The sequence below is a fragment of the Colius striatus genome, chromosome 2 (assembly GCF_028858725.1).
Source record: "Colius striatus isolate bColStr4 chromosome 2, bColStr4.1.hap1, whole genome shotgun sequence".
NCBI classification, from domain to species: Eukaryota; Metazoa; Chordata; class Aves; order Coliiformes; family Coliidae; genus Colius; species Colius striatus.
Genome location: NC_084760.1, coordinates 44,307,371 through 44,449,082, shown reverse-complemented (window position 1 = coordinate 44,449,082; position 141,712 = coordinate 44,307,371). Strand labels below are relative to the sequence as shown.

At 46.3% G+C, this 141,712-nt stretch overlaps 5 protein-coding genes and 1 long non-coding RNA gene across 6 annotated transcripts; 3 read left to right on the top strand and 3 right to left on the bottom strand.

Moving 5' to 3' along the window:
• Positions 1-825: 825 nt before the first annotated feature.
• Positions 826-2,382, bottom strand: LOC133624981 (cygnin-like). The gene is made up of 2 exons (XM_061990958.1): positions 2,325-2,382; positions 826-959 (listed from the first exon to the last, which is right to left on the bottom strand). The coding sequence occupies exons 1-2, from the start codon at positions 2,380-2,382 to the stop codon at positions 826-828; spliced, it is 192 nt and encodes a 63-aa protein (XP_061846942.1).
• Positions 2,383-6,355: 3,973 nt separating this feature from the next.
• On the top strand, positions 6,356-7,136 carry LOC133624830 (small basic protein 1-like). The gene is made up of 2 exons (XM_061989442.1): positions 6,356-6,413; positions 7,006-7,136. The coding sequence occupies exons 1-2, from the start codon at positions 6,356-6,358 to the stop codon at positions 7,134-7,136; spliced, it is 189 nt and encodes a 62-aa protein (XP_061845426.1).
• Positions 7,137-17,460: 10,324 nt separating this feature from the next.
• LOC133624984 (cygnin-like) lies at positions 17,461-18,931 on the bottom strand. Its single transcript, XM_061991037.1, has 2 exons — positions 18,874-18,931; positions 17,461-17,594 (listed from the first exon to the last, which is right to left on the bottom strand). Exons 1-2 carry the CDS (start codon positions 18,929-18,931, stop codon positions 17,461-17,463), a joined length of 192 nt encoding a protein of 63 aa, XP_061847021.1.
• Positions 18,932-36,616: 17,685 nt separating this feature from the next.
• Positions 36,617-37,479, bottom strand: LOC133625015 (uncharacterized). The gene is made up of 2 exons (XR_009818309.1): positions 37,063-37,479; positions 36,617-36,872 (listed from the first exon to the last, which is right to left on the bottom strand). It is a non-coding gene; the product is annotated as an uncharacterized LOC133625015 (long non-coding RNA).
• Positions 37,480-38,504: 1,025 nt separating this feature from the next.
• MTMR9 (myotubularin related protein 9) lies at positions 38,505-70,433 on the top strand. Its single transcript, XM_010201393.2, has 10 exons — positions 38,505-39,315; positions 44,612-44,720; positions 45,908-46,033; positions 54,651-54,824; positions 56,875-57,092; positions 59,511-59,672; positions 62,027-62,168; positions 63,506-63,726; positions 65,704-65,855; positions 66,561-70,433. Exons 1-10 carry the CDS (start codon positions 39,131-39,133, stop codon positions 66,722-66,724), a joined length of 1,653 nt encoding a protein of 550 aa, XP_010199695.1. The 5' UTR covers positions 38,505-39,130; the 3' UTR covers positions 66,725-70,433.
• Positions 70,434-92,451: 22,018 nt separating this feature from the next.
• Positions 92,452-104,628, top strand: LOC104553541 (L-threonine 3-dehydrogenase, mitochondrial). The gene is made up of 9 exons (XM_061989809.1): positions 92,452-92,543; positions 96,116-96,317; positions 96,923-96,965; positions 98,304-98,374; positions 99,472-99,621; positions 99,711-99,883; positions 100,713-100,803; positions 101,172-101,441; positions 101,687-104,628. Exons 2-9 carry the CDS (start codon positions 96,134-96,136, stop codon positions 101,824-101,826), a joined length of 1,122 nt encoding a protein of 373 aa, XP_061845793.1. The 5' UTR covers positions 92,452-92,543; positions 96,116-96,133; the 3' UTR covers positions 101,827-104,628.
• The last annotated feature ends 37,084 nt before the right edge of the window (positions 104,629-141,712 follow it).

Genomic DNA, 141,712 nt, shown 5'->3' with positions numbered 1-141,712 from the left:
AGAAAAAAATGATTTCTAGCTGAGAAGCCTAAAAAATGTGTTGTCTCTCCTAGACCAGTGTAAAAGGAGTCTGCCAGTCCAGTGCTGAGAGTCTCTAACAGTTTGTCTGTGCAGGGGTGCATGACTGCTTCTGCTCCAGAGGTTTCAAACAGCTTTGATCAGCTTCTTGGCTCTTATCCACAGCTTTCTCTGCTCCAGTTCACCCAGTTCAAGCTAGGGAGAGCTGAAACCAAATCCTAAGTATGGTATTGATTTGCAAATAAAGGAGAAGCACTGACTGAGCAGTAAGAGGACTTTGCAACAAGGAGGATATAAAATCCATTTCATGAGGTCTTTGAGGGCTTATTTGCTTCTCTGTTGCCCACCTCTGTGGATTTGCTGAAATTTTCATGGAGAAAGACCCATCCTATGCTTAGAAGAGACATTGCTGAACTACCCACAGTGTTGAAGACATCTGAAGATAACCTGTAGCCTGAAAAATCAGTAAGGAATTGAAAGATTCGCTCTTGTCTCCAGAGAGTTGTGTTCAGGGCCATAGAGAAGAGGGAAATTATACCCTTTCTTCCCAAATCCCTACCCCATAAGACCATTGGCACCACAGCAGCTTGTCACTGTAAGTTCAGGCTTTTTTGGTGCTGACAATCTGTTTTAATGTGGGAAGATGGGGGCTCAAGTAACCACACTGCACACACCAGAGTTACATCTCCCGTTTTTTCTCTTTTTAATTATTGAGAGGAGGGGATGACAGTTGGGTCAGACAGTTGAGAAGCTGCTCCCAAAGCCACCACGGTGCCTTCTCTTCCCAGAGGGCTTCCTCTTGGGCTCCTATTTCCCCTTCCAGATGGGTGGGATGCAGCAGAACTTCTTGCAGTTGTAGGAGTGGGCCCACACGTCCACCTTGGTACACTTGCTGGCGCAGTACCCCACGTCAGGGCAGTGCTTCATTATCTGCCCATAGCCTGCGAGGGGGAAACAGACGGAGAGTGGTTGGGTGAGGATAAGTGCCTCTGTGTCCCACTGTTGTGCCCTCCCACCACCTCCAGTGGCCAGAAGCATGAGACTCTGCTTCTTGGGAGGTCTTGCTTCACCCCTCACTGACCAGCACTCCTGTTCAAGCCCATCCCCAAAGCAAGAAGGGACCTTGAAGAGTTTGAGAACTCCCTCTCCCCCTAGCTTATGACTAAAAGTCCAGTTCACAGAATCACAGAATCATTACAGTAGTTGTAGAGAGTGATCATATCCTCTTCTCTTCTCTTCTCTTCTCTTCTCTTCTCTTCTCTTCTCTTCTCTTCTCTTCTCTTCTCTTCTCTTCTCTTCTCTTCTCTTCTCTTGGCTGAATATCCCCAGCTCCCTCATCCTCTCCTCATAAGACTTGTTCTCCAGACCCTTCACCAGCTTCATTGACCATCTTTGTTGATGCCATAGGTACAGTTTCCAAAGAGATTCTCCCAAGAAGAGCACGTTCATTTCCCTCATGAGACACAGTTCAAAAGCAAAGTTCATAAAGATGCTCATCTATGTGTTTCCTTATCTTGTAACTTTCTTTAAGGGATGGGATCAGTGTCCTCAGAGCAAAACAGCAAAAGCCACAAGAAGCTCAATTTAAAACTTAGCTGTAGCTATATCAGGCTTTTCTCACTCTGTACTTATATCATGCTTTTAAGAATTGTCTTCTTACTTGGAAAAGGCTGAAAGCATGCTGCAAATGTCTTGACACTGGCCCCACAACAGCCCTGCATCAAATATTCACCATGGTGGTTAAATGTGGCACAAATGAAAGACTTGGCCCAGGTGGCTGAAAATTGATATCTGAAAGAAGTTTCTAATGCCTATCTGGGAACTCTCAGCCCAGAACCTCCTTCCAGCTCTTATAAAGGGATCAGAAAGCCTTACAACCTTAGAATAGGCATTAGCAGCAATAACTATCATAACAGTAAATCAAACATGCCCAGTACTGTGCCTCGACACAGAAACCAAGTTGCACAGAAGAGTCCCCTCTGAAGTGACCACATCCAGACTCTTATTTTGCAATTATTTGGCCTGGGCTCACTCCCAAGCTGGATACTGAATTTTTAGCCTCAGTTATTCCTACACAAATCTGTCTGAGGTAGTCCTCATTTCACTGTCTCTTGAAAGAAGTCATTAAAGTGCCTGGCCAGGCTTTAGCAGTCACCTCAGATGGTAATAACTATATTTTAAAGAGATAAAATTGTAAAAGTTAAAAGTTAAAGAAAAAAAAAGTTAAAAGTTAAAGAGATAAAGTTATATAAAGTTAAAAGAATGCCAGGTAGTATCAGCTTATCTCACCCTATTTGCCATCTTACCTGGAGTGGCCAGGGAGACCAGCAGGACAACAGCAAAGACCAGGTAGAGGATCCTCATGGCTGGAGTTGAGCTGGGATCTCAGCAAAGGTGGAGAGAGCAGTCTCGGAGAGCTCAAAGGGACGAGATGGTGTACATGGAAGCTGCAGGTGGCAGTTTTTATAGAGCTTCTCCCCGCAGAGGATGCTGGGGAAACCATCCAAGGTGTGCTGCTTGTGTCTGGATGTGCAGTTGTGGCATGAACACCAGAATTTCCCACGTGCACTCAAGTGTGCTGGCAGCCACCTCCTGTCCCCGTATCTGGTTGCCTAACATCAGGCACGATTTCAACACAGTGGCTTTGATGAGAGCACAAATGAATAGGGGCTGTCAATAGAAGAGTTGTTACAACTGGGCTGATGGGTCAGAGGGACCCAATGGAGATCTGAAGGTATAATGATGAGGAGAGAATAAGATCAGTATCACAAGGTTTCTGGTCTTTCCCAATCTCTGGCAGAGCAATAGGGCTGAGTTGTAGCCACAATGCGCTGATAACTCTCCCTCCATTGTCCAGTCTGGTCACCAAGTGGGGCTGCTGGCTTGGAAACGACCCATGTTCCCATCTGAACTTGTGGAGGGAGTCATGTCTGCAAAATCTCTCTGATAAATTTAGCAAATATAGTGTTCAATGTAATCTCTTTTGTTGTCCCCTCTCATCGCTCTAATGGATGTCCAGGAGCACTGGGGCTGAGAGCTCCTAGGATCTGACCACTTGCAGACATTTTGATTGTTGCTTCTTCCTCACAAATCCTCCAGACAGACCTGGGGTTTCAAAACAAGCAGAGCTTTTCCAACCCCAGTTCACTGGGCTGTTTAATAGCTTTATAAACAGCCAGGAAAAAAAAAGAAAAGGTGACTCGTAAGGGGACAGAAGCTGATGATGATGAAAAATGACTGAATGCCACCAAACTTAAATCTGCAAAGGGCAGCAGATGGATCTTACAACAATGACTAACAGGGCAGCAAAATGTCAAGTGCTGAATTAGTGACAGTTTGAGCTTGTGAAGTCAGAAAAATATATAATCTCTAAACAAATGATGGGTTTAAATTATCTAAAGCCAGCTAAGAAGGAGGTTGAGGGGTCCTCGAACAGAGTGCTTTGAAAACAGCAGGTAAGAAGGAAAAAAATGTACATTAAGAATTTTACAGAAAGTTATTAAGACAAACGGCAACATTGCCTCACTGTATCTGTCTGTGGGGTGTCCCATTGTAGTGTGTGCTCTCATCTCTACATATCTGAAGGCCTACAGCTGGGCAAGAAGAGGATAAAGAGAGGTGGCAGAGCTGGGGACTCATTTTCATGACATTAAGTACATTGGGACTCATCAGCTCAGAGGAGGAAAGTTAATTGGAAGTGTATCACAAAGCTGCATAAATTCTGGAGGCCTAAGGAAGACCAGATTATGGTCCTTCTGGTTTTATAGCCCGAGAAACAGGTGGTACTGGTAAGAAACAGATAAACTAAACATGAGCAGCAATGTGCCCTCATGGTCAAGAAGACCAATGGCATACTGAGATGCATGAAGAGAGTGTGGGCAGCAGGTGGACAGAGGTTCTTCTCCCCCTCTACTCTGCCCTGGTGAGGCCTCATCTGGAGTCCTATGTCCAGTTCTGGGCTCCTCAGCTCAAGAGAGACAGGGAACTTCTGGAGAGAGTCCAACACAGGGACACCAAGATGCTGAGGGAACATCTCTGTGAGGAGGAAAGACTGTGAGACCTGTGGCTGTTCAGCCTGGAGAAGAGGAGACTGCAGGAGAATCTCATTAATATTTACAAATATCTAATTGGTGGATGTCAGGAGGTCGGGGCATCCCTTTTTTCTGTTGTCTCCAGTGATAGGACAAGGAGTAATGGGACAAAAGCTGGAACACAAGAAGGCCCATTTAAACATAAGAAAAAACTATTTCACTGTTCAGGTGAGGGAGCCCTGGCACAGGCTGCCCAGGGAGGTTGTGGAGTCTCCTTCCTTGGAGGTCTTCAAGACCTGCCTGGACATGTTCCTGTGTGACCTGATCTATGTTGATCTGCTTCAGCAGGGGGTTGGACTAGATGATCTCTAAAGGTCCCTTACAACCCCTACCATTCTATGATTCTGTGAAATTATGCATGTGTCAAAAAAGTAACCAAACACGTCCTCTTTCACACTGATCATAGATGAAATGGGGAACTTGTTCAAGAAAAGCAAGTGCTGAAACGACAAATGTATCGAAAAAACATTTTATTCAATGAAGCAGATACAGTTTTTTAAAAAATTTTTTAAATTTTTTCCAGCTTTTCTCCATTACCCTTTGTCCTGTCACTGGATAAAACAGAAAAAAGAGATGTCCTAACCTCCTGACACCCACCATTTAGATATTTGTAAATATTAATGAGATCCCCCCTTAGTCTCCTCTTCTCCAGACTAAACAGCCCCAGGTCCCACAGTCTTTCCTCATAAGGCAGATGTTCCAATCCCCTGATCCATCTTGGTAGCCCTGTGCTGGACTTTCTCCACAGTTCTCTGTCTCTCTTGAGCTGGGGAGTCCAGAACTTGTCTCCTCTTTCCTGATCATCATTATTCCACTTGTTTCAGTCTTTTCTTGCAGGTCACATCTTCTTGACATTCTGCAACTTCCTGAGCTCACTTCAGCCCTTTCCCTGCTTTCCTGCAGCCCTGTGTACAAAACTGGCTGGAGTCCTTTTCCAAAGGGTGTGCAGTGCAGTGGGGACGTCCTGTGTTTTACAAACTGACCTTTTGTTTATCCTTGTAGAACAATTGGTGCTGGTTTCCTAACACCGTGACATTGTTCATTCGTGCCTACCTGTGATCTACTGCAACCCAAAGTTTCCCTGCAGAACTGCTATACAGTCAGAAACTCCTTGTTCTGTATTCTTCAGCTAATTACCCTTGTCTATATAGACAAGGTAGCTTTCACTATTACTTAATTATATTTCTTTTCATTATCTCTTTAGTGTGAGAAGATCCACTGGAATGCTAATCCTGTCCTCTCATGCTTTGCATTCCCTTTAAACTTCTTATTTTTTAACTTAGTAAGCACACCTTCTAGACAACCATGACAATTATTAGGCAGGATTGCACTGGACTCACAACAGATTTCTGATCAAATGTGGTGTGACAATTCACTGCCTTAGTAGTGAATGTACGTATTTGCCTACATTCCTCTTAATCAGCATCATAGTCCCTTTTGAAAGGTTTAAGGCAAAATACCTGAATAGGTCTTGGGCCAAATGAATGTGATGAAAATCAGGCCAAGTGCAAGGTCCTGCTCAGGGGTCAGGGAAACCTCTGATACCAAGAAAGGCTGAAGGGTGAAAGGCTAGAGAGAAGCCCTGACCTGAAAGACTTGGGCGTACAAGTGAGTGAAAAGCTTGATGTGACCCAGCAATATGCACTTGACTAGATGAAGTTTAGAGGACTTTTCCAACTCAAAATATTCCATGATTCTGTGAAAACGTTGTAGAGCACCCTGTTTGGGGGAGACCCTGGAGGAACTTCACTGTTGGGGATGGATGTGCCCTGAAACAACTCCTCATGATGGACCTGGTGCTCTGGTATTGTCTATTGTGTCTGTGCCCTGCAGACAGTGTCCAGAGCTTATCAGAAAGGTGCCCAGAGTGAATTCCCACCCCTCTGGGGAGCAACTCTGCTGTGGGCAGCCCCAGCTGGCACTGGCTCAAGCAGAGCTGTGTCCCATCAGCTGGGTCTGGAGGAGGGGAAATTGCCCCTGTGTGTCTGGGCGAGTGAAGCCCACTGGAGCATGGACCTGGCTGCCAGGGGCCTTTGTGAGTGGGACCAGCAGGTCGGAGTGACACTGCTCACACTGGCAAGTAAATAACACCTCTTTGGAAAGGGCTTTGCTTCAGTTCCTCCTCCCGCCACGCAGCTCGTGGCAGGAATCCCTCTATAAAACCCAGGGCCCCTGAGGTCCTCCACTGTGGCAGTCTGAGACCCACTTTGCTCCCAGCTTGCTGAGATCTCTGCTGGCCTCCAGGCATGAAGGTGTTCTACACAGTCCTTGCTGTGCTCTTGCTTTTCTCCTTGGTCACCCCAGGTAAGACGGCATTGCAGGGGGATGGAGAAAGTGGGGCTGACCCCTGAGGCTGGGGGTAGGGCTGCCTGTCCTCTCTCCAGTCTTTGTGCCTTGGAGCAGAGGAAGGTGGTTCATCCCATCCAGCTTTGGCTGTGGAGATTGTGCTGTCTGCAGCTGGTTCTAGTTGATTATATAGAATCTTAGAATCATTGAATCATTGCAGCTGGAAAAGACCTCTAAGATCCTCGAGTCCAACTCCTCCCCTCATACTGCCAAGCCCACCACTAACCCATGTCCCTCAGCACCTCCCAGTCCAGCTAGTACAACAGATTTGGGATGATATGAATGCCCCAAGGCCTGTCTCATGCTCAGGCAAGGGGATCTTGCTATTAAGTTGCAGTACTGGCATGGGAGAGGGAGGACTTTTAAGAGTGCAGTGATCCCCCAGCCCAATGGAGACAGAAAGCATGGGTCCTATCCCGTGTGGTCTAAATCTAAAGGTTCCCTGTGCATCAGTACCACTCCAGAGCCAGCAAGATAACTTTGGGGACTGCTTTCCTATAGTGCCTGACATTTGCTCCTATAACACAACTCTCTCTCCCTCCCATTGCAGGGTACGGGCAGTTCAAGGGTGCTTGTGGCGGATACTGTTCCCGTCTGTGTGGCAAAAGGGACGAGTGGACTTTCCGCCAGGCCTGCGGGAAGATGTACTGCTGCATCCCCCCACCCAAGAAGGGAAAATGATTGTGAAAGAGTCCAGCCATGGGGGAAGAGCAGCACTCATGGTGGGGCTCCCAGAGCTGAATTCGTGGTGTAACCGAGATGGAGTTCACTGCTTTGAAGTAAAGATGGGCAGATATGATTTCTGTGTGCCGTGTGGTTCATTCACCTCATTCCTGGGAGGGCAGTACTGGAAGAGGTTTTTCAGCCAGGCTTCCCTGGACCGTGGTCACAACACACCTTTGACAATCTCAGACATTTCTGACAGACACAGACTTTTCTGACCTGTCACACCAAAATGAAACACTAGAAAAGAAAAGGCTTTGAGACTTTCCCGTTGCTTCAAAGCAGGGTGGTGGCAAAGGCTGGGAAGACTGATTGCCTAATATTGTGTCTCCTTCTTCTACAAGTTGAATCCCAGGTTTTTAGAAGACACAACAGCCCCCAATGCCCCATTAGTCCCATCCGGCCTCTGCACTGGGGACCTCAGTCCCATCATAGGAATACAGACTGTGGGCAAACAGCCACCATCTCTATCCTGTTGCACCTTCACAATCCCCAGGGTACCTATAGAGCATCCTCATCTCAGTGCAGTCACACAGGTCTCATGGTCCCATGGCTGTCCTGGACATTCTTGCACAAAGCAAGTGACTTGTCAACATAGCCTGTGACCAGATTATTCCTTTGAGGGTCACCAATAACAGAAGAAGAGACAAGGTATCTGTCAGTGTCACCTTCCTTACCTGCTCCACTGTGTGGTAAACCATTCACTCCAGGCTTTCTGCAGGGGGCTATGGAGCAGTCTGGTGTTGGGTGACTCAGAGCATCCTGGCAAAGGTCAGCCAGACAAACCTCAGGGGCCATACTGGAGGGTGATATGTTTGTGTCAAAAAGGATCAGCTCCCTGACTGGCTCATGGGACAGAAAACAGCCCTGTTTCTCTGAAACCCTGCAGGAAATATAATGTCTCCAGCCATGGGACCTTTCAAACCGAGAAAAAGGCTACTGCACTGGGATTCATCAGACTGAAGGATGCTGCAAGAGCAGAGAGGAGATCCAGGGCTCTCCCTCTCTTCTAGAAAGATTGCATTGTTTCCGCAAGGGGAAGCTCTCTGTTTCCTCTCTTCTGCAGCATTCTTTGTGGTGAGCAGAGATCTTGGCACTACAGACAGTAAACGTAGTTGAGGGAAAAAACCCAGTTTCTTCCTAAAGTTAATTTCTGTATTTGTTCAAAAGTCTTCTGATTGCTGTGTGTATGTTGCCAGCTGGGAAGAGGAATCCACCCTTTGTGTCTTGTGGTGGTTTAGCTAGATGTCCACCAAGTCGTAATTTCACTCCCTCTCCTTCTCTGGCCAGGAGAGAGAGAGAAATATAACGAGTGGTTTGTGAGTTGAGATAAGGACAGAGAGATCACTCAGAAGTTAGTGTCACAGGCAAAACAGACTCAACTTAGGGAGAAAAAGGTCTGATTTATTAAAGAAATAATAAGAACAGGGAGATGAGAAATAAAACTGAATCTTAAAACACCTCCCCCCACTTCTCCCTCTTCTCAGGACTCCCCTTCCTTCCCCACAAGCAGCTCAGGGAGGGGCTTCCCACGGAGTCACAGCCTCCGTCAGGCATCCACCCACTCCAACATGGGGTCCTCCATGGGCTGTGAGTGGGTCTCTGCTTCTCACTGGCCTCCATGGACTGCAGGGGCACAGCTGCCTCACCATGGTCCTCACCACAGGACAGAGGGGAGTCTTTTTTTCAGGGCCTAAGTACCCTCCTCCCCCTTCTTCTCCACTGACCTTGGTATTGCGGAGATGTTTGCACATTCTCACTCCCTGTTGCTGCTGCAGTTTTGCAACTGTGCAACGACTTCTTCTCCTTCTCAAATATGTTAATCACAGAGGTGTTACCTCAGTCACTAATTGTCCAGGCCTGGGCCATGTGCAGGGTCCAGCTTAGAACTGACTGGCCCTAACCCTGTCAGCTACAGGGGAAGCTTCTGGCAGATCTTTGTTTGAAGAAGCCACCCCTGTAGCTCCCGCACTACCAAAAACCTGGCCCGGGTAAAACCACTGTACAGTCTGTACGTGCAACATAAGGCACTCCAAAGGACTCAGTGCCAACAACCATGATCCAAGTGCTTGTGTCCCAAGCAAACAGAAATCACCTAGCCAGCAGTCTCATGTTCCTTTGTTTTATCCTTAAGGCACAGGATAGATGTGAAATCTGATAGCTTTAAAAACTTTATGAGTTCAAAGACTAACCAAGAGTACAGGAATCCTGATAAAGCTGTAGCAACACCGGGATCTTTTGTGATATTTTTTTGTGATCAGAAGAGTAAGTCTGTTTCCAAACTATGTGCATACTGTAAGATACTGAGATTAACGTCTAGTCCATGAGGGCTGAGATCAAGCAGAGATAGACAGCAGGTAAACCTCACGTTTAATGCAGAATGGCCTATTAAAAGCCACAGACTGTCTTTAAAGCAGTAATTTGTCAAGCTTTACCAGACTCCAGAAAACAGGGTATGAAAGGAGGACAATTCACCTAAAACAACACTGTGTTGTGGGTGAAAAGACTTCACAAACACACAAGGTTGAAAGTTTGAAAAAATAACAAAAATTGCAAAAGGAAACACCAACCAAAAAAAAACCCTCCAAAAACATTCCTTGCTGGGTTTTTTTCTAATTTTTCACAAAAAAAAAAAAACAACCCAAAACTGTGTGAGGAAATTGAAAAGAAAAGACACATGAAAGTGAACAAACTGCAAAATGGGGTTTTGAAGCGGTGCCTCTTGCTCTTCTACATCTCATGCCTTCAAAATGTTTCTACAGCTGAAGAAACTTTTCCAACACCAGTAGTTTATTTCTAATTTCTGTTGTTAGGACTATGACTGTTCCCCCCTTTCACCGTCTTTGTCATCTGCAGCTATATAACATGGAGCACCTCGTTGCAGCCTCTTGAGGGCCAAAGGGACATTCCAACTGCACTAAACAAGAGGAGGGGAGGATTGGATCCTGTTTTAGGGCGGTTCAGCCTGGAATTTGACATCGGTGTAATCAGGGAGAGAGACAGACTTCCTTCACCTTCAGATCCCACATTTTCTATTGGCAGAAGGTAGAATCTGGGATCCCTCAGAGGAGCCCAGTGCATTCAAAGACATGGCATAAAGAGAGGGAATCTTATCAACACTTATAAATCCCTAAAGGACAGATGTGGAGAGAATGGGGCCGGTCTTTTTTCTGTAGTGGCCAGTCCCTGGACAAGGGGTAACAGGCACATGCTGGAACCCAGCAAGTGCCACTAGCACAGGAGGAGAAACTTGTTTGGTGTTGAGGTGAGGGAGCCCTGGCCCAGGCTGCCCAGGGAGGGTGTGGAGGCTCCTTCTCAGGAGGTTTCCGAACACACTTGCACAGGTTCCTGTGCCCCCTGATGGAGGGGAACCTGCTTGAGCAGGGGCTTGGGCTGGATGAACTCTGCAAGGCCCTGCCAACCCACAGCATCCTGGGATTCTGTGATTCTGGAATATGGGTTTTCTCCTAAGAAAAAAAAGGTAGAGGGAAATTGCCTATCTTCTTCTGCTCAGGCACCTTGTATTTGATCCCTACATTTCCCAACCATGGGAGTTACATGTGTTGCAATTTTGGGGATCATCCACTGCAACTGGCTCTTACCTCCACTGCCCACAGAAGCAGGGATGGCAGGCTGCTTGCTTTTTGCATGTCTTTAAGAACCATGGTGCAGCCACCTAACATTTCCACAGTGAAAGGCACTTGAAGGGAAAAGAAACTGTGTTTGTCCTGTCTTGACAGCCAGAAAATGTATGTCCAAAACCTCGCTGAGCCATGTATTTCTTTTTTTCAGTGGTAGAGCATCGTGGAGATGCTATGCATTCGTCTTCAGAAAAAGCAAGTTAGGAGCAAGGAGTCAGGAACACCAGTTCCTTACAGCAAATGTTTTGACTGCAAAAGCATTCTGCCTGTTGTGCAGATGTGCTGTTTGTCAAAAATGTCTCCACAAAAAGAAAGCAAAAGGCCTCCTTGAGAATGGCATCCAAGGGGTTTTCAACGGTGCCTTTGGAGGCAAGACAGGAGCTAATTTGAACAGGAATTGAACAAAAATTGTATTGGTCTATTGTAAAGATAATCATAGAATCATTTCATTTGGGAAAGATCTTTAAGATTCTTGAGTCTACCCATTCCTCTCACCCTGCCAAGCCCACCACTAACCCATGTCCCTCAGCACCTCAGCCACACGGCTCTGCAATAGCTCCAGGGATGGGAACTCCACCACCTTCCTGGGCAGCCTGGGACAGGGGCTGACAACCCTCTCAGGGAAAAAGTTCTTCCTCAGCTTAAATGTAAACCTCCCCTGGGGCAACTTGAGGGCATTTCCTCTTGTCCTGTCACTCATCTGTGAGACCAACCTCCACCTCACTACAACCTCCTATCAGGGAGCTGTAGAGAATGATTACATGTCCCGTCAAGCTGCTCTTGTCCAGGCTGAACACCGCCAGGGCCCTCAGCCCCTCCCCAGCACACTTGTGCTCCAGCCCCTTCCCCAGCTCCGCTGCCCGGCTCTGGACACGCTGCGGCCCCTCAGTGTCCCTCTGGCAGTGAGGGGCCCAACACTGAACACAGCACTCGAGCTGCGGCCTCACCAGGGCCCAGCACAGGGGACGGCCACTGCCCTGGGCCTGCTGCCACACCACTGCTGATACAAGCCAGGGTGCCACTGGCCTTCTTGCCCACCTGGGCACGCTGCTGCCTCATCTTCAGCCACTGGCACCAATCCCTCAGTCCCTTTCCCTCTGGGCAACTTTCCAGCCCCTCTCTTCCAACATGAGGGATATGGCAGGAGTCTTTTTGATCACAAAGGCTGCTATTCCAGGATGACATAGGAATCATAAGCTTGCAGAGAGTGCTTCAACCTGTCATATTTACACACACTGAAAGCAGGGAGATGTACTGGTGATGACATGTATGAAAGAAAAAAAGTAAAAATGGCAGAGATTGTGCTCTGGTGTCTCAGAAATCAATGGTAACAGATTGGCATTACAAGAGAAAAATATTCAGCTATTACACCAATAACAAGCATCTTCCAGGACTAAACCTTCCTCTTGGCATTACAAAGCTGAACATCCCAAAAAAGACATGCAATCCGATGATGTGGCCTATATGGAAGGTGCTTTTGACAGTTTTAGGCTTTCAGAAGAAGGTTGAGCTCCAGAACAGTAGCTGATAGGATGTTACTTGTTGCACATTGGATGGTCATTTGAGTGTGATGGTGAAAGACAGGGTTGGAAAACACAGCCCTGTCTTTCTAGAATAGAGAATCTCTGAAACTGTGCCCAGACCTTGTCTTGAAGGGGATTGAGTGTGAACAGATGCTCAAGAAAAAAAGAAAACATTTCTTCCTTAGCATGGTCAGCCATAATTACTGCTAAAATTATGGTCTCTAGTTTCAGTCCATTAGTAATAGAAGTTCTGACTATGCCAAGAAGCAGATTTGTGTTGTGGAAAGCACTTTTACAGGAGAAATAGTTCAATATTTGTACCTGGCCAAGCCAGTACTCATAAATTATTGGATCACAGTATTTTCATATGTTTACAGGGAGAAAACACCAGCTCCAGACTCACTGACCTAGCAGTAGGAGACAAAGACATAGAAGTGATTTCTCAGCATTACCTTTTTTTATGCTAAATAACAGAAACAGCACTGGGTTCTAACTAACATACTGAGCTCAGTCCAAAATTTTACCCTATGAGAGCTACTCTTTAGCACAGATCATAAGGTACTTACACTCCACATCTTTGCAGGGGCAACAAGGGATGAAAAGGCCTCTACTTTTGTGCTTAATTTCAAAAAGAGAGCTACATAAAAATGGGGAAATTGTTAAAAAGAAGACAAAAGGGACAAGTAAAAGAGTTAAAGCCTAGCAAATAGATTCTTTGCAAGCACCACGGGAGCTATTTAAGGCCACTATATTGGAGACTCAGAGAAAATGTATGATACCTATTAAAAAAAGCCCCGAGAAAGAGCAAAAGGAAAAGGTCATAGCAAAACAGTGGGATGAAGGAGGTTTTTTAGAAAGAAGCAGTTGAAATCATATCCAAACATGGAAAATAGAAAAGATAATAAACTGTACCTGACAGAGTGTAGAACACAATAAGGCAACTCACCAGAGAACTGCAGGAAGAACTTGCAAAAGGCAAAGAAACCTCTTAAAAATCAGTCTTTTTTTTTTTTTTACTCTTCCTCAAACACATCTGGAACAGGAAACCTAATACAAGTTTGTAGGGCAGGAGATTGCCAGAGCAGTAAAGCTTATGCCACTCGATGGAAGCTAAATGAAATATCTGCAGCTGCATTCACCTTGCAAGAAGGAAGGGAGGTCTTCATACTGAACTCTCCTTTGTGGGGACTCATCCAAAGACTTATCTTAAATGTAAAGGAGGTGTAAGTGAGGAAATAAGCACCAATAAATCACCACCACCCAGATCTTATTCCCCCTCAAAAATCTCTTAAGGGAATTCAAGGATGAAAGAGCTGCCCTCTTGACTGCAGCATGGGGTCTGTTGCTTAACAACAGTTCACTATGCCAAGATAGCGAGATGAGAATGTTATAAAAACAAGAAGCCAACCAATTTAAAAGATTCTACAGGACTGCAAGCCAGGATTGTACCAGTTATATAGGGAAAAACAATAAGAGGGAAAATTCTGTCCTAAAACCCTGCTAGAGCTCTCTGAAGGAGGTAGTGGATTTGGGGACTAGAGAGATCACAGTGCAGGAGGAAGAAAGCAACACTATGGGCCTGAGTTGCTGGAGAGTGAGGTCATGGGCAGCACTGGAAGGGAGGTGGTCACTGTTGGGGCTACAGTGGTCAATTTGATCATAAAAGATCTAGAAAAGCAGTTGAATGGAAATGCAGCCAAAATTGGTGCTGCACTGTTGAGGGTAATGAAGGTGACGGCATCGGAAGGGTCTCATTTTGACTGTCTGCCTTGTAAACTGGCTGATGAAATTCAGTGCAGAGTGATGTAGAGTGATGCACATAGGAAAAATCAAACTAATTTTATGCCGAATGAACGTCTCTGTGTTGGTTATTTTATTTCCCAGTAGAGAGTGGGAAAGCAGATAATTAGCAGAGGAAGAGAGAACAGGGATCAGCATCATTACACTGTATTGCTTGATATGAGCCAGGAATTTTGTGACCCTTTATTTGCTCTTTCTTGATTTTCCTGTTTGAGAGAGAAAGCGTTTACTTTTTTTTAATGACAGCTAATATCCCCACGCAAGAAGAGGAAAGAGATAGAGGCACCAAGACCCATTTGGAGAGTGAAATCTGAGGTCTGGTGAGCCTTCAACCTCCCTCTTATCAGGGAAGCATCAATTAGAAAAAGCTCTGACAGGTAATTTCTCTGCTATTTATACAGACTGCACTCATCCAGAAAGGTCCATGTTCCCATGCAAAAAAAAGCCAGTGCATTGTATGTAGGCAAGAGTGACAGAGCAGCAGATGGGCATAATAACAGGACTCATTGGGCCAGACGTCTTCATTCTGCCTGCCATTTCTTTTCCTTGCAGGGCATATGTACTGACTGTCACCACAAGAAAAGAACAGATCTTTAAAATGTGCAGCACCAGACAATATGGTAGCTCCAGATTTGTGTGGGGAGTGGGATTTCGCTGCTCTGTGCAGATTGTTTCCTTTAAAATGTTTTTGCAAAAGTCGTTATATTTCACTGAAAATAAGATATAGAGGAAAACATTGGGAAAAACAAAATAACTTACAACCAGGATCCAATCCCATCCAGGCTCAGAAAAACACCCTGTCTTTTGGAGCTGCAATTTTCAGTGCTGTTTTAATTGGGATTTGATCATAGAACATAGATCATAGAATGGTAGGGGTTGGAAGGGACCTTTAGAGATCATCTAGTCCAACCCCCCTGCAGAAGCAGGTTTACCTAGATCAGGTCGCATAGGAATGAATCCAGGCGGGTCTTGAAGACCTCCAAGGAAGGAGACTCCACAACCCCTCTGGGCAGCCTGTGCCAGGGCTCCCTCACCTGAACAGTGAAATAGTTTTTTCTTATATTTAAGTGGAACTTTTTGTGTTCCAGCTTCATCCCATTACCCCTTGTCCTGTTGCTAACTACAATAGAAAAAAAGTGATGCCCCAACCTCCTGACACCCACTCTTTAGATATTTGTAAATATTAATAAGATCTCCCCTCAGTCTCTTCTTCTCCAGACTAAACAGCCCCAGTTCCCTCAGCCTTTCCTCATAAGGAATATGTTCCATTCCCCCGATCATCTTGGTGGCCCTGCACTGGACTCTCTCCAGAAGCTCTCTATCCCTCTAGAGCTGGGGAGCCCAGAAGTAGACACAGGACTCCAGATGAGGCCTCACCAGGGCAGAGTAGAGGGGGAGAAGAACCTCCCTCGACCTGCTGGCCACACTCTTCTTGATGCATCCCATGATGCCATTGGCCTCCTTGGCCATGAGGGCACATTGCTGGCTTGTGGTTAGTTTATTATCAACAAGCACTCCCAGGTCTGGTTTTCGTGAGTTTGTTACCCAAAATACCTGTACTTTCAAGATGTGGAGTGCCATGAAAGCTTCTCAAGAGAGGGATGAATAGATGACTGCATTAAAGCAACGTGGTTATAGATGAAAACCGACAGCCACGCAGGATCACTTCATTATTCCCCTCCTGCACATGCTCTGTTGTAGTCTATGAAAGTATCTCTGCTTTCTTACTGAAAAATATGTTTTGTTCTTCAGTCTTAAGGACTCCCACTTTTTTTGCTTTTCTCACTAAATTCACTGGTCAGAGAAAACGCATTAGTAGAGAAAAACAGATGATGACTGAAGAAAGATCTGCTGAAATACTGAGAATTTCCACAGTGACTTCAGAGTACCAAGTCACGTGGGTTGTTCAAGTCTGGGACTCACACACACTAAATCAAAACCTGGATCAGTCGCATCAAAAACAAAAGAGCTTATTAACAGTGGCCTAACTTTACAACATAGAGAACTACAGTTTCTCCAGAGCTGCTGAGAAGGTATTTTAACAACCCAAAGTTCATTGGGAGGCTAGAGTAGATGCTGTAGGGGATATGTAAAGTTCCCTAAAATATTCCTCTCCTAGGAACAACTGAGGGGGGAAAGTGGGAAAACAAAACAAGCAGTTTGCAGCTCCTCTTCCAGACTGAAATCTCAGCAGAGACTTTGATGATGTCTTTCTCCTCACCTTTCCATTTATTAATTCCTCATCCAAGGTTCACAGAGGCCATGGGAAATAGTGTTGGCTTTATCCAAGCTGGCTGTGTGTAGTGCAAGAAGACGAGGTCTCTCATTGCTCTCTTTTAGGTCTCTCTACCTACATTTTTCACTTCTACCAATCCCTGTTTTGTTTCATTGTGTTCCCTTACACTTCTTGGGTTTCCCCAATCCTGTGGCTCTTTCCCCTCCCCCAGTCCAAGGATGCCTTCAGACATGACAAGATTTCGGTAGACCTTGTCATTACCAGTACTCACAAAAACAGGGAAGACACGGGAACATGATACATGACATCATTTAAAAGACAATGGGCCAATTGTCTACATGAAAGGTACCTATGGTGACTGCACATGACAGGACAGATGAGAGTGGACATAATCATCATAGCAGAAAAGACTGCTGCAAATAGCCGCTTTACAGCCCCACAACAGGTGCTTGTGAATGACTCCAATAGATGCCTTTCTAGGTGGTCTCAGCAGAGAAGCCTTTGGGAATTAGGGGACAAGAACGATGCTCTCCAATAGATCCTTCTAGAAAAGGTCTCTGAGAGATGCTGAAGGGGTGACAGTGGAATACAGCAATCCATCCATTTCTGCTTATTAGCCAGTCGTGGTAATAACAGTTTTACCAGGATCCCAGATAAAAATTTGATCCCCAGAACTTAATCAGGCTCCCTCATGGGTCTTGCTATGAGAATCAGTGAGGAAAAGGACACCCAAGAGGATGTTATTCCAACCAGACCTTTTTCACTCACCATTGACTGAATTTCACTGTGGGAAACGGAGGAAAGCTCCATGTGTTTAGCACTTCTGACATTAATTTTGTGCAAAAACAACGAGATGTGCTGATAATGGTCCTTTGGGGCTAGGCTTGAAGAATCTGTCCTAATGGTTAAGGTAAGATCATGGGGGCTCAAGTAACCACACTGCACACACCAGAGTTACATCTCCCGTTTTTTCTCTTTTTAATTATTGAGAGGAGGGGATGACAGTTGGGTCAGACAGTTGAGAAGCTGCTCCCAAAGCCACCACGGTGCCTTCTCTTCCCAGAGGGCTTCCTCTTGGGTTCCTATTTCCCCTTCCAGATGGGTGGGATGCAGCAGAACTTCTTGCAGTTGTAGGAGTGGGCCCACACGTCCACCTTGGTACACTTGCTGGCGCAGTACCCCACGTCAGGGCAGTGCTTCATTATCTGCCCGTAGCCTGCGAGGGGGAAACAGACGGAGAGTGGTTGTGTGAGGATAAGTGCCTCTGTGTCCCACTGTCGTGCCCTCCCACCACCTCCAGTGGCCAGAAGCACGAGACTCTGCTTCTTGGGAGGTCTTGCTTCACCCCTCACTGACCAGCACTCCTGTTCAAGCCCATCCCCAAAGCAAGAAGGGACCTTGAAGTGTTTGAGTTTGAGAACTCCCTCTCCCCCTAACTGGTGACTAAAAGGCCAGTTGATGTCACAGGAGCAGTTTGGCAAAGAGGTGCTTCCAAGGAAAGCACATTCATTCCCCTCATGAGACGTAGCCCAAAAGAAAAGTTCTTAAAGTTGGTTATCTGGCCAGTTTTGCACTTCTCTTTAAGAGACAGGGTCAGAGCAAAACAGTAAACGCAACAAAAAAGTTGTTCCCAAAAAAATCTAACTGCTGTGTTTCACAGGAGTCAGCCCCTGTGGGAAGCAGAAGACCTGCATGTGTTAAAAAATATTCAAGTTCCAAACACAAGGTACCAGGGTGGAAGATTGGTGGCCTAAAGTAGCTGGGAAAGGATGTCCAGAGTGAATGGATGTTGGATGGGGAACCCTTTTAGGCCCAGAATATTCCTTTTATTCATTGGAGAGGGTCGAATCAGAACCAAAGAAGTTCCATATGTATCTGTATGTATCAGCACTACATGTTCAAAATGCAAAGGAACTGCACCCTGAAGAGATATACTCAGAGCTGGTTTGGCACAAAAGGTAGCATAATCTGAGCAGGAAACACCAAGGAGGTTGGTGTCTCTGAGAAAGACATCCAGCACTCAGTACTCCATGGCTAAAATACACCAGGGCCCAGCTCACCTTGACCTAGAGAGTGACAAAAATGTCTAAAACATCCTAAATGTGCATCTTGCAGTATTTTAAGATGAGCTTTACTTTAAAGACTTATTTGTCTGCACATGAACATGGAGCCCTATTTAAGGCAACTTGAGGTAACTGAGTCATCTGCACATTTCACAGAATCACAGATTGGTATGGTTTGGAAGGGACCTCTAGAGCTCATCCAACCCAACCCCTTGCTAAAGCAGGTTCCTCTCCATCAGGTAGGAACACAGCACTCATCTCCATAACCAAAGGACAAGGAACATTAGTGTGAGCAACAAAATCCCACCCTTTAAAGCCAATAGAGACCACTGTTGTTCAAACTCCCTGTCAAGCAAGGCCCACTCTGATCCTCATCACTCTGGTTCCCACACCATTGTCCAGCCTACTTTTCAATGCAAATCACCCTCCTACCTGGGACAGTCAGGGAGACCAGCAGGACAACAGCAAAGATCAGGTACAGGAACCTCATGGTTGGAGTTCAGCTGTGATCTCAGTGAGGCTGGAGAGAGGAGAGTTGGAGAGAGAGAGCACGAGCTGGATATTGCTGAGTGGCAAGGCTGGGGATCCTCATATTTATAGTGCATATCTGAGCAGAGAGGAGGGATCTGGAGGAGGTCCTGTTGCTCACAGTTCACTGCACAGAGCAACTGCTGGCCCTTCCACTCTGCACCTGGGCAACTTGGCAAAATCCTGCTCTCCCCAGATCTGGTATCAATACCCAATTCAAATGAAAACCATTGAGTGTGACAGGAGCGAATAGTGAGCAGATAGAAGAGATCTGCTGGGGCAGAGAGATCCAAGTGGAGACAAGATCAATATCAAAGGGCTTCAGCACTTTCTCAGCCTTTGGCAGGGATGAAATTGCATGCAATAAGACTGAGCTATGGCTATGATGCACCAGTAACTTTCTTTCAATTGTCTAGACCCGTTCCTGTGTGTGGCTGGCCATGATGAGAGGGGTCTTGGTGTGACCAGCCTTGGCTTGGGAAAGATTCAATGTCCACCTACTACTTTGGGAACCCTGTTCACAAAATCCCTCTGACAAATTTACCCAATATCATGTAACCTGTTGGGTATGTAACCTGTTTTGTGACCACCTCTGACACCACCAATGGGCAGGAGCACTGGGGCTGAGAACCTTTTCCCAGGAGCCTGGATCACAGAATCATTTAATTTGGAAAAGATCTTTAAGATCATCAGGTGCAACCCCTCCCCTCACAGTGCCAAGCCCACCGCTAACCCACGTCCCTCAGCACCTCAGCTACACGGCTTTGCAATAGCTCCAGGGATGGGGACTCCACCAGCTCCCTGGGCAGCCTGGGACAGGGGCTGACAACCCTCTCAGGGAAAAAGTTCTTCCTCAGCTCCAATCTAAACCTCCCCTGGGACAACTTGAGGCCATTTCCTCTTGTCCTATCATTCATTACTTGGGAGAAGAGACTGAACTCCACCTCACTGCAACCTCCTGTCAGGGAGTTGCCAAGAGTGATGATGTCTCCCCTCAGGCTCCTCTTCTCCAGGCCCTTTCCCTCTGGGCAACTTTCTCGCCCCTCTGCCCCAAGCTTGTACTATTGCATAGATGAGCTGACCACTTGGAGGCACCCCAATCATCACCTCTTCCTCACAAAACCTCCAGACAGCTCTGAGGTCTCAAGCGTGCTTTATTTCTGGTATGGAGACAGACTGATTCCTTCTTCTGGAGGAGCTCTGATGATGGCAGGTTATTCAGTGAAAGGAAAGCTGACTGCAAGGAGTCTGCAAGGCAGAAGGATCTCAGCACTGAATGGCATCACAAGCAGATGGCAAATGAGAGTATGTGATGGCAAACTTGCTTTCACCTTCCAACAAAGAATTGTCCCCAAAGAGCAACCCAAAATGCCACCTCAGTGTCCAGAGAGAGTCAGAGAAGAAAAGCGAGTACTAGGATTTACTGAAATGGGTACTGACAGAAATCAGTGTGTCCCTTTTACAGTTTCAAGGTTAATTCATGCTGTATACTATGAATGCTGCTGGTGTCTCTGTCTCTTCAAATGTAGAGCAGAACAAGAAGAAGCACAAAGGATAGTGGAAAGGATGGTGAAAACTGAGGACTCATTTTGAGACAGTGAAATAGTAATTATAGTGGAGCAATTCCACTCCAGCAGTGTAAAAACTGTGTCGGTAAAAGCAGTGTCCTAACAAAAAGAGAACTGTAATTTTCTACTGCTTATAACCACAGAACTAGGAGATGACATATAAAAGTATGATGAACAAAGACATTCCTCTTTTACTCTGCACACAACGAGATGGTGCAACTCACTGCCATGAGTATTGTGGAGGAAAAGTCCTGTAAATGTGTTCAGAAAGTAATAGGGCAGTCAGTGTGTCTGGGAAGTTTGCTCTGCTCTGAGCAGTTGGCTGGACCAGATGACCTTCAGAGCTCCCTTACACCTTGTATTATTCTATTCGGCCATGAAATCTGTAAAATCAATTTAGGGGCATTCAGCACAATGATATGGATGCATACCCAACTCAACAACCTCCAAATCTCAGGCTGCTGGAATTGGATGGGTTTCCCAACATACTGTTGCTGTATGTTTGCTATGTTCTTCCACTCTTATAAGCATCAACTATTCACCACTGTCAGACTGAAGACACTTGGCCAGACTGATCCCTGCTACACAAGGAGCAACCAAGCTGAGGAAGGGGCTGGAGCACAAGTCTGCTGGGGAGGGCTGAGGGCCCTGGAGGTGTTCAGCTTAGAGAAGAGGAGCCTGAGGGGAGACGTGATCACTCTCTACAAGTACCTGACAGGAGGTTATGGCTGGGGATGGGAGTGGTCAATCTCTGTTCCTAATTGACAGGACAAGAAGAAACAACCTCAAACTGAGCCAGGAAGGTTTAGATTGGAGATGAGACACAATTTCTTCATTCAAAGTGCTGTCCAGTCCTGGTATAGGCAGCCTGGGGAAGTGGTGGAGTACCCATCCCTGGAGGTAGCCTGAAGCCATATAGCTGTGAGGCTGAGGGACATGGGTTAGTGGTGTTTGTGGCAGTGCTGGGGGAATGGTTGGACTCAATCTTTTCCAACATCAACAATTCTATGACTCTTTAATTCTATGAAAGCATCCAAAACACATTTGAATTATTTAATTAATACATTTAATTAATAATAATTTTAAATTAATTAAAATTAAGTAAACTTTCCCATGTTAATGACAAATCTCAAAGAACACCAGAATAGTGGGGGTTGGAAGGAAGGACCCCTAGATCTCATCCAGCCCAATCTCCTGCTAAAGCAGGTTCCACTCAACCAGGGGGCACAGGAATGTATCCAAGTGGGTTTGGAGACCTCCCAAGAAGGAGACTCAACACCCTGCCTGGGCAGCCTGGGCCAGAGCTCCCTCACCTCCTTATGACTCCATCTGCAAAGCCAAGCCCCTTGCTGGGACTGAGTATCTGAACAGGAGAGGTAATGCACAGGAGAGCAAGGCCATGAGAGGTGACTACTGGATTGGCTGGTGCAGGAGCCCATCTACAGCCATTTGACAATAGTGTGAGGTCAAATTCCTCTGGCAGCAGCTTTTTCTTTGTACTTTCTCTGTATTGACCTCTGACTCTGAGGTCAGTTATGAGACCATGTCATTCTGAAGCCTTACACAGCAAGGTGGCTGTCCTCATTGGTAAATTGTTATCATGGTCTTGGTCATGCTTTTTTCCCAAGGCCACTTGCAAATGCATTTCCCACTGCACTTCATGTGTCTCCTGGGACAGGTATGATTTCCAACATGACTGGGACATGGTCATCCTGCTTTGAGTGGGAGAGAGTTTAATACTATGGATGTTGCCAGGGTATGCCCACTAGCCTCAGAACCATAGAGTGGGCCCTGGTACCATTCACTTTACCACAAAAGAAGCAACCATGATGTTACTGGGTGTTGTCACCAAAAATGCATTAAACTGTAGATGTCCTCAGAGTCACTCCTCCATTTGCCCCAGGCAGAGCTCCTGACAACCCTAAATCATTCCTCTCAAAAAGATGTCAAGCCTCTTTGAGAATACCAACAATAACTTGCCTTCCCTACCTAATTTCCCATACTTCAGACACCATTCTCCTTCCCACCAGAAATCCTGTCCTACATACAACACTTAACTGCAGTTTCAACAGCTTACTGTTTCTCATCTTCATCATGGGGAACATATATTCCCTTCCTATGCACTCTTTAGTCAACATTTGTGGGGCATTGTGGCTCCAACTTTTTGGGGTTTTTGTCCTATCATCATGATCTTAGTTCTTCCAGATTCTGATTATAGATTGACATTTTCTTGGTCCCTTAATCATCAAGGCTCTCTCCAATCACTTCACCTCATCTTTGAATATGGTGCCCTAAGCAGTAACCAGCACTTCACCTGAAAGTCTACCAGTCTGGATTAATAAATTGATTCATTTAAGTACCTGACAAGTGATAAGACTGTTGGTTGAAGCTTTTTTTACAAAGAATGATCTCTGCCTTTTCTATAAGAGGATGATGTTGTACCATTATGTGCACCTTGTTGCCCACCACAGCCTCACACTTCTCCTGCAGAATCACTGCATTGCCAGAAGTGGTCCTATCTTCTCCAACAATTGTTCCCATCTTTTGCAAAAGAAGAAAAAAGCAACCTCCAGTGTCCTCCAAAATGCTGTAGTTCCCTTTGAGCCTGTTATTGCAAATTCAGTAAGTACAATCTTTATTTCATTACGCAATTTGTTAATGAAGACTCTGGATAGCTCAAAACTCAGAACAGCCTTATGAGACATCCTTCTACCGTCACCATGGTAACTGGAAAATTATCAAGTGCTATTCATAAACAATTTTTTCTTCATTTCCTTTAGGCCGTGATCAATAACTAGGAAAAAAAAAACCAAACTGAGACAAAATACTCAAATTAACGTGATGAAAATGTTGTAGAGTACCATGGTTGGGGGACACCCTGGAGGAACTTCACTGTCAGGGATGGATGTGCCTTGAAAACAATTTCCCATGATGGACCTAGTGCTCTGGTATTGTCTATTGTGTCTGTGCCCCGCAGACAGTGTCCAGAGCTTATCAGAAAGGTGCCCAAAGTGAATTCCTGCCCCTCTGGGGAGCAGCTCTGCTGTGGGCAGCCCCAACTGGCACTGGCTCAAGCAGAGCTGTGTCCCACCAGCTGGGTCTGGAGAAGGGGGAATTGCCCTTGTGTGTCTGGGCGAGTGAAGCCCACTGGAGCATGGACCTGGCTGCCAGGGGCCTTTGTGAGTGGGACCAGCAGGTCGGAGTGACATTGCACATGCCGGCAAGCAAACAACACCTCTTTGGAAAGGGCTTTGCTTCAGTTCCTCCTCCCGCCACGCAGCTCGTGGCAGGAATCCATCTCTGAGCAGCAATGCCTCTTGGCTTTGATGAGTATTGTTCTCTGCTGCCTGCACACCAAGATCTCTCCTGGCCTCAAGGCACAAGCATTTTCTACACTGTTTTGTTTTTCTCATATTTTTCTCCATGCCCACCCAAGTAACACAACAGCCAGGAAGCCAGAGAGGACAGAGAGAGATGGAAGGTCAAAATTAGGAATTGCCACCTTCAAAGTCTTGTCTGAGCACCCTTTTCAATGTAGTCTGCAATGGCCATGAATTTGGTATGCTCAGGTTGCTGAAGAGCAAACTAGAGAAAGACTCTTCCCAGTCTCTCATCTTCCATTTACTCCCTTTCCAGATTTCTCCATTCCTTCTCTCTTTTTTTGCCTTCCCCCAACTATTTGCCATGACACGTCTACACCCTCCTAGCTTTTTCCTTCATTCTTTGCTTTTCCCCTTGCTCTCTGCCCTATATTTTTCTTGCTCCCTATGACCACTACAGGGAAACAACTCTGCTCGTTTCCACACTTGACCATTCATAACCTTTCAAAACGAATAATTTCGAAGGAAAAAAAAAGTCACTACTCTTATATAAAGCATCTCCTTTTTGCTTGACAAACAACTGAGTTTTGGGTTGGTTTATTTTTTCAGATACAGAGTATATTTTATTGATATTAAATGTGCATGTTCCTATAAATGTTCATCAGGGAATCCCTCATTCAAGCTATTCATGTTTGAATTTAAACTAACACCACTCATTGCTAACGCTGACCCAGAGCACAGAGCTGCGGCGTTTGCATGGATTTCCCTTCTCTGGATGCAAAACCAATAGCTATGAGTTCCTCCTTTCAGCTATGGCACAAGGACCAGAAAGGGTGAGTCTGGATGGGTCTATAGATACACAAAAGAAACCACTTCTGAGAGATGCTGAAGCACTCTGCACCACGGGAGAAACAGCAATGCTGGAGAAAGTCACCAGAGGAGGGATCTTTTATGTTTCTTCACGAAGTGTATTTTTAACTCTATTTTTTGATTGCATATAACTTAGCCTTGATGTAACTAATTTTTTCCCCAGAAATTTTAGAAACATTTGTCATCAGGCAGATCTGTCACCTTGCACAGATGTTTGCATTTCTTTCCAGCTTTTCCCTGGTAAATATAATGACTTCTGTGAGGATGCCTCTGCACTAGTAAATTAAATACTTTTAAGAGTGGTGATAGGAAGCATATAACTCATCATCGTGATGTAAATCTGAGCTCATTTTACCTTGTTCATTACCTTACAATTACCAGTTTTTGCAAGTCTTTCTCAAAATGCTTAGCAGTGAACATAGACTTGGTCTATGTTCAGCCTACTTCAGAGTATTAGGCATAGAGGATTTCTACTGTGCAGCAATGGCCACATTCATTACTCATATGATACTGTTAATGAGGTGCTCCAGGAAAGGCAGATGCAATGGATGCAGCTGTAGGAAGTGGACACTTTAACAACTAGAGATAAACTAGAGATAGATTATCCAGCAAACTAAATAATGATGGTCATTGCTAGTTTTAAGGTAGACCCCTTGTTTTTCACATGTATTAAATTATGCCAGACACATTGTCAATGGGAAAAGAGAGCAGTGAGAAAATTATCCTGTCCCATCCCATAAAAAACCATGGCCTTTCAAGGGTATCAGATACCTACAAGCTATCTGTGAAACCTTTCCTTTGTATATTTTCATATGAGCAGATAAAAGTCCTCAGCTAGCTCTTCCAACAAGATGTGACTTGTTTTTGTTGACAGTGGTGCACAGAGGACCTCCCTTTTCCTCTCCTCTTGGTTTACTTCACCCACAAAAGGGAAAGATGAAGGGGTGAATGGCTCAGTTAGTGAGACAGCAAAGGAAACTGGGATCTCCTGACTCCTCTCTTCTGGCTCTTTGCTGTTGGAAATTTGAAGCTGAGTCCTTGGCACATCTAAGTCAATGGAATGTTATGCTGCACAGCAAGGAGATGTCAAAAGGGTAGCTTAGCTCAGCTGTGGAGGCAAAGTTGTTTGCAGCTTTGGTATATCTTGCCATCTGCTTTTCTGCTGAGCTGCTCAAACATTTTCATTTGTTATGAATTAAACAGCATCAGGGCCCCTCTCCTGGTCCATAGACCAGCTGGCCTGATTTGGCCATCACCATGATATTCAGATTAAACTCTGTATGTACTAAACTCTATCAGCTTCCAAAAGTGTGGTTCTATCCAAAATGTCTCTTGGGCATGGTCCTTGGTCCATGGTAACTCCTGAACTTGCACTTGGGATTTGATGAAAGTGGAGCTGGTTGTCCTGGGACTCATCAATTCCTGTGACTGTGCCAACCATTTAGCACTGTTTAAATTAGGGGATGTGTGTACTGTAGGGTAGCTCAATATCTCCAGATTCTAAGGAAGATGGAGGAGTAAATATCATCAGATCTATACAAGCCATGGAGTTGCATTCTTGGTGAAAATTTTCACTGGTGAAGAGTATCCAGTCATGAGTTGAAGATCTCCAGGAAACAAAGACAGTCTTTAAGGTCCCTTCCAAACCAAACCATTCTATGATTCTATTACTTATGACTCTCACTCATAAGAAATAAGCTTTCTTTCTAAATTTAGTCTGTTTAAACAAGAAGCTTCAGGAGGTACTGCCTTCCTCCAATCAGTTGCACAGCTGTATTTATTTTTTGGTACATTCTCCTTGTGAAGATACTTGTACTCACTCCCCAGAGCAAAGCTTTGATAAGCCACACTGTTTCAGCTCCTTATCTTTCCTCACGGTGACATTTCCTCCATTTCACTATGCAAATACACATCCTTTTCCCAAAACATGTTCTTCACAGTAGTGTCACTGACCGCAAACATTCAGTTCAATGTGGGTCAGCAAGCATTGTTGCAGCAGTGAAGACCAACAGTGTACTTATTGGACTGTAGCGGCAGAAACATGGACAGCAGGTCAAGAAAAGTAATTATTTCTCCCTTCTTAGCACTTATGAGACGGTATCTGGAATCCTGTGTCCAGTTTTGGGTTTCTCAGTACAGGAAAGAAATCAGTAAAGGCATCAGTTCTGCCCTGATTTTATCCAGAGTTTGATGCCTCTGTTGCATTTGCCTTCTCCACAGCTACATCAAATTATTGTCTCAGAAGTCTGCTGTGGTCAGATTGACATAGCTCCTCTTTTTACCTGTGATAAGGTATTTGCAAGAACAGAGTCTTGGTTTTAGTCTCCTGGCACATGAGCAACAATTTCACACTGTGGACAATTTTACACTATGTATTTCACAATTGTTCACATGAGGAGTCTCATTTCTATCACTCCAGTCCTTACGACAGCCCAGTTATTTCTGTGTTATCTCAACTTTTTTCTGTAGGAACAACCCATCCCAGCTTTGGGCCCAGCATGTTCCTTTTCACACTTGAATTTCTGTTCTAAGAATGACCCTTGAGAAGATTCCTCAGTAACCTTCCCCCTCTGCCTGACACTTTCAAAGTCATACTTCAACCAATGTACAGTGCCCTTATTAACGCCCTCCCCTTCATCTAAAGGACTTTTTCATGACCATTGTACTACTGCTCTTCACTAATGCGCATTTGATGAGATCTGATGCTCCCTCTTTACTAAGGCAACCTCTTTCCTCGGGTCAGTCTGTTGAAATCTATTCAGTAGAGAACTCACGATGCATTTTCCTTTGTATTCTTGCTGTCCTGTTTGTTCCCAAAGCCTTGCACAATACTGGGATCGGATCATATCTGGATTATTTACTTTTTTTGTCTCCTCACTCTGAACTCTAATACTCTGTTTGCCGTTCTCAAATCTTACAGTGGAGTCATGGACTGAAAAGTCTCCTGAGAAGTGCTTGTTATTTCACCCTGGGTTTACATGCCACTTTTCTGAATTTGGGAAAGGACACTGTAGAATAAGGCTCTCCCCTTCATTTAGGACGGGCTCCCACTGAGGTCATTCACAGTTACTTCTCATTTTCTCACCCTGCTTCTTCCCAATCACCACAGCAAAACATTCACCTGTTGGCTGTGTCAATGCTCTCCACAAAGCCATAGTACTACAGCCACAGCTCTGTTTTTCTCTAATCTCACAGCTGAAGGGACTTTTACTCTGCTTCAGCACCGTTGGCAAGTTACAGCACAGCTTGACTTTTTTTCTAGTGCTCGCTTTCTCTGTGTCCTTTTTGATTTCCAAAACGACAAGTCAGTGCTCTAAATTTGTCCCAATCCCTGCAACAGGAAGTGGAACAAAAGGCATTTCAGCTTGCAGGAGTGTGTCTGGTCATAGTGGGTTACCCTGTCTCTAATCTCTTTGTCAGATATAAGCACAGGTACTCTGGCCATTTGTTCTTTATTAACTGGAACCATTAATTGGATTCTGACGGAAAAGATTTTCACTTCTGAACATCCAACAGAGAGAACATTTACTCCCACACTGAGCTGTCTTTTTTTCCTGACAAGCAATGCTTCAGACATAGCCTCCAGCTACTCTAGAAACTCCGCCTAGCAAACCCGAATTCAGCCTATTCATATTTGATCTTGAATACTTCAGTACCACCTAAGCAGTCACTGCTGAACTGACACCACCAGTGTGTGGTTCCAGATCCTGACAATTAAAACTGTTTTCCCTGGTTGTGATGTCTGTGGGAGCTGTAGACACACAGTGAAATGTGTGGAGGTGCTTACTGCAACCCAGGGTGCACCAACCTGCCCATATTTGTAGGAAAATGTAGCTGGAGGAAGTATGGCTGATGCACTGAGGTATTGCCTCAGGCTGACTTGGTGGCCAAGGAAGGTCCACGGAGAATGAAGGTGGTCATCTGTTGCTGCTGATCCTCTCCTGTTTTCCAAAAGAGGTTGTTCACTGTTCTTTCTGAATTAGACATGAGTTGGCTTTGCTGCCTCTGTCCCCTCTTTAGGAAGTCCCATACTGAGTATGAAACCTGTAGCTCTTCATGGCTCCCTGCCTACTCAAGCAAAACTTTCTTCGAATCAGGCTTCCATGCTGGTTTAAGCATCAAAAAGCCACCCTGGAGCTGATTAAATCATTCCTCGAGTCCTATTGGTGTTGACTGTTTCACCCACTGAGAAATGTGGTCTTCAGAAAGTACTTCAGCTGGAGACTCTCCTTCCTGTCCATCAGAGTTGTGATGAAGTACCACAGCTACAGCAGATGCATTTGTGATATCACCACAGCATTTGGACACACAGAAAATATAAAGGGGGAAGTAATAAATTCTTAAGTTCCTCCCTGTTCAGTTGGTAGGGATGAAGTAATAGTTGAACAGGCTGCAATTTCTTATGGGGCAACTTGCCAGGTTTCACCAGTTCTGGTCTTCCTGCATAAAATCCTGGGTTTGGGTTGTTTGGTTTTTTAAGAAGGCTTCATCAAGTCTCCATCCACTCCAGGAGGGTTTGGGTTTGAAGACATATTATTTTTTACTCTTCAAGAGGCAATTCATAATGTGGCTTTCTCAGGAATAATCTGATAATTTCCCAAATTAAGTGAGATCCCAAGAACCCAGCTTTGAGGTCATGAAGAATTACCCCAGTGTACGCACCTCCTAGTACACAGAGAACCTGACATATATCCTGTGGAAAAGCACCCAGAACTATGTTTTCAAAGCACCACAGCTTTTAAAGAGTAATAAGAACAAATTGGTTTGTGAACAATTTATCCCCTCACCTTATCCTCATTTACCTTTTCAGAAACAGGTGGAATAAGAGCCCTATTCACTTGAATGGCATAACACTTTCTTGTGGGCTTCAGAGAAACTACAGTTGTCTCTATTGCAAACTGTAGTCACTGTATAAATTTCTGGTTAATTATCTTTCCACTTAAAATAATGTGCAGGTCAAGATCATTTCACTTATGCTCCCCTTTTCATGCTTCTGTCTAATGCAAAACCTTTATAATCAAAGGGGTTTCTCTCATCTGCCACCAAATTCTCTTCCTTACTATGTTTTTTCCCTCCACCCTGAGATATCTCAGGATCCCTCAAATGTTAAATCACGTCCAAAGCTAAACTCTCAAAAATCATTCCTTTACTCCTAATAAATCATGTCATGGCACACCAACACCTGAAATATATATCAGACCCCTCTGCAGTGGCCAAAAGTGTTTTCTTCAGAATTCAGTACTTTTTAGTCTATGAAGAAGTTTGGGGTTTTTTACCCCTAGCAATAACTAAAAAAAGCCAAATGCAGATGATATCAGCTATCCTACCCTTCCCAAACATGTAGCAATGAGTCCCAGGGAGAGTTTTGGAGACAATTTGTACCTGAGCAATTGTTCTCACTCACACAGGATAATTACCCCCAACTTTGGCATCAGGCTGTCTGTGCATGTCGGATGGCCAGCCCTAAAGGTACTCCGAGAGCACAGAGACCTGTGCATCTGTCCTTGCTGAGTGCTTGGGTAATTCCATGACAAGAAAGGGTTTTTGCCAAAGTGAGGAGAAAACAAACCCAGTACTGTCTTTTCATTGCCTAGATATTTCCTAGGTTGCCAAAAGATAAGTAAAAAAACCACCTTGAGATGGAGAAGAGAAAAAGATTTGCAAAAAAATCATAGAATCACAAAATCATTTCAGTTGGAAAAGACCTTTAAGAGCATCAAGTCCAACCCCTCCCCTCACAGTGCCAAGCCCACCACTAACCCATGTCCCTCAGCACCTCAGTTACACGGCTTTGCAATAGCTCCAGGGATGGGGACTCCACCAGCCCCCTGGGCAGCCTGGGACAGGGGCTGACAGCCCTCTCAGGAAAAAAGCTCTTCCTCAGCTCCAATCTAAATCTCCCCTGGGGCAACTTGATCCCATTTCCTCTTGCCCTGTCATTCATCATTTGAGAGAAGTGACCCCCACCTCACTACAGTCTCCTTTATGTTACATGTCTGGACATTATACAGCATCACATGATTCTTTTTGCTGACAAAATGGAAAAGTTTCACCAGAAACTAGCTATTCCCTAAAAAATACATACATACATATATATATATATCTCTAAAAATAACTTATTATGGAAACTTAGACCCTAAGAACACTTGTATCTGTGGTGTCGCGTACATATTTCTGCTCTATCACATCCTTCCAGCCTCCTTCTTCCTGTGGTCTGACTTCAGACTTGCCCACTCACTCTCAAGTTGCCAAGTTTCCAGTTTGACATTGCTGTGGTTTTGGGAGAGCTGACTGGGAAGCTCTCCCACACCTGCAGGCTCCCTCCTCCCAGCTGTCAAGAGGATGAACTTGGTTTGTGCGAATCAATCAGTTTTAGGGAAGAAGTGTGGATGGCAGCTCTTAGGAAGCTCTGTGTGCTCAGACATAGGGATGGATGTTAAGTGGAAAACAACATAGAAATCAGCTTCAGACAGCTCTCTATCTATTGTAGCAAATGTTATGCAAATAGAGTAATTTACCTGCTTCTTTACGGGAGGCTTTTGCTCTCTAGCTCTTTCTTTTCCAGGCCCCTTGGCTGCATCCACATCGGTAAACGAAGCAGTGCCAAGACTGGGCTAAGACATTAAATTTAGCACAGCCCCTGGCACACTTTCAGTCCGGGCAAACTGGCTTCTAGGCCAGAGTTAGCACAGGGACTAACACCCCACAAGCTGCCCACTGAGTATCACTTTCTGGTAAGCCAGGAGACCTTAATATCCTGCTTATGGCTCAGCTGTGCCAACTAGCCTCACAGCTGCCTTGGATTTGCCACTACAGGTGCAGTTACTGTGATCACAGATGATTTTCAGCCACAAGCATCCTGTACTTTGCACTTCCTGCTCTCTCACTGCCCTTCCCAGGAAAATATCAAAGGGTGAAGTGGCTGGGTGTTTGAGTAATAGGACCATAATCTATTTCAGGAATGAAAACAAGCAAATAAAGAGCCTCCAAAAAGGCTAGTGCTCATCCAAGAGGCAAATGGTCGTGGGACTGCAGCATATGGAGGGCAATTCTCTGCTATCCGGTAGCCAATTACTTTTTGGATTTCACAGGCAAAACCTGCTGGTGCAAATGCACAAAGTGGAGCAGAGCTTGCTCGCTGAAAAAGCCTAACATCGTGACAATTCAGATTTGGGAGATGTGGTCTCACCAGTGAATCCAGACCAAGTAAGTGAGAGCAGGGAGTGGAAGCTCTGCTCCCCAGGTCTGACCCATTGCTTTGGATCCTTTGGGGAGATGAGGAAAGAGCAGATAGATTCATGGATGGTTCCTGATCCTGCTCTCCAGACAGGAAAGGAAGAATTGGGAAGAGCCCCTTCTCCTGCTGGGGCCAGAAAAGCCTCTTGGCAAAGCTGTTCAGGACACATTATGGGGCAGAGGGAAGCAGATGGCCAGGCATTTAGGGGTCTGGCAGGAGGAATCTCTGAGCATTTGGCAAAGAGTCCTGATCTAGCTGCATTTCCTTCAGCTTGGACACTTTCTAGATATGCATGCTTCTCCTGCTTGATAGGGATGCTGTTTCTTAGGAGACTTGGTCAGAGGAAGAGCTCATGGTTCACAGCAGCTGGTGAGCCCTGATTAACCAATTATCTGTTATTATGAACCAAATACATCCTCATAAACACCTGTACAACTCTCTCCCACATGCAGAGAAGCCTGTACCTCATTTGCCATCGGGTTACAATAAAAATGTTGGTGTGCACAGCCCAGCCTGTGGGTTGAGTTCTTTTTGCCTGAGTGGGGAGCAGCAGCTGTGGGTTTGGAAACTCAGGACAGGATAATTTGTGCAGAACAAACAGAAAAAGTTGTCAGGCTGGTGGGGTTTTATTGCACAAGAAAAATGTTGTACTCTTTGTGATGTCCTGTACATTTTCCATTCTTTAGAAGATGTTAGTAATGCTCACTGATGGATATCAGGGCTGTATTACACAAGGCAGTGTTGAAATACAGGAAGGGAAAGAGTCTGTTCTAAATGTTACTAAACAGTTTCCCTCCTTTACAAGAGGGAAAGTGATTCCAAAAAGGCAAGATGACTCTCCCGGCAGTACTCAGAGGTTCTTCTGGAACAGAGGAGATTCAAGACAAAGTTTTTAGAGTACAAATCTTTTGGCTTTGCCACACAGAAGTTCACTTAAATCACATGGCAAAAAGGAAGAGGCGGGAAGTGAAACCCATCTAACTGCCTGTCACTTCTCTTCTAAAGCACCTTACTCCTTTTTCTGATATGCCCTCAATTTAAGGAGTAGATCTAATGGGTTTTTTTCCCCTCTCTCTCTCTGAGCTGCTCCACTTCCACACATCACCTGGGAACTGCAGTTGTCAGGAGTAACATGAGGGCATTGCTGCATTTATTATTAGTCCCAGAGCACACAGCCACAGCCCATTTTTTTCCTTTTCCCTCTTCAAAGAAGCAACAATGCTGTTTACCCAGTTCCCATGGGGCTGAAGATTTTGCTTTCCTTTCACAGAATCATAGAATGGTAGGGGTTGGAAGGGACCTTTAGAGATGATCTAGTCCACCCCCCTGCAGAAGCAGGGTCACCTAGGATCAGGTCACATAGGAACATGTCCAGGCGGGTCTTGAAGACCTCCAAGGAAGGAGACTCCACACCCTCCCTGGGCAGCCTGTGCCAGGGCTCCCTCACCTGAACAGTGAAACAGCTTTTTCTTATATTTAAGTGGAACTTTTTGTGTTCCAGCTTCATCCCATTACCCCTTGTCCTGTTACTAGCTACAATAGAAAAAAAGTGATGCCCCAACCTCCTGACACCCACCATTTAGATATTGGTAAATGTTAATAAGATCTCCCCTCAATCTCCTCTTCTCCAGACTAAACAGCCCCAGTTCCTGCAGCCTTTCCTCATATGAAAGATGTTCCAGTCCCTGATCATCATGGTGGCCCTGTGCTGGACTCTCTCCAGCAGTTCGCTGTCCCTCTTGAGCTGAGGAGCCCAGAACTGGACACAGGACTCCAGATGAGGCCTCACCAGGGCAGAGTAGAGGGGGAGAAGAACCTCCTTTGACCTGCTGGCCACATTCTTCTTGATGCTTCCCAGAATGCCATTGGCCTTCTTGGCCATGAGGGCACATTGCTGGCTCATGTTGAGCTTATCATCAATCAGGACTCCCAGGTCTGTCTCTGCAGAGCTGCTCTTCAGTAGGTTGACCCCCAGCCTCATTCTGGGCCTTGGGGATTCTGTGTGAGGATGAGGGCTGTAGGGTTCAGGGAGATGGACAGGGTGAACATGTGACAGCCCAAGCAGTATCTCCTAGGAGGTCCAGGATGGCTAATACCGTAAGTTGATTGCAAGGGAGTTATATGGAGATCCCAGCCTCCTCTCCTGAAGCTGAGGATACTCCCAAAGCACCAGCCCTCCGTATGGAATTGCAGAGGGATCTCCAGCACCACTGTCCATGGTGAGGGACAGTGAAGAAACTTTTCCTCTTCAGCCAGGAAAAATTGCACAAGTGAACAGCATTTTACCAGTCTGGCTCATGCCCCACAAGTGGGAGTTTGTGTTTAGCTCTGGATTTGCATGAAAGGCTTCCCAGTCCATACACCAAAATTCAAAGAGGATTAGACACTGAAAGCTGCAGTGTAGACATGTTTTTTATTTTAAGCTACACTTGGGACTCCCATACTCTAGTAGCTCCAGACCTAGGAGAGACCCCTCTTCTCTTTTGGATGGGTTGATGATGTGGATCAGTGCAAATCCCTGTAAAGGGAGAATTATTTTTTTCTTATTATGAACCTCTGCATATTATTTATGAGAAGTACATGTCATTAATTAGACTTTCAAATCATCCTCAGATATTGGAATCACCTAAAGTGACAGCATTAGTAAGACATTCAAGTAACCACCTTGTCAAATTCAGAATGAACTCACTACCAGAGGCGAGTGTAAAAATTCAGGTCACCGTATCTGATCACCTATGCAATCCCTCTCGTGTGCAATTGCCTAGAACAGGCTGTCATCAAAAGCTGTCTGTCTGCATCTGCAGAGATAGTTCCAGGCTGTTTCCATCATGAAGGGACTGAACAACCTTGGACTTGCACCACCAAAGTAATTGTGGGCAGGATGGTACAAAACAGCTAATTCATCTCCTCTAAAGAGAGCCCTAGGAATGCCTGATGACCTGATTTCCATGCTTTGTTCCTTTTCAGATATAAAACAGATGGAGGCTAGGGAACTGGAGTTTCTCCAGGTGAGTGAGACCTATGGTTCTGCATCAGAGCCCTCATCCACCCACCCCATCCACTGTCCCTTTTTGGGGAGAGGCTGTGGCAGAGCTCCTCTTCAGGAGATGGCTGGTATTTGCTGTCAGCATGAAGAGTCCTTCATCTTCTTACCCCTGCTTAGACATTCACTTTTGCTCGGAAGCACGGCGGTTTGCAGACAGCCTCACAAATACCCTCAGGGTAGATACTGGTTCTCAGCATCACCAACATTGAATTTCATTTTTAATTTTGCTAACTCACTGGTTTTCGTGGAACCTGCTAGTGAACTCCCCCCATGGCAGGCTCTGTCCTCTCAACCTCAGGTTTAGTCTGGCCACATCAGTGTTGAGACTTTCTTGGCCTACAAAAGGAAGTGGTAATATTCCAGGTTTGCTCGAGCCCTGGGCTACTCCCTGGGTCCGTGATGGCTGCTACAGACCACAGCCCTGCCCACACCTCTGCCAACAAATTCAGTGCAGACATTTGAGTTTCATCTGTGCCAAAGTTCTCTGTTCATCCTAACACAGATGTACTTTACGGTGATAACCCAGGGAGCACTTGAGCTTGTGCCTGCTTGACTCTCTGCATCCTCACCTCCAGCTGTAGGATACTGGCAGCATCATGGGACGTGCCAATCTACAAAAGAGCAGCTACAGTCCACAGCCATCCCCTTTGACAAGGGAAACGTTTTGGGATGATGCACAGGGTGGTATAACTGAGGGGTCTGCCCTGTCCAAAGAATGTAGGCATAAGGACATGACCGAGCAATGTGCACTCACAGCCCAGAAAGCCAACCCTGCCCTGAGCTGCATCCCATCCCTGTGGGCAGCAGGGCGAGGAAGAGGATTCTGCCCCTCTGCTCCACTCTGGGGAAACTCCCCTTGCAGTGCTGCCTCCAGCTCTGGGCACCAACAACACAAGGACACAGAGCTGCTGGAGTGAGTTCAGAGGAGGCCACGGAGATTATGTGAGCTGGAGCCCCTCTGCTGTGGAGACAGACTGAGAGAGTTGGGGGTGTTCAGCCTGGAGATGGGAAGGCTTTGGGGAGACCTTCCAGCAGCCTCGAACTACTTAAAGAGGGCTTATTAGAAAGTTGTGGATATACTTTCTAGTAGGGCCTGTAGTGATAGGACAGGGGATAGTGGTTTCATAGAATCATTTCAGTTGGAAAACACTTTTAAGATCAGTATCAAGTCCAACCCCTCCCCTCACAGTGCCAAGCCCACCACTAACCCATGTCCCTCAGCACCTCAGCTACACGGCTTTGCAATAGCTCCAGGGATGGGGACTCCACCACCTCCCTGGGCAGCCTGGGACAGGGGCTGACAACCCTCTCAGGGAAAAAGTTCTTCATCTCTAATCTAAACCTCACCTGAGGCAACTTGAGGCCTTTTCCTCTTGTTTTATCACTCATTACTGAAGAAACCTGACCCCCACCCCTCTACAACTTCTTGTCTCCTCTCAGCCTTCTTTTCTCCAGGTCTTCAGCCCTTCCCCAGCTCCGCTGCCCGGCTCTGGACAAGCTCCGGCCCCTCAGTGTCCCTCTGGCAGTGAGGGGCCCAACACTGAACACAGCACTCAAGCTGTGACCTCACCTTTTAAACTGAAAGAGAGGAGATTCAGACAAGATATAAGGAAGATTCTTTTTATGATGAGAGTGGTGAGGTACTGGATTAGGTTGCCCAGAGGGGTGGTAGAGGCCCCATCTATGGAAACATTCAAGGTCAGGCTGGATGGGGCTCCGAGTAGACAGATCTAGCTGAAGCTGTCCCTGTCCATGGGAGAGGGTTGGATTAGATGACCTTTAAAGGTCTCTTCCAACCCAAACCATTGTATGACTGTGATTCTAAGGAAAGCTTCATTTGCAGCACAGGTTGGGTCTCACGGCTGGAAGAAAAAAAACAAATGTATAACTCAAAACAGGGTGTTGTATCAGTGTGTTTGCTTCTGCCCTGTCCTCTGTGCAGGCAGCAGAGATGGAAATGAGTCCTAATTATCATAGCAGTGCAGCCAAAGCACTGGGGAACCTGAGAACAGGAATAATAAAGCAGCAGACGAAAAACAATGAGTCACCTACGTGGGGGCTGTTGAAGGGCTGGAGGCGGCTGTGAAAGCTCCTTCCCAATCTGGGTAACAGGGATGCACAGGCTTGGAACTGTCCATATACTCGGTGTATAATGTGACTGACCATCAGTGATGCTAGAGATGGGGATTTGAGCACGTGGGGAGAAGGGGCTGAAGTGTTTCTGAGAGGTGTGTGGGGCAGATGCTGACTTGAATCCTGCACCTTGTGTACAGGGAGCTGCTCCAGTGGAGAGAAAGGCCTGGTGGTACCGGTGCTGTTACAGAAGAGCCGCATGAGCATCTCAGGGGATTTCAGGACACACCAGTGTCGGGCGGTGGGATGGAATTTCTGGTCTCGGCAAGAGCGGAGCGGAGCTGTGCTGACGCCCGTGGGACCCTCAGCGAAATCGGCCCTTTGTGCCCCGAATCGCGGCTACTGACGGCCTTCGTGGGCGGTGACTGCTCCCACAGAGCTTCAGTAGGGTGACAACCCTCAGTGCTGCCCGCTCCCGCCCAGAGCCCCTCAGCACTGCCCCACCGCCCGCCCCGCCCCAATCCCCTCAGCACTGCCCCGCTGCCGGCCCCAGATCCCCTCAGGGCTGCCCGCCCCGAACCCCTCAGCGCTGCTTGCTCCCGCCCCAATCCCCTCAGCACTGCCCCGCTGCCGGCCCCAGATCCCCTCAGGGCTGCCCGCCCCGAACCCCTCAGGGTTGCCCCACTGGCCGCCCCGAACTCCTCCGCCCTGCTCTGCTGCTTGCTCCCGCCCCAAAACTCCTCAAGCACTGCCCGCCCCGAACCTCTCAGCATCGCCCCGCTACCCGTCCCGAACCCCTCAGGGTTGGCCCCCTGTCCGCCCCGCCCCGCCCCAATCCCCTCAGCACTGCCCCGCTGCCGGCCCCAGATCCCCTCAAGGCTGCTCGCCCCGAACCCCTCAGCGCTGCTTGCTCCCGCCCCAAACTCCTCAGCGTTGCCCTGAACCCCTCAGCACTGCCGCTGCTTGCTGCCGCTGCTTGCTCCCGCCCCGAACTCCTCAGCGTTGCCCTGAACCCTTCAGCACTGCCGCTGCTTGCTCCCGCCCCAAATTCCTCAGCGTTGCCCTGAACCCCTCAGCACTGCCGCTGCTTGCTCCCGCCCCGAACTCCTCAGCCGTGCCCCGCTGCTTGCTCCCGCGCCGTACCCTCGGCGCCGCCGGCGCCGCCCGCTCCCTCCGCCGCAGCCCCCGCAGCGCCCCCCGCGCGCCGCCTGCCCGGGTTCCCCCCTGTGGCCCCGCCCCTTGACCAAGCCCCGGCCCCGCGCGTTCCGTGACGAGGCCCCGCCCCTTCTCACACGACCCCGCCCGCCGCCATTAAAGGCCGCGGAACGCCGGCGCTGCCTCCCTGGGTGCTGCACGGGCCTGTCGCGACAGCACCACTTCCCGTAAGGGCGGGCGCGGGTGGGGATTGGCGGCCTGGCCGGTCACGCGAGCGGCCCCACATCCGGGAGCGGGGCCCGGGAGCTTCCGGTTGGTGCCGTTCCGCCGGGCGGCTCTCGGCAGCGGCGGGGCCTGGCGGTCCCGAGGCCGTTGCCCCCTCGCCCCTCCTTCCCCGCCCCGGGGCTGCCCCCCTTCCCCCCCCGGCTCAACCAGTGCTCACCTGCCCATCTCCGCCAGCCCCCCACGCTACCTTGCACATCCTTTTGTCAAGCACCGAGCGTCTCCCCTGGCCGCCCGCCGGGACCCCCTCGGTTGGGCACCGAGGGTCCCCCTGGGAACGAGGGTCCCGCGAGGGCATCGGCCCGCTCTGAGCGGGGTTTGCGGGTTTATCTCGTGCTCCTCACTTCTCCCCGCATCCTCCTTCCACCTCCCCCCCTCCCAGCCTCACTCAGGATCGACTAGTTTTCTCCAGCGGGCCAGGAGTGGGGCTCGCCCCGTGGGTTGCGCATCCTGCGGTGCTTCCACCGCTGGTAGGCCGGCCGCCAGTTCTCCATCCCGCCCCGACCGGTGCTGCTGAAGTTCCCCGTGTTTCCCCAGCAAGTTGTTGTAGCAAAGGCCCCCTACAACCCCACCCCTTCCCGCCCCGCGCCCTTTCACTTGGCCAGCGAGCATGGAGTTTGCCGAGCTGATCAAGACCCCTCGAGCAGACAACGTCGTCCTGCACCGCCCTTTCTACCTGCCTGTGGAGGGAACTCTGTGTTTGACTGGCCACCATCTCATTTTTTCTTCACGGCGTCAAGATAACGCTGAGGAGCTGTGGCTGCTGCACTCCAACATCGATTCTATTGAAAAGAGGTATGCCTCCTAGTTTCTCTCCTTCCCTAGACCTAATTCGTTGTGTCTCATGAGTTGAAAAGTGGTTGTCAAGGCTGGCTGGCACTGCAGCTGTCTCAAATCCAGGTCTGGAGAGTAGAAGGGACAGTCTATTATCATGGGCAGGTTGATTCTCATTCTGTTTGGGTATCAGTATTTGTTACATTTTAAGAGCTGGGGTTTTTTGGTCGTGTATAGAGTATTTTTACATTTAAATGCCTTTATCAGCCATACAGGGTTAAATGTTCATTGGATTTCATCACTACCTCTTGAAATATTTCACAAAGGATGTGACTTTACCACCATCCAACAGAGATGGAAGCTGAGGTACTAGTGATTTGCCTTGAGTCACCCAGCGAAACTGGTGTCAGAAGTGGGCTCTGGACTTTCTCAGCCCCAGATCAGTCTCCTGCTGCTCAACAGCATCATCCCCTTACTTCTCCAACTGCTTACAGAAATCAGTAACACTTTAACAGAATACTCCTTGTGGGAATGACAGGCTAAAACTCAATTGTTGCTGCAGCACTACCATTTTTTTTCTCTTGCCCGTCCCCTTTTGTTACAGTGACTTCAGATATTAGTCTTCTTACTGTAATGTCTGTCTGCTTTATGTGTACTGTTTTCCCATTTTTGGCAGTAAGTGGTAGTCCCAGGTCATTGTCCTCTGTTTCCTCACCTTGGTCCTTTCTTTAGTTTCCTCACTTTAGTTTTTAGATAATTGCAAAGTCAATCTCCTCTTTTCCTTGTGTTTTAAGGAAATTCTGGAATAAGATATTTCCTTTCTGCTGGCAAGACTACAAAAAATAACACCAGAAGCAATTAAAAATACCAGGCTGCCTCAGAATCTGAGAAAGGGTCATGTATTAAATTTGTTCCCGTGTTCCTGATTTCTCTCAGTGTTTCTGAGAAATGCTTCATCTTGGCCTGAGGGTGGAGAGGAGCAGAGTGATGGAAACCTCTAGTACTGCTCAGTCATCTGGTTGATTTGGCCTCATCCTCCTTGTACTAAATCAGGCATAGCTCTGTTTTGGAAGTGATTATGGACAAACTTTTTCTTCGCTGGCTTTTTTTTTTTATGAGTTCAGTTGCAGTTACAGTGTAAGTCGATACCAAATAAGCCAGGAAGGTTTTAAGTTATGGTGAGGGAGCATTGCATGCTAGCTCAGTACTTGATTTATAGCAGAGTTGGCTACATCTGCAGCTACCTACAGCCCTTACTGCCAGTCCTAGGTTCTGAAAGGTCTCCAGCATAGACATCTCCCTGCCTGACAGTAGCTTTACATGAATGTAATTGCAATCAAACTCTGCCATGTATAAAGATGAGAGTATATTCTTCTCAGGCCTGGAGAGAATGGAATAACAAGGCTCTTAATCCAATTGAGATTATGGAAAGGTCAGGTTTGGCACTACTTTGGGTTATTAGTGCTCAACTGTGCCAGGCTCATAAAAGTCTCTCTTCTTGCTTTCATGTGAGTGCTTTTTGGACAAAAGAGCATTTTCCTTAATTATCAAGTGGTCATCAATCTGCTTCTTACATTTCTGTAGCTTTTTGAGGAACTTCAGTATAACCTGTAAGGTTTGTTGAGAAGTGAGAAAGTGGTTTTGCTCAACAAGGCCGTCATGATGTGTTGTACCTGCACTGTTGTCCTGGGTTTGGTTAGGACAGAGTTAATTTTCTCCCTAGGAGCTGGTACTGTGCTGTGTGTTGGATTTAGGGTGAGAATAATGTTGATAACACACTGATGATTCAGTTGTTGCTCAGCAGTGCTCATCCTAAATCAAGGATTTTTCAATTTCCCATGCTGTGCCATTGAGGAGATGCTCAAGGAGCTAGGAGCGAGCATGGCCAGGAGAGCTGACCTGAAGAGCTATTTCATACCATAAGCTGTCATGCCTAGTGCAGAAACTGGGGGGAGCCGGTGGGGAGAGGAAATCACTGGTCAGCAGGGGATGAGCAATTGCGTTGGGCATCAATTGAGTTTGGGATCTTTTACTTCCTCTCCTCCCTCTTTTTTGTTACATTCATTTTCATCATTATTATTATGTATTTTTATTAGTTTTATTATTCTGTTTAGATACTAAACTGTTCTTATGCCAACCTAGGAGTTTTCCTAATTTTTTCCCCCTATTCTTAGGGGAAATTTCCCCCTACTTTACTATTCTTTTTCCACTGGGAGGGGGAGGACTGAGCAAGCAGCTATATGTTGCCTAGCTTCTGGCTGAGGTTAAACCATGACAACTGTTTTATTGCCTTGGAGATCTGTGAAATAACAAGGCAACAGGGACAGAAGATGCACAGACGGATTCTACTGGAGCTGCAGAACTCTCCCGCCAAAATACTTTTGGGTCTTCATTCAGCACTACCCAAATTCTAATTGGTTCTGCCTGTTAACCATTATCTGCACAGAAGAAATAAATAATGACCCTTCAGCTGTAATAATGATTCTAAAATAAATGACAGACACCTTTCGTAGTGCAGATGAAGCAACCCAAAACTTAGCAACAAGTCTCCTGGGGCGTGTACAACTCTGCCCTTATGCCTGTGTGGTGTAACTGAGGGTTAAGCAGTGAGGAGCTGAAACTTGCAGAAGGCTGCTGCAAGTGCTGCTGTAGTGTAGGAGAAGGCTCAGCTGCTTTCCCTTAGTTTATTACTTTGTGAAGTAACATCTACATTTTTCCTGTGAACAGCAGTGGGTAGTTAATATAGAGAAAACACTCGATTTCTTCTTAGGTATCATCCCTCTTTCAGGTTCACAAGGAGAACTGGAGAGGGCAGCTCTGAGCTGTGCCCATTCTGTAATGTAAAGGTGTTTCTGGGCTGACTCGCATATAACCAGTGGTGATGGAACCTTAACTTCTCAGAACTCTACAGTGCAAATAGCTCTGTGCTATGTCAGAAAGCAAACTTTCTTGTTGGAGACAAGGAAGTGTAGAGTCTTGCATCTGGGAAAGAAGAACCCCATGTTCCAATACAGAGTGGGGAATGAACTGTTAGAGAGTAGTGTAGGGGAAAGGAACCTGAGGGTCTTGGTGGGCAGCAGGATGAGCATGATCCAGCAATGTGCCCTCTTGGCCCAGAAGGCCAATGGCATCCTGGGGTGTATTAGGAGGAGTATGAGCAGTAGGTGGAGAGAGGTTCTCCTCTCCCTCTATTCTGCCCTTGTGAGACCATGTCTGGAATATTGTGTCCAGTTCCAGGCCCCTCAGTTCAAGAAGGACAGGGAGATGATGGAGAGAGTTCAGCACAGGGGCCACCAAGATGATGGAGTGGAGCATCTCCCCTATGATGAAAGGCTGAGGGAGCTGAGGCTGTTTAGCTTGGAGAAGACGAGACTGAGGGGTGACCTCATTAATGTTTACAAATACATAAAGGGTGGGAATCAGGAGGATGGAGTCAGGCTCTTCTCAATGGTGGCCAATGACAGGATAACAGGCAATGGGTACGAGCTGGAACATAAGAGGTTCCAAAGACATACAAGGAAGAATTTCTTCAATGTGAGGGTGACGGAGCACTGGAACAGGCTGCCCGGATGGGTTGTGGAGTCTCCTTCTCTGGAGACATTCAAAACCCACGTGGATGAGTTCCTGTGTGACCTACTCTAGGTGGTGCTGCTCTGGCAGGGAGGTTGGACTAAATGATCTCTCAAGGTCCCTTCCAACCCTTAAGATTCTGTGAGTCTGAGTGTAATGTAGCCAGACTGAAATATTGTTTTAAAACTTAAATGTTTTTATATTTCAATGCATTACTTCAGTAAAGTGGGAAACTTCCAGCACTATCAGAACATACCCAAAGATGCCTTTTTTTTTTTTTTTTTTTTGAGAAAAAGCTGAGAAGAGAACCTTCTCTTCATCTGTGGTGGCTTAGCCCAGTGTCCACCAAGTCATATAATCACTCCCACTCCCAAGCCGGACAGGAGAGAGAGAGAGAGTAATATAACGAGTGGTCTGTGAGCTAAGATAAGGACAGAGAGACCACTTGGCAATTAGCATCACAGGCAAAACAGACTTAACTTAGGGAGAAAAAGGTTTGATTTATCAAAGAAACAGTAAGAGCAGGGAGATGAGAAATAAAGCTGTCTTGAAAACACCTCCTCCCACCCCGCCCCTCCCTCTTCCCAGGACTCCCCTTCCTTCCCCTCAGTAGCGCAGGGGATGGGGGTTATGGTCCATTCATTACAGATGGACTTTTCTGCTGCTTCTTCTCAGGGGAAGGCCTCATCACACTTAGCACTGCTACAGTGTGGGGTCCCTCCCATGGGAGACAGTCCCTCACAAACTTCTCTGGTGTGGGTCCTTCCCACAGGCTGCAGCTCCTCACGATCTGCTCCGGCACGGGGCCTCCCACAGGGGCAGCTTCTCACACCCTGCTCCAGTGTGAGTCATCCACCAGGAGAACAGATTGCTCCAGCCTGGGTCCCTCACGGGATCACAAGTCCTGACAGCAAACCTGTTCTGGTGTGGGCTTCTCTCTCCTCATGGACTCCCAGGTCCTGCCAGGAACTTGCTCCAGGATGAACTTTTTTACAGAGTCACAGCCTCCTTCAGGCATCCACTCGCTGTGGCAGGGGGTCCTACACGGACTGTGAGCGGGTCTCTGCTTCCTGGTGGTCCTCCATGGACTGCAGGAGGACAACCTGCTTTGCCATGATCCTCTCCACATATCAGAGGGGAGCCTTTTCATTGCCTAAGCACCCTCCTGCCCCTCCTTCTCCACTGGCCTTGGTGTCTGCAGAGATGTTTTCACATTCTCGCTCCCTGTTGCTGCTGCAGTTTTGCAACTGTGCAACAACTTCTTCTCAAATATGTTATTCACAGAGGCATTACCTCCATCACTAATTGGCCAGGCCTGACTCAGGTGCAGGGTCCAGCTTAGAACTGACTGGCCCTAACCCTGTGAGCTACAGGGGAAGCTTCTGGCAGATCTTTGTTTGAGCAAGCCACCCCTGTAGTCCCCCTGCTAACAAAAACCTGGCCCAGGCAAAACCACTACATCATCTCATAATACTTGTGATCCACTCACTGCCATATCAGGGATGGAGTGCAAAAAAAACCCAAAACCAAACCACCAGAAAAAACAGACCAAAAAAGCAGACCACAACTTGCAAATACCAAATAAAGAGATAGTTTTGATTGTTTATTTTTTGAAAGATGATAGTGCAGGCAGATTACTTCTCAGGGAATTTTGCCTTGTAGGCACATGTTGTGGGAAGAGCTCTAATACTTCATCATGCCATAGAAGATTCTGTTCTTCAAAGACTTTCTTCCTGTCTTACTGCAGGTTTGTGGGCTCGTTGGGTACCATCGTTATCAAATGCAAAGACCTGCGCATTATTCAGCTGGATATACCTGGAATGGAGGAGTGTTTGAACATTGCTAGCTCTATTGAGGTAAGAGTTCATAATGAGAAATAACACGTTCTGAGATCTTCACCAGACCTCAACCTTAACAGCTTTTTTCCAGTTAGGAAGGTTTTCACTGATGTTCTGGAAAGTAGATGAGAATATTGAGGATGTTTCCTTTAAATTGTTTGTTGCTTGTATGTCTTAGGGTGGTTTTTGTTAAAAAAAACCCAAACCCTGCTTGTCTTGATCAAATATCTTGCCAAAATATTTGGAAAAATGATTTTTTGCTGGAACGTGGGGAAGGAAAACCAAATCTGACTGAGTTTCACCGATATCAAACAACTTGAAGTGACTTCTTGACTTTAAGCTCTGTTGTTAGTAATCAGGTAAATGCTGTGCAGGATGTGTCCCCTTTGTTATGCCTGTTCAGTGTGCATCTCTCTTGTCTCTTACATAGTGTAGCCTGCAGAACTTATACTTTACAGACTCCCAATTGCAGTTAGATTGTTATAACGTGCTTTTCTTTGGGCTGCTGTTTTTTTCTGAGTATTAAACTACCTTACAGGTCACTTAATAGTTCAAGCTTAATGACTGTACTGGAGGTTCTCCTTCCTGTGTCCTCTGTCCTAGAGAGGTCTCATCTGGAGTCCTGTGTCCAGTTCTGGGCTCCCCAGTTCAAGAGAGACAGGGAGAGAGGCCAGCACAGAGCTAGCAAGGTGCTGAGGGGACTGGAACATCTCCGAGGAGGAAAGACTGCAGGGACCTGGGGCTGTTCAGCCTGGAGAAGGCAGGATCTCATCAACACTTATAAATACTTAAAGGACAGGCATGGAGAGGATGGGGCCAGTCTTTGTAGTGTCGTGGCCAGTGCCAGGACAAGGGATAATGGGCACAAACTGGAGCTTGGGCAGTGCCAGTGGCACAGGAGGAGAAACTTGTTTGGTGTTGAGGTGAGGGAATCCCAGCCCAGGCTGCCCAGGGAGGGTGTGGAGGCTCCTTGTCGAGAGGTTTACTGTGCCCCCTGATGGAGGGGAACCTGCTTGAGCACGGACTTGGGCTGGATGAGCTCTGCAGGGCCCTGCCAACCCCCACTATTATATGATTCTGTGTATGCTTTTATGTGGCTGAACTATGCATCCTCAATATTAGAGGAAAACACTAGTTACTGTATTTTAGAATCAAATAAGAGTCTGAATGAATTAAGTAGCTGTTTCTTTCTCTGACTCACACAGGCACTTTCCACACTGGACTCTGTCACACTCATGTATCCCTTCTTCTACCGACCCATGTTTGAGATTATTGAGGATGGCTGGCGCTCTTTTCTGCCCGACCAAGAATTTGAGCTCCTCAGTTCAGTGGTAAGTTGGATCCGAAGACATTGCACAGGCACTTGGATATACTGTGTGAGTAGTTTGTGAGGTATTTCCCCCAATAGTGTCTGGACTGGAAAGCCTGGGTGGGAAAAACAGCTGCTTGGTGCCTGTACGAACAGTGAGTATTGTTCAAATACTTGTTTCGTAAACATCAAGCATTTCAATTTGTGCTAAACAGTTTCAGTTGTTTCACCTTTTACACATGGATTTTTGAGGCCTATTTAAAAGTTGCTGGGGAGGATGTAAAGATAAGAAATGTTTCTCTCCTTCTGGAATGGCCCTCCTTATTGTAAGAACAAATTTAAGACCTTCATTCTGGGTTTGTTGTACTTAACTTTGCAGCTGAAGTAGAGTGGCATTAAGCTTTATCAGCTCCTTACCTGAAATGAGGCTGTTTTTAAAACAGTTGCTAAGGATTTCTTGGTTATCTAGGAAGATGGCAGTAGATAAAGATGCCCAATTTCAAGCACTCCTTGCTGCAGTTCATGCTGGGGAAATACTGGTGGGGTTTAGACAGCAGGAAATTTCCAGTCTTGTTCTTCCAGGTACTATGAGCACATGTTGATACTATTTTGGAACCTGTAGAATAGGAATTGTTCTCGTGGCATTGTTATATCTGTTACTCAAACTTTACTTTAGAATGCTGAATTTGATATAGTGGAAACTGGCTCAGTTGCAGGAGCCTGTGTCATCTCATAATGCCTTGGGTTAGCATCTCTGTGTTGCAAGTCTTTGTTTCACATTAAAGATGTGCACTTGCTGCATCATCTTAGGTTACTGAGACCATGTCCATTAGTACGGCATCAAAAAACATTGATTTCGTTTTATCTGCAAGCCAGCATGTCTGCAGCATTTATCACTTCCTGACTGACTTACATTGTTCCTGAATAACATTATTAGCTTGACCAAATTCATGTGATGAAATCACTGAAAAATTAAGGGAGCTCAGAGAGCTTTCCATTTCTGTCTGATGGTATACTCTCATGTGTCTATCTGTCAAAAGACATACAAACTGACCTGTTCCAATAACTATCACCACAGTTCGGGTTTTAATTTCAATGGGGAAGTCAAACATAGGATCAAAGTGTTCTCCTATTTAGAGGTAAAGCAGCAATTGCTTTCCCAGCTCAGCAGAGGACGTTTGCAGGCATTTTGCTGAGAATGAAGCTGAAGTGCTGTCTGGTGAGAAGGGATGAGTAAGAGCAGGATTGAAGGCAGCTGAGGGAAATCCTTTGGAGCTCAGCGAAAGATTAGGAGATGATTCTGCTTCTGGTCATATTTTGCTTTCTATATGTGGCCAAAATCCTCTTTAGATTTCAGGGATCAAATCCCTTCTGATGGTTGTATTTACCAACGTGGTACAGGTGCCAGCATGGATATATTGATATGCTGGGTGTTTTTGCTTTTCCATTCAGAGTTTTAAAAATGTGTTGGTAACTTCTTTGTGAATGGCTTGGTTTACGAACATATGCTCCTTGGAAGGCTTACTTTTAATAACCCATTACTTTATAGCACTGTGTTTCAAGGGCAATAATTAATTTCTTTAAAATATGCATGTCTAACAGCTGTTGATTAATTCCTGATTTTTAACCCAAAACTTTGAATATAACTCCATTTTCATGGAAGTGACAAAAGCCATGTTCAAATGATTTACATTTCCTGAACAGATAAATATACTGTTGACCAAACATTTCTTGTGCTCTAATCAAAGTATCTTATGTGACAGGCTAGAACAAGTAAACAGCTGATTTATTTTTTCTCCCATAAGTCAAATATGTGGAAATCAGAAGGTTACCTCTCTCCCCATTAAATCATCTATCTGGATCTGTTCTGCCTTACCTTCCCCAACGTATTAACAACCTGTCAAAAATTGTTTCAGCCACACTGCAGCTCCAGTAATGTATGAATTCCACATTTATCTGTTACAGGAGAATTGTTTTAAGACTTCCATACGTTCTATAATGACAAAGTAAAGCTAGGAAAATTAAGATTAAGAAAGGTAATGCATTAAAAATTAGGTCATGGATTATATTCTTATGCTGTATGATAATAACTTATCTGTTTTTCTTGGCATATGTTGTACCAAATGTGTTTTTCTCCCCACACACCTACCCCTGCATGATTTCATTCCATTGCATTGATCTGACAGTGCCATCTAGCATTGTCTCCGGAATATGATAGCAAGCACTTAAACAGTTTGCCTCTGCAGCTCAATTCCAGGATTAGGGAGACTGCTATGCTATTGCATTTAGTCCATAAAAGTGGTAAGGGAAGAACTGTTAAGGCAAATTACTTCACTTGATCTAAAGAAATTGGAGCAATTGAGTTTGAATGGGCTGTCATTAGCTGATGGCTGTTGAACACAGGTCACCAGGGCTTTTGTCAAGTGTCTTTCCATGAACTACTGTTTCGATAAATCCAACATGCCAACAGAGTAGTTCAGCTGGAAATTATGCCATATAAATAGAGCAGCAGCATCCTGACAGCTTCTAGGATGTAGAGTTGGTTACAGCAGCTGAAGATGAGGCAGCAGCATGCCCAGGTGGGCAAGAAGGCCAGTGGCACCCTGGCTTGTATCAGCAGTGGTGTGGCAGCAGGCCCAGGGCAGTGGCCGTCCCCTGTGCTGGGCCCTGGTGAGGCCGCAGCTCGAGTGCTGTGTTCAGTGTTGGGCCCCTCACTGCCAGAGGGACACTGAGGGGCCGCAGCGTGTCCAGAGCCGGGCAGCGGAGCTGGGGAAGGGGCTGGAGCACAAGTGTGCTGGGGAGGGGCTGAGGGCCCTGGCGGTGTTCAGCCTGGAGAACAGGAGCCTCAGGGGAGACATGATCACTCTCTGCAACTCCCTGACAGGAGGTTGTAGCAAAGTGGGGATCTCTTTCTTCTTTCAAGTAATGAATGATAGGACAGGAGGAAATGGCCTCAAGTTGCACCACGGGAGGTTTAGATTGGAGCTGAGGAACAATTTCTTCCCTCAAATGGTTGTACAGCCCTGTCCCAGGCTGCCCAGGCAGGTGGTGGAGTCCTCATCCCTGGAACTATTGCAAAGCCGTGTAGCTGAGATGCTGAGGGACATGGGTTAGTGGTGGCCACGGCAGTACTGAGGTAATGGTTGGTCTTGATCTTAAAGGTTTTTTCCAACTTAAATGATTCTGTGAAGAAATCAGCTCAGGGTTTCACTAAACACCACGGGAAAAACTTCACAGTTCCTGCAGGCTCCAAATTACTGTACTACCAGATCTGACTAAAGGCACTATAGACAAATACATGCACAGAGTAAAAGGTACACAGAATAGTTAATATTTGCTCATCCAGCTTTTGGTTGTGCACATCTGTGTTTTTGTTTGAAGCACCGGGTTGTACGTGAGATCTGGATTTCTTACAGGTATGGCCGGTGAAAAGAAACATTTCTTCACTGTACTATTGACTAGGTTAGGTAGTGAGTGGCTGAATGGAACCAGGAAAAAGCTAATAGGTCAGAGTGGAGCAGTTTCTTTCTTGATGGCTTCTACAACTGCAGAATGCTGTAAACTGTAACTTTGCAGTTTATTCCTGAAGATAAGGGAAGTTTCTACAACAGCGATATAATGAATATGTATTTATTTCTTTGCACCAAAATAACTTCTGTATTTCCTTCTTTATTTCTTTTTTCTTTAAGTTTTATTGAAGGGAAGAGTTCAGGGTTATGGACAGTTCAGCTATGCTTTATCTACTGTCCAGGGGATACTTGAAAAACCCTGAATGTTCTGTTTCAGGGTCCAGTTTGCAATGGTGTATATAGCTTATATTTTCATCAGCCAAGCATCAATCTTTGCTTGCATTTGTTGTTATTCTTGTCTATGCACATTCTTTTACTAATAGAGCCTGTTGTCTTTTCCCTGTTCTTTGGGAATGGCCTTCTTCAAGGTCGCTGCTTGCTTCTTGACTTTTCTTTCAAGGCTTATTAGTACAGCTTGACTTATTTCATACTGTTTTGTGGAAAATGACCTCTCCTAGCTATCTGAAGTTTTGGGAGAAAGGGTAGCTCTTGTTTTAGCCTTTCCGTAACATTTGGAAATGAATATCTCTAAACAAGTACTGGCACAACTAGAAATGTTAATGTTAGTTCTGAACTGTTATAAGAAAATACTTAATACTAATTTATTTTTTCTTTGTAGCCCTTCCCCCTTCCTGATCATCCCTCAGTCCTTTGCTTCTTCCAGCCTTAAATGGGAATAACTTTTTCTCTCTATTTTCCTAAAGATCTCTTTGCAGGGAGGAGTAAATGTTAACTTTGTACTTTCTGTGAGTTTCATGCAGCATACTTACCTGGTGATGTCTGTCACCTCTTCTCCTTCACTGCAGTCCTTACTGCTTCCTGTACCTTCATCTACTGCTGCACGTGGTTGAATTGCTGTTGCCTTGTTCTTCCAGTTAGTAAAGGCAATTTTTCTTCCAAACTGCAGACATACACTAAACAAAAGCCAAGAAGAGACTTTCACTGATGGGTTTTGCTATCATCAAGTTGCTGTTGGAGTATATTTCAGCAGTCTGAATCTGGCATTACAGAGGTTAAATAGATCTCTGCAGAAGTAGAGTATGCTACAGTAGACAAATGGTGCTAATTACTGCAATTCTTTTCCTTCTTCCCACGTAACAGTAAATTATAACTGGATGCCATAACAGCATCGTTCCTCATGTGTTATAAATAGTGAGGAGAGGTTATGGGTAGAGTTAAATTATCAAAGTGGGAGATAAATCAGGTTGATACTCTTCCATCTATTTTCATGCTGGTGATACTGGTGACAACTAGTCTCTCAAAAAGCATACTACAGACTTTTGATTTTGCCTTCTGTACATTTTATGTGACCATAAGATATTTGTCAGCTCTATTCTAAATCTGTGTATGTTTTCTTATTGTGAAGAAATTACACACCATTATATGAATCCTGCTTTAATTTGATGTAGGTGCCCCGAAAAGCTATAAAATAGAAATCATTGTTGCTGCATTTAAAAGCATGAGCTGTGACCAGCTGGCCTTATGTATGTGATCCAGAATTCCTTTCATGTCTGCCTATGACATGATTGCTGGAGGCAATTTAACTTTGCATCTGGGAGAATCTCTGCTTTTTATGAAATGTACATGTTCAGAGAAGCTATTTTGAGGCTAATGAATAATGAAATCAGTTTATCAGTGCAAAACTGTCCAGATAGCTGCTGAACACAGGTAGCAATTGCTGTCCTTGGTCATAGAATAACAGAATTGTTGAGGCTGCAAAAGTCTTTTAAGGTGATAGAGTCCAACTGTTCCGCCAGCACTGCCATGGCCTCTACTAACCCATGTGTTTCAACCACAGCTACGGAATCCCTCCAGGGACAGGGACTCCACCACCTCCCTGGGCAGCCTGGGCCAGGGCTGAACAACCCTTTGGGGAAGAAATCATTCCTCATCCTCATGAGATTCCTCATCCTTGTGCTCCAGCCCCTTCCCCAGCTCCGCTGCCCGGCTCTGGACACGCTGCGGCCCCTCAGTGTCCCTCTGGCAGTGAGGGGCCCAACACTGAACACAGCACTCGAGCTGCGGCCTCACCAGGGCCCAGCACAGGGGACGGCCACTGCCCTGGGCCTGCTGCCACACCACTGCTGATACAAGCCAGGGCGCCACTGGCCTTCTTGCCCACCTGGGCACGCTGCTGCCTCATCTTCAGCCGCTGGCATCAACCTCCCGCAGGCCCCTTTCCTGTGGGCAGCTTTCCCTGATAGCACACACAATGTTTCACACGTATTTTTCTTAGGTTGCAACTAAAAGGGACAATTTTGCTGTCTCCTACGCCAGACTCTGTTCCTTGGACCTGCTGTGAAATGGTGTTGTGAATCAGATTAGCTTGTTCAGTTAATGGAAATATTTCACTGCCAGAAAGCCTTTCTAAATCAATCTTAGTTTTCCATCAGACCAGTGAGCCATTTTTATAACCAGGTGCCAGCCATGAGGTAGTAAGTTTTGGAAGAAAGGAAAGAGGAAAAGAGACCTACTTCCGATCAGAGCTGTGTAATTAATGCATGCTAAACCAGCCTTCCTGAATTAACATGGGCTTTTTGTGTATTCTGTTACCACGTAACCTGTCTTGCTCTTCTCATACTCTTTGTGATACCTGCTTTATCCACCTAAGTTTTAGACTAGCTGAAACTTTCTTTGAACAAAAATGAGCAGAAATGGGGCTGTTTTGGGGTTTTTTGTAGCATAGATATGAGGTCTCTGCTTGCTACCATGCAGACCCTTCCCAGTCTGTACTGAAAACACCTCAGCTGAGGAGTTACTTAAGGTCTTGTTTGTTTTCTCACACATGTCATGTCAGTGCAGAGGAACTAAAAAACAATAAATAAAAGATACCTTGATGGCAGCTGCCTGTTCCTTTTCTAAAGGTTTTTATATTTCATTTTAACTTCTTTGTGTCTGGAGCTTTTACAGGCAAATTTGCTATTGTGCTCTCCTACTTTTAAGTATTTAATGCTGCTGCTAACATCAAAAGACATTGTAGAGGCTTCTGGGTTGTGTTCCCCACCAAGGCTTCTGCCAAAAGGCTTTCTTGGCCGTAAGGAATGCAGGATAAGGATGCACTAACTGAAGATGCAGACCAGCCAAGCCACTGTCCTGCTGTTGAGGACCATGAGCTCAGTTCCCTGCCAGACTTCAAGCAAGGTTCTAGTTTGTGCTTCTGGGGAAAATACGTCTGCTGTCCACATGATGTACTTAGTCTTTTATGCTGGAAGCAATGGTGTGGTACCAGCCCAGAAGCAGCAAGCCCTCCATATTGATCGAGGTGGCCAAGCTGGGCTTGTCCAAGGCTGCCATTAGGGCACTGTCAGCTCTTCCAGCCTGGACTGCAGTGAGTGAGGACTCCTCACCAGCAAGGCTTCTCATTGACCTTTGCTTTTGCCTGAGATGGCGCCAAGACCCGTGTCTGACCCTCGGTATGAGGTAGCCTGACTTCTGGTGCTAAATGCCTGCAAGGGTGCAGTGTGTCAATATACTTGCACAAGTATTTGGCTGTTGGAAGGGGGAAAATTATGTAACAGGAGTTCACAATGAGACCTTTGTGCTTAGACGCTGTGCTGGTTCCAGGAGGTGCTTTTGGAGGAACGGCTGGAGAGTTTTATGTAAAGCAGAGCCTATAGAAAAGAACCAAGCTAGAAATATTAAACTGCAATTTCAGTCTCAAAGCAGCTTCATCATCTAGAGTTGGATGACGTTCTTGCCTTTTTTGGCCACCTTTGTCTTGTGGACAGTGTTACTAACCCTACTCTCAGTACGGATAGAGGTTTGAGCCTATATTACCTGCATCTCAACCTTTTTTTCCTCTAAATCTGCTGATGTGGGACTACATTTCTATTCTGAGGTCTCCTCCATAGACATACCATGCTGTTACTTCTGATGAGATTGAAGCTGTCAGCAAATGCAGTAGGTTACATTGTAATCTGTACTGCAGACATACTGTTTGCTCTGTCTATGAAATAATGAAAAGCCCCAGTCCCCCATTTCTGACTACATGTTGATGATGAGGATAAACCAGACAGGGTAATGTTGTTTACCAAGTCCCACATCTCAAGAACCAGAGTCACCTGATCATTTCTTCCATTGCCTACAAGCTTTAACTGCATGCTGGGTAATGAGCTTCTGCTGCAACAAGATATTGTGATTACAGGCAGCAACAAGAGATGTGTGGGTGGGGAAAAAATAATTGGTCAGCAGACCTATAAATGGATACTGAAAGGATTAGGCATGAATAATACCTTCAAATATCTGTAGTATATTATCTGAGAGGTAGAGGATGAGCTTGCTTGCTGTTCTTGTTTTTGAATAACCTCTCTTCAGCCACATTTCTGTTGAAGACAAGATGCAGTGCTGAGTTTGATCTGAGAGAGTTATGTAGTTTGTCTGTTGCAAGGGGTCCAGATTCATGGATGAACAAGTGTTTATGCCAGTAGAGGCAACTGAGCTTTCGTCTGTGGCACACATGGAAAAGATCACAGAAAAACAGAATGGTTGTGATCAGAAGAGACCTCTAGAGCTCATCCAGCCAAACCCCGTGCTAAAGCAGGTTCCCCTCAAGCAGAGCGCACAGGAATGTGTCTGGGTGAGTTTGGGGACTTCCTGAGAAGGAGACTCCACACCCTCTGTGGGCAGCCTGTGCCAGGGCTCCCTCACTCTCACAAGAAAGAAGTTTTTCATTCAATTGTGGTCGAACTTCCTGTGTTCCATTCTGTGCTGGTTACCCCTTGTCCTGGCACTGGCTATCACAGAAAACAGACTGGCCCCATCCTCTCCACACCCCCCTTTTAGGTATTTCCCAGCATTGATTAAGTCCCCCCTCAGCTTTCTCTTCTCCAGGCTAAGCCTGAGGTGTCTCAGCTCTTCCTTGTCAGGGAGATGCTCCACTGTTCTCATCATCTCAGTAGCCCTAGAATCTATTGTAGCCCTGGATCTATTTGGTGGATCTGTGGATCAATATTGCTCTGTCTGTGTGTGCTTTATTCTGATTATGAAAATATTGCTTCCCTAGTACATTATGCTGTAACAGTAATATTCTGGGTTTTTGATCCAAAGCCTGTGTGTTCTTACCTTTTCTAGACAGATGATTGGCGTCTCAGCTGCATCAATAAGGAATTCTCTGTCTGCCCCTCCTACCCTCCTGTTGTCATTGTCCCCAAATCAATTGATGACGAAGCGCTTCGGAAAGTTGCTCTGTTTCGCCATGGCAGCCGCTTCCCGGTCCTCAGCTATTATCACAAGAAGAATGGGATGGTAAGCTGCCTTTGAGTGATGGTTGGTACCTGAAGGAATCTTGTGAATCTTCATTTAATGAAAAGAAACAACTTGCGCTCTAGACTTAGTACATCTCGTGAGAGGTTAGCTCTTTTAATATTCCAACTTATTAAGCAAATGCAGTGAAACTGCTTCTGGGTGATGAGGTGAGTAATCTCCATCCTAGAAATAGCTATTAATCCTCTTGTTTGGGAGTGTAAGTGGCAGCTCACAGCAGCAGGAGCAAGATGAAACTTGTAAAGCCACTGCTGGCACCCTTACTTACTTTGTCTGCCAAAAGGCTTCATGCCAAGAGGATGGCAGAAACCACATTGTCCTGTCTCCGGGTGGTGCGCTGTCTCCTTCCTAAAGGAGTCATGATTCATGACAGCAAGCGTGCCCAGAGCCAGAGCTGCTTCTGCTGTGTAACAATCAGGACAATCTGTTCCCCAAGCCTTTCAGTGTAATGTGTTTCAGGAGTAGCAAATTCTTGGTGTTGCACAGACTTTACCACCTTTTGTCCAGCCAAAATCTGATTGACTGATATGCTACAATTAAGAAATACACTTTATGAAATTGTTGGGTAATTCTTTGTATCTCTTGCTGATGCAACCACTTCTGAGGATGTTGGGATGTCCAGCCTGTGGCTTATAAACTTGTTCCAGGCTTCTTAGTCAAATGCTCTAATGGATTCTCAACTCTTGTTGCCAGGAGTTTTAGTATCCCTGAATTAGAGGATGTCTCTTGTCTGAGTTAGTAAATTTTTTGCTTTGGTTGAAAATCAGCTATCCACTGACTTCATAAGTCACGCTTTCAGCTCAGCTGAAAACCATTGAAGAAAGATTTGTACAATTATCTCTCCAAACTGTGCATGTTTTGAGAGTGAGGAACATCATAGCATTTGGCTCAGAGTTCTTGAAGCTGTGACAGTAATGTTCTCTGTCACGCTGTTCTCCCGACTCTGACTTCTTGAACATACTTGGGTTTGCTGACTGACTGCCCTCATATATCAGTTATCTGAGCTGCTGGAATACCTTCTGAATTGAAAGGCATGTACTAAAGAGAAATCCCAGCTCATAAATCTGTGGACCTAAGGTTTACTAGTCTAGTCACTGTGTAAAACTGTACCTAAGAGGCATCTTTAACTAACTAATGACTCGAGTATTTTAAAAACAGAGTTGGGAAGAGACCTGAAAAATTAGTCCTGAAAATGTTGCTTTGTAAAGGAGGCAACAGCAGGAACACAGTTGGTACTACAGGAGTAATTAAAGGGATAAAGCCTCTAAGGTGTCTGTGATTTAGAAAGCAGCCTACCAAGTGATTGCTCAATTCAAGGGTTTCTAGGTTTTTTTTTTAAACAAATTCAGTCTCTGAAAGGGATTGCATTTAAAAGAACTGAAGGATTCGTGGCAAGGGAGAACAGCAGCTGTAGGAAGAACTAGAGGGTGCAGGTCAGGGCATTTGCTTGTCTGTGTCCAGCTGTGATAGAGCCACCTTGAAGCAGGTGGAAGCAGGAAGTGCAGTGAGATGAAAGCTACACTTGTTGATGTAACTCCACAGAGAAGATCTGGAGATCAAGGAGGGTCTCACTTGAATTTTACCCCTGAACTAATAGAGGAAGCTTTTTAAGGTTGAGATCTCGCTCCTATAAGTGTTGTTACAATGAACCAAGTTGCAAATGGAGTTGTAGAGAGTGATCATGTCTCCTCCCAGCCTCTTGAAGACTAAACAACCCAAATTTTCTTACTACTTCTCATCACACTTGTTCCCTAGACTCTTCCCCAACTCTGTTGCCAGCTCTCTGGACATGGTCTAACAGTTCAACAGCACACCTCTCTAGAGAACCATTCTCCATGCCTGGTGTTGAGACCCAGCAACCTCCTGCATCAGTTTGCAATCTGCATTTACAGACCCCCAAAATCCTCTAGTGAAGGGGTGTCCTTTGCACAGTCGGTTCAAATCTCTGTCCTTAGCTTGAGCTCAAGTGATATCAGTGGCTTTCAATCTTAAGTGTCTCCATTTCCTAATTCATGTCTATCTGTCTTTGCAGGTCATGATGAGAAGTAGCCAGCCTCTTACAGGTACGAATGGGAGACGGTGTAAAGAAGATGAGAAGCTCATTAATGCCACACTACGGCCTGGCAAGCGCGGCTACATCATTGATACAAGGTCCTTGAATGTTGCCCAGCAGGCCAGGGCCAAAGGAGGGGGTTTTGAACAAGAAGCACACTATCCCCAGTGGAGGAGAATTCACAAATGTATCGAGAGGTAAGTGAAATCACACAGGCTCTCCTCCGTGCTCGGCTTTGTAGGATTCATTGGCAGAGCCAATAAGAGCTCCATAAAGTGTTTCCTGCTGCAAGAAATGTCTGTGTATCCTGGTTCCTGTCAACAAGGTCACATTCCTTTTCAGCAAAATGAGGTTACGTGGATGATAGTTATTTGGGTTTGGAAAGCTGGGTTTGCTTCCTTGTTCTGAACAACCTGCTGCAGGTTTCAGACACCAGACAATCTACCTGTGCCATCTCTTACTCTGACCAGCTATAGATGTGCTCCAGTCTTCCCTTTTGAATGGAAATGAACAAATTCCTTCATAGAAAATTTTTGAGGGTAGAGAATTTGTTCTGTGGCAGTCACACTGCTCTTTCCCTGTACTTTTCCCTGGACATCTGATATTGTTTGGTAATTTGCCGACAAGTTACTAAGTTAAACAGACATTTGGTCTGACTTTGTTCAACTGCTCTTGAGTGTTAGTCTTGGAAAATCCTTCTATGTGAGCCTGCAGCAATGTTACTGGAGCTATTGGGAAGCAGTTGTTTCGCTCATCACTACACAGGCTGGCTCTTGAGCTAATCTAAAGAATTTCCTGGCCGTTGCTTTGAAGTATTTGGTTTTGCCTCTAAGAATTTTAGGTGGCCTTAAAGTATTTTACAGATTCTTTATTTTACAGGCAGACATAAGCATCAGACAGAGAGGAATAAATAAACCATAATATATGGAGATTAAATATACTGTTATCATTTGGCTTTGTTAGCTTTTCTGAGATCCAGTCTGCTCATAGCTTACTCTGTTAGCCCTGATTCCAGTGTGTGCTCAGGTCTGTGTGACATCTGATCCACCAATTTGGTGCCCCTGGAAGTCACAGGGTGAAACAAGAACAGAGAAACATCTGGTTTTATCAGCTGGATACTGAAATACCAGCTTCCCAGGGGTTGAGGACATAATTCAATGAATGCAGAAGTGATATAAAACATGTTTCCCCTGCCCTATTTTTCTTACATTCTTAAGATTTTTTTTCCTAATTAATCCTACTGTGGTTCTAAGTTGAGAAACTGAGTCTAGTTCAAAATTTTCTTGTGTCACAATGGAGCTGTGTCCTTGTAATGGATTGCTTTCAGAGTACTGTTGCAACTCTAGGAGTTAAAACTCCCCCAGAACTTCTGCTGTAGTGCAGAGAATGAAGGTGCAGCACCTGAAAAATGGCTGACATTTGCTAATGTCTGTGCCAGGTTGTAGTCATACTGGTATTTGGTAATGGGAGTGAGGCTACACAGTTCCCATGGAAAGTGTAACATGGGGCTGAACACAAAGAGTTCAGGTAAGATAAGGAAAGGGTCCTACTGTTGCAATGCCTGGTAGAGCAGTTTCTTTTGAAAGGTAAGAATCACAGAATTTTAGAGATTGGAAAAAAACTTTGAGGTTCTTGAGTCCAACCATTCCCCTCACACTGCCAGAGCCACCACTAACCCACATCACTCAACCACAGCTACATGTCTTTGGAATCCCTCTGGGGATGGGTATTCTACCACTTCCCTGGGCAGCCTGAGCCAAGGCTGGACAGCCCTTTGGGAAAGAAATAGTTCCTGCCCAGCACACTTGTGCTCCAGCCCCTCCCCAGCTCCCCAGCCCGGCTCTGGACACGCTGCGGCCCCTCAGTGTCCCTCTGGCAGTGAGGGGCCCAACACTGAACACAGCACTCGAGCTGCGGCCTCACCAGGGCCCAGCACAGGGGACGGCCACTGCCCTGGGCCTGCTGCCACACCACTGCTGATACAAGCCAGGGTGCCACTGCCCTTCTTGCCCACCTGGGCATGCTGCTGCCTCATCTTCAGCCGCTTGCACCAGCCCCCCCAAGGCCCTTTCCCTGTGGACAGCTTTCCAGCCCCTCTCCTCTGCCCCAGCCTAGAGCGTTGCCTGGGGTTGCTGTGGCCCAAGGGCAGAATCCAGCCCCTTGGCCTTGTTAAACCTCATCCCATTGCCCTGGGCCCATCGGTCCAGCCTGGCCAGGGCCCTCTGAAGAGCCTTCCTGCCCTCACACACATCTACTCTCCCACACAGCTTCGTGTCATCTGCAAACTGACTGAGGCTGCCCTTAATCCCTTCATCCAGATTGTTGATAAAGATGTTAAACAGGACAGGCCTCAGCACTGAGCCCTGGGGAACACCACCAAGACACTATTTAAGTGCAAAGACTGGTATTTTCTGGCACGTAGCCATGGCTTGACATTGCCAGTGAAGGCAGGTTTGCTGGATAAGGAGACATGACTTCTGTAAGGTCATACGTGTGGAAATAACTGCATCTAAATCACAGTACTTTATTTTGAGATCAGTGTATTTCTATAAGCATGTTGTCCTGGTTGCCATGTTACTGCTTATGTTTTCAGTAATGTTTTGCTTTTCCCAAAGGTTTAATATTCTGCAGGAAAGCCTCATCAAACTTGTGGAAGCTTGTAATGACCAGTCACACAACATGGACCGCTGGCTCAGTAAACTGGAAGCTTCCAACTGGCTGACTCACATCAAAGAGATACTGACTGCAGCTTGTCTGGCTGCTCAGTGTATCGATAGGTAAATCTTTCTCAGAAAGCTTTGAGCTCACTCACTGGTTACAGTTATCTTATTGAGTATCTCCATTTCCACTTTAAGTATTAATAACTGGCCACTTTGAACTGGCTTGCTCCTATCCATACAAGATACTGTTTCCTCATGGTTAAGGAACGTTCCTCTAGTAAATCACGCTTGCATTTTTAGAAGTGCGTGCCTGAGGGAGGAAATCTTGACTAAGAATAGGGATTAGATCATCTCGTTAAGGTATATTTCTATGTCTGATGCAACCAATCTAACTGAGTTTTATTGAAGGTTTAGGTTAGAATGTGCCCATATGAAATGATGTTTGTAGTAAACTGAGAATGCAGAGGGTTTTTTTTTTTCTAAAAAGCCTAATAACCCACCTTGCTTCTGGAGATTTAAGAAGTGGCATTTCCTTGTTTTCCTTAGGAATTGGTCTAGTGTTTTTTCTTCTTGAAATGTTTATCCTCATAGTCCTATCTAAGCACTCTTGGTCGTCCCTTATATGATCTCCTTTAACCTGACATTTCCTTAATAAATACTGCTGACTGGGTTGACTAGTCTTCAGACCCCAGGCTGGAGAGAAAAAGCTTACTGTCAGGTGCCAGGGTTTGTAAAACCAAATGCAGGGATCTAAATGTGATTTCTTTGTGGCTTTGAGAGGAGAAAGCCTTTCTCAAAACTCAGGGTACAACTTAGCTGTTCATACCAACTGGGTACACAAACAGACTGAAATGCAGTCTCATTGGTAAAACATGAGCTGCTGAGCTTTTTAAAAGCACTGACTGGTTATTGACTATGTCAGAGAGGATTGCTTTTGATCAATAGTTTTATCTGTAATTCTCATTGTACAGGAACAAAAGATTGATGACTTCTGGCTTATTGGGATGGTGGACAGTTTCATCATTTTTAACCTCAGCTTTGGTTTTTTTGTTTACCTGAAGTTAGGGCAGGCTAGGTCAGTAGTGGTGCCTGGAATACCCCATCCAGAGCCTGGAGATCCTAGCTGAGCTGACAGGGATGGTTCAGTTACTGGCCACAGGGAAGGGAGAAGGCTGGGACAGATCTTGCAGCATCTTAAGGGTCTTGGAACTGAAAGAGGACAAGTGAAAGCAGTGCTGTCCTGGTGTGCCTCACTTTAAGGAGCGTATAGGCTTGCAGTTAACATTTGCAGTTGTGCTTGGCTGTTAAGCAGCCTCCTTGCTGCCTGGGGGAGGACAAGGGAAAGTATCTGAAGTCTGTCAATACTGGAAAGACACTGGGTTTGTTCTAGACATACAGCTATAGACATTGATGTTGCAGTGCTTAAGGTACAGATATTTATGCTGTTCTCTTCAAAAAGCAATATAGAGGGTTACTTGCTTAGCAGATTGATCTTTCTTACCTATGCTTTGCTGCTTACCTTGGACCTCTGCAGGTAGACAAATACAATCTGCAGTTTTGTATATGTATGGATGTTGGCAGAAGCCGAGGTCTGGGCAGAGTAAGGGGAATGAATGCTGTTTAGTACCATCCAGTCCTTCCTTCAGGAGCATATGGATGAGATTCTGATGTATCCAAATCCAGCCTAAGATGGGGAAGAGGAGAGGGAATGAGCTGTCTTGGGCAGTTCCCACTGGACTTTAAGAAGTGACAGCACATGGGCCCCTAGCAATGTGCAAAAGCTTCCAGCCCCAAATAATTTGAGCTCCCTCCACTCCTCACACTGTTCTGCTGAGCTGCTTCTGCTGCCTTGGCTTTTTGACAAGCTTCCTTGCCCAGCACTCTAGCTCTGTTGTCTTTTCTGGAGGCCAAGTTCTGCCTTTGCTTTCTTAAGTTTATCCTGAACAGGCTTACTGGTTTACTTTTCTTGCAGTAAATCCAATTTGAGGTCCAAATGCATTTAAGTCCGGGTTTGAGCAAGAATCTCATAGCATGGTTTTGCAGAGCATCTGGAGGGATGATGTGTCTTCATTGAAGTGCTTATGGGAAAAGTTCACAAAACAATAAATGGCACAAGCAAATTTTGAGGTGCATTTCCATTGTAACTCAAAGGGATACCAATTCAAAAGAGGTCTCGCTGTGCATCTCTCTTCAACACGTTGATGGATTTCCAGGATGCTTAGCAAGAAACTAAGCCTTAAGTGATGTAGAGCTCTGGTTAGTGTTAGTGAGGATCCAAGTGGAGAAGGTGGAATGTGGGGTGAGGAGTAAGTGTATGAGAGGGGAGGAGGAATGAAGGGCCGGCAGAACCTCAGTACTGTCAGGGTGGTGACACTGGTGTCCCTGGGATGCACTGGCTTCTGTTGGGCTGTGTACATCCCTGAGATGTGTTCTGCTCATTCATACTCCCTTTCCACCTTTTTCTTTCCCAGGGAAGGGGCATCAGTATTAGTCCACGGGACTGAAGGAACTGATTCGACACTCCAAGTCACTTCTCTGGCACAGATTATCTTGGATCCACGGTGCAGGACCATACGTGGCTTTGAATCTCTTGTTGTGCGGGAGTGGCTGCAGGTAAGAAATGCCCATGGACAGAGCTGCAATCTGTTCCAGTGGCATCTGAATTGAGAAACAGCCTGAGAGGGACCAAACAGGTTGTCACTTCTTGCAGCCCTACTTAGTGTGAGTGGCCTTTGTCCTAAGAGCAGCATCCTTAACTGAGCCATTTGCACCTCTGTCACTCCACAGGGCCTCTGCTGCTCATAGTAGCTTTTCGGGTTTAGAGAACTGCCTGTTTTGTGTGCTCAAATTAACCACAAAACCTTAGTGCCACTCTGTACTTGAGCAGCTAATACCCTCAGCCTGGTCCTTTGCTGTACCTACACCAGATTTTTCTTGGTAAAAGTCTCTGATCAGCTACAGAGACAGTGATTGGCTTGAGACTCAGGCAGAGAGGAGCCTCCTGAGGTTTCCCAAGGGCAAGTGCAGAGTCCTGCACCTGGAGAGGAAAAAACCCCCTGCAGCAGGACAAGCTGGGGGTGACCTGCTGGAGAGCAGCTCTGCAGAGAGAGACCTGGGAGTGCTGGTGGGCAGCAAATAAACATGAGCAGCAACGTGCCCTCATGGGCAAGGCCAATGGTATCCTGGGGAGCATGAAGAGAGCATAGGCAGCAGGTTGAGGAAGGTTCTCCTCCCCCTCTCCTCTGCCCTGGTGAAGCCACATTTAGAGTCCTGTGTCCAGTTCTGGGGTCCCTGGCTCAAGAGAGGCAGAGAACTGCTGGAGAGAGGCCAGTGCAAGGCTACCAAGATGAGGGGACTGGAACATCTCTGTGAGGAGGAAAGGCTCGAGGATCTGGGGCTGTTCAGCCTGGAGAAGAGAAGGCTGAGGAAGGACCTCATCAACACTTATAAGTACCTACAAGTTGGATGCCAAGAGAATGGGGCAACACTTTTTTTTCTGTTGTGTACAGCAACAGGACAAAGGATAATGGATATAAGCTAGAAGACAAAAATTCCACTTAAACACAAAGAGAAACTGGTGTTGCGGTGAGGGAGCCCTGGTCCAGGCTGCCCAGGGAGGGTGTGGAATCTCCTTCTCGAGAGGTTTCCAAACCTGCCTGGACACATTCCTGTGCCCCCTGATTGAGGGAAACCTGCTTTAGCAGGGGCTTGGGCTGGATGAGCTCTAGAGGGCCCTTCCAACTCCCTGCCATTTTCTGTTTCATTGATACAAGACTATTTATGTAGCCTGAAAAAGGCAGCAAATTTCGTCATGATTGCTTGCAGTTTGTTACTGGATGCTTGATGAAAGTTGTAGTAATAATGTAGTTGCATGGACGGAATGAGCCCTGCAGTTTTTTCACTACATGTACTCACATTCCACTACTTTGGTGCTTTCTTTTTACATATAGGCTGGTCACCCTTTTCAGCAGCGCTGTGCCCAATCAGCCTACTCAAACAGCAAACAGAAATGGGAGGCCCCAGTGTTTCTCCTCTTTCTAGACTGTGTGTGGCAAATCCTTCGTCAGTTCCCTTGCTCCTTTGAATTCAACGAGCAGTTCCTCATCATGCTCTTTGAACATGCTTACGCCTCACAGTTTGGGACTTTCCTGGGAAACAATGAAAATGAAAGGTTGGTGAGGATGCTTGCTTTGAACCCTTTTAAAATTGGGCTGTATCTGCCAAAAAAGAAAAGTCTCTTGGTTTGAAAAAGGGTGAGGGTTGCTGTGTGGCCTCCCTCAGCATGGGTGAGCTGCTTCTGTTGTGCAACATTAGGGAGCTCGTCCCTCTTACAAGTGGGACGGTATGACTAAAGAAACAGGGCATTGAATTAGTCTTCTCCAAGGCCAAGCTAATACCTTAAATTGATTTTTCTGTTTTCTTTTGTGGCCTTAAAAAATCTCCACCCATCCCCAGTTTATATGGTCTCTTACGCAGAAACTCTTTCCATAAAAGGATAAACAGCCAGAGCTCAGCAGTGACATGAGTCAGAGCTGTGGGAAGCAATCTTGTCCATGCAGGCCTGGAAGAGAAGGTCAAGGCTGAGGTGAAAGCTGGAAAGTGATTCTTACCTTAACACTCAGGGAGGAACATGACTCTATAGCCTGGTAGTCCTGACCTCCTCCAGGAAAGGACAGGTTTGAGTTTTGCCATGAATTGTTGGAAGTGGAAACTGTGGAAGCTGTTCTGTCAGAAGGATCTGCTTTACAGTTTCACCTTAGCAAAAGCTTTACTTGTTTGGCTCTGGGCATCACCACTGGGTTTAAGGCCTTTTTGGCCATTCAGTAGTACAACTGTAACCAAAGGATGAAAAATTCCTCCAGCTGTAACCCATGACTTAGGAAATGTGATTTGGCAGTCTGCAATAGCACATGCTCTGAGTGAATCCTCTGAGCACTGAAGCAGCCAGGGCTGCATTCTACTGGAGTATGCCCTGTCAGGTAATGACAGGTTTGTGCTGAGCTTGCCTACAAGCTTGTGGCATTGAAGGTAACTGAGCAGACCAGCACCTGGCTTCTGAATCCTGCTAGCCTGGGTTAGGCGCTGTGGTGTATCAGCAGAGCAGGTCTAGGCATGCCCTGAGTAGTAAACACGGTGGATCTCAGGAGGACTGGAGCTTCCCATGGCACATGGCAGCTGCCAGAGTGGTTTGGATTCCTGTCTGAAACATGGCACTTCTGTTCTTGGACCTTCTGACTCCAGTAAGTCCATGTCTGATGGTCTCCTTATCTGAAGGCTGCTGAATGAGTAAAAGGGAAAAATAGAACTGATATTACAGAACAAAAAAGACAATTTAATGCTTCCTGTAAACCTCTCTACCCTTAAAGCAGAGCCCTTTAGAAGAGAGTCTTCTTTTCTGCAGGGCTGCTGAACTCGTCTTCTGCAGAACCAAATTAGACTTGAGACCAATAAGATGAAATCTGAAAGAGTATCAAATATTGCATCTGATTGTTGTCCCTTGAGCACAGAAAATGTTTGATGTTAAGCTTTTGCTGCCTGAAGTATTCTCAGGGACAACCCACCTGCTGCCTGGGTGGCAGTTCAATTTGCTAGTGCATGCAGAAGGAGGTTTGCCAGAATCTAAGGAACATAGACCCCTGAGTTAACTGCTGGAGGTGGATCTAACCCAGGCAAATAGCATGGGTTCCTCTGTGCTCTGGTGTCTCCTGCCACCAGAGGGACCTGACAGACATACCCATTGCACAACTCCAGCCATAATACTGCTTCAGCTGCCCCCAGCACTGCACTCCCATCACTCCTGATCCAGACCTACTGCAGGAACTTCAATCCCTTTCAAAACCTGGCAGTCAAACCACTTTGGGGAGGTGACAGATTCTTCATCTGGACAGCAGGCGGCTGATCTCCACCCAACTTATGAATGCTGTTTCCTCTTCTTTTCCTTGAAACTAATTGTGATCAGCCAGGTTGAGTAAACTGCTTTAGATTTACACCTCGTGCCATGCTGATGAGCATTACTGAAGGGTTCAGCCTGAATTGTGAAGCACATAGGAAACCTTGGGGCATTCTGGTCTGTGAGGTTCTGTCGAAACAAAACGGGTCTTTACAGTGTCAAAGGGAAAGCTAACTTGTTCCTTTGCCTTTGTGTTAGGTCTAAACTGAAGCTGCTACAAAAGACTATGTCCCTGTGGTCCTGGGTGAACAGGTCTGAAGAGCTGAGCAAATTTCAGAATCCTCTTTTTGAGGCCAACAGCCTTGTCATCTGGCCCTCTGTTGCCCCACAGAGCCTGCAGCTCTGGGAAGGTGAGCCAGCCTTGCTTTTTCTCTTATAGGCAAGGAGACACATTTTGTGTCTCCTTGTAAATATGTATTTTGCAGCCCCTTGAAAAGCTTCTGAAGCATTCACTCCTGTTATCTTTGTTCTCTGCTAAGTCTGTCTTAGCTGATAGTAATCTCACTCCCTTTGAAATCTGTTCCAAAATATTTTTGGCATGTGCCATCCCCAGAGGCATAATGCTTTTTCCTGCTAAGGTTTGGTGACACACTGCTCTTTGCCAGGGAGCAGCCTAATCTGTAGATGTTCTGCAAGCCTAAGGCTTTTCTTCTATCAACCAAGACTTCCCTTTCTCCCTTGCTGCCTGTGTTGGTCAGGGTAATCTATGTGCAGTAGCTTCCTTGCTGCAGAAACTTCATCCAGTATATCTGAAAGAGTTAACTGCAGTGAAGCAAGCAGGCTGTCATGGTAGGGGGGGAGGTTGAATGTGGGTTGGTCTGATCACTATGTGGGGGGGGGGGGAAGCAATTAACCCCCCTCATTTTTTTCTTTATTAACCTTGTTTAATAGAATGGTGGACTTAGAGAGGAAGGCCAGTATTTCTAAATGCTACTTAGGAGGGAGCGTAAGGAAAAAACACATAACTCTGTGGACGTTATGTGAAAGCTGATGAAGTATGAGTAATGTTTCCTCCTAAAACTCTCTTCTGACCTGTGCTGTCTCTGGACTTTCAGGTGTCTTTCTTCGCTGGAACAGGCCTTCCAAGTTCCTAGACGAAGCCCACGAAGAAATGATCAGCATTATAAAATACAACAAGGAACTTCAGGCAAAGGTTAATGCACTGAGGAGGCAGCTAGCAGAGATGGAGACAGATGACAGGATGCAGGAGAACCTGTGAGCTGGCAGGGCCTTGCCTCAGGTCTTTCCTTTCTGGTCTCCTTTATGTTAAAGACTAAACATGAAAAATGCATGTATTGCAGAGCCCTCTGGGTACAGTTGACCCTCAGTCCTTCCACTGCTGAAACCTTCCCTTCACAATATGTACATCTCTGCTTTCTTGGGGGAGGGATTTCTGTTTTGTTTACAGAAGACATCACTGGGCCCAGTGTCCTCTCTCGGCAGCCTTTCTGTCTCAGTGGTGTACGGTGTCAGCAGAAGCTGGAACTCTCACTTCCACCCAGCTGTGTGGATCACCAGGATGAGCCAAGAGACAGGATGGTTCAAATTTGTTTTGGACTTTTTCCAGTTTTGTTGAATTCAGCAGGATTAAAATGCCAAGTTACATACAGATAGGTAAAGGCATTTTGTCTGAAAGCACCTTTTCTCTCCAAGAGTAAGGAAGGCAGCTTAGTTGAGTTTCCAAGAAAAAACTAGAAGATGGTATAATCTAATTACAGGTTTTATCAGTCTATATGATACTCTCAGTAGCCTTCACACTTGATTTTTTCATGTCAAATGGTAATTTGAATACCAAACCAGAGCAAGAAATTTCAGTGCAATACAGAACTGAGGTAGGGATTCTGCTGCTAATGTTGAAGCCATGACCTTTCAGGTGGCATTGTCCCACAGGGATAAGTATCTCCTATGGCACAACAAACTTTTCTGTTTTGCCTGGAAAACAAAAAGGTTAAGTAGTTGGTGGAGGTGTTCACTTCCAAAGCAGTGGCTCAGAGCTGTGTCATGTTGAGTCATGCTGCCCTCTTGAAACTTAAGGCTCTTCTGTACACTTGAACAGGTTCACAGCATTGCTAAGGTGCAAGAGCAGCACTCCATCTACAGCTGAGCAAAACACTCCTGCTACACCTGGTGTGCTTTATCCTCTCATGCTCTTACTACATGTTCTGTGAAAGCTAAAAAGCAGAAGTTGGGAGTTCAGGAGACCTAATGTATCAGGTAGCTGCTGCAGAGAAAGAGGCCATCACACTACAAAAGTGCTAATAGTTTAGATGATTTGTAGCTGCTAAAACTACTTAAATACTTTAGGGATAAGCTTTTTTTTCAAGTAACTCTATATTTCATAGCTGATCTCTGTTTCTGTGACTGCAGTCTGCTTTTGTAAAATCAAGAGGTTTTGCTAGAGATTTTTTTTTCCCTTTAAAAAGACAGATAAGAGTGAGTCTGAAATATTTGCTCACCTGGGCATTTGTTCAGCTTGATTCCACTGTTAGGTGTACACGACTGAAGACTTGAATTAACAGCAGCACATCAGCAGCACACGTGGCTGGGATTATCTTCAAAGGCTCTTGCTGTTCCATCTCTGCTGAAAGGATCGGAGCTGTGGTCAGTCAGGGTTGATCTCTTTAGAACCTTTTGAGCTTCTGTGACGCTCTCTGTTGTTTTGGAAGAAAGCTGCCTTTATTTAAATACTACTTCATAAGGACAGATACACCTGACAACAAAGGACCTTTAGTTGTCATAGAAGTATCTGGAGTGTAATCTGCAAAATTGTGTAACTACTAAATGTATTCTAAAGAAACTTCTATAATCAGTGAAACTATAGAGAATTATGTGATAGTGATTAAGTGCTACCTTACTGCCTTTTGCTTCAGCCCTCATTTCCCTCATTGTCCTCTTCTGGACTAACCTAAACTTAGCCCTAAAGTTATCTGGCTTTAAAAAAATTAAGAAGATCCCTTTTAAACCATTATTCACTTAAGGCAGAAGAATAATTCCCCCTTCCTTGTAATACCAGTTTCTTTTTAGGTTTGGAGAGTGACAGTCTTATTCACTAAATCAAGTCATGCTTGTCAGGATGGCTGGTGATCTCTGCTGCCTAACAGGGGAGGCAAAAGCTAGCCATGCCTTCTTCCCACCTCCAAAGGCTTCTCGAGCTGCCTTCTGGGTATGGTGCGAATTAAAATCATCCTTTGAAATGATGATCTGCACCTGCCTGGGTGTTGCATCCCTATCCAGTTCAGAATTGCTACTGTTCCTGTACATCTGAAATACATCATTGCCAGCCAGATGGGAAGGATTCGGAAGGCACTATTTTCCCCATAACAGACTATACATAAAACACACTTAAAGGTTATGCAATTTCCTAACATAGTAATTATACATTGAGCTAAATAATAGAGAAGCAAAGAGGGTTTGGGTTTTTTTTTATCTAATTGCCTGGCTGCTCTAATCTCTCATGCAAACTGCTGACGCCTGAGGAAATTGAGTAACCAGCTGTGAGAGCCAACAAAAGGCAGAAAATTCTGAGCTGGCAATCCTCAACTTGTGTACCAGGACTGAACCCACACCCAAGTGCTGTGTTCTTGCTTTTGCTGAGCAGCGCTGTGGGTTGAAGCCTTCACGTGAAACTACTGCCCTTCTGAGTAGCCACAGCAGTTTCTTCCCAGATTCCTGTGCTACACATCACCTTGTAGTCACTGCAAACAGCAGGAGGTGGAGGCTTAAGCTAACCTGCAAATAATCATCTTCATGAGACGTTACTTGGAGCGGTCCTGCAAGGTGTTGCACATCAGGAAGCAGAGGCAAGATGTATGGACTCTTGCAGGTCCTCCTAGGAGAAGACAGTTCACAGACCTCTTGTGTCAGGATGCCTGCACATTCTCCTTTTAACCTTTTCATTCCAGTCTGGTGGCTACTGGTGTAATACTCAGAACACTCCAGGGTTTTTTTGCTTACCTGCATGTCCACTGTATTTACTCACATATTGCTGATGAGCTTATATCCTCTTAGAGAGCTATATCTGCTGGCCTCTGCCTCTCTGACACCCTCTTTGCAGGTCTTCCTGAGCTGTAAGCACTGGGGCAAGGCCCAGCTCCAACTCTTCAGCCTGACACTGCCTTACACTCTTGCTGACACCCCTGCTTCTGCTCTTTTGCACATAGATATTTGTGTAACAAGCTGAACACTGAGGGCCCCTTTCCCCAGTCTTTGGGGGTCAATTGATGCGGACACTCTGCCATTTACCAAGCAAAGACAAAAGGGAAAAGGAACTAAATTGCACAGGTTTCATAAGGGAATATGTACCTTCAGTATTTTGATTGTATTGATCTAACTCTTGAATGTGGCGCCCCGTTTTAAGTGCACTACTGTCCATGTTACTTATGACACAACCGAAGTTGCACTGTGCAGCCTTTTGGAGTCTTAATGTGTTGCTTTGCTGAAGCCTTGGGAAGTGCTGTCATATACAGGTTCTTGTGGGAGGGGAAAACATCTGTAGGAGCACTCCCCTTCTTTGTGACAGTGTGCCATGGAATAGCACTGTGTGATGTGTGCTATGTAGCTGTTAACTAGTACCAAATTAAGTGATTGAGTGCACTTCTGTCCAAACATCTGGAATTGCTGATTGGACTTGGCTGCTGCATCAGTCTTCTTTGTTGCTTTTTTTTTTTTCCTAAATGAAATAAATAACAGGGCTGGGAGGTGTGTGCTATTGTTAGATGTATGCTGTATGTGTACAGAATCCCAGCCCCTGGGGTGTTGAATATATTGGCAAAAAAAAAAGGTAACAAATCAGAAAATCAAGAGTCATTGCTTAAGTTGTTCAGGGGGGTGGGGGGGAACAGATACAAAGCAGCTATAAACTTTGCTGTAAATATGTTGGGAACACAGTAGAAATGTCTGTTCAAATTAAAACCTTGAAGACTCAAAAAAGTTCTTCAATTACAGTGGTGAATCTTCTTTATTAGCAGTGCCTTCCCTTTCCATTGGGGGTGGGGTGGGTTGCATGTGTGTGTGTGAGACTTGGGTGTACCCGAAGGTGTACCTCTTGCCTGAAACTTTGGTTCTTTTCAGCTCACCTGTGTTTCCTTTCAGAGCTGGACAGGGTGTGTGATGGTAGGGGAGGGCTTTAGGCTGCAGGGCTGCATGGAAAATGGGAAAAATGAGCCAGTGCATGGCTTCCAGATCTCTGCTCCTGAGGCTTTGGTCCTTTGACAGCAGCTCATATGATTTTATTTTAAACTATGATTTTATGCTCATATTGAGCTCTTTAAAGAAAGGCAGACAGATGTATTCAAAGGGAGAGAAGTTTGGAATGAAGCAAAACCTTGCAAGGAGTCCATCAGTAGATCTGGGGTCATGGTTACTTATTGTTTTTAAGGGAGGTGCAGTACTTTGGGGTAGTTGCCAGGGGAAGGTGACAAAAAAGGGACAAAGAGCTCTTGGGAAACAGAGGCCCATGGAAACCATAGGATGTCCTGGATCTCCTCTGGCTAGTGGGTCAATAGGGTGTGAACTACTGGGCTGTCTGTTTTCCTGTGGCAGCGTTTGTGGGTTCTGCAACTCTTCTGGAAGGTGAAGAATTTTTATGGCTTTTGGCATTTCAGTAGATGGAGACTATGGATGTGTGTGCTGCCCTGCAGCTTGTGCAATCCTATCTGATAACACAGCAAAAGATGCTGAAGGTTTTGATGTAAGAAGATGGATATTCAGTCCTTATTTGTGCAGACTGTTTGTGAAACTCCCTGCTGAAACAGAGTGGGTCTACTTTAAAAGGTTTTTAGCTATTATCAAGCACCCTGATTTGGTTTAGGCTTGGTTTTTTGAGAGGAGAAAAAACCCTATTATCAAGTATTCAAATTTCTTTTAATTTAAATTTTGTTCTTATGGGTTTTTTTGAGCAGGGGTAAGAAGACATCATTAATCCATCAGTTTAAAACCAAACATGTAAAGGCTCTGGAATATTAAAAGGATAGAAAGTCAGGTTTTGGATTCAAACCACAATTGAGAAACTGATGAAAACATGATGCCTTTAAAGTGCTTATACTGTGCAAAAAGGCTTTTCCAGGCAGCTGTAGTGTATTTCTGTAGCCCATATTATCTATGTGTCCAACACACCGTTTTGATTCAATGCATAAAACACCTGATGGGAGTGGAGAAGACAAAGGCAGACTCTGCTTGGTGCCCAAGTCACCTCCAGCCTGGCTTTCCAACCCTCCCTTTCTTAGGGTATCTGGTACTGGACCTGTCTCATCTTGCCCTCTTCTAACCTGCTCACCAGCTTTTAGGAGGCTTTGCAGGCAGGGTAGGGAAAAAGAAGGTGATCAAGCAAGCAGGATCAATGCTGAAGGCTTTTATGTTGCTGTGCGGTAGGCAGGAGAGCTGTAGCTCTGCAAATGAGGGATGCCATTAAGAACAAAATGTTCATTGAATGGACTGTTTGACTTACTGTGGTAAAATGCATGTTAAGCCAGTCCTAAAGACATGGGTGTAGTTCCTAAAATCAGAGGGGTTATGGCTTAGTTTTGAACAGTTTACAGGAACTGTTATTGTATATAGAGGATCCATTTGATTCATAGCTGTGGAACAGTGCCAACAGCAATATTCCCTTTGAACTACAGGATGAAAAATACAGGGCTATTTGTTGAGGGAGTCTGATTGCTGCACCCCCAACTCTGTGTAACTTTCAGTACTGAATCTGAGTAGCTAAAAGCTGATTTGTTACTCGCCAAAGTGTAAAGCAAAAGTTAGCGGCCTGGATCATTCCTGCTAATTTAAGAGAAGGCATGATCCTTTACATCCCCATCAGTACTGATGCTAGGTAGTGGTTTCAGGGTTGAAGGGTGTGATCTCTCTCATCCTTTTAGCAAGTGTTTAATTCAAAGGTACAAGAGATACGGGACATTTGCTTCTCAGTGTCTCTTTCCTGACATGAAAACAATCTGTTGTGATGCCCCAGCAAGATAAGCACAGCATTTCTGCAGGATATTTTCTGGTTTGGCCATTTCTCTTTGGGATCCCTTGATGGTCTGGAATAACGACTTTCTTCTCAAAACCTTCTGGCAGGAATAAGGGTTGTTTCTGAGTTAGAGTTTTTTTCTCTGGGGCTGAGAACTGCCTGCCTTTTCTGTCTTGTGCTTCACCTCATTCAGCTGCCATTTTTTTGTGGTGCTTGGAGCATCTAAGCTGCCATAGCCATATCCTCCATGGTTGTGGAGTCAACACCCATGTCAACCAGTGGATTAAGGTGGTGTAGGAATGGCTCTGAGTAAGCACCGTGCTTGGTACACTAGACTGAGACCTACACTTCACCTGCACCTCTTTTCCCTGAAGATGTGGCTGCTAGAGTGAAGAAGATTCTCTCCATTTCATATTCAATCGTTTTATGGAGAAAATAGCAATTTGGACTGAAATGGGGTAAGTACAGGGCTCTGTTTCTACAGATTTAGGAAGAAAAAATCTGGGCTTTCATCAGAGAAAGGTTTTCTTCCACAGATCCTTGCAGAATCCCAGAATGGTAGGGTTTGGAAGGGACCTCTAGAGATCATCGAGCCCAATCGCCTGCTAAAGCAGGTCCTCCTTGATCAGAGGGCACAGGAACATGTCCAGGCAGGTTTGGAAACCTCCCAAGAAGGAGCCTCCACACCCTCCCTGGGCAGCCTGGGCCAGGGCTCCCTCACCTCAACACCAAACAAGTTTCTTCTTATGTTTAAGGGAAACTTTTTGCACTCCAGCTTGTGCCCATTGCCCCTCGTCCTGTCACTGGACACCACAGAAAAAAATGTCACCCCATCCTCTCGACAAACACCTTTTAAATACTTTTAAGTGTTAATGATGAGATCCCCTTTCGGCCTTCTCCAGGCTGAACAGCCCCAGGTCCCAAAGCACTTCCCTGTCTCCTTTGAGCTGTGGAGCGCTGAACTGGACACATGACTCCAGATGAGGCTTCACGAGGGGCAGAGCAAAGGGGGAGGAGAACCTCCCTTGACCTACTATCCACACTCTTCTTGATACCCCCAGGATGGCATTGGCCTTTCCTGCCCATGAGGGCACATTGCTGGCTCATGTTTATTTGCTGCCCACCAGCACTCCCAGGTCTCTCTCTGCAGAGCTGCTCTCCAGCAGGTCACCCCCAGCCTGTCCTGGTGCAGGGGGTTGTTCCTAACCAGGTGCAGGACTCTGCAGTTGCCCTTGCTGAACCTCATGAGGTTCTTCTCTGCCCAACTCTCAAGCCAGTTGAGATCCCGCAGATGGCAGCACAGCCTTCTGGGGAATCAGCCAGTCCTCCCAGTTTGGTGTCATCAGCCAACTTGCTGAGGGTCACTCTGTCCCCTCATCCAGGTCACTGATGAAGATGTTGAACAAGACTGGCCCCAGAACCGATCCCTGTGAAACTCCACTGGCCACAGGCCTGCAATTCGATTCTGTGCCACTGATCACCACCCTCTGGGCTCTGTCATTCAGCCAGCTCTCGATCCACCTCACTGTCCACTCATCCAAGCCACACTGCCTGAGCTTTCTGATGAGGATGTTATTGCAGACAGTGTCAGAAGCCTTGCTGAAGTCAAGGTAGATGACATCCGCTGCTCTCCCCTTATCTGCCCAGCCACACATGTCATCATAGAAGATTATCAGGTTGGGACCACTTAAGGGCCACTTGCACAATATCAAATGGCAGCAGTTGGCAAGGCTGGCTTGTCACAACAGGAAAGTCTTTGACAATGCTGAATTAAAATGCTGCTCTTCTCCACTTCTTTTTCCTCCTCGTTTGGGCTGGTCTAGCTGCTTGTGATTTCCATGACACATTGGATTGGAGAAACTGGTAAGTAACCCAGAAAACCCACGTGGATTAATGAGCCATCACCTAAGTCTCTGTCACTGCAACTGAATCCTCATGTAGACTGGAAGGAAAATTGATTTTTATTTTTTGTTTCTTTTTTAGGCACTGGGCTGGGATTTGGGAGACCCAAGTCCTGGTTCTGCCACTGCCATGTTGCTGGTATCATCTCAGGTGGGTTACTTCATCTGCATCAGTCTTGGCCAAAGAAGTGCACTTCTGAGTTCAGGTGAAATTCCAGGCTCTTTGTGTGCTCTCATGTTTGTTCTTTGGGACAGCCACTGCTTGGTTATTGTACAGCTTTGATCAAAGATCTAGGCACTAACCCATGTCTGAGCTATTAAGCAGGTAGTAAAGCCCAGGAGGAGCTAAAATGGGAGAAGGGAGGACATCCTTTGGTTTTTTCCCACTGCTGGTGCTATGCAGAGCCATGCACTTAGCACCTGCACCCTTGTCAACTGGACTAAAAGAAGCCATTCTGCAGAAATACCGTACTCTGTGAGTGTGAGCCTTGTGCCATGCAGAAGAGCAAACCAAAGGGACAGCACATCCCCACAGCATGAGCTCTGCCGTGTCTCAGGATGATCTGCAGGGTCAGGAGGAGCAAGTTGTGCTCAGCTATCCAAGCCAGGAGGGTGTGCAAATTCAGCAAGTGGGCAGAAGAGAGAGCTCACAAAAACCCTTGTGAGTAGGAGGCAATGGGAGGGAGATTAAGCCCGAAGATCAGGGTGAGGCTGTTGCAGAAGACTTTGAACAACATGAGCGCTTCTGGATGCCACATGGAGAAGGACGGGATAAAGGCAGCAGGGTAAAGGAGAGTGACAAGAGCATTCTTGGAGGCATCAGTTCCATGGCACCTATGAGAGGGTGGACTGTCCTTGTCTGCTCCTGGAGACTCCCAACAGCAGAAATCATTCCCAGCAACCCTGGACCCTGCCCTGGCCCCTTTTGGCAGTGCTTTTGGCTGGCACAAGTCCCAGCTCAGAGCAGTGTCTCACCATACGCTGTGATGGGTTTTCTAGTTTGCAGTCTCTTGGACATGGATTTTCTTTTTTAAACAAAGTCCCAGAAACAAACCCACAAAACCTTAAAATGCAGATATCATGAAAAACATAAACCATCCATATTTCTCTCACATATTTTTACTCCTCTCTCCAGCTGCAGTTGCTGCTGTGCAGTAACTTTTCTCCCTTCTTAAATATGCTGTACCAGAGGTGCCGCCACCATCACTTAGCCTTGGGCTCAGTGGGGCTATCTTGGAGCTGGCTGGCATGGGCTGCACCAGACACAAGGGAAGCTCCCAGCAGCTTCTCACAGAAGCAAGCCCTGTAGCGTCTTCACTACCTAAGCCTTGCCACACAAACTCAACACCATTCCACCACTCAGCCCTGCAAACCACATATTTAAGAGTTATCATTAAAACCCACATTCCTCACACAGTTCACAAATTTCACTCACACCAACAAAAAAGAATTCTCCATGCCGAAGTCAAAATAACATCATCACAACTCCAAACAAAAGTGGACAGTTACATACAAGTGGGGATCAGTGAGCTACAAGGCTGTACTGGCCATTGAGAAAGGCACTCAAAGTCTTTAATAGAATCATTTTGGTTGGAAAAGCCCTTTAAACTCATCAAGTCCAACCCCTCCCCTCACAGTGCCAAGCCCACCACTAACCCATGTCCCTCAGCACCTCAGCTACACAGCTTTGCAATAGCTCCAGGGATGGGGACTCCACCAGCTCCCTGGGCAGCCTGGGACAGGGGCTGACAACCCTCTCAGGGAAAAAGTTCTTCCTCAGCTCCAATCTAAACCTCTCCTGGGGCAACTTGAGGCCATTTCCTCTTGTCCTATCATTCATTACTGGGGAGAAGAGACTCATCTCCACCTCATTACAACCTCCTACCAGGGAGTTGTATGAAGTGATTATGATCTTTGCTTCCCCGACAGGTACTCACCAGGTGACGATTTTCTGTTGGCCTCAGCTGTTTTCTGGAATGAAACATCCACTCTGCTGAGATGCCATCAGCCATCTGCAGTTGGGTTTTCTCCCCTTTAGGATTTTCTGCCTTCCCATGTTGATGTTTTTCTTGCACCTTTAAACTGCTACATGTCATGTCTTGACAATCTTACCTCTGTCCTTGGTTTTATCTTTCTTATCTTGCAGAGCCCTGTGCTCTTTCTCACAGTTTGGCAATCTCCTTGGCTCTCAGAGGCAGGGTTATCCAGCTGGACCGTATCAGGGAAACCTTGGCTCACAGCTGAACCTGGAGGACAGGGTGGCTTCAGGGCCAGCTTGCTGCAAGGTCCATCTAACTTGTGTTTGCATCAGTTGAATGCTCCAGATCATTCCCTTGGTGCTGAAGGAGGCAACTGGGTTATTAAATCACTCCTGCTTCTTTGTCAGTCTGGGGGATCTGCCATCCTGGCATGATACTGGTCTAGAAGAGAACTTCACGTTGAGTCAGGCTGACAGATACAGTAAAATTACCAGTGAGCAACTTCAGGTGCTCTGTGCATCATCTTTTCCAAGCAGAAAAAAAACCTTTCATAGAATCAGAGAGTCATTTGTTGGAAAAGTCCTTAAAGATTATCTAGAGCACCCCTCCTCTCACAGTGCCAAGCCCACCACTAACCCACATCCCTCAGCTCCTCAGCTACATGGCTTTGCAATAGCTCCAGGGATGGGGACTCTACCACCTCTCTGGGCAGCCTGGGACAGGGGCTGATGACCCTCTCAGGGAAACAGTTCTTCCTCAGCTCCAATCTAAACCTCCCCTGGGGCAACTCAAGGTTATCTCCTTTTGTCCTATCCCTTGTTATTTGGGAGCAGAGACTGACTGCCACCTCACTACAACCTCTTGTCAGGGAGTTGCAGAGAGTGATCATGCACATGTTTCCACTGCCATTGTGCATCAGGACCATGGAGAAAACAAGACCTTTTCTCTCTACCTCTGCAGCATGCCAGGTGAGGTCTGTTTGCCCTCACTCCAAAGCTGGATCCATGGTGCCCTTCCCAAGAGCAGCCATGGAGTCAAGCTGGAGGCTTTGCTTTTCCCATCATTTGGTGGCAGATGACTCGGCCTGAAAAAGTGGTTGCTGAGGTGGTGATATGATGGAATTTTAAGATACATTGGAATGGAGAAGGTAACTACAATTTGCTCTGCCTCACACAGGAATTAATGTGCACCAGAGGAAATTATCTTGATGATGTGGCTCGGCCAAGGAGCTTGTGGCCATGGGACATCATAGATGCCAGACATGATACGAGTTCAAAAAGCAGCTAAATATGGGAAAAAATAAATCCATCAAGGATTATTTGACACAAAGACATCAGCTGTGACTTGAAGACCCTGAGCAGCACAGCATCAGGATGCTAGGACAGCATAGCTGTTAGATTCTGCTCTGTGTCCTGTAGCTTTTCTGGCAGCTGATGGCCTTTGAGACAGAGTACAGGATTCAGGTGACTCTTTGACTCAGATGACTTCAGTTGCTGAAGAGGTTGCCTTGCACAATCTATAGCAGATGGAGTGATACTGATGATATTCCCATTGTTTCGCTTCTTCATGGGCCTTCAATTTGGTTTTCTTTGTACAAGAGAGCTCTTTGTGCTTATTCTCCTACTGTAGCTTTCCCTTTTCTAAAGAGAAACAGCTGGCTTTGTGAATGGTACTTAACAGTTCTTTCAAACTCAATTAGGCACTTGAGAGCCAAGAGTTGGGAGCTGGCTTCTACAACCTACAGTGAGAAAAGGATTTTCTCCCCTGCACTTTCTGTTACACCATGATTTTCCAAGACATCCATACTTTGTGAGCTGAGGTTTTAAAAACTGGCCATTTGTTAGAGTCGGAAAGCCTTGGAAGTCCCGTTTTGTTTGCTCTCTTCTCTTTGAAATGCTCTGAAACTATTTCATTCATTGCTTCCCTTTTGTAGAGAATGTGAAAAAAATTAAAATCAGGCTCTGTCCCAACCCTGAACTGACCTGAATCTTGTATCAACAGCAAATGCCAGAGATTTTGGGGAGGAGGCAGGCCTGACAACAAGCAGTCCTTGCATTTGAGATGACTGGACAGTTAAAATGAAGTGCTTTTTCTTTTTCTTCTAAGTGCATACCAGGGCAAGTGTAGGGTCTTCTGCTCATGCCCTGTAGCCATGCCCACGTAGTGCCCAGCCAGGCATGAAGTGATGTGATTAATGGCTGTCACATGTGGTTGACTCTGCCTCTGATCTCTAGGCTGAGCAGATCTGTGTGTGCAGTGGAGGGTTTTATTTTGCTAGCAGAGCTCTGCAAAAGGTTTCCCTCTCAGGAAATTGTTTCAGGTACTTTAATGTTGATCTTTGTCCTGCCTGTAATATTAAGACCTAAAAAAATTAGTACACATGCATATTTTTGTGTGACATTTTTCTTTATTTAGTAAAGTTTGGCATGGAATTTCCTCTAGGTACCTTTAACAAAAACATTTTACTATTTCAAGATTCCTTTTTGGACTGCTGAGCAAAAGGTTCCAGCTCAGTGAGCCTGCATGCTCAGGGGGGCCTGGGATACTTTATACCTCCTGTTTTCATGCTCTGGACTCCTGCCCAGACAATGTCTCCCCAGAGCAGGACACCGCCATGAGAAAGAGAGCTGAGCTGGCTTAATGCAAGCATGGAAGAATGACCGTGTTGGGCAGAGTGAAGGTGAAAGCATCTCCACGCTTGGTCTCCAGCAACCATTACTAGGGGATATTTATGGAAAGAATATAGGGAATGGCTATTCTTCTTGAGGCAGAAGGTATATCTGAGTTGTCATGTTTAATACTGATCTGGAGCCATCCTGTGCAAATGGTCACTTCAATCTACGTTCCCTTTGGGACTCGGTGGTCAAGCTCTTGGCTCTGCTGTTTGTTTTGGAAAGGCCACGGGTGGATGGCACCCAAAGCTGCAGTCTCAGCAGGCAAACAGTGGCCTCAAGTCATGCACCCGAGTGCTGAGATGACTTGAAACACTCTGGATTTAGTTCAAGAAAATGCTCACTTTCAATTTTAGGAGAATGAAAGGAAAATGGAACAATTTCGGCAAAATCCCCCCTTTTTTTCCCCAAGGACAATTTTTTGAATATTTTTTTTTCTTCCTGAGATTGCTCTTTCTGTGGATGGAAAATTCCCAACCTGCTTGAGTTGGCAAGCTGTTGTTTTTCACTAAAGCATACACTGATGTATGTTTGTACCTTGCTCCAACTAAAAGCTGTGGATAAATAAAGTGCTGAAGGCAGCACACAGTTCCCTTCCCCATTCCAATAAGCCTCATAGTGCCAGTGCAGGGGATGGAAAAATGTCACAGCCTGCAGGAATGACAGGAAAAATGGTACTAATTGATTTTGTAAAAAAAAAAAAAAATTGGAATTCATCACCACCCCTAGAGGGGATTTCACTGTTAAGGGAAGAATCTGCAGCACCCGTTGCGTGAGACACATCAAATAAGAGGGAGGAATAACCTGCCTTTATTGAAACAATAAGACTATTAAGCTTCAACAGGAAACTTTTTAGACTCTTCCTGCTAGATTACGAAGGTGATCTAATAATTCAGTATGGTAAGAAGAATTCTTAAATGCTTTTGCCTCTCCCTAGCTTGCAATGCGAAGCCTTATTACCCTCAAGCAAAGACAAGAATTCCTTTAGCTGATTTTTCACTGACATTCTGCACGCTACTGCTGGCTCCTCTGCTCAGTTGTAACAGCTGGGAAAGGCTGGTGAGTCTGTGGGAAAGGTGTCTGCCTGTTCTTGGAAGCATCGGGCATGCTCCTAGCACTTGATAAATGATTTTGCAGCTGTGATAGTGGCTCAGTTTTGCAGAGATGGCCATTTTGAGTTTCATTTTAAATGCATTTTAACTTTTCTGTCTTGAATTTTCCCTCCAAGGCCTTCTGCCAAAAGTCAGCTTTATTTTAGAGTGCAAGTTTTGAGGTTAATTAAACAGAGCACTTCAGAGATGAGAGCTTTAAGTCCACGAGACCTTATAGATTTCGTAACGTATAGCGATATATTTTTAGCAGGGTTTTCTCAGGTCAATCCATGGAGGTTACACTCCTCAAGACCAATGAAACCCAGTGGCTCCCTGGACCAAACTGAGCTACAATGAGCAGTTGTGCCACCTACTCCCAGATCTGGCAAGTCATAGACTTAACAGGGTTTGAGCCTTTGGCGAAGAAGCTTTATATTACATTACCAAATGAAACCTCAGCCCTTTTTGTAAGCCCACTATTCTCTACAGTCTATTTTGCGAATGCACTTGGTAAACAGAGCTGGGAAAGTGGCTTCAACTTGATTACAGGATTTTCCTCCTTTTCCTTGTTCCCTTCCAGAAAAAGATCCTAACAAGTGGCACATCCTCTTAGGCTGTAACTGGCCTCAGCCAGCTCTACCGAAGGCGGCTTCTTTGCCAGCTGTGGCAGTAGGAAGAGAGGAGGAAGAAACAATGCTGATGGAGTCATGAGCATCCGAATATTTCACGGAGAAGTGGTTTCTGAGTATTCAGTTTTTCAAGGCTGCTATTTGGTGTTCAACAATTCTCCATCTCTTGGGAAGATGGAGGTGACCTTTCATCTGTCTTGTCCCAGAGTGCTCCACTGGGGCAGTGCTGTATTACTTCCCTGTGGTGTTCAGTGCTTCTGCCATGCTGATGAACCCGACCTCTTTTTACCGTAAGAGCAGAAGAATTGGGTTCTTCTCTGCACAGCAATACTATGTGCTTCTGCTAATTACTGAGGCTGTTTTCACAGAATCATAGAATGGTGGGGGTTGACAGGGCCCTGCAGAGCTCGTCCTGCCCAAGCACCTGCTAAAGCAGGTTCCCTTCGATCAGGGGGCACAGGAACGTGTCCAGGCTGGTTTGGAAACCTCCCGAGAAGGAGCCTCCAAACCCTCCCTGGGCAGCCTGGGCCAGGGCTCCTTCAACACCGAACAAGTTTCTCCTCCTGTGCCACTGGCACTTGCTGGGTTCCTGCTTGTGCCCGTTACCCCTTGTCCTGGCACTGAACACCACAGAAGAAAGTGTCTACATAGAGCCTGTGATGTTATCCTGGCACTATGAGCAACTGCATCTTCAGCTCTGCTGGCTGAAGTTAGTGGATGCCCTTGGCATTCCTGTCCAACTGTCTGTAAGGAAAGGAATGGGATGATGCAGAGCTTTTCCTATTAAATAAATGTAGATTGTGATTATAAAAGATTGTATTCACTGAGGTCGGGGCCTGGGCTATAACGAATGTTATGGAATTAGACAAAGACAGGGAAAGTCAGCAGTTCGTCTTTGAATCCCCTTTGGCTGCAGAGAAAGGAATGCCTATGTGACAGCAAGCTTGAGAAAGGAGGACACCAAAACTGTAGACTGTAATAGAGGCAAGGTCAAAGCAAGAAGACAGGACAGAGCAATAAACTAAGCATTGTTAGAAGATTGAATAGAGCATTCAATTATGTATTGTGTGATTGCATGCACCTGACTAACAAATTGCAACATATGTAACTAACAATAGGATAAAGTTAGGTAAATGTAAGGTAAGCATAAACATAGTCTAGTGGTGGAGAAGACTAACTGAAGGACAAACAGATGGGGTGATATTTTAAGCACCATAAGGTTGATGTTTTAAGTACAATAAGGACGGTGTTTTAACACAATGAGGTTGGTGTCTAAGTTGTTACAAAAAGGAAACTTTGAGGCCTTATGCATAGCATGTGATCCTTAGTATTAACTAATTGTCATGAATTGTAGCACATACACAGCATTTGAAAAAGGTATATAAGTGATGATTATGTGACAATAAAATGGAGCTAATGCGCATCATATTGGTGTCTGGTCACTCCCATCTCGCATAACAAAGAAGAACCCCTGCACAATGCCCTATTGATCTAGTAGTTGTGTGCTTACTAGGTTAAAAGATTGTATGTACTGATGCCTTTTTCCAGGAACTCTAACTCATCAGCACTCCAAGGAAAGGGAGCCACTACAGTAGACCACTGCTTTTGGACCAGATGGTCACTTCCCATTTCTCTGGTTTCTGAGCTTCTTAGGAAGATGCATCATTGCACTGACAGTGAACTTAAGTTACAAAAAACGTGTCACAAAGATGGGGGGTTTTTTCCCCAAACCTTCTGGTTTGCATTCTGTGGTTTCAAACCTTCTGCTCCCTGGCATCACTGGGTGATCCCAAAGGCTGCTATGGTGACCTGCTTCCACTCAGCTGAGCATTCCAACACCTCCAGTAGTTACTTTGGAGTGGTAAAGCAGTGCTGACAGCTTCAGATGGACACTATTTGGATTGGAAAATCCTTTCCATTGAAGTCTCCCCTTTCTAATGGGGCTTGAAACCTCACTGTGTTTTGGGGTATACTACATCGGGTATCCCAGCTATCATCTTGGAAGGCCAGATCCAGAAGAACTTTGATAGAGGAAGACAATTGAATTCCTTGCATTAATGACCATTGTTCTTTGTGGTGTGTGATAAACTTGGTGTGAGGCATCTGAACTCTTAATATAAGTCTGGTTTTCATGTCTCATGGGGTATATTCCTTAACCCTTACTGTATTGCAACATCTACTCACTTCAGAGACCTGTATGAGTTTGTTTTCATACCAGGTTGTGTGGTGTTTAGAAGGATATAGACCTTCAGGAAAGCAGGCCAAGATTACTGGACAGAGTAGACTTATTGTGAACAAGCTCTCTTCTACTGTCGTGAGAGCTGTTTGGTACTCTGCTCCTGCTTAACCTGGAAATTTGTCCTTGTCATTAGTTGGACTAATTATGCAACTTGTTTCCATAGCCTCCTTGAAACTGAATCCATGTGTGGAAACATGTACTGTTAAGGCCAGTAAAGAAGGGAGAAAAAATGGATGCTGGGCACACCCCAGACACTGTGACTGGATATAATTCTGCAAAATCAGCTGCTGAGGGTATATAACATTTCACTTCTGCCTTTGATTTTGATTGCTCATGTCTTTGGTCTTTACAGAAGCTGGGAAGGGAGATTGGTTTGGGACTTGTTTCGGTTCTGAGCCTTCCGTGAGATGTTCTCAGTGTGCTACAGGAGCTCTGCTAGAAAACTGGGGAAGTCAGCAAAAATGAAGGCAGTCACTTTGAATTAGAGCACCTGCCTGCCCCTTGAGAGCTCTGTGTATCCCCTCTGAGGTGTGAAAACCTTGCTTACAGGCAAGCATCAACTTGCTGTGGATTTCTTAGCAATATTATGGCCTTTGTACAGACAAGTGTTCATGAAGGGCGTGACTTAGGGCCTGATTTTTCCCTGCCTGGCTTGTTACATGATATTTGGGATGTAACTGTCATCCATTTTTACTGCTTAGATGTGGTGCTGCAAGACAGAGCATAAATGGGCATGTATGAGTGACCAAATGAACCAAAAGACAAGTGACCAAAAGACATCTCTTTCTGAGATCTAGGAATACCTTATTGGTGGCTGTAGTGCAGACCAGGGCTTCCTGAGGACTCTATAACCTTCAGAACTCGAATCAGTGGCCTTTTTGGTAGGATATCTCGGGAAAAACAACTGTTCCCTTGGTATTTTGTATGTTTTTTTGGATATTAAAAAAAATCATAAACAGTTCTACAGGTGCAAACAGAGCTAAACCACAAAGGCTTCAGAGCTGCAGAAGTAGCAAGCAATGGGGAGAGATTCAGATGCTAAATCTGAAGAGAGGAGGTCATGAAGCCTCTCTCTTTGCCCTGAGACAAGATCGACTAAATGTACATCTTTGCTTCTGGGGTTTACCTAACCTGCTTTTAAATCTCTTAGTAAAAGAAACTCCACTCCCTCCCCAAATGATCTTTTCCAGGACTTCCTTAACAGCTGAAAGTTTGTCCTAATAATTGCTGTTATTTGAGCATGTGGCTTTGAAATCAATATATTTTAGGTCTGGTTTGGGTGTTTTTTTTTTTTTTTTGGTGGTGGTGCTTTGCACTGTAATATCAGCCCTTTGTCTCCTTCAACCACTTCTGCTCTTCACAGAACTGTCTCTATTCCCTTCCCTTTTCCCCATTTTTTTGATAATTCTTATTGTTCTGGGCTATAATTAATTGTGCCTCATCTCTCTTGTAAAACCAGTCACAAGGAGAGTGGAAATCAGCACTGTGCATATAAAAGAAACCAGATGAAGCGTCTGCCATCAGTGCATTAGCTGTATTCCTTTGTCTTGCACTGTGGGAGAGCTGTCTGTCTCCAAGGGGAGGTGCCCTTGCAGAATTGCTATCCTGTGTTCCCTAAAAGATGTTGATTATAAGGTAGCAACACAAAAGCACCTGGGGAGCACTGAAGGATTTATCCCAGTACGCTCCCTTTACACAGAGAAATGTGACAGCAGCCACTGCAGCCCCCAAGATGTTTGCACCCAGTGCTGGAGTAAAACCTGCTGCAGAAACTCCTGCCTTCTCTGACCAGCCTGCCTAGAGAAAATGTTACCTTTCAGGCAGTGATCTTCCACAGGGTGTTTAACAGCCAGGCTGAAAGATGCTATCAGCAGAAGCATGCCTCCTTCTCAGCCTACCTGAAGGGCTAACACCTGTGTGTTCAATTTGCAAGAGCTCACAAGAACTGGAATGATGACAGGTGGCATCCGTGGTTCACCCAGTGCTTCACCTCTTGTTCTAAGAAAACATCCAAAAAACAATAAAAAGAGAAGGCAAATCTAAGTGAACCAAAGAGCATCAAGCTCATTCTTTTCATTAACAAGAATGGCTTCTAAATAAAATCTTCCTCATCTGTTCTCCTCCAGTGTGTTTGGGTACAAAAGCAATGCCAGTCACTCATAGAGGGAAGATTACAACTGACTTTGATCAGGATGAGGTTTTCCTTTGCCTGCCAACACGATGTGACACCTTCTTGTGCATAAGAACAGCCTGTGTCAGACCTGTTGGGGATGATGAACGTCAGGGTTAAACCAGTTCAGTGCCACAGACAGAAGATGTTTCTTCTTTTCACATTCTGTGTGACTGAGTTGTCATCAAAGTTCAATCTCCCTCCTTGGTGACTCTTTGTGGCTACTCTCTACAACTCCCTGACAGGAGGTTGTGGTGAGATGAGGGTCGGTCTCTTCTCCCAAGTAACGAGTGACAGGACAAGAGGAAACAGCTTCAAGTTGTCCCAGGGGAAGTTTAGATTGGAGCTGAGGAAGAACTTTTTCCCTGAGAGGGTTGTTAGACACTGTCATCGGCTGCCCAGGGAAGTGGTGGAGTCCCGATCCACGCTCCTGGTCAGGACTGCAGCTCATTACAGATAGGATTAGCTTTCCTAGGCTATATCACCAGGTCCTTGACTGTCCAGACACTGGGGAGGGCTGTTGTCCCTAAGTGATCTTTCAGTTGCTAATCATCACCTTTGCATTTCCAACATTCTCTGCTGCCTTTCTTGACTGCATCCTTTCAGTGGCTTTCCTACATGAGCAGCTCCCTTCCTTAGACTGTGGTTGCTACCTTTCTCACTCCTACTGAGGTCACCAGTCCAGTGGCAGGGTCAGACCTGTTAGGTTTTACAGTATTTCTGTGCAAGGTTTTGCTTCCTAAAAAGTACAATACAAGGAGATGGGTCCCCCTTCCCCATCAAGGCCAGCCTCATGCATATGCAAAGTCCTAATTGTGTAACTTCGCTGACTGAGGCCTCAGCCCAGCAGAATAAGCCACCTGCTTGGTCTGAGGTGCAGAAACCAGTGTAGGGAGGACTTTATTCAGTCAAGAGAATCTTTGCTGGAACAGAGACTGTAGGAATCATTGTGTTTGTGCTATCTGCATGGCCTGACAGCTGTAACACCATGATTCAAGGCTTGAGATACAGACTCTCGGTGCACACGTGTTTACAGTCCCAGCTGGCAGCTGCTCAGCAAACTCCCTTCCAGCTTCTAGTATATCATGAGAGAATCTGCTGGCTGATTTTGCACAGGAGATGGGCATATCCATTCCAAGACGAAAACTCATCCTATCAATTCACTTGCTCTTCTAAGTAGGAGGTCGCGTGAACAATAAAGTTGGTGGAGCTGCATGTCCACCAAGTAGCAAGGACTCCAATGAGACTCTGGGGTAAGGCTGACTTAAACAGTTACATACTGTTAGACTCTACAAGTGAAAACATCATAGTCTTAGAAAGGAAATCCATTTACTCTCAGGTATATTGAGCTGGGATGGGATTGCATTTTCCATTTGAGACATTTCTTTTTATGCTGTTTTGGTGAATTCAAATATAGGAGAAGAGTGCAAGGCTGAATGCTTCATGGGTTAATAACTTAGGTTCAACATTTTTGGATGTCTGCCATGAGAATGCGTCCTGTGAGCTGACGAGTCATCTGAAATAAAATGCAATCCTGTCTCCCCTTCCCATGTCCTCCAAAGCTGTTTGTGCTGAGCAAAGGGCTCCCTTGGGGGTAAAATGAGGGCCCAGAAATTCCCCCTGTGAGTGCCTGCTGGCCTGGGATTGCACAAAGGAGCTGTGTTACATCAGACACCAGGATCCCTGGTGGTCCCTCTCCAACTGCTAGCCTAACAGGAAAGCTGGTAAGTGAAGCCTGTGGTGAACTCCCCTGCAAAGGCTGTTGAGTCTCCAGAGAGAAGTGAGTGCACACAGCAGGGGCCTCCATACACTAATTCTTCCCGTTTCCTCCAGTGTTCTCCTTCACTCAATCTCTTTTTAACTTCTCTGTGCTCCTTTGTCAGCCTTAGGGCTATGAGTCTCCTGTTTCTCAGCCCACCACATACAATGTGTTGCCCTCATCTGTTGTACTTGCCCTCCCCAGCACCAGCTGGCCTCTGCCTGGGCTCCTTAGAGGGAATGTCCTGAATGGACTGTTCTTGATTGCAGACAGCCCACTGAAGACAGCCCCTGTGTTAGGGGCTGACAGGCAGACACTCCCCGGATCAATCTGATAATACCGAAACACCCTATGCAGGCAGCAAGGACAACATTGCACGTTTCTTAGGGCTTACAGGCAGAACATCCTTCTAAAGGAGGGCCTTACTTGGCCAAAACTGCAGAAACCCAGTAACATGGCGTGGTTTGATGCAGTTCAGGCAGTCCTGATTATCCCAGACAACTGGTAAAGCTGTGTGTAGCAGGAAGTTTTTAATGAGCAACCAGGAGGGATTAGAGAGCCTAGAGCAGTTTGTGCAAAGGGCCTGGACTTAAATCTGATCCTGTGTCACACTTTCTAAAACTCTGAGCAGCTTGTTGATGTGCCAGGTTTGTGCAGCCAGGGAAGCAGGGCTCAATATGGGAATCCCACTCCTAATTTGAGGTTCTCCTGCTTTCTGGCTGAGGGAGGAGGTGACTCCTGACAGCATAAGGTGCTGCCGGCAGGGAAAGCTCATGTGTTGTTCCTCTTCTCAGTGGAAAATTGTGCCTATATGCATCAGTAGGATGTCCTCTGAAGGACAAAGGAGACAAGCTGCTGGCAAACAGGAGGCTGTGTTTGATGGATCATTGATTTGATGGACCACAGCAAGTCTGAAACAGAGGATGCAGTCAGCAGTGCCTGCTTTCAGACAGAAGCTGCTTGAATCCTCCTTTCCCTGAGCTGATCCTTATAAGTCTTCTCCTTGCCGGCAGCATTTATATAAACAGCTTCCACAGCTCCAGACCTTTCTCCTCCTTTTTCTTCTGCTGAGCTGTACTTCTAGTAAAGAACGTTACTACTTTCTACCACCTCCCACTGCCCCCTGCCCCCATATTCCAAACACTTCTATCTTTCACAGCCAAAACCAACATTAACTCCCCAAGCAATCTTGAAAAACAAAGGCTTTGGAGATAAGATTAGCTTTTCTCCTACTTATGAATTTCAGCCCTTGGCAGGCAGGTTGGGGATGGTTATGTAACCGTGTAGCTACATATAATTAGAGGGCACAAAGTTATATATGATGCAGGTAGATTATCCAGTGTGGATGCTGCAAGCTTACCCAGGTTTGAAAAGAATATGAGTGAGTTTGTGGAAGAGAAGAACTTTAATGATGTGTGACTGTAAATATATGGAACATGGAGATAGCATGTCTGGTTCAGAAAGACCTTCAGCTGTAGACCACAGAGGTCCATGAGAGTGTGGTGGGGGACAAGCTGCTGTCAGAGACAAGAAAACTGGATGAGGATGATCTTTGCTTGACCTGCTGCGGTTGTTTTTGTGTTCCTAGTTCAGTTCACTGAGTGACGAGCAATACCTGCCTAGCCACAAAGAGCAGATGAGGACCTCTTTATTAAAAATGCAGTTTTTCAAGGCCATTTATTAAAAATGCAGAACACTGAGTGCATTAACTCCATATGAATGGGTCTGTTCTGTTGCCTGGACTCATTTGATGGTTATTCCTGCAATGGAGTCATTTTTGAGTGGTGTTGAGCTTATCCGTTTCTGTTTTAAAAATGATTAGTGCTTGAGTCATGTTTACCCTCAAACACTCTTAGCAGTACTTATTTTGTGTGTTTGTAGGTACTGAAGAAGGCAAGCCAACCTTTTCCCCCTTTGTCCCAGATATCACACTTCAACATATCTGTTTGAAATGTTACTGATTGTATTTCACAGTTTTGCAGACAGTATTTCTGTCTTGACCAATTTCTGCCCATAAACAGACCATAAACCGTTCACAGAGGGGAAGAGGGGATATAAAACACCTTCCATCTTTCGCTTTTCCATCTTCCTCCTTGTAGAAAGGCAAATGTCTCATAATTTATTTATTCCCAAAGTCTTGCCATCACTGTTCTGCCATTAATTACCAGAGAAGACAGTTAACATGGTCTTAGAGGACTTTCCCCTTCTATCTTCTTCATGATGAAGTTCCTTTTAACTCTGATAAATGAACCTACTCTTGAACCTCTGTATGAATTCCTGCTTGGAGGTAGAGGAATTTTCCACGTGTATGTTGATCATTGAACAGTTTTATTCCCAAGTACACAAATCTGGAAGAACTCAGCATTTTACTATGCCTTCCTCAGCAGTTGTATAATTGAAAATTTTCTTGGGCAAAATACACTGGTTTACGGTCCTTCTCACCAAGAGGGAGAACAGCAGCTGAATCCTGCTGAAGGAGTTGAGCAACAGGTCACCCAATCCCCATAAGAAGTTTCTTCATCAGATCTTGAATTAGTCCTGCCCTTTTCACAGTCAGACAGGCTTTGCAACATTCTTACCTCACAGCCTAATACGGAGGATGCTCTGCAGTTAGAAGTACTATTTTCAGTGGCATTTGCGAAGGGGCCACAATGGCTCACCTTGCCTCAGACCTCTGTACTGGTGCACCTGCAACGCTCCAGGCCTGGGGGAGAGTGACTGGAAAGCTGTCAGGTGGAAAGCCTAGGGGAGTTGATTGGCTGAAGATGAGGCAGCAGCGTGCCCAGGTGGGCAAGAAGGCCAGTGGCCCCCTGGCTTGTATCAGCAGTGGTGTGGCAGCAGGCCCAGGGCAGTGGCCGTCCCCTGTGCTGGGCCCTGGTGAGGCCGCAGCTCGAGTGCTGTGTTCAGTGTTGGGCCCCTCACTGCCAGAGGGACACTGAGGGGCCACAGCGTGTCCAGAGCCGGGCAGCGGAGCTGGGGAAGGGGCTGGAGCACAAGTGTGCTGGGGAGAGGCTGAGGGCCCTGGGGGTGTTCAGCCTGGACAACAGGAGCCTGAGGGGAGACATCATCACTCTCTACAACTCCCTGACAAGAGGCGGTAGTGAGGTACGGGGTTGGTCTCTTCTCTCCATTAATGAGCGATATGACAAGAGGAAGCAGCCTCAAGTTGCACCAGGGGACATTTAGATTAGGTAGGATGAGGAAGAACTGTTTCCCTGAGAGGGTTGTCAGCCCCTGTCCCAGGCTGCCCAGGGAGCTGGTGGAGTCCCCATCCCTGGAGCTATTGCAAAGCCGTGTAGCTGAGGTGCCGAGGGACATGGGTTAGTGGTGGGCTTGGCACTGTGAGGGAAGGGGTTGGACCTGATGATCTTAAAGGTCTTTTCCGAAAGCAATGACTGATTCCTCTCTGATTCTACCCGGCACCTCGTGCATCCTTGCTGTCTCCCCAGCGCCGCGCCCACCGGGCTCCGCTTATGGGGGAAGGCCGGCCCCCCTGGTATGACGACAGCTCTCCCCATCTCCCCCTCGGCAGGAGGTGACGCCTGTCTCCAGCCCCGCCCCGCGCCCCACCGCCCCTGGGGCCGAGCGGAGGCGGCGGCAGCAGCGGGAGCGCGGCGGGTCCTGCTGGTGAGCGCGGGGCTTAGGGGCGGCGGCAGCGGGAGCGAGCCGTGGGGCGGGAGCGAGGTTCTCGGTCTGCGCCGCGGGGGTAGCGGAGCCGGCCCCTCCCCGCCGCGGGGCCGAATGAATGAATGAGTGAATGAATGAAGTGGGGGAGGGGAGCGAGGCGCCGGTTCTCGGTCGATGGGGGCGGGGAGCCCTGGGCGGGACGGGGCCTCTCTCCCCCGCTCCCCCGGCTGCTCCTGGCGCTGGGGGTGGACGCGGCGCTTCGGTCCTCACGCCGTTTCATGGCCCTTGTCACCAGAGACCTGACCGCGACTTGCGGCTTTTCCTCGTTCGGCTGACTCGCGCCATCCGCTCCGCATCATCCGTGCGGGTCCCGGTGTAAAGCAGATCTTCCCTCTTACCCGCTCCCAGAGCCTTACGCTCTTCAGTGCAGCTGCAATCTCACCTTTTTTTTCCCGTTTGTTTGCCGAGGTCAGGTTTCGGGAATTTGAGGCAGGCATCATTTCTTTGTGAGGGCTGTGGCATCCTGCCATCGAGCGTCACCACTGCTAAATGAGCTGCTGAGGTTCATATGTGATGTGTCAAGGTTATTTTAAGGGAGATAAGCCAACCGTTGCCGGCCAGAGAGAACAGCGCAAACCTGGCCACTCTGCTGCCCTACACTGGCACATCCACCATGTCAGAGACACGGGGAAGGGACAAAGTGTCCCTTCACATCGGTTTGAGGCTCTCCAAACTAGAGGAAGTGCCAACATGTGAGGGCTTGTCTGTGCAGCTATCCAGGCTGCAGGAATTGTTGGTTGAGCTGAAACTATCCCTTAGTTGTTACAACTTGAGGGCTCCCAAATGGAGTGATCTGATGGACTTTCCAGTCAGCAGCACTTGGGCACTGTGAGGAATAAGGTTTTCATGTGGGACAGGCAATGTGCTTCATCTTCTGGATGCTCAAGGTGGGCAGAGTCTTTCCATTCAAGTTCTTCTTGATACAGTTGGAAGAAGTAGAGGAACTTTCCAGTGCATAAAACCATTTTCATGTCTGAAGCAGAAACTTGTGTGGTTTTGGAGACAAATGTTGAGTTGAGAACCGGTAGCTTTGAGTTTAGTGCGTTGGTGTGTGGACCACAAGCCTGAGGACAATGGCTGTTTTGAAAGGACTAGTGGTTGGGAATCCATGAAACCTCTATTCTAGAGAGTATCTTAACTTTGAAAGAAGTGAGTTTTGGACTTCTTTGGTTAGGTCTGTGGAGGAGCATCCGGTAGCATCTCAGCAGCTGTGCAGCCCCCAGAAGTGCTATGGGAGATTTGGGGTTTGGTCCTGACCTCTCTTTCCTCTCTCTTTCCCATTTTCTTTCAAGCTTACTGTTGTGGGATTTTTCCAGACCAAACCCAGGAGTCTCTTATCTCTCTTATCGCTGTAATGTTCTGTTAATAACTAATATGTAAGAAATTACTGACTTCTATAAACATGTTTTTGTCTTTTACATGAGCAGCAGGTGCTTGCTTCTTATATAACTCTTGCAAAGGAACAGCAGCTGGCAGTTAATGTTAATGGCAGCTAAATGTTATTTTATGCACCCATTTCTTTCTACTCCCTTTTCCTTCTCCTTACAAACCTCAGACATTTCCTGCTGTCCAAGAGAGATTATTGCTTCACATTTGAAGGTGGGTTTGCTTACTTCTAGTCCTCTGCACTGCAACCAATTTGTTTAAAACATGCCCTTCAGAGATGACCCCAAGTTGCATGGTTCTGGTAGTTAAAGGAGATAGTTGGATAGCTTCAGAGTCCTCTGCCTATCACAGAGCTACAGATGTTTCAAAACCAAGCAAATACGAACAAAACGATATCCTTGGCTGCTGCTGCTCTCACATGCACCCTGGGGTTTTTTTGTTCCCTTTGTTTTTTTAAGGTGTGGAACAACTCCTACTTTCTGTCAGGTTTTGATTGGCTTTCGAAAGAGGCAGTGTCCTATAAATTGCCATCTCCATTCTGCTTCTGCTCAGTCACCAGCTGAGGGATAGGTGAGTACAGCATGCCTTGCTTAATCCTTGAAAGCAGCATTGGTGGTTAATTTCAGTTAGTGGAGTGGGGAGAATAACTTCCATATCTCCAAGTTGGGAAACTTTTGTGCTTTTACTTGATCTAGAAAACAAAAGAGTTTCAAACATCAGTTTGGATTGATACAGTGACTGAGAAACTAGTTAGAGGGTAATATGGGCAGGATGAGGCTTTAAAAAAAATATGTATCCTTTTTATTTCACTGCAGTTTCTAACAGTACAGAATTATTCCTCTTTGGGATAGTGAGAAAGAGAAACCTCTCACAAAACTGAAGGTTCTTCTCACCAGTTAAATGAATACTTCTTGGTTTCAGAGCTGTTAGTTATTTAAAATGGATCAATTTCTTTAAACTGCAGCCATCTAGCTGTAGTTACTTCAAATGGGAAACTCTCATCTAGCAGAACAATCTTTTCTGTCCAATTTACTTCTGCAAGTAAATCATTATGTTTTATCTCATGGTTGTTTTGGGAAAGTGTTTTTAAGGCACACTATTAATGTCTTTACATATTTGTGCGTTAGTTGGCAACTTTAGAATTTAATAGCTAGTTGTACCTTTTTATTTTTTGTTCACCCATTTGAAATAGAAACAAAAGCATGTCATAGGTGGGATTTGTGCATAGAGCTGAGCTGCTCAGTGAGCCTGAGGGTTTTCAGAGTGTGGTACAAAATGTCTTTACTGTTCTTTTGAGTCATCCTGGACTTGCAAGTAAATTTTCAGCTTAAGCCTCTGTGGTTTCACTCCAGGCATGTTTGGAGAAACCAGTCCAGTGGGTGGGAAACCAATTGATCCTAATGTGGCATATTTAGTAACAACTAGTTTGCATTTTCTTTGTAGAGCTCAAAATGCATTTTCAGGTACTTCAAGGGGAAATTTTCTGCAACAGAGACCAGTGAGTCTCTCTCAGTGCTTTAGGAGTTGTTACTGTCTCATTCTGAAACAAGAAGAGACTATCCTGGCTCTTTAAAGGACTAACTGCCCTTTAACACTCTTAAATTGGTTTCCTTGGGAGAAGTATGTCTTGTGAGGTTGAATTTTCTGGGCGTGTCTGCTTGTTGCCTTCTTCCCCTGCACACCTAACTGTTTTTACACCTATTGGCTAACTTCAAGGGAGCTTGATAGGGTCCGAGTCTCGAAATTGGCGAGAACATATCTGTTTTTTTGAAGGTGGGGTTGCAGGGGGAGAAATCTCATTAGTGCCTTGATTGGAGGAGACCTTGGGAACTCATATTGTCCAACCCTCTGCTCAAGCAGGGCTACCTGTGACACAGATCCGTGTCAGATGAGTGGTTGTTGAATATCTTAAAGGATGAAGACTCTGCAGTTTTCCTGGACAGCCTGTGCCAGTGCTTGGGCCACCCTCACAGTGAAAAAGTGTTTCCTGATGTTCAGATTAACCTCCTGTGTTTCGATGTGTACACATGACCTCTGATCCTGGCACTGGGCACCACTGGAAAGAGCCTGGCTCTGTCCTCCTTGCACTCTCCCTACACATTGATAATATCCCCCCAGAGCCTTCTCTCCTCCAGACTGAATAATACCATCACTGTCCTCAGGAAATGGGGCTTCTTCACTTTCAGTGCTCAGGGAATAGCTTGTTTGCTCTAGTTTTGTAGGGTGTATTGGACCCGCTTTGCCAGGGAGGTTGGATCAGATGATCTCTAAAGGTGCCTTCCAACCCCTACCATTCTATGATAAGGCTGTAGGGTTGGTGTATAACAAGGAATTGCAAAACCTGGAGAAGATAGGGGAGGGATTGCTTCTATAGCATAGAATCATAGAATGGTAGGGGTTGGAAGGGACCTTTAGAGACCATCTAGTCCACTCTCCCTGCAGAAGCAGGTTCACCTAGATCAGGTCATATAGGAACATGTCCAGGAGGGTCTTGAAGACCTCCAAGGAAGGAGACTCCACAACCTCCCTGGGCAGCCTGTGCCAGGGCTCCATCACCTGAACAGTGAAATAGTTTTTTCTTATGTTTAAGTGGAACTTTTTGTGTTCCAGCTTTGTCCCATTACCCCTTGTCCCGTTACTATCTACTATAGAAAAGAGGGATGTCCCAACCTCCTGACACCCACCTTAGCATGGTGACAGTAGAGAGGCAGCTTTAATAGGTCAAATCTTTAATCAGGGAGATGGATCCTCCTAATGAGTTTGTGGCTGTGAAGTGCAGCAGAGGCTTGGCTAATTCATCAGGATACTAATTGACCTGTTTCTCAAGGCAGTAGACAAGTGAGCAAGCAAGTCTAAGTTGGCAGTGAGGGAAAGATGCATCTCAGAATAAGTCTCTTTGATCAGTTTAAATATAAAAAAGTACTTTTTAATAATGCACTTTTTGGGGGGGGGCTGTCTTATAAAGCATATGAGAGGCAGTTTAGCAATGTCTTCCATGTTTAAATAGTAGGACTCCCTAAAGTACCAGAAAATTTTCAGCCTTGTGTGTTGCCATAAGTGAAAGGAACAGCCACGTTAATTACTTAGTTGCTTTTCTGTGTGTGCTAAAATTGATAGTGCTGAAATTCACCTGTAGCACTTAGCTGCTCTGATTTCTTCTTGTGGCCTTCCTTTTCCCCAGCTCCCCTCTATAATACATGCTACAAGAACACATAGGATTGACAGGTTAATCTCAAGAAAGTAGTTTTGAAATGTAGTTTAATCTGGGAATCTGTTTATTCTAGAACTCAAGGAAAAAGACTTGCAAGTTGTTTGAAGGGGATAAGGAAGAATTTAGTTGATTGTGCCTTAGGAATTGTATTTTGAACGAAGTAAACTGGAACCTCAGAAAAGACTGTTTGTGGATGCATGTGTGACTTATTCAGGATACACTCCTCTCCATTTCCTTCCCCAGTATGAAGAATTTGGTGAGAAACATAGCCAAGCTTGCATGTAGGTCAGGGTAACTTAGAGGTGTTTCTACAGTTTGTTATTCTGAGGAAATCATTGGCTTTTCTTACCAGAAATAATTAGGACACTTTCATGAATCCTGAGTAAAGGATTGCTGCTCCTTTGCTTCCTGGGTACTGTCCATCACGTGCATTAAGTTTGAGCAAAGCAATGCTCTTTAAAAGAGATTTACTGCTGCCTGTGTTGGCTTAGCTGAATCTTGCTGATGCAATACTGAGAAGTTTTGCTTCTTCAGGGCAGTCTACAAAACTTTCACTCAGAAGTACCTACAGTGAAACTGTGTATTCGCAGTGGCTGAGCTTGTTAAGTGCTGTATTTGTTGCCTTTTGTGCTTGAAATCGTGGTTTCTAATGACTAGGCTTAAACTTGAGATATATTCTCACTGTTCATTATACTGGGCTCTCTGCTGGGGCTGTGGACATTTTCTTCAGCTCACTCTGGCAAGTGCATTACTTCTACTCACACTGCTTCACAGTCTGCTTCTAGTAGAGATGTCTCTCAGTAGGCACATCAGCAAGGACTTGGATAGCATCTCCCTTCCCTGAAACCCTTCAGAGCTTTCTAAAGGCAGCATTTAAAACCTTGAATCTGGTTGAGGTGTTTGTGACTCACCTTTGCTCTTGTTCTTACAGCGTAGCTGAAGGAGGAAGATGCCAGTTGTCAGGAACGTGAGCAAAGCTGTCAGCCAGCTGCTCCAGAGCTCTGGCTGTGGCTGTGGGGTTTCTCTCGTGCCCGTCCGATGCATTGGGGTCTCGCCTCGCCAAGTGGCCTCTGATGCCAGTTTTCACTCCATTTCTTTTGCTGAGTCCGATCATCCTCGGGTGCTCATTACAGGTCAGCATTCCTGCCACAACTGTATTCCTGCTCCAGCTTCTCAATTGCATCCCTCACTCCTGTCCTCCCTCCCTAGCGTGCAGATACTGGAACCAAAACTACTCCAAAAGTTCTGGAATTGCAATCATCTTTCCCGTATGGTGATAATGTTGGAGTCCCACGTGAACTTTCGTACCGTTTTTATTCTAGAAACCTACTAAAACCAGTTCATTGTGTTTTCCTTGAGAAAAAATATAGAATTGTTGAATTATTTTGGTTGGAAAAGACCTTTAAGATGCTTGAGTCCAACCCCTCCCCTCACCCCACCCATCGCTAACCCATGTCCCTCAGCACCTCAGCTACACGGCTTTGCAATGGCTCCAGGGATGGGGACTCCACCAGCTCCCTGGGCAGCCTGGGACAGGGGCTGACAACCCTCTCCAGGAACAAGTTCTTCCTAATGTATATAATAATATAATATAATTATATATAAAATATAACATAAAAGCTTTTGGACTTGCTGAGAAAAATAGTTCTACTTTCTGATGTGATACATTCAATAATGGAAGTCTGTATTTTAATATCACCCTTTTTCTGATTGTTGTCTCTTATGCATTGCCTTTTAGGTGGTCTTGGCCAACTTGGAGTGGGACTTGCTAAGCTTCTGAGGTATGTTATGATTCTCTGACTTGCTATTAGGGAGGAATTCAGGAACTGAGGGTTTAGCCATCACTCCTGCAAGCAGTACTTTTCTGGAAAATTGTTTATAAAAGAGTCCTAGTAATGATGGCGTTCTTTTTTGCCTCTTACTTTTGTAAATAACTTGAAATTTTCACCATCTCTTTATTTTTCACTCCTTTGCTTGCTTTAGGTTTGCTGGTGTGCTTTCTGTGTGTACGTTGCTCACAGTTCCCAAAATAACACAATTTTGTCTGGAAGAAGAGCCACTGAGTTCAGTTTGCTTCCAGTTAAATGGGAGTATTCAGAATCTGAATGCTCAGAAGGTGGTCAGCTTTTCTTTTTATCACTTTTTTCGGTCTGGCCAAATAAGGCTGGATTTGAGTGCTTAATAGAGAGACAGAGGCTGTGATTTTACACAGCTACTACAGGAGAGAAGAAAGTACAGACATCCACTTGAAAAAAATGCTAACTGCCCAAATGTTGGGCTTTGCAACTGCTGGCTTAAGTAACCTCAGGAACAAGGTGCCTTATTTAGTAAAGTACAAGCAAAAATAAAGATTGGGATACAAGGTCGAGGTTTTTTTATGATGTGGGGAAAGATGAACTGAGGCAGCAAATGGAGTAAATCAACCATGTATTTCTTCTGGCTCTTTCTGTTTCTCTGCCTCATTTTTTTATTCTTCCACGTGTTATCTTTTCAAGAAGTACAAAATGCTTGGAGCATTCTCCCTGGTCCCTGTTGCCCACATCCACCTCTGAGCAGAGCTCTGTTTGTGGCAGAGTATTTACACTGACCAAACACCGTGGTACCAGTTGAATGTTTTCTACCATTCCTGTGATATGCTTAAAAACCATGCAAGTAATGAAAGGCTGGAATGTTTTCCATTGCCATCAGACTTGCACTTGCTCTTAAATAAAGCACAAGGCAGTGATTGCTCAGTTGGATTTACTTTTCTTACTAGAACAGTAGCTGCAGTTACAGCAGCTTTTTGTTGTCTGCAGGGGAGTAGATTATCTCTGGGTAGAGTTTTCAGAAAGAAGAGGGTAGAAAAATCATTCTTCTCAAGTATTTTCCATTTCTAAAAGATTTTTCTATCCTTATGCAATCTTCCACTGCTGCTAGAAGTAGTTTACTAATTTTCTAAGGTGCTGTGCTGGCATTTAAAGGATCGATGAGGAGGTTTTTTTTAAATGCAATAGCTGATTTAACTGCAGAGACTATTGTTCATCTGATACTGCTCCTGTGAAACAAAATAGCAGCGTAGAAACTTATGAATTATCTGAAAGACTGTGGTCTCACTGTGCCACGTGGGTGTTTCTGCACAGGAAACGCTTTGGGAAGAACAATGTGATCTTGTCTGACATTAGAAAGCCGGCGGACAGTGTCTTTTATAGCGGTAAGTGACTGCAGAAGCATCTTGAAAGAAAATCTTGACTTTATCTGTCATGTTGATAAACTAATTACCAAAGTCTAAGTGGATTAAACTGAACAAGTTGCTGTTTGAAATTCGTATATAATGCCTTCCTGCTTTGAAATGCTGCCAAGATGTTGGTGTCTTCTACTATTCTCTTTTTCTAAATATTTTTCTTTGTACTTTGTCACTGTTGCTTTGCCACTTTGTTCACCAGAATAACTAGTGGAGTCAAGCTAAGCTTGCCTATTACCCTCCTGATATAAAAAGGGATCATTTATTCTTTTGGAGGGGAGAGGTTAGAAATGAAATTTGTGCTTTATTTCTCCATGTTCAGGCAATTTTTACGATAATGTGGATGTTGAGTGGAAGTTTTGAATTGTCTTATTTTTCTTTATGAACTTGTGTAAGTTTTTCTTCGTTGTTACTGTTTAATGATGTATTTAGGTATTTGAATAGTGTACACTACATGTTCTTTGTTTTCATGCTGTTGACTGGATAAAGCAGGAGTTCCTGCACCAGTCTGTTGATTTGGATCTTAGAAAGAAGGGGCGACGCTTTTTTCTGTTGTGTCCAGTGATAGGACAAGAGGTAATGGACATAAGCTGGAGTGCAAAAAGTTCACTTAAACACAAACTTGTTTGGTGCTGAGACGAGGGACCCCTGGCCCAGGCTGCCCAGGAAGGGTGTGGAGTCTCCTCCTTGGGAGGTTTCCAAACCTTCCTGGACACATTCCTCTGGCCCCCAATTAAGGGGAACCTGCTTTAGCAGGGGGTTGGGCTGGATGAGCTCTGCAGGACCCTGCCAACCCCCATCATTCTGTGATTGAGGTAAATGTAGCAGCTTCCTTTCATTTCTGCTGCTTATATACAGAGAATCATTGAAGTTGGAAAAGACCTTTAAGGTCATTGAGTCCAACTGTTAACCTGCACATTTACTTTTTAAAATTAAATGTACTAATTTATCACCCACTGCCACTAGTTGTGCAGTCAAATCCTCTGCAGGGGCATGGTCAGAAAGCAGCGGTTTGAGTGTCATGTTGAACTTCTCACCCTGTTTCCCCCTGGTTCCGTTTCTTCCAGGCCCTTTTATCTTCGCGGATATCTTGGACTACAAGAATCTGCGTGAGATTGTGGTGAATAACCGGATCACTTGGCTCTTCCACTACAGCGCTTTGCTCAGCGCTGTCGGGGAAGCAAACGTGCCTCTGGCCAGAGCTGTAAATATTACTGGTATGTGGCAAGGGTTTCAAGTTCATGACCCCTGCAGAGGCTTGAGAAAGTGCCATGTGTGTTCTGATAAATCCCGTCATTTGCTCCAGGTTTACACAACGTTCTGGATATTGCAGCTGAGCATAATTTGAGACTCTTTGTTCCAAGCACTATTGGGGCCTTTGGACCTACCTCTCCTCGAGATCCAACTCCTGATATCTGTATTCAGAGACCAAGGACAATCTACGGAGTCTCCAAGGTTCATGCAGAGCTCATGGGAGAAGTGAGGATTTTAAATTTTGTTTATTGCATGAAAGTTCTGGGAGAACTTCACTGCTTTTGTAAGATTCCTGACTGCAGGAGGAATCTTTCTCCCTCTTTGTTTCCTTCAGGCTTTAGTACTTAATAGTAGTCTGAGGCAGCTCTGAAGGACAAATAACTTCTGAGATTTGTCGGAAAAAGTATGAAGAATTGGAAGCTGGCAAACATCTAATTTTCAGCATCATTTCTTTCCCTGGTTCTTTGATTTTGGCCTCACTGCCTCATCTGCCAAGACAAGTGGCATTGCGTAAATGACAGTGTACAAAGCCTTGCGAAACCAGCCTGAGCAATGGTGACTTTTGGTCACTCCTCCCAAAAAAACCCCTCTGACGTCAAAGCGATGGGAGTCTGTACAAGTACAGCTCTCTTCCAGCTTCGTAGTTGTGTATGAATGTAACTTTGTTAAAGCTGAAGTTTTTCCATACAGTTTCCTCCCACTTGAGGTTTGTGGGGTACAGTGTCGGGTCTGAAGGCTGTATTGACTGAAAGGTCTCACAGACCTGGAAGTTTTCAGTCCCTGCACACTAGCTCTAGACACTACGTCAGAAGCCAGTCAAGGGTCCGTATCTACTGACAGGGATATAAACTAGAAAAGGGCGAGTGGGGAGATATGTGCTACCTGGCAGGGAATGGAGGCCGCTCAGTAGTTCCTTTTCTTTCTGTCCCTGTCGTGGGCTGGCCACACCATCAAGGTTGCCTCCCGTGGTGGATTTTTTTGCTGTGAAGTCAGTGAGTTGTGTGGCCTTCTCCTCGTGAGTGCAGCTGTGTTTCTGTCCTCTCTCCCTCCACAGTACTACCACTACCGGTACGGCCTGGACTTCCGCTGCCTGCGGTACCCAGGAATCATATCTGCTGACTCTCCTCCTGGGGGGGGAACAACTGGTGAGTCACTTGCCTGTGCTTCTCAGTGTTGCAGGCAGGAACAGCAAAAACAGGAGCCAGTACAGTCATTTTTCATGTGGTTGCATAAATTTAATCTGTGGCAGTATAGAGCATCAGCGTAGAGATGCTGTTTCAATGGTGTTCCAGCACTCTTGTCCACTCCATCCTCTTTTCAACCTCTACTGTCTTGCCACAGTGTGCAAATGCTAGAATAGCATTGGGACAGTTTGGAATACAACATAAATCACACACAGTTCTGCTGCCAGCGTTTAGACATGAGACTTTGGGGGTGGTCTGAGGATTATTGTCATGAAGTGAAAAACAGATTGAGGCAAGTGAGTAGACCCATCCGTTGCTCTTTTCTGCAGATTATGCTGTCCAGATTTTCCATGATGCCATAAAGACTGGCAAATTTCAGTGCTATCTAAAGCCAGACACTCGTCTCCCTATGATGTACATTGATGATTGTTTGAAAGCGACTCTGGAGGTCATGGAGGCCCCTGCAGAGGCACTGAGCATGAGGACATACAACATCAGTGCCATGAGTTTCACTCCTGAAGAGCTGGCACAAGAGGTGCAGAAGCATGTTCCTGAGCTCCAGGTGACCTACAACGTGGATAAAGTCAGACAGGAAATAGGTAAGTATCAGCTTCTTTGGCAGTAAGTGAGAGGAAAAAACAACCCATTAGATTGCTGCATGTTAATTGCAAACCAAAGTTTCTTGTCTTTTTAGGCATTTGCAAATTGCTCCTGTACAAGCTTTAGGACTTGAAATTCAGCTTTAGCAGTTCAAATGGCCAGTGGTGATACCTCTTGAAGTTTAAAGACTTTTTTTTTTTCCTTCAACCTCATGCTCCTTGTTTCTTCTCTTTCTTCGCTGCAGCTGACAACTGGCCAATGACCTTTGATGACAGGAATGCCCGGAGGGATTGGGGTTGGAAACATGATTATGATCTCCCCGAGTTGGTGACTACAATGTTCAGCTTCCTTGGGTCTGACTCCAGGATTGCTCAAGCTAACTGAAATACTTTGTAAGATGTTTCCAGATTTCCACAGAGAGGACCAGCAAGAAATGGCTAGATTAGTTTATCATTTTCTTGAGTCTTAGAGCACGTCAATTATTAATTTTCATCAGTAGCACTAGAGTTGGGCAGAAACATGCTGTAGCTGGAGTATATGCTATTAGATAAACATCATCTGGTACTGTCTCCAAGCACAGCACCCAGGACAGAATTCTTGAACTTTCACACTTCAGCAGCTGGAAAAAACCCCAAAAATACAACAAAAAAAAGCACTTACTCCTGGCTGCTGCCTCTCCCATCATTCCTGCTGCCTACCTCTTCTTTGGCAAACAACATGGGACAGTACTGACAAACACAGTGTTTCAGGCATCTCCCACCAGGTGACACAGAGTTTTCATTTTCCTGGTGGAGGATGTTGGGTCGTGTTAAGATATGATCCTCTCTACTCTTTGCCTTACAAAAGAGGGATCAGAAGAGCTACTTCACATTTCCAAATTGCAGAGGCTGTTGCAATTCTAGTTTGGAGTCAAACTTTGGTCCATAGTTCCTATATATATATGTATATATAGTGCTGTATAAACATACACTTTTTCTAATACATAGGGCATACAAAGCAGCATTACTCTTGTAATCCTTATTAATGTGAAGAGTAACAGGATTTGAATTTTCATTCTGCTCTAAAAACCCAGGGTTCACATGCTAAGCTTTGTCCCGTTCTTTCAAAGTGCTGCTGCCTTCACTTTAACCTCAGAGGCAGAGCTGAAACCCAAAGAGCTGTTATGTGGCTGTGAGTCTGGGGTGTATTTCAAGAAGGTGATGCCCAGGTATGGGTTAATTGTTAATTGGCACTGCTTTTGGTTGTCTTGGTTGTTTGCCAGTACTACCATGATGACATACCACCCGGAGAAAGTTGTAAAGGGGAGGCTGATGATGAAGCCTTGCGGTAGAGTCGTATCACCCTTGGGAATCTGTTCACTACATTTTCCACCTGCACTGTAAGTGTATTTGTAGATGCTGTTTGTGTGGAACTGTCAAATGCTTTCTGTTTTTATTTTTCTTTAGAGAGGGACCCAGAAGCTGACATTATCACCTAGCTACAGTTAAGGGCTGCTCTGCTCATTGAGTTTCGTGCATGGGAGATTCTGGGATTAACAAGGCAGTGTTAGTAGATGCATACGAGGAAGATAGGTCTGTTCAAAAGCTACTTAAGAGGCTTTGAGAAATGACAAACTGGAGAGACAGCCATTTTAGGTAAAATAGCAGTTTCTATGGCTGTGACTCTGAGCCATCAGCTACTTTAGCTACAGCGTGTCTTAAGAAACAGCATCTGGGAACTCTGGATTTATTTATTTTTTTCCAAGAAAAAAATGATCTTTCATCTTCAAAATGACTGGCCATTCCCTACATGAATCTTGATATCTTTTGGTTTGTTTTTTTTTTTCGTCCTACACATTCCAACAACCTGTGTGGGCAAACACATTCAAGGGGCTTTTTTATTACTGTGTTTTCTGTGCTGACACTGTGGTCGTTGCCAGTCTCTTACACTCGCTGTAACCCTGTGGTGTTTCCTCAGTAAGTGGGCAACTGACAGGTCCAGATTTCTGTCTCCCTGTCGAGGATCCTGCAGGGAATATCTTTACTCATGAAAGTAACCTCCAAAGGAAGATTCTGCGGTGAAACCCAGGGATTTTCAGTGTTTGTTAAACATGTATCTCTTGGTTTGGTGTCTCACCGTTTCATCTGTTGGCATTGCACAAGTTTCCCTGGTGTTGAGGCTCAAAAACCTCTGAGGTTGTGGCCTGTTGAAATATTACTTTTTAAAAATATTGTTTACATTTTTGGAAAGACAAATCTTTAAGCTTTGGCCACTGTTGTAACTATCACATTGCTCAAGTGTTAATATTTGGCCCAATGGGTCAGCAACGTTGGCCCTCCATTCTTAACCGAGAAGACTGCCTCAGGTTTTGTCCTCTGCCCTGCCCAAATGGGATCATCTCCTAGTGCACTGTTCCACTGAGCCACCAGATGAGGGACTTTAATGTGAACTGAAATGTCTTGTCCATTTGAGTCTCTCCTAATTCAGACCCTGGGGACTCCTCGTTGCCTCCATTCCCTGAGACGGAATCTCTGCACCCCATTTCATTCCTTCACTCAATGTCAGGGGGTCTGCTCCCCTTATCCTTGCTCATAGCTTCAGTTAACACTAAGGGGAATAAGGAACAAGAATGTTCTTCTGCAACACTGTCCTTGGTTGTCACATTACACAGAAGCTTTGGGTATGGTGTTGCTGTGAAGGCCAAATTCAAATCTATGGCACTTAGAATTTCCTTTTTTTTCCCTGCCAAAAGTCACTGGCTTCATTTAGAAGCAGCTTTTTCAGAAACTTCTGTTTTGCAAAATCTGAAGTAAACAGTATTGCAACTGAGAGTTGTGTGGAGGTAACAAGGAGGTGATAACCAGGGCATGGGGTTAGAGATGTCTACAGAGTCTGAGTCCTGTCTGAAATTCTTGTTTCCAACCTGTGACCAGTGTGTGCATATACCTATATTTTTTTTTCCAACCTCTCATTTTCATCTTTAGCTCCTGTTGTAACTTAAGTTATGGTATTTTCCGTATTAAACCCAGTCTGAACTTTTGTAACCAGCCTGAAGTTTAACTTCTGGGCGGAGACTTCTCTCCTGCCATTTGAGCATTGTAGCTGTTACATTACCTCTTCAGGAGAAAAAAAACCAACCAAAACTTTGTTAATAATATTTTTTTCAAATACTAAAAGTTGTGGATGTTGCCTACTTTAATAAAAGCCTATGCAGGTGTATCCTTGTTGGGTCTTCCTTGTTCAAAGCAGGGGTACAGGGTGCTGGTTTGTGCTGAAGCCTTTTGTTCAGCTGCCAAAGCAAAGTGATGAATGATTTGGGGTGGCCAGAAAGACACAGCCCCTTGAGTCTGTGCAGTGACTCTCAAATGTTTCAATGTTTTAACTGTCTGCTGCTCATTCCAGTTGTTCTTGTTGTGGTTTAGCCCTGGCTGGGAGCCAGATGCCCACCAAGTCCCTCTATCAAGCCTCCTCCTCACCTGGACAGGGCAGAGAGAAATACAACAAAGGGCTCACAAGTGGAGAGGGAGATCTCTCAGCAGTTACTACAATGGGCAAAACAGACTCAACTTGGGGAGAAATGATTTGATTTATTTAATGAAAATCCAAGAGAGCAGGAACGTGAGAAGCAAAAGCTGAATCTGAAAACACTTGCCCCCACTTCTCCTGTCTTCCCAGGTCTCTCCCTGTCTGCCAGCAGCTCAGGAGGACAGCAAATGTGAGTTCTAGTCAGTCCATCATAGATGGTCTCTGCCATGGCTTCCTCTCAGGGAAAGGCCTCCTCACACTTCCCGCTGCTACGGTGTGGGGTCGCTCCCGTGGGACACAGTCCTCCATGGGCTTGTCCAAAGTGGGTCCTTCCCACAAACTGCAGTTCTTCACAAACTGCCCCAACGTGGGTCTCATCCACAGGGAAACAGTCCCTCAGGAACAAACTGCTCCAGTGTGGGTCCCCCACAGGGTCACAAGTCCTGACAGCAAACCTGCTCCAGCCTGAGTTCCTCTCTCCACAGGATCCCAGGACCTTCCAGGAACTTGCTCCAATGTGGGCTTCCCACGGGGTCTCAGCTTCCCTCCGGCACCCACCCACTCTGATGTGTAGTCCTCCCCAGGCTCAGGTGCATCTCTACTCTGCCACGGCCTCCATGGCTGCAGGGGCACAGCCGCCTCACCATGGCCTGCACCACAGCTCACAGGGGAATCCTAGTACCTGGGCACCTCCTCCTCTTCCACTGACTGCAGAGGTGTTGCTCTCACATTCTCACTCCCTCCTGCTGCTGCAGTTTTGCCTCTGTGCAGCAACTCCTTCCCCTTCTCCAACCTGTCAATCTCAGAGGTGTTACCTCCATCACTGGTGGGCTCGACCTTGGTCAGCAGCAGGTCCATCTCAGAGCTGATTGTCACTGGCCCTGTCACATAAAGAAGAAGCTTCTGGCAGCTCTTGTCTAAATAATCCACCTCGGGAGCCCTCACTACCAAAACCTGCCCATACGACCCCACTACGGGTCCGTGTAGCAGACAGTTGCTCTCAGGCACGTACAGCGTAGTTACCCTGCAATTTTCAGGTGCTTGGGCTGTGCTTGTAGATGGCAGCAGTTCAAAAAGTGTTGGGTTTTCAACAGTTCTCTGAGTTGATGCTGCTTTCCACATCGCTCTCTTAGAGAAATTGACTGTTCTTGGCTTGGATGCGCATACACTTTCCTCGGTGAAAAACTGATTAGATAGTCGGGTCCAACAAGTTGGGGTCAATGGAGTTAAATCCAGTTGCCAGCTGGTCATGAGTGGTGTTCATCAGGGCTCAGTACTGAGGCCACTCCTGTTTAGCATCTTTATTAATGATCTAGATGAGTACCCTTAGTAAGTTTGCAGATGACACCAAGCTGAGTAGAAGTGTCAATTTTTTGGGGGGTAGGGAAGCTTTACAGAGAGTTCTAGATAGGCTGGATGGCTGAACCAAGGCCAATTCCAGGAGTTTCAATAAGGCCAAGTGCCTGGTCCTGCACTTGCGCCACAACAACCCCCAGCAGCTTGGGGAGGAGTGGCTGGAAAGCTGCCAGGCAGAGAGGGACCTGGGAGTGCTGGTTGACAGACATCTGGACATGAGCCAGCAGTGTGCCCAGATGGCCAAGAAGGCCAATGGCATCCTGGCCTGTATCAGGAGCGGTGTTGTCAGCAGGAGCAGGGAGGTGATCATTCCCATGTACTGGGTTTTGGTGAGACTGCACCTCGAATTCTGTGTCCAGTTTTGGGCCCCTCTCTACAAGGAGGTGCTGCAGAGGATACAGAGATGGGCTACCAAGCTAGTAAAGGGTTTGGAGCATGACTCATATGAGGAAGGGCTGAGGGATCTGGAACTGTTTAGCCTGGAGGAAAGAAGGCTCAGAGGAGACCTCATCACTCTCTACAACCACCTGAAAGGAAGTCGTAGTGAGGTGAGAATCAGTCTGTTCTCCCTAGTAACAAGCAATAGAAGAAGAGGAAACGGCCTCAAGTTGCACCAGGGGATGTTCAGGCTGGATATGAGAAAGAATTTCTTTACTGAAAGGGTTGTCAGGGGTTGGAACAGGTTGCCCAGGGAGGTGGTGGAGTCACCATCTCTTGGAAGTGTTTAAGAGTCAGGTGGATGTTGCACTGAGGGAAATGGTCTAGTGGTTGGTAGGGCTGGGACAAAGGCTGGTCTCTTCCAGCTGAAATGATTCTATGATTCTAGAATTCTCCTGCCTCTAGCTGAGATGCCACTTGGTCTGTCTGCAGCCATGTTTCTGTCGGTCCTTACATCTGTGCAAGCTGGAAATGACACAAAAAGAGCAATAGTGGTCTAAGGGAAGGAGCTTTAAAGAACATATACTGAGAATTTAAGATTGGAGGGTCCTCATCTCTGCTGCCAGCTGTTGCACAGTTACATTGGTCACTGTGGGAGGCTGTGCAGACATGAGTGAGACAAGTGTGCTCCTAATGACTTCCTGTGGGCCCACCCTGCCTCCTTAACCCATGAATAAACTCTCCCTTCAGGTTAAACAATGCCTTTCCCTCCTCCTGCACCTGAACTTTCTGATGATCAGAACTTCTTGTGGAGGAAGCATTCCACTCAACTGTGCTTTAATGACTAGTGCAACCGGGATGTTTCTTACAGAGCAGGAGAAGCTGTTCCAGCACCATGCTCTTTGCAGCGACTTCCCTTTGATAATCAGTTTGACTTGTGTTCACACGTCTCACTGATGGTGCTTCATCCAAAGCTGCTGTAGCCGGCGAGAGGATCGCCATTATTCTTTAAGTTCCTTATCAGGCTATACCAAAACAACTATTCCATTTTTCCTGTTTTCTCTCCACCCCATTCTTCAGAGATTTAAGAATATCTGACTCTGTAATCATGTTTACACAGAAAAACCACCAGCCTTGTAACTTTTTGCTTTTAATTCTCAGATTCTCCTTGCTGGTTTACCTCAGAGTCACTGTCTTCCTTCACAGAATCCCAGACTGGTCGAAGCTGGAAGTGACTTCCAGAGCTCATCATGCCCAACCCCTTGCTAAGCCAGGTTCCTCTCAATCAGAGGGCACAGGAACGTGTCCAGGTGGGTTTGGAAACCTCCCGAGAAGGAGCCTCCACACCCTCCCTGGGCAGCCTGGGCCAGGGCTCCCTCACCTCAACACCAAACAGATTTCTCCTTGTGTTTAAGTGGAACTTTTTACGTTCCAGCTTATGTCCATTACCCCTGTCCAGGCACTGGCCACCATGGAAAAAAGACTGATCCCATCCTCCTGACATCCACCCTTTAGGTATATATCAGCACTGATAAGCTCACCCCTCAGTCTTCTCTTTCTGGTGTGACGGAAGTCACCCCTCAAGCCTGGGATAGAAATAAGAATCCTGCCTGGATCTGGGTCCTGTTGCAATGACTCATTTGAAAGATGTTAAACTTCATTCAATTCAGTTCATGCAGACGCGGCTGCTGTCTGCTCTTGGCTGCTTAGGACATCAGAGATGTGCGAAAAAGGAGGCACATTCTTCCCCCAGTGGAACAGTGCATCGGCTGCAGGTGATCAGCCTCCGTGCTTTTAAAGAAACCCTTCTTTTAGGCTCAGTGCTTTTGGAAAACCCTTCCTTCTGCTCCTCAGGATGGCTCTAACATACCATTGGTGGGGAGCTCTGTGTGCCTTCAAGGAGGAGCAGTCCAGCCTAGGGGGATGGAGAGAGGAGAGCACCAGGGTTATCCAGAGGGCAGCAGCCTGGCTCGGGGGCTGGATCCCCTACTTGGCAGCCCCCCTCATGACACCCCAAGTTTCAGGCAGAGTCAAGGGCATTCCTGACCCCCCAGAGGCAGATTGTTCCTATTTTAGGTGAACATTAGCTGACTATGAAACCTCTGCCCTTCTCCTGGGAGCTTCGGCCAGAATGGGTGCTCTTCTGGCTATTTTCAGCTTCATAGCATAACTGTATGTGATGCTAAATTTGCGTTGGGCCTGAGAGCCTGTGGCATGCGGGGGCTGGGGCGTGTGTGAGGGGCTGGGCTCACTCCTACCCTATTGCTGTCCTTCCTGTCTGCTTCATTTATATCCTATGGGAAGAGCTGAGATGATGCCAGGGCTAGCTTTTGGAATAAAACCATGGGTTTCAAGAGATCGTAACTCCCAACAGCAGCTGAGTTGACACACATGGTTGGTTTTTGCCAGCAAAGACGGGATTCAAGAGACGCTTATGATTCATCAGCGCCGATGTGGAGCTAAAATCTAGAGCGGGCATTGCTCAGCCTGACAAGGAATTTGCTTCCTGCACCCGATAGTGCAGTTGAGAGCAATTTTGGATGTTTTCCTTGAGCCTGGCAGAGACTATCTGTGCATTTTTGAGAACTCAAGCCAACAGTTTGGTAAAGCTGAGATACAGAATCACAGAATAATAGGGGCTAGAAAGGCCCTTGCAGAGCTCACCCAGCCCAACCCCCTGCTAAAGCAGGCTCCGCTAGATCAGGGGGCACAGGAACGTGTCCAGGTGGATTTGGAAACCTCCAAAGAAGGAGATTCCATGCCTTCCCTGGGCAGCCTGGACCAGGACTCCCTCACCTCAACACCAAACAAGTTTCTCCTCCTGTGCCACTGGCACTTGCTGGGTTCTAGCTTGTGCCTGTTACTCCTTTGTCCTGGCACTGGCCACCACAGAAAACAGACTGGTCCCATCCTTTTGACACCTGCCCTTTACATATTTATCAGCATTGACAAGGTTCCCCCCTCAGCCCTCTCTTCTCCAGGCTGAACAGCCCCAGATCCTGCAGCCTTTCCTCCTCACAGACATGTTCCGGTGCCCTCAGCATCTTGGTAGCCCTTCGCTGGCCTCTCTCCAGCAGTTCCCCATGTCTCTTGAGCTGAGGAGCCCAGAACTGGACACAGGACTCCAGATGAGGCTTCACTAGGGCAGAGGAGATGGGAAGGAGAACCTTCTTCCACCTGCTGTCCATCCCCACAGGATGCCACTGGCCGGCCATGAAGGCACATTGCTGCTTGTGGTTAGTTTATTATCAACCAGCACTCCCAGGTCCTTCTCTGCAGAGCTGCTCTCCAGCACGTCACCCCCAGCCTGTCCTGGTGCAGGGGGTTGTTCCTACCCAGGTGCAGGACTCTGCACTTGCCCTTGCTGAACCTCAGGAGGCTCCTCTCTGCCCCACTCTCAGCCTGTCCAGATCTGGCTGAATGGCAGCGGTCTCTGGTTAATCAGCCACTCCTCCCCGTTTGGTGTTATCAGCGAACTTGCTGAGTCACTTTGTTCCCTCAAACAGGTCATTATAACTGAAAGACCAAAGCTGACCCCTTGCAAACCCCCATGGATGTCATCTGGCTGCATTCCCTGCTTGAGTCTGGCCCTCTCGGGAGATTTGCTTCACACACCCCCAGTTCCCATTTTTTAATACCCCTGGGACCACTTTGCATTCTCTCCATAAACTTCCCATCCTGTCTTCCTGCTTGCAGACCCACATGGGTTTCTGAGGCATCATGCACAGCTTAGGGCATGAAATCTCCTCTCCCCGGGGATGAGGACCATGCTGCTAACATCTCCAAACTGCTCGCACAGGCTCAGCAGCACAGCGGCACTTGCTATCCCCTGTTAGTGCCTGGAGTCACTTTGGGGGATGCAAGAGCCACCGTGTGACCAGGGCTTCAGGAGTTATCACCATGCACATGGAACTTATCAGACACCCAGATTTAACCTCACCAACACATGGTAGAGAAAGAGGGGAAAAAGAAAGTTTAAAGCAAAATACATTCTGTTGTAACTGCACTGGTCATGTTGTAGAGTTATGCTGGATTCACCCTGAAATGCCAATACACAGCTGGACAGATGAAAAAGGCAGGAAAATACTGATAACGTTTACATAGAAGAGTTGTTGGGAGGGAAAGAGCTGGGACAAAGCATGTGGTTAGGTTTTTGGGAAGGGCATCTGGTAGAGAGCTCTCATCACCCTGTACCACTAGTCTCCCCAAGACTCAGAAACTCTCTTGAGAGATCCCAAGTCTTCATATTCTGTCTATATAGAATTTCTAGGGAAATCCAAAATGCCAAGACGGGGGCTGACAAGCAAATTTCATGTCCTCCTTCCACCTCTTTGTCTTCCTCTTGGGGTTCCCCATCTTATTCTCATTTCAGCTGTGACCAGCTCCCCAGTGTCCAGGCTATATGAAGCCTTCACACCCTTTCCATCTGGCCTCTTTTGGTGATTGACTGAGTATTGAATAGTTTAGCTACAGGTACACAGGTGGGATGGAAGATGATTTCTGTAGGTACAAGGAATACGGACATGGACTTTGGCTCCTGTGTTTCTGCCAAAGGAGATGGCAGTTGGGTGCACACCAAAGTCATGTCTGAGCTCTAAATGGCCAGCCGAGGGAGATCCAATGATGATTGTTTGCAGCCTCCAGGAAACACTTTTGACACCATCTCTGATTACATACTCATCGAAAAGCTCGGACAGTGTGGATTGGATGAGTGGACTGTGAGGTGGATCGAGAGCTGGCTGAATGACAGAGCCCAGAGGGTGGCGATCAACGGCACAGAGTCAAGTTGCAGGCTTGTGGCCAGTGGGGTTCCACAGAGCCAGTCTTGGGATCTGGGGCCAGTCTTGTTCAACATCTTCATCAGTGACCTGGATGAGGGGACAGAGTGACCCTCAGCAAATTCCCTGATGGCACCAAACTGGGAGGACTGGCTGTTCACCTGGGGAGGGACAACCCCCTGCACCAGGACAGACTGGGAGTGACCTGCTGGAGAGCAGCTCTGCAGAGAGAGACCTGGGAGTGCTGGTGGGCAGCAAATAAATGTGAGCAGCAATGTGTTCTCATGGGCAAGAAGACCAGTGGCATCTGGAAAGGCATGAAAAAGAATGTGGGCAGCAGGTCAAGGGAGGATCTCCTCCCGCTGTCCTCTGCCCTGGTGAGGCCTCCTCTGGAGTCCTGTGTCTGGTTCTGGGCTCCCCAGCTCCAGAGAGACAGGGAACTGCTGGAGAGAGGCCAGTGCAGGGCTATCAAGGTGCTGAGGGCACTGGAACATCTCTGTGAGGAGGAAAGGCTGATGGGACCTGAGACTGTTCAGCCTGGAGAAGAGAAGGATGAGAGGAGACCTCATCAGTGCTGAGAAATCCCTAAAGGGTGGATGTCAGGAGAATGGGGCCAATCTTTTTTCTGTGGTAGCAAGTGCCAGGACAAGGGGTAATAGACACAAGCTGGAACCCAGCAAGTGCCACTGGCACAGGAGGAGAAACTTGTTGAGGTGAGGGAGCCCTGGCCCAGGCTGCCCAGGGAGGGTGTGAAGTCTCCTTTTTGGGAGGTTTCCAAACTCGCCTGGACACGTTCCTGTGCCCCCTGATCGAAGGGAATCTGCTTTAGCAGGGGGTTGGGCTGGATAAGCTCTAGAGGTCCCTTCCAACCCCCACCATTCTGTGATTCTGTGAAACAGCTCATGGGCTATGGACTGTGGTCCCTCATCCTCCTTGGGTTCCCAGCCCTATGACACCTTTTTTCTCCTGGGAACAGCGTGACTGTCCTTGCTCATCAAAACCCACTTCACCACAGTTCTGTTGTAATCTCTGAAGAGTTAAACCACTTCCAAACTACCCTGGATATTTTTACAGACAGACTGTCTGGATGGGGCCGTGACCCATCTCCAAGGACTGAGGTACAACTGTTCCCATGCAGTATGGATCTTATTGGCCCCTCTGCTGCTGGCTGAGGACCTGCAGGGATCATTGACAGGCGTACGTGCCTGGGGGCGCATGAGAAACGTCTCCCTCTCTCTCCCGAAGGCTCAGCGCTATCTTGGGCAAAAGTCCCGGCTGCTGTTGCCAGGCGGGAAGGCTGGAGGTGGAAAATCTGCTGCTGGCACTGATCCTGGGACACGTTGCCAAGAGAGCAAATACCTCAGGGCAGCCACAGTTTATTGGCAGCTCAAATGTCTGCTCTACCATCTACGGTGTTCCTCAAGTGAGGCCCTGCTGCTCTTGTGCAATGAATGGGGCAGTTTTTCCACCCTACAAGAAGGCGGAGGGTCGGATGAATGGAGAAATAAAGGTGTTGCTGTGTTCTTAGCATCTCATCAGAGAACCATCAGAGGAAGCAGCTGAAGAAACTCTGGGTCAACCCTGTCCTCTGCTTGGTGCCATCACAAGGCTTTGCAAGTCCTCTGTTGTTAATGGAAGAGGCAATATTTGCAGACAGGTGTGGAAAGAGATGATGCCACACTGCAAATCAAGGGCTGAACCTCACCATTGGGCACATGGAGATAACGTCCACAGAGATGTTAGGGCAAGCAATGCAACAGAGTGATGGAGCCACACTGAGCCCCTGGTGAGCACTGGCGGTCCTGTTGCTCCTGCCAAGAGCTCAAGTTCTTCCACTTTCAACCCACATACTGGATACAAATCCCTCTGTTCTCCATCAGCACACTGAAGTAGTAGCAGCTCCTCTCCTCCAGGGAGGCTGCTACGTGGTCTAGTGGGCAAAACATATTATCACCTGTCCTGGGCTTGGATGAGCAGGATCTGCATCTCATTGACTCCTCCTGCTCCTGCTCCCAGTACTGGTAAAGACATCTGTTGATTGATTGGTGATTTTTAGCTTTTTTTTTTTTTTGGTGTCAGGTTTCATACCACCTTTGAGTGGGGAAGAGATTTCAGGAGGAACTGGGGTTATTCCCAATTTTGAAATTACCTTCGGCTTTAACAAGGCCATTTGTGACACCTATTGGACCCTGGCACAACCTGAAACCTGCTTAACCCACTCATAACCATGGGAACAGAACCCAAGGAGTTGTGGAAGGAGGGAGAGACAAAACGAGGAAAGAGAAAATGCTCATTTATTGACGTCTCCCCCCTTCTCCTTCCTCAAAGGGAAATACAATGGTGAAGATCATGGAGGGACACTCATGGGTGTGAGGGCTCAGGCAGAAATAGGGGGCATCTATTTGCAAAAGGGATGGGTTTTTTTATTTCATTAGAAACCCACATCAATCAGCTGCAAGGCACAAATTCATGTCAAACCAAGTTTCCCTACTGCTGGAGCTCAATAAATAGCTTAGTCCTGGAAATGCTGTCCTTGGGGTGGTGTTTTGTGCCACTGAACACGCTCAGATGCTCTGTGATGAGCCCTTGATAAGATGCTCTACAGAAAATGTCATTTTAGCAGTTTAACACAATTTAGGAAAGGTTGGTGAGCCATATCTGGGCAATAACAATTCCTGTCTTTACGAAAGGAATGTGTGAACATTACAGTGGCCATATAGCGAAAAACTGTGAGTCCACTAAATTAAGCAAGAGAATAAAAATATGAACAATAGTAATGAAATATTAAACCTGCCCTTTTAAAAAGGAATCACAGATTCCTCACACAGTCCATATTCATATTGAAGATTATTTTTTTTCCTTAAAATGATAAGGATTAGAAAGGTAATGATTGTTTCTAAATAAATATCTGCCTGCTGGTGCCCTTGAAGCTGCACTCTGACATCCCCTGCCAAGAACCTCCTCTACTGAGGATTGGCCTTAAGGTCATCCCACCTACCCAGTAACACATCCGTGACCCCACTGCAGCCGGGAAATTCCTGTGGATGTGCTTATCCTGCCGGGAACATGGTGCCAGCCATGGACAAACAGGGGTCTGAGGAGGTCCACAAGACTGGGAACAAGGGCATGGACAAGTTGGAGAATGCATCTGTTGAACTTCAGAGGGCCAGGAGATGTGTGGTTTTATTACATGAAGACACTCAAGAGCCTCCTCAAGTGTGACTGGATGTCCAAGTCCCAGGACCTTGGTGGAAAGGGTAGGCTGGAGATGGCTAAATCTGTTGTTGTGGAGCCAAAGGAATCATAGACTCATACAACCATAGAATGGTGGGGGTTGGAAGGGATCTTTAGAGATCATCCAGTCCAATCCCCCTGCAGAAGCAGGTCCAGGAGACGTCCTAATCCATGCTGCTGTGTCACATCCCCTTTTCTCCTGCTCCTTGGTTCCCAGTGCCAGACACTGGGACACCCATATGAGGGACTGCCTGAGTAGAGCCTGGGCTCTCTCTGGCTGAGGAGTCTTGCTGTAGTCTTATATTGGATTTGTTTGCCCTCTAAAACAGCATCATTGCATCGAAATTGCCTGGTGGGTATGGTACTTGCTAACCCCTGACCTATTCCCAGGGATGGGTTTGGCAGGTAAAGAAAATAGGCGTCAGCTGTCATCTGGGTAAAACTGTCTTGTCCCCTCCAACCACAAATCCCTTCCTGCCTCAAACCTCACTCCTAGACTTACAGGGATTTGGACCTTCAGCTGCATTTCTCCTCAGGACAGTGACAGATGGTGTCAATCAAAGCTATGGATCCAAGGACATCCACCAGTGCACAGTCTGGGAGCTAACTCCTGTGAAAGATGCCACTTGCTCCTCTGGAAAGGTTTGTCTGAGAAAGTTGAGGCTATGTCTGTGCTACAAAATAACTCTTTCTGTTACTGCTTTCCATTCAGCTTTACACTAACCTTCGAATAGCTGAGGAGATGTTCAAGATGTCTTCAAACCATACAGATCTATCTGCCTCCAACCGTGACTCCAAGCTCATTTTCCTTTATTTTCCATCAGTCCATATCCACCTCTTTTCACTCTGTCAGAATTTAAAACTGTAGAGTGGAAAGTTCTTTCCAGCCTGTATCTCTGCACAGGGATTGCTCTGTATTTAAAGACAAAAGTGACCACAATAATACAGTGAGTAAGACGACCTTTAAGCGTTGACATCTGTAAGGGGTTTCTGTTTTTCCTGGTGCTCAGATGAGGTCTGCTCAAGAAGCCTGGCAAGATGTGGCAGGTAGAGAAATTAGCATTTCTAGACTGGTTAAATGCTTTCTGGATCAAGAAAGGAGTGGAATTTCTCACCATAGTAATTCCTCTGAGGTGAAACAAGCTTCAACATAAAAGGCTGCTCTGGAAAAATAAAATTGTAGGTCTTGTTGAACTTCTGTACAGGAAGTTTCTGACTTCACTCAGAACATTCCTAGGAAATCTATATAGTTTCCACATGAAATGTCATTGAAGCCAGCACTTATCCTTTTGTTTTGGTTTGGTTTTAAAGGCTGGGACTTTCAGCTAAAAAAAACACTTAGCAGTAAGTGCCTGGAGCAGCTCCTAGGAAGATCTTGATGAATCTCCAGACTGGCTGGAGAGTCTCACATCCTCATCAGCAGGATGCCAGATAAACAGGATGGGAACATACTTTACAGGATGGCCAGAGGGAGAGGGGAACAGAATAGAAGCACTGGTTGTTTTGTAGGACTTTGCTTCACAAGATATCAGAGCTTAAGGTCAGAAGAAGGATTAACCTGCACTTTAAGTCTTTTCTGCTGTGCTGACCCATCTGAGAAAGGAGAGGGCAGCACCATGTGTAGACAGCCCTCAGCCATTTATATTACTTGACGAGAAAATTATATCTCCTCAAAGCTGAACACTAACCTATATCCTGCACCTTCTTAGGAGCTTCAGTTTGCTCTTCAGGGAGACTGTACAAGGACTCTAGAAAATTTATCTATTGGAAGATGCACACAGAAGCAACCCCTGGGTCAAGATGGATAGTGGTTGTACTGGATAGTGACTCGAGTGCTGAACTGTGTTGACTTGACCAGCCTGAGAAGGGGGCAGAGAGGAGCCTCCTGAGGTTCACCAAGGACAAGTGCAGAGTCCTGCATCTGGGGAGGAATAAGCCCCTGCACCAGGACAGGCTGGGGGTGACCTGCTGGAGAGCAGCTCTGCAGAGAGAGACCTGGGAGTGCTGGTGGGCAGCAAATAAACATGAGCAGCAATGTGCCCTCTTGGGCAAGAAGGTCAATGACATCTGGAAAGACATCAAGAAAAGTGTGGGCAGCAGGTCAAGGGAGGATCTCTTCTCCATCCACTCTGCCCTGGCAAAGCCACATTTAGAGTCCTGTGTCCAGTTCTGGGCTCCCTAGCTCCAGACAGACAGGGAACTGCTGGAGAGAGGCCAGTACAGGGCTACCAAGATGCTGAGGGGACTGGAACATCTCTGTGAGGAGGAAAGGCTGCAGGACCTGGGGCTGTTCAGCGTGAAGAAGGCTGAAGAGGGACCTCATAGACACTTATAAGTATCTAAAGGGTGGATGTCAGGAGGATGGGGTCAGTTTTTTTCCATGGTACTAGTGCCAGGACAAGGGGTAATGGGCACAAGCTGGAACCCAGCACGTGCCAGTGGCACAGGAGGAGAAAGTTGTTTGATGTTGAGGTGAGGGAGCCCTGGTCCAGGCTGCTCAATGAGGGTGTGAAGTCTTCTTCTCAGGAGATTTCCAAACCCACCTGGACACGTTCCTGTACCCCCTGATAAGGGGAACCTGCTTTAGCAGGGGCTTGGGCTGGATGAGCTCTTAGAGGTCCCTTCCAACCCCCACCATTCTGAGATTCTGTGATTTTCTAGAAGGACTTGAAATCTGGCCATTCTCCCTTGCTCCTTCCCCAAATGCTGTGTCAGTGGCATTTTTTTTTTGTCCACTCTCTAAGGAAATGGAGAATTAAATGCCCAATTGTCTGTCTGTCTGCTCACCAGCGTTCCCCTAGCAATAAATGCATCCCATAATTGATTTTAGCCAGACTGCACTGAGAAGTAAAATATACCAAGTCTGTTGACATTTTTTGGGCAGAGACAGCTGGAAGAAGTGAGAGAGAGGTGTTGCAGGGTGAGTTGAACCCTGTATTAGACAGTAAAGAAGCTTCTCCCAGTCACAGGTCTCTTCCTGGGTCTCGTGCCTGCTCTCACTCCAAAATGCGGGCTTGTCTTGCCATCTACTGGTGGGAGCCCGGCAGAGGCGCTGGAGCAGGGGCAGAGGGCAGCAAGAAGGAGGTTGATAGACTGAGCTGTCTGTCGAGTCCCTCTGCAGCTGCTGGCCCCCGGGGGGGACCACCCCGCTCAGGAGGGAAGCAAGAACATCCTTACAAGTTCATTTCTTGTTTTCCAGAAGGCTTTCCTTGCTCTTGTGGTTTACTATTATCTGCTTAAACGTGCCAATCCTCGTGATCGCATCATCCCTTTCCTAATCCTCCTTCAGGAGTACCTTGCCCCTTATTCCCTGGGATTTGACTCAGGGCTGCTCCTTTCTCCAGCTCATCTCCAGCTACTCCTCTCTTGGTCTCACCTGCCTCAATGTGGAAGTCTCAAAGATGAGCCACAGGTGACTTGGCTCACGAGGACCATGGCATGGATTTGGATAGAGTCACAGGGCTGTAAATCTCACCCTGGGAGAGACCTCTGCCTGACTGGGCTTAGAGAAGCAAGAAAGGCTCTCCCATGGGCAAACACAGAAGGAGACAGACATGGGGGAAGCTCACTGTAGATCTGGGGGAAAGATGTGTAAACTGTATGCATTTGCCAGTGGCCATGCTTGGCACAGTGCTGTGGGTGCTTTGGTTTGGTTTCGTTTGGTCATATGGTTTCCTAGAAGAACCTTTGCTGAAGCACATTGCACCCAATAGTTCCTTCCATGGGTGAACTGCCACCAAAAAGGGATATTGAGGGACACTGGAGGCACTCAGTGGTTTTGTTCATGCCTGTAGCCCAGATGTGGTGAGGGAGAAGCAGTTCTTAGTGCTGTCTTCACCAGCTTTTGGGAGGATGTTTAGACCAGTAAAAGGTGTCAGGAGGGGGAGCCAGAGCCTTAGCTGAGGATCTTTGAGAGCAGCTAGGAAGACTGCTCACCGAAATAGGGCATCCTAGACATTCACCACCCCTTGAGATCCACTCTCTGTGGCATCTAAGGATTCTCAGAGCAAGTCCAACAAGCCATGTCCTCCAGGACCCTAATTTTTGGAGACATATCCTGATGGAGTTAGCACAAGAGACCAGTGCCCTGTGAGACAGCAGTTTTAAGCCCTCTTGGAGTTTTCCACTGAATTTTAATTGCACTGAGTGCTGTAGGTGATATGTGCTCTGAGGGGGATTTCTCCTTATCTTCTCTCTGTGCTGTTAGGAAACTGAATTCAGCTGCCTCCTAAATCTTCATATTTAAGCCTGTTAGGGACAAGTGTGTGTGTCAGCACATGGTGGTGTGTCTCTGGGACCAACCTGTGCATGCACTTAACCACCCTGAGAATTGGGCAGAGGAACCTCCTGAGGTTCAGCAAGGGCAAGTGCAGAGTCCTGCACCTGGGGAGGAACAACCCCCTGCACCAGGACAGGCTGGGGGTGACCTGCTGGAGAGCAACTCTGCAGAGAGAGACCTGGGAGTGCTGGTGGGCAGCAAATAAACATGAGCAGTAATGTGGCCTCATGGGCAAGAAGTCCAGTGGCATCCTGAGGGGCATGAAGAGAGTGTGAACAGCAGGTAGAGGAAGGTTCTTCTTCTCCTCCTCTGGAGTGTTGTGTCCAATTCTGGGCTCCCTGGCTCAAGAGAGACAGGTAATTTCTGGAGAGAGGCCAGTGCAGGGCTACCAAGATGCTGAGGAGACTGGAACATCTCTGTGAGGAGGAAAGGCTGCGGGACCTGGGGCTGTTCATCCTGGAGAAGGCTGAAAGGAGACCTTATAAGTGCTGATCAATATCTAAAGGGTGGATGTGGAGATGATGGGGCCAGTGTTTGTTGCCAGTGGCCAGTGCCAGGACAAAGGGCAACAGGCACAAGGTGGAACCCAGCAAGTGCCAGTGGCACAGGAGGAGAAACATTTTTTGATGTTGAAGTGAGGGAGCCCTGGTCCAGGCTGCCCAGAGGGAGTGTGGACTCTCCTTCTCAGGAGGTTTCCAAACCCATCTGGACATGTTCCTGTGCCCCTTGATGGAGGGGAAACTGCTTTAGTAGGGGGTTGGGCATGATGAGCTCTGGAAGTCACTTCCAGCTTTGTCTATTCTGGGATTCAGTGATTCTGTGAACTCATTTACCTTAGCAAATGCAATCATTTGTGTATTGCTGAAGCTGAGATGGACTGGGCATGTGTGTTTCCAGAAGCTCAGCTGGTGAGGTATGGTGAGTTAAATCCCCAGTTTAGCAACTTAGCTTTTCTCTTAACTTCAGCTTCAGTCTTTTACCTTTCAATTTTCCTTCTCTCCTCTCTCTACATTTAAGGGCTGATCAGAAAGGTGTAACCACCTCATCCTAACATCTCAAGGAGGTGTAACCACCTCATCCTAACATCTCAAACAGAACATTTCTACTGTGCCAGAAAATGCAGAGGGCTAAGTCCAACCTTAAAAAAAAATCCTATTCCAGCAAGCTCAAAACTTTACTAAGGTAGAGAAAAGCACAGAACAGAGTGTGGGAAGAGGTGATGAACCAGACTTGTGTCTTGGGAAGGAGAGCCTAGCAGCAAGCTGTATCCTGATGGCTTGAAGCCTGGAGAGAAGCAGAATCCTGTCATCTTCATTTGTAGTTGAAGCAGGAGAAAGGATGGGAAGCCTGAATTTGGTGTCTGGCCCTTGAAATACCTGGATGATAGCACAGCATTTCCCATGTTCACCCACAGCTTGGTCACCGTGACCCCAGGGAAAGAGCAGCACTGGGTGCTCCAGCTGCTGAGCAAGCATCGTCCTGCAGCTCATCTGCAGTTCAGTGTCAGAGCTTCCTGAATTATTGATAGCTCTGATGCATTAGTCTATAATTAGCTCCCTAGACCTTTTCCCTGTGGGATGGAGCTGGGAACAAGTTTTTCTTTTTCTGTGGTTTTTTCTCTGTCTTGAGCAGATTGGGGAGGAGGAGGGGAACAAGGCATGGCTGAAGACCTTAGAGGAAGAAAACGTCAGAGAAGGAGCAGGAAGACATCCAGGTGGGTTTTGAAAGTCTCTCGGGATGGAGACTCCACACCCTCCCTGGGCAGCCTGGGCCAGGGCTCCCTCACCTTCACAGTAAAGAAGTTTTGCCTTAAGTTTAAGTAGAACTTCTTTTGTTCCAGCTTTTGCCCATTACTCCTTGTCCTGTCCCTGGATACTACAGAAAAAAGCGTTGCCCCATCCCCTTGACATACACCTTTCAAATACTTTTAAGTATTAATGGGATTCCCCCTCAATCTCCTCTTCTCCAGGCTGAACAGCCTCAGGTCCTGCGACCTGTTCTCATAAGAAAGATGCTCCAGTCCCCTCAGCATCTTGGTAGCCCTATGCCCTATGTGAGGTGGAGGCAGTGCCAGAAGCCAGGAGAAGGTGAATGGTGTTCTTCACATGCTGGTGGGTCTACAGGTCAGAGGGAGAAAACCACTAAGCTCTGGCCACTAAAAGAAAAACATCATCTCCAAGTGGACAAAGGGGCTGTGTTTGTATGTGTGTGGATACAGAAAATGAATGGTTAGAGTCACAGATAGGTGACAAAGAAGCTCTCCTACTAGCAGACAGCAGTTCACTGTCAGAGTGGGCTCTGTTTGAAGAGCTAGTCATAGTCTAAAAGGGTTTCAGTAGTTTCCAGGAGGTCTGAGTGCATTAAATGCACATTCCTCAAAACTGTAAGTCACAATCAAAACAGGAGGACAAAATCTCTGTGGTTTTGAGGTCAGAGGCAATAGGCCCTCAAGTTTAACTCTATCCATTGCTTTCTGAAAAACAGACAGTTTGGACTGCAGCAAATAGTGGCATTGGCAAACTGTGTCGGGTCCATAACCCTAAATCAGCGGCTCTGTAGTTATGCTGGAAAGGTTTTGCTTACAAAGAGAGGGAGAGCAGGAGACAGGCCAGCCCCACTGCTCTCATCTGCTTTACTCTCTCCTTTGAGCTATGGAGGGATCCCTTCGTGTGAGTGCTGCTGGCCTGATGCCCAGGAGATATGAGACTCAGCATGAAGGGCAAAGGGATGTGAACCCCACCATGGATGTGAGCCAAAAGTAGGGGTGCTGTTAAAATAATCTATTTCACATGTGCAGCGCATGGCTGAGTTTATGGGAAGGGATTGCTGCAGTAGCTTGGCCAGGGACTGCTTGAGGCCAAAGGTCCTTTCCAGCCTAAGATCTCTCTTTTTCAGCTGGTGGATATCACACTCCACAGTGTCAGTAGGAAGGACCAGGAAGTAAATGAGGGCAGGGTGTCATCAATGGCAAGATAAACTGTGAGAATGAATCCTAGGACACTGACCTCCCTTTCCAGCCCTGGAGCCCATGATCATTGCAGCTGAACCTTCTTGAAAGCCCTTCCTGCAAAAATCTCATGCATGGTGCTGAGATTAAGGCCAAGGCCCACAGCAGGAAGGGCTCACAGTAAGAATTGTGCCATTGCTGCCAATGCTATTTCAAGTCTGGTGATGATCATAGGACAAAAAAGTTGGCAGCAGAGCTCCCATTTCCATACCTCTACTCCAAGGTAAGATCATGGCACCTAAACACATCCTGGCAGGTATTTCTCTGAGCTACTTCAAAAAAAAGATGGAGATCAAGGCATTTCCCTTCTTGAATAAGCCTTCTGGTGAAAAACCCTTTCCCAGTCTCCAATTCTGCTGCAAGGGACTTACCATTTCAATAGGACTTGCCTCCCAGGGAGATGTAGCCGCTTAAACGAAGGCACGGAAAGAACTAGCTCATTTTTCAACTCCAGAAATTCTTGGGCACCCACTTTCTTTGGGCTACAGCATGGTGTGAGGAGCTGTGCTTTGGAGAAAAGCTGATGCTGAGGTCAACCTGGGCACCTGCCTAATGAGGACCACCAGCACATCCTTCCTTCCCCTTGACTTCACGGAGCTTCAGCTCCAAAACCTGTCTCAGGCCCTTAAAACAGAAACAAATAGGCTCAAACAGGAAATTGCATCCATCTATAATGTATTTCAACAGTTTATAACAGGGTCTGACCCATGGCTGTCCCTTGTACCCCTTGGACATGATATGTAAGTGACCTTCAGCAAGTTCCTTGATGGCACCAAACTGGGAGGACTGGCTGATTCACCAGAGACTGTGCTGCCATTCAGACAGGTCTGAACAGGCTGAGAGTGAGGCAGAGAGGAACCTCCTGAGGTTCAGCAAGGGCAAGTGCAGAGTCCTGCACCTGGGGAGGAACAACCCCCTGCATCAGGACAGCTCTGGAGGTCCCTTCCAACATTCACCATTCTTTGATTCTATGATTCTATGACCCATCCTGCCGTGGTCCCATCCCTTTTGGAGATCCCTCTCTGAGTGCTGAGAGGTCTCACTGTCCCCACCACACAGCCTGCCTTGTTGCAAGATTTACAGTAAACATATATTTAAGCACATTCCCCAGAAAATTGACCCATTTCTTTAGAAACCTGGGATAATTTAAGAGTTGGCTTGATTTCAGCTGCATAGGAAGAGCAATACCTGAGCTAGTATAAAGCTGCAGCCAGGCTCAGAGCTGTGCTTTGCACTCACTCACTCATCTGGATGTGGCCATAGATTTGGTCAGAATGAATGACACTGACCTAAACAGTTCCTGTACATGTACGTGTGGGGGTGATGGACTGAAAAAAAAAGAAAGAGCTTTTTTTTAGAAAGTAGAATTTTCCAGATGACACCACCAGGACTTGGATGGAGATGGCTACTGTCCTCTTTGTGTCTATCATCCAAGCCTGTTTGACCATCAGCGTCATCCCATGCTAGAAAGACAAAGCTGAGGACCAGAGCACGGTCCCTGGAGCATACAGAGTCACAGGACCATGTGGGAACAAGGGGGATCATTCAATCTACTGCAGAGAAAACTCAGGCAGATGGGAGATGAGGTGATGTACATGATCCAGGTGTGATACCTGATGAGATCACAGGATAGATGTCATCATCACTGATTTATGTATACTTTCTCCTCCTAAGGGGCAGGGAAATGATCTGAATAACCTCTCAAGGCCTTACCCATATCTATTCATCTGCATTTTCTAAGGGCCAAGTTAGCTTACTAACAAACAGATTGACCTCCCCTTTCACCCAGCAATGCAAAAACCCAGAGATGAGTGGATAAGAAAGCGTAGAGAAGGAGGTTAAGTTCAGGGCACGGGTCATGGGAGCCTGTTACGAGTAAACAGAACTTGTTTAAAAGATGATATATGCTTTACTAATATTGTTCCTAGTCTCCCACTCATCACTGTAAGCTAATTACACTTCCTGAGCCATCAAACCTTCACCTACATCTTACATGTGCTGTGCAAGGACACGGATTTGATCCAGTAGTTGTTGCTAGGGTGTGGCCTTTCTCTTTAGGTTTCTTTTAGCTTTTCTGCTGTAATTGCCCACGCAATAACACACTAATGAACTGTGTCCTGGCCTCTGAGGAACTCTGGGTCCCTGCCATGTTTCCTTGAAAGAACATGAGGTTAATATGAGGTGAAGTCCCACATAAATCTCATATGAGACTTTGTTTGAATGGATGCAGACAGAAGAGAGTTTCATTAGTTGCCTTGGTGCCAGCAAATAAGGTCCCAGAGGCTGGAAGATTACAGAATCATAGAATGGTGGGGAATGGAAGTGACCTCCAGAACTCATCCAGCCCAACTCTTTGCTAAAGCAATTCCCCTCAATCAGGGGGCACAGAAACGTGTCCAGGCAGGTTTGGAAACCTCCCAAGAAGGGGATGTTTCAAACATAGTCTCTCATAGGTTAGGTGTATCTTCTCAATGTCTCTCCAACGGAGTCCAGAAGCTAATGAAAAAAATGTAAAGATTAGGTAGGCCTGAAATATCTTTCCCCAAGGTACTCTTTCAAATTTATCTGTGACTCAAAATATTCCTGAGTTTGTCTGTGATTTCTCTCTGTTCCCTTACCTACACTCAATTTCACCATCACAAAATAATCTGGTCTCCCATCAACTTCACATCAGCTTTTAGCAGCAACAAAATCTTGTAGCAAGGAGTAACACAGTTCTGGTGACCAAAACCATTTTTAAGTACTTTCCAAACTGATTAGAGCCTGAGTGGAAAATAGGGTAGTAGTCAGTCTCAAAAATACAGACAATTCCTCCAGCTTCTGGCCATAGGCATTGGTTTCTGTGCCTTGAAAGTGCTGCTGCCTCTGAAGCAAAGATGTGGACAACAGATTCTTTCATACCTCAGTGGAGAAAGGAGCAGGACCACATAGCAAATAAAAGAGATTTTCCACAATTCTGGGCCAGACAGGTGGAAAACAGGACTGCCAGAAAGAGAAAATCAAAACACCTTAGGCATACTGTTTCATGGTGCTCCAGCCAAACTTGAAATTCTTCCTGCTGAAGGTTTTAAAATTGTTCATCCTGAGGCTGAAGATTGATGTGTTCGTTCCTTCCTTTCCCAAGTGCCACTTCTCTTATTCTGACTTAATTCTAACAGCTTCAAGTGTTTAATGTCTAGGATATTTTCCAGGTAGTTTAAACACCAGCTTCAAAGGCTAGCTTAATAGTTTCTTTCTTTAGCATAAGCTGCAGTTGGATGTCATACTGGATGCAGGTGACTTCTGGCTGGCTTTCTCTGTAGACCAGCAGCTTTCCATTGGGACAGTGTCGATTTGCCTCCCCTCAGAGTCTGGTTTATTCTTTCCACATGTAACACCTGCTTTGCCTTTTGAAAATTGCTCCAGTATGCTGAATCTGAACAGCCTCCAAGAGATTCCCACCTTTGAAGAGCCTCCTCCTGCAAGTCTCTGCTGTGAAATTTCTGGATGTGTGTTTCACATTCACATCCATTTTAGATATTGGTGTCATCAATATTCAAAAACTGCCTGGAAAAGTTCATTTAAAAAAAACCCAAACACAGCAGATGTAGCCCCAAGGAGTGAAACTCATTCCTGGCCTGGTGGCTGATAGTAATTAGCTTATTAGGACAGACCACAACAGCAATTTAAGACCATGGAATCATTCAGGTTGCAAGGGACTTTTGGAGCTCATTTCATCCCATGTCCTGCTCAGTACAGGTCTGATTAAACCAAATCACTCAAGGCCGTGTCTAGTTGATTCTTGAACACTTCCAAGGGTGATGATCCTCTGAGACATCACCAAAGAACTTTGTTTCTGCTCTTTTTTCCAAAAGCTACTGCTCTGTATCAAAGCCAGTAGTTTCCTTTCACAGGCTGGCATGGCAGCACCAATATGGAGTGCTGAGGTTGGCAGAGAAGTGCACTTGTGTCCTCTGCTTTGAGAGGGGTTTCATCTTAGTAACTCATCCTGGGTACGTGAAATGATGTGAAATGATTGCTCTAAAACTGTGCTCTTTACACCATGCTTAGACCCGTAGCAGATCTGCAAAAGTTTGGAGAGATCTTCAAGGACCCACCCTGTGTCACTTCCCAATCTTATTAACATCAAACATGAAAACAACAATTTGTTGTAGCATCTGCCTTCCCTTTTTTGTCTACGTATGGTGTTCATTGGCTTTAGCTGTAGTCTTTGCCTGGGGTATGAAGCAGGGAGAAATGTGCTGGTTGTGAGTAATGGAAGCCCATGTAAGGGGCTATGCTTTGGTGCTTGGAGGCCAAGAAGGGCCTGGACATGCTATGTAAATCTCTGAGGCAGGATGAGAGTCTTTTATTCTTTGTCTGACATAGTCTCCCTTGTCTAACATTACACTTTGCCAGGGGTAGATGATGAATGCAGGCAGCTCTGCAGCCATGGTACACCAGATTTGCACAGGAAAATGGCCTTTGCCCTTTGGCCAGGCCCAGAGAGTGGTGGGGAATGGGTAAAATCCAGTTGTTGGCTGGTCACCAGTGGTGTTCCTCAAGGCTCAGTGTTGGGGCCTGTTCTGTTTTACAGCTTTATCAATGATCTGGATGAGGAATCGAGGGCACCCTCAGTCAGTGTGCAGATGACACAAAGCTGTGAGGGAACGTAGATGTGTTTGAGGGCAGGAAGGCTCTTCATGGGGCCCTTGGTCTAAATCACATGGAGGCCACAACAGACTTCTGTAGTCACTTTATCTCCCAAATGTGAGCTGGAACTGCATTAGGAACCATGACCTGTTGTGAGTTTGCCTCCAGGAATCATCATAGCCATAGCTGGAACCACAGGTGTTAAGAGTGCCTTGAAGATAGCTACATTTGGAAAGGAGTTAAGCAAATCTCGAGTCTGCTCAGGGGGACTAGAACGACAAAACAGAGCCTTGTACTCACACCCATCCTGGTTTTGCAGTAGCCAACCAAGGTGGTCCTACACTGACTGCGAACCTGGCAGCAGAGAAGGACAGAGCCCTTCCAGTCTCTGGAACATCTCACATTGGAGTCAGACTCCAAGGTGCTTATACTCTCCATGAAAAGGGAAATATCCCCTAGTTTTTAGCCAGCCAGAAATCCAGAGGCTGGGCAACCTGGCTCAAAGCTCTCTGCCAGAAAGAGAGATTTCCAAGGGCTATGGGAGAGGAAGGGGTGTGAGTTGCATGTGTTGGATGAGAGCCACCAACCTCCCGCCAAAGGACACTTTCTGCTCTACCGATCTGTTCCCTTTTTTCCCCTCATTAATGCTACTTCCGTGCTTGACAGTTGTGATTTGAATAATTTGGACTGATTAGTGTTTACATAGCAACATTTGGAGGAAATGAAACCACACTACAGCTGACAGCCAACTCAAGGCTCTGAAATGCTGTTTTGTGGGGTTTCCTAAAGAAAGGGGCTTACATGGCCATGCAGACCTATGACATTTGCTTGTCTGCAAGGGTAGTCACCCTGATATACGTGACAAATTGCAGCCACATCTGATCTAGGCATGCTGGTGTCGAAGATATTTGGTTCTTGCAGATTTTTAATAAAGTTATTTGCTGGCTGGAGGACAGGAGATGTGTGACTGTTGACAATGAAGGAAGGACAGGGGTTGGCAGTGCCTTGGACTGCTTCATATCCACTACAGCTGGGACATGGCAGTCAGATAGTGTCTCTACCCTCTTGCTCAGCACCTGTATAGTTCCTATAGAAGGCCAAGAGATGTTGTATACACAACCAGAGAGCCAAGGATGGGTCAAAGACAGGGTGATGGAGAAGGGAAGCAAGTGGAAGCATTGCATCTGGGAGATCAAGGGGACTTAGGAAGGAGAAATCAGAGTTATGGGATTATCTGAGAGCCTTGTGTGAGTGGGTGAAAGAAGCCTAGGAGCTGTGGCACACAAACCTGAAGGCTGTAAGGATTTGTCCATTTGTTGTGTCATCCCGGCTAGCAACTAAGCATCATGCAGATACTCGCTTATTCCTTCCCCCCCCCCCCCCCCCCATCACCTGTAAACAAGTAAAACAAGTAAAACTTGTGGGTTCAGATAAGAACAGTTTAATAATTGCAATAAAAGGCAAAGCATCATAATAATAGTAATAATAATAATGAAAATGAAGAAAACAGGGTGAAACAAAACCCAAGAAATACTACCGCTCACCACCTGCTGACTAATGCTCAGTCAGTCTCTGAGCAGTAATCCATCTCTCCAAGCCCAATCCTCCTAGTTTATATATACCAGAATATCCCTTCAACCAGTTTGGGTCAGCTGTCCTGGCTGTATCCCTTCCCAGTTTCTTGTGCCTCTCCAGCCTTTCAGTGGGCAGAGCATGGGGAGCTAAAAAAATCCTTGCCTTGATATAAACACTACTTAACAACAACTGAAAACATCAGTGTGTTTTCAACATTTTTCTCACTTTAAATCCAAACCAAAGTACAGTACAGCTACTGTGAAGAAGATTAATTCCGTCCCAGACAAAACCAAGACAGTATTGCATTGCCTTTGTTCCTAATCAAAGGCCATTTTTCAAAGATTGCTGGTGATGCGGAAACCCTTTTAGAGAATCTTCTGCCTTTCTTCATCTCTGCAGATGGAGAGGCCTTATCTGCTCTTTTTCTGGGAATGGATATCCTGTCCCCTTCTTCAAAGGTGCTGGTGGAAATTGTTATTCTTGAAAATGTTATGTGCAAAGCCAGGAAGATTCCTCCTCCCCAGTTTACTTTTGAGACTGGCTCATCTCTGCTTTCTATTTATCTCCTTGGGGCTCAGCAATTTGTTTCAGCTGGCTCAGATGACCCCAGGAGTGTCTTGGTACCTGCAAATACAAGGAACAGTTGCAAGGGGGATATATAAACAGAGGAGGAGATCTGAATGACTTCAGTGGAGCTATGAGTGCATCAACACTAGCGAGACATGGGCTTTCCCAGCACAGAGAGATGGGACTGGCATGAAGTTCCAGGGTTCCTTTTGTACTTTTGTCCCTGTAGTATTTGCCCCTTCCTTTCAAATCTAGCCTGCAACTCCCCTAATGGCTTTCACGTAACTTTCCCTCTGCCTTCTGTCTCCCATAAGCCTCAAGTAACCAGGAAAAGAAGTAGTAGATTCAGCAGAAACTGAAATAATTACATGCCAACATCTTCCTCCAAAGTTGATCTTTTATCTGAGGAAGGGAGTAACTCCCGAGCCCCCTTGACGCCTCCCTGGAGTTTGAGCCAAGTATTGACATTATTCAGGGGATGCTCTGATCTCCATCAATGAGCTGCGGGTGAAACCCAAGGAAAACTGAAACAATCTTCCTTAATTTACTTATTTATTTGACATTGTGTGCATGGGCATGTTTGTTTGCACATATAAGGATTTCTAAATGAATAGGGGCTTGATTTTCCTTCTGGTTGGCTTTTCTCCCCACTTCCGAAAAGGCTGAAATGCACCCCTCTGATTTAGATAGATCTGAGTGTTGGCAGTGACTGCAGACACGACAAATGCTTTCTCATTGTCTCTGTGGAGGATTGAGAAGAGCCTGTCTCTGACTAGGTGTCCGTGTGATCTCTAAATGTGGGAAGAGCTGACATTTCTCCCTTTTCCTTTCCTGCCAGCACAACATACAGCCAAGAAAATGCGAATGCATCCTGGCTGCAAGAATTAATAACCAGTTTACTGAGACAAATAACACCAGCCTCTCCACGTTCATGGCTCAGCAAACACTAAAGCTCAGCTCTCAGGCACTCCCAGCTCTGCTCTGCACGTGATGCAGACAGAGATGGCGAGCTGCTCCTAGGGGAAAATTATTTTCCCCCGAGGCCCAGTTTCCTCTGTTTTCCAGTCTCTGTCCTTGCAGGACTTCTGATCACTAAGATGCACGTGTCTGCTTTCCCTCATTCACCACTTGCCTTCCCAGCCAAACCATGGGCACCCTTGGGATGTGTTTTCACAGCCCTTTGGGCAGAGGGGCATCTGTCCCATGAGGAACTGTGACGATCCCGGTGGTACAAGCAGGAGCAGATATACAAAATATCTCCAGGGATCACAGCATGGCCCCTTGAGCCAACGTGGTCCCTTGAGCTGGGCAAAGAGATGCTTTTTAGGGAGAGCTCATGAACCCAACACCTCTCCGTGGGCCAGTCCTCAAGTACTTCCTTAGCATCCTCACCCTTGGGGTTTGGGACACTAGGGAGGACATCCTATCCAAATCTTTAATACCCGTTTATGGCCCTGCTGCCCACAAATATTTCTCACTCTTTTCCCAGCATCCTTGTACTTTCTGACAAGAGCTCATTTGCATTATCCATTTTAAATTAATTCCCTGATGGTTTCATCACTTGCTCACTAGGACTTGGTGAAAGGTAGGTCTGCAGTTATCACATCCACCTCCTTCACGGTCACTTGATACAGCCAGGAGTGCCTTGGGATGGAAGACAAATCCAGGCACTGGTTATTTCACTGGTATGGACATAGGCTCAAGCGTGTCGTCTGCTGGATACATGTGCTGATGGAAAAGCACTTGAGAAACGTTTGTGGGAATGGGACAACTCTGAGGTTCACTGCTCAGTCAAATCTGTCAGGGATCAGGAGGTTCCAAAGTTGTTTGGAGGGAAGAAGGGGTGAATGACAAACAGAAGGATACACAATCAACATTATTCGTAAGTGTCACAGGAAAAGGAAACTCTCCAAAACCATTAGTGCATCAACAATCAGAACTGACATGAAGAGAAGGAAGATCAAGACAAACAAGGATGTTTTACAAGGTATAATTAATCACATCCAACAAATAAATCACAGCTCTGTCTCTGAGTAAGCCAGAGAAGCAGAGAGGCAGAAAATCAGGCTGAGCCTCTCTTTCTCCCCACACCCAACATGCAAATTCATCTTGAGCAATCTCTGGAGCAGCAGAAGGTCAGTAATTGATTTGGACACCCGAGTTTCTGACTACATTATGATGCAGATGTGGTTCCCAGCCAGGCTGCCAGCCATGCAGCTCCCACTGCAGCACATGATCTCAGAATATGAATAGAGAGGGGAAAGGGAAAGAGTACACTCTTCCCTTGACAAATGAGAAATGGGGAGGCAAAACCCCCTTGCGCGTCAAATTAACCCAGTTTTATCTTGAACTTCAACCCCCTCCATGCCTCCCTTTGCTTCCCAGAGCAGAACTCTTGGTCAAGGATACCTTGCTGTGATAAAATGAGGCTAGAGGAGGAGGGGATTCACCTGGGGTTGTTTTTTTGCTGGAGCTCGAAGTCACTTGCTTTGGAAATGATGTTGCAGTTTTAACAGCCAGAGTAGCTCCGATCCTCCCTGCATTTCATCCCCACAGCTCAGGTATCTTGGGAAGGACTGAGAATGTGATAAACCTCACCCCAGGGCAGAAAATATGACAGTGCAATGATGAATGACTGCTTCTGGCTGTGGTGGCTGAGCACTGGCCCAAGCATGTGGAACAGAGACATCTCTCAGCCTGGACTTGAGCTTCAGTGCTTTTGGAAGCCCTCAAAAACCTCCTGATTCCTGGGCTACTGCATCTTCCCATGTATACCCAAGGGGATATGGACATTCAAGGAGAGGAGAAGAGAAATTCATGAAGGGTTGATCTATCTGTAGCAATTGAACAGTATCTCTCAGAAAAACCTTACACTGATAGCAGAAGTGTAAAAGGGGGGCCCAGGACGAAGATGCACCCTCAAAATGAGATCCTGAGGAGGACAGGGTGTCTTCTTCCTTTCCCATTGACATCCTGTGTCCATTCAGTTCTTGCTGTGGTAAGGATACCCACTGCCATTGCCCAGACAAATGGGCCAGTAAAGGCTCTTGTGGTGATGACATCCATCCTTTAGGACCATGGCTTCATGCAGTAGATCCTGCAGATTCAAACAACCCACACTTCTGGTTTATCGTCTCTGATACCTGAACATCACAACCTCAGAGTAAAAAGCAACTGCCCACAGAAGTGACCATGTGAGGAGGTTTTGCTGTGGTTTTAAAAAGTTCAGAGGTCCTCTAAGATCAGGTTTTTAGGTTTAAAGCCCAGTCTGCATGCTTACCAGCTCTGGATTTTCACAGAATCACAAAATAGTAGGGGCTGGAAGTGACCTCTAGAGATTATCTAGTCCAAATTGCCTACTAAGCAGGTTCCCCTCAATCAGGGGGCACAGGAACACGTCAAGATGGGTTTGGAAACCTTCCAAGAAGGAGACTCCACACCTTCCCTTGGCAGCCTGGACTAGGGCTCCCTCATCCTTAAAGAAGTTTTTCCTTAAGTGGGACATTTTGTGTTCCAGCTTTTGTTCATTGCCCCCTGTCCTGTCACTGGAGACAACAGGAAAACATGTTATCCCATCCTTTTGACATACACTTTTTAAGGCAGCACAGCCTTCTGGTGAATCAGTCAGTGTCATTTTGGTGCCATCAGAGCCCTTGCTTTTGCAGCAGTGGACTTGGATGAGTATTTCAAGAGTGACTATGAAAAAAAACGGAAAAAAAAATAAAATAAGGTGGTGTCCAGAAGAGCTCTGGAAGCAGTGCATATGTGGGTGCAGCCTCAGCTGGGCAGATATCCTGAGTAAGAGGGACTCAGCTCCATCCAGAAAGGGACAGCACCCAAAAGACAGCTGGGGCTCCCTCGCTCATCATCCTCGAGGAGCAGTGCAGAGATCATCTCCTGCCTGCTGCATCCTTCAGTTTTGCTTGCATACAGTGCCCCAACCACATGGCAGTTAAGAGGAGGGATCTTTTTGGATACAGTCAGTATAGGATAAGCACAAACAACTGAGTGGAGCAAAATCTAGGAGCATCTAGGAGTAAAGCAGGACCAGAAGAGTTTTTATTTATTCCTTCTTCAATTATGTTCTCTCTTTTAATGAGATCTGCACTGACATAGAGGACAGATGGGCTGGGAGAACTGAGACCATTTTGCCTCCCCTCTTTATTTCTACAAAGAGATGCTACAAGGAAAGGAAAATATTTGACCATTTGGGATGTGGAGGAAGGAGAACCAAAGCATGAACCAGCAATTAGCTCTCAGGGCTTTCCGTGTCACCAGCACTACCCTCTGTCTATCAGAGGAGTTGGAGGAGGAGTTTGTCAACCAGCTGAAGGCAAGACTGAATGAAGAACATCTGCATTCTTTTCAAGAATGTACCCTTATCTCAGTCCCACAGCTGAGAGCATTTAGTAGAAAAAAAAAAGGGCGTTGGAGGTGAGGTTGGGGACAAGCGGAGCTGGTGAACACCAATGCAAGTAGTAGACTTCAGAGACTGCTGAGGGAGGGTGTGGAGGCTCCTTCTTGGGAGGTTTCCAAACCCACCTGAACATGTTCCTGTGCCCCCTGATCGAGGGGAACCTGCTTTAGCAGAGGCTTGGGCTGGATGAGCTCTGGAGGTCCCTTCCAACTTCCACATTTCTGGTATTCAGTGATGTCACCAGTTCTGATTTGCCACCCTGCCACCCCAGAGCATTGGCACATGCAGATCTGCAGCCTGGCTCTGTACCTCATCACTCTTCAAGGAAACATCCTGAAAATGAAGATCAGGACCAGTGTTGCAGTGAGCCATGTGCACAGCAGCAGCCCTACACACCCACACACGTTGTACTCATACAGGTGTACAATGAGGCACGCACACAGGCATTTACACGCTGATGTGCACGCATATGCAAACACAGCCACACATACACATATGTGTAAGTGCTGTGCACGTGCTTCAACATCTACACTCACCACAGGTAAATAGCTCTCACACTTATACTGCTGTGATCAGCATGCACAGGGATACACTTAGGTGCACAAGCACTGTGGCACACACACACACATGCTGTTTATTACCCCTTTATTATGTCTTGAGCATATTACCTGTGTACACACACACACAGACATGCAAAGTCTGTATGACACACGTGAGCGTGCTCAGCATAGCCTGTGGGCATGCACACGTCTGTTTTACACAGATATGTGTCCACACAAACACACACAGCAGCACACCCTTGCCCGTCCTCACACTGTGGCACACGCAGACACAAGCAGTGTGGTTCACATTGTGGTTCACACACACACTCACATCCGTTAGACACATCACGCTCCTTGAAGCTGCTTCCCAGACAGAGATCTTGTTACGTGTCTGAGGTCAATTAATGGGTTTTGGCAGCTGTGTTAATAAATTACAATCCTTTTTATTACAGTGCACAGAGCCCTCAAAACCCCAGGCTCTTTAACATGTGTTTGCCTTTTGGAATGCTTGATGCCAGCTCTGACTCCTCGTACTTCACTGTGAGCATCCTTGCCTAGGTGGGCAAAGGCAGCTGTGCTCTCAGGAAAGCCAGCACTGCATTTGGCTTTGCCAAGGGGATTTTCCTGATGCTCTCAAAACCTGGGCTTAATAAAAAGCAGTCCCTCAGAGGAAGGGAGATTTAGCACAAATGTGGATCCATCCTCCCTGGTCCAGGTTGGCTACGGGATCCTGTACGTGTCAAGGTGACAAATGTGCTCATGAAAATATACCCCAGGATTTTGAGACATGAAATGTGAGGAGGGACATTTTCATGTAGGGAAGAGAGTTAATGTGGGAAGAGTGTTAATATCTGCATTGCAGGGAAACAAGAGGGCTTTGGATATTAGGCTGGTTCTAGAGATGTCCTGCAGTTCACATGGGCATATGAAAATCCTGGCTCTGCTGCCTGCTCTTGCAAAGCTCCCCTTCCCCTCACCCACACCACAAATGTGTCAGGATGCGGAGCACATGGGCAGCTCTGCAGGAGAGCACAGCCAGGTCCCAGGAGCACAGCAGTGTGCCATGGAACAGGCAACCCTGGAGCAGGGACAGCACCTCCCTGTTTCCCAAAATATCCTAGAGCAGCACATTTTGGCCCTTCAGTCTGGCACAGGCACTGGGCAGATGGTCACAGGAGACAGCTCAGGTATGAAGGCAGCTCCTCCATGCTCAAAAACCTCCTTTTCCCCCTCTGCTTCCAGGCGAGGAAGGGGCCTATTAACACAAAATCCATGGCAACCTCAGAGCCGGCTCCTTGCTTCTTCTCCTCCTCCTCACGGTATGCCTTTGTCTGCTGCTGGCGCATCCCTCAAGCCCTCACTTTTTTGTTCTCCTCCTGGATTTCAGAGGGAGCAGCTCTGCTCTTCTCTTCCAGGCAGTGCTGACTGGGCAGAGAAGATGTAGGTTTCTGCCTCCTGTAAAAAAACCAACTTGCTTTAGGAGAGGTTTTTGATCCTTTTCCTACACTGCCGGCATTACAAACCCCGCTGTGGATGTGCACAGACTTTCACTGGGAGCAAGTGGCAGGCTGGCATGGCCGAGTAAGAGCTGGTGTGCATGTGAGCCTGCAGAAAAACAAGCCAGCAAAATTCCAGGGAAATCTCTCTCTACGAAGCCAGGCAAAGGTTTATGGTATTGGGATTGTATGTTTTTCTCTGGAGGTGGGTAAATAACCTGCTCTGCTACTCCCAAGCTGGTGATTTCCACCTGCAAACAGCACAGTGTGGAAAAAAAAATGTTAAAAAAATCAGGCTGTGACTGCAAAAAATCTCACCTGTAATCTGGCAATTACAAATTGAGGTGTTCCCCTTGAAAAGACCCTGCAGTAACACAGGTGTGGGCTCCTTTGAGGTTAAGGGTACTCCTGCCTCAGGGACCCACAGAGGGGAAGTTGGAGGCCATACTCAGCTCTCTGCCTTGGAGCAACCCTACAGAAACAAGCCTGCAGTCTGTTACTCACACTCAAAGCTGGAGGTCTGCAAGTGCAGCCCGCTGAAGACAAACCAGTAGAGAGAGGGGAATTTGCTACCTTTCCAAGCAAAACCAGCCCAGTGGGAATCCCTCAAACCCCCTCTCTGAAATCCTTCTTGCTGAGCCCACTCCAGATACGAGAACCATTGTGCCTCTTTAAGAGCAGAATCCACCCCTCACCTTCTCTGCTCTGACAGCTTCTCTTGGGGAAACAGCCTCTTCTGCAATGTATGAAAACCCTCCAAGTACCTGGACATGATGAATTGAATTTTTGCATCCCAGGAGGAGTCTGGGCACTGTGTTGCTGCCAGAGACTCCTGATTTTCTGCCTGTCCCCTTAGCAATCACCTCGGGAGACTGTGGTGGGCTCCTGAGGAATCCAGTGCTGGCAGAAATCCCCCAAATCCTGGCCAAGCAGCCCAATATCCATCTGGCTGATGCCAGTAAGCAATGGCATACAACCACCGCAGCAAGAACACCGTTCCCTCTGCATCTTCTGGCCTAGGGGTTTCATGTTTACCACCCCAAGTGCAGACCTAACTGTGGAAAAGGGACAATCCATTGCAGCGTGGGTTGGTGCAAGGCATTTCTCAAGTGCTGCAGAGGGAACTCAGACTCCTGGCTCTCATCTCAGAGCATGAGAGGTCTTGCTGAAGCCATTAATGCTGCTTCTGCCTCAAGATAAGCATGTGCTTGCAGCCTGGGCTGGCTGAAGCCCAGCACCAGCACAAAGAGGGCTTTGTACATGTGGGATGCACAAGGGGATGGGGCAGAGATGCTCTCTGAGGATATTGGAGGCCTATAGACAAAAGAGATCCCTGGGGAGAAGCTAAACGGGGACCTTTTTTTTTTCTTTGCTTTCTGAGAAGCCAGAGAGAGCTGCACATGGTAATTAATAAGCCACAGGTGATCAAACCCCTGCAGCCGCTGAGCAGTGAAAGGAAAACAAAGAGGCAGAAGGGGAGTGAGGAGGGAGGAGTAAAACAGCCTCTGCAGGGCACGGGAAGAAAAGAGAGCTAAGTTTGGGGGGGGGGAGGCTGAGCCATGATGGCATCTCTCAGATCTGTGCGGTTTGAACTCATTAAAAGCCTCCTCTCCTACGGGCCGTGAAGCTGACAGGCAGGCTAGAGATGAATCTCCCCACTAGTTAGAGGGAGGAGAGGGGAAGACTGTGTGATATAAGGGGAAAAGTGTGCTCCTTACAGGACTTCATTATTGGGCAGGCTAGGCTGGGTGTCTGGCCAAGCTGAGAAAACACAGGCTGGCCTGGTGCCTTGGGGACAGGGCATTTGCAAATCCTACTTGTCACAAGTATTGGCTGAAGCACTGTAGTTGAACCCTTGGAGTCAGGGTTTGTAACTATGTATATGCTAGTAATAAAAACAGGTTGGGAACTACCCTCTGGTACCATGAATCAAGTGGCATGGTACAGATGATGTCCTCTCTGTGATGGCATCCATACCTGCAACTAAACATTCTTCCTCCCCAAGCAGGGCATCTGTATCAGACTGCTGCTGAGGACCAGTCCGTGCTACTACCTCTTCAGGTGTGGTTTGGGAAAAAGCTGCTGGTATGTGCTAAGGAGCATATGCTGGTTGTGAGGCTTGTTCTTGGCTGTGTTTCCTTTGCTAGACAGACACAATGTGTAGCTCCAGTGGCAGCATAAGATGGTACTGAGGAATGAGGCTTCCTGTCCCAGTCCCATCCTGCCCTCACACACATCTACACTCCCGCACAGCTTCGTGTCATCTGCAAAGTGACTGAGGGTGCCCTCGATCCCCTCGTCCAGACCATTGATAAAGCTGTTAGACAGAACAGGCCCCAACACTGAGCCCTGGGGAACACAAGACGAGATGTAGACTGAAGACTCTGGACTTCAGGAGAATTGACTTCAGCTTGTATGAGGAACTGGGAGGTTACTGTGAAAGCAGAAGGTGTCCAAGACAGCTGGTTGATTTTTTAAAAGAAAACTTATTCAGAGCTTGGGAGCAAATCCTGCCTTTGCATATGAAAATCAGGCATTTCATCACAAAGCCTGCTTGGCTAATTAAGATACTTCTTAGTGAACTGAGCATACAAGGGAGCATACAAGAAATGGAAATAAGGGGAGAAAATGAAAGAGTGCAAATGCATTGCTAGGGTACTTAGGGATAAAAGCAGAAGGGCTAACAACCAGCTGGAGAAAAGACTGGCCAGGAATGCTAAGAGTAAAAAAAGGAGGGTTTGCAAGTATTTTAACAGCACACTTCAGGGAAAATACGGGTTGATTGTTGGATGGGGGGACAGCCTAACAGTGGATGATTGTGGAAAAGGTTGAATGCCTTTTTTGCCTCAGTTTATATAGGTCAGACTTGTTCCAAGCTTCTGCACATAACAGCAACATCTGGGTAGGAGAACTGTGGGGGGAAAAAAATAGGGACTATTTAGTGAAATTCATTGCATTTACGTCCACGAGACTGAAGGTGATTCATCCTAGAGATCTGATAGAGTTCTCTGCTGTGATTGTGAGTGTTCTGTCTGTCATCTACCAAAAACCCCTGGTGTCTGGGGTCTGTCCACTCATCAAGAATCTCCAAGTGTTATACACATCTTAAGAAAGGGAAAAATGAGCATGTGGAGAGCTACAGAGGTCAACCTCACCTTAGCCCCTAGAAAGATCATGAAACATGTCCTCTGGAAATTAATTTCTTGGACATATGGAGAACAAGAAGACAGGGACCAAGGGATCCCAAGCTGCAGGATGCAATTCTGTGGAGGCTGGTGTACAAGTTGCTCTGCAGAAACAGATGTGACTCTTCAGGGTGAGAGGTCTGCTTTTCCTCTTCAGTGGCAATGACCTTAAATTGGGGCCAGGAGGAAGACACTAGAGAACTGTCCCTTCACAGGACTTATGAGTCATTAGTGACTACTTTTTTATTAGAATGGCTTATTGCACATTGTCCTGACTATGTTTCTTCATGCATTTCTGGTGATGAACTGAACGGTATCAGGGTCTCGCTTCTGGCCATGACACCAACTGGTATGGCCCAGATGGGATCATATGGTTAAACCTTCATACCTCAAAAGAGATAGCTGCACCCAGATTGCTTATTTGGGATGATCCCTGGTTTACACTAACTCCTGAACCATACTTGCTAGTTATTTGGGTCAGACTGGGCCAACAGCATGCCAGGAACCACACTGACAATCAAGCAGGCAGAGCTGACCCTTAGAAAGCCAAATGCCAAAGCCACCAAAGCTGTGGCTGGAATTATCATTGTAGAAAGTGAAACAGGTCAGGCTAATGAGCTGCTGGTTTCACAGGATGGGTTTAATAGCATTAAGGACTTTATCCCTCTGATTAGGTTATGAAGCCTTGCAGTAGGCTTCCAATTTTAATCCACCTGCAGGATAGGCTTTCATGTAAGAGCCCAGACCCAGCAGCTGCCAGGGTGGCAAAGGACATGCTGAGCATGCCAAGGTGTTCACATGTGAACTCCCAGAAGGTCCTTGGCGCTTTCTCAGTCTGAGCAGCCACAGCATGGGAAATCCCACATCTCACCTTCCACCTTATAATCAGAGGATAATTGATCTAAGTACATTTCTGAGGTGACAATAAGGATCTGACCACCGCAAGTCTCCACATGGCACTGTCAGCGACATTCCTGCTTCTTATTGTGTTGCCTCCATAACTACCAAGGCTGCAAGCTAAAGTGGTTGGGGAAAACTCCTCCTGCCCCCCTGAGCAATACCCATACTAAATAAATCTCCTTGTAGCACATGGCACTTTTTTTGAGCAGCTCCTTCTTACTCCTATTGTTCCCGGGAAGGAGAGACAATGATCTAAGCATGCAAAGCTCCTGAAACTGCTCCAGAAAGCTGCAATTTATGAGCAGCCTGTTCCAACTGGCAGAGGAAAACGTCAGTGGAACAAAAACATTGTGCAATAACCTCCTTCCCCCCTCCACTTCTCCTCCTCCCCCTCTGAGAATCAGGCAGGGGGGACGGGACGAGACGGTGGGCTAGTCAGGGAAGTGGCACTAGTGAAGCACTGGACATCTTACCAACATGGTTTAGTGATGGGCTTGGCGTGTGAGGTTAGTGGTTGGACCTGATGACCTTAAAGGTCTTTTCCAATCAAAACAATGCTATGGTTCTGTGATCTTCTGCCATCATCTTGGGGCTTTGACATTGCAGATCTCTCTTGGTGGCTGACCCAGAGCACATTGAGGTGCTGCAGGCTATGGTGAGCAGGATGGTTTGGCTACCCCAAGGATGGGACTCTGCTCCATATACCTTTTGCAAGGATGGGGCAAGTCCAGGTCTTGGCTGCTCTGAATGATGAGTGCACGGAACTGGTCTCTTGGTTCTTCAAAAAAAACCAGAATGAAACAATGAGACATCACAGCCTGAAATCAAGAGTTTGCCCCAAATCATTGTTTAGCTTAAAATCCACATCATACCATTGCAGCTTGGGGTTCAACTTCACATGAGTGAATGTGGTCATCTGAGGCTTGGGGATGTCAGAGAGGTCAGAGATGGGAGGGAGGCGCTAGTCTTATTCAACTTTCCAGATTTCCCCAGTAGCACAGAGGCTAGTGAGGATCTCAGGAGCAGTTTGCACATCTTCCAACGCTTGTCCTCCTTTGGAAGACTCCTCTGGACATGGGCTGAGTTACAAAGCCATGCCCAAGGGGTGATCTGTCTCTGAGGTTTTGGGCTACCCCTGTCCCTTGTGTGTATCTCCTCAGACACTTGGCTGTGAAATGTGCAGCAAGTGAAGCCAGTCTGTTTCTGGTTTCAGCATATAGCCTGTCACCTCCTTCTTGCAATCCTTTTCTTTTTCCTCCTCCCCCCTTCTATCTTCTGCAATCTAAAATAAAACTCACTTAGCAGACAGTGTCAGGCTGTGAAAAAAATCCCACAAGGTGCTGGCAATAGTCCAGCTGGGCTGTTTTTCCCTACATATACATATATACATACATATATATCTATATATAAGAGGTTAGACAGTGGTAGATGAAATACTGTCTAGCAGAGGCAAGCTGAAAAATCAGTCTTTAAGTCCTTAAACATGTCATTTCCTGGTCCAAGGGGGACCTGTCAGGGCATTTATGTGACAATATCTCTGCTGAATTTCATTAAGAGTTATGTGGAGGCAATTGTGGGAGATGTCAAAATATAAATCACTCACCGATTATATGATAGTACTTCCCAGTGCCAAAAGAGTGAGGAATGAGACACTCTTCTAGGAGCAATGACCCTTTTCATTGTTGCTCCATTGGGGATGTGACAGATGAGCAAGGTCTTGTCCATTAGCATGTCCTGGCAGGCCATGCCAGGGAGAGTGGTCAGTTGGCCATAAGTCAAAAGGTGTACAATTGCTTAATTGACCCAAAGGAAGTCAGAAATCAAACTGGGCCAATTCATTTTTAACTGGTTTCTTCATGCTGAAAACTATAGACAGCTTTGGGTTGACTGGACACGTTCCTATGCAACCTGATCTAGGTGAACCTGCTTCTGCAGGGGCATTGAACTAGATGATCTCTAAAGGTCCCTTCCAACCCCTACCATTCTATGATTCTATGATTGAAACTGCAGGGATTGAGTATAGCTGAATGAATGACTGATACCCACTGGAAAAAAGAAAGTGCAAAATCTTCATTAAGTCTATTTCAGGGAAAATATTTTGACTGTTCACTGCAAACTGACATTTGACTGCAAATGAGGTGTTAATAGTTTCAGTTCTAATTTAAGTTTTTTAGAATTGTTTTACGTAAAAGCGAAATGTAACCTATTCCCCCCATTCAAGAAAGAAAGAATAATCTGAAATTAGGTCTTCTAGTTGGTCTGGAGAAATCTGTGGTCTTCCAGTCTGGCCATCTGAATAAAAATGCAGTTAATTACTCATATGAACCTGTCTCAAACTTACTCTTTAATTACAGGGAGGAACATGTCACACTGCTGGGTGGATGTGGAAAATGATTGATTCAAGTGTCCACTAGATCCCT

Bases quoted from the DNA above. Each gene is read 5' to 3' on its own strand.
- LOC133624981 (XM_061990958.1), bottom strand. From the start codon at position 2,382: ATGAGGATCCTCTACCTGGTCTTTGCTGTTGTCCTGCTGGTCTCCCTG. The intron at 960-2,324 runs GTAAGATGGCAA...TCCCCCTCGCAG, and splicing joins GGTCTCCCTGGCCACTCCAG to GCTATGGGCAGATAATGAAG.
- LOC133624830 (XM_061989442.1), top strand. From the start codon at position 6,356: ATGAAGGTGTTCTACACAGTCCTTGCTGTGCTCTTGCTTTTCTCCTTG. The intron at 6,414-7,005 runs GTAAGACGGCAT...CTCCCATTGCAG, and splicing joins TTTCTCCTTGGTCACCCCAG to GGTACGGGCAGTTCAAGGGT.
- LOC133624984 (XM_061991037.1), bottom strand. From the start codon at position 18,931: ATGAGGTTCCTGTACCTGATCTTTGCTGTTGTCCTGCTGGTCTCCCTG. The intron at 17,595-18,873 runs GTAGGAGGGTGA...TCCCCCTCGCAG, and splicing joins GGTCTCCCTGACTGTCCCAG to GCTACGGGCAGATAATGAAG.
- MTMR9 (XM_010201393.2), top strand. From the start codon at position 39,131: ATGGAGTTTGCCGAGCTGATCAAGACCCCTCGAGCAGACAACGTCGTC. The intron at 59,673-62,026 runs GTAAATCTTTCT...TTTCTTTCCCAG, and splicing joins GCTGCTCAGTGTATCGATAG to GGAAGGGGCATCAGTATTAG. The intron at 65,856-66,560 runs GTGAGCCAGCCT...CTGGACTTTCAG, and splicing joins GAGCCTGCAGCTCTGGGAAG to GTGTCTTTCTTCGCTGGAAC.
- LOC104553541 (XM_061989809.1), top strand. From the start codon at position 96,134: ATGCCAGTTGTCAGGAACGTGAGCAAAGCTGTCAGCCAGCTGCTCCAG. The intron at 98,375-99,471 runs GTAAGTGACTGC...CGTTTCTTCCAG, and splicing joins GGACAGTGTCTTTTATAGCG to GCCCTTTTATCTTCGCGGAT. The intron at 101,442-101,686 runs GTAAGTATCAGC...TCTTCGCTGCAG, and splicing joins TAAAGTCAGACAGGAAATAG to CTGACAACTGGCCAATGACC.